Here is a 142,905-nt window from a genome sequence, read left to right as displayed (position 1 = left end):
CAGACACAATATTCTCTGGAATGCCATGCAAACGAACCACATGCTGAAAAAACAATGGAACCAAATCAGAGGAGGAAGGCAATTTAGGCAAAGGTACCAAATGGACCATTTTAGAGAACCGGTCACAAACCACCCAGATAACATACATCTTCTGGGAAACAGGAAGATCCGAAATAAAATCCATGGAAATATGCGTCCAGGGCCTCTCAGGGACCGGCAAAGGCAAAAGCAACCCACTAGCGAGGGAACAGCAAGGCTTGGCCCGGGCACAAGTCCCACAGGACTGCACAAAAGAACGCACATCCCGCGACAAGGAAGGCCACCAAAAGGACCTAGCAACCAAATCTCTGGTACCAAAAATCCCAGGATGACCAGCCAACACTGAACAATGAACATCAGAAATTACCTTACTAGTCCATCTATCAGGAACAAACAGCTTCCCCACTGGACAGCGGTCAGGTTTATCAGCCTGAAATTCCTGAAGCACCCGCCGCAAATCAGGGGAGATGGCAGAAAGAATCACCCCTTCTTTAAGAATGCCAACCGGCTCAAGGACTCCAGGAGAATCAGGCAAAAATCTCCTAGAGAGGGCATCAGCCTTAACATTCTTAGATCCCGGAAGATACGAGACCACAAAATCAAAACAGGAGAAAAACAGGGACCATCGAGCCTGTCTAGGGTTCAGCCGCTTGGCCGACTCAAGGTAAATCAGATTCTTATGATCGGTCAAGACCACAACGCGGTGCTTGGCTCCCTCAAGCCAATGTCGCCACTCCTCAAATGCCCACTTCATAGCCAACAACTCCCGATTGCCAACGTCATAATTGCGCTCCGCAGGCGAAAACTTTCTGGAAAAAAAAGCACACGGTTTCATCAAAGAACCATCAGAATTCCTCTGAGACAAAACAGCCCCTGCCCCAATCTCAGAAGCGTCAACCTCAACCTGAAAAGGAAGAGAAACATCCGGCTGACGCAACACAGGGGCAGAAGTAAATCGGCGTTTAACCTCCTGAAAGGCCTCAACAGCCGCAGAGGACCAATTCGTCACATCAGCGCCTTTCTTCGTCAAATCGGTCAGGGGCTTAACCACACTGGAAAAGTTGGCAATGAAACGGCGATAAAGATTAGCAAAGCCCAAAAATTTCTGAAGGCTCTTCACCGATGTGGGTTGAATCCAGTCATGAATGGCTTGGACCTTAACAGGATCCATTTCTATAGATGAGGGAGAAAAAATAAAACCCAAAAAAGAGACCTTCTGAACTCCAAATAGGCACTTAGACCCCTTCACAAATAAAGTATTATCACGAAGGATCTGGAATACCATCCTGACCTGCTTCACATGAGACTCCCAATCATCGGAAAAAATCAATATATCATCCAAATACGCAATCATGAATTTATCAAGATAATTGCGGAAAATATCATGCATGAAGGACTGAAATACAGAAGGAGCATTAGAAAGCCCGAAAGGCATCACAAGGTATTCAAAATGGCCTTCGGGCGTATTAAATGCAGTTTTCCATTCGTCACCCTGTTTAATACGAATAAGATTATATGCCCCTCGAAGGTCAATCTTAGTAAACCAACTAGCCCCCTTAATCCGAGCAAACAAGTCAGAAAGCAAAGGTAAAGGGTATTGGAATTTGACCGTGATCTTATTAAGAAGGCGATAATCAATACAGGGTCTCAAGGAGCCATCCTTCTTGGCAACAAAAAAGAATCCCGCTCCCAATGGTGACGAGGACGGCCGAATATGCCCCTTCTTCAAAGACTCCTTGACATAACTCCGCATGGCGGCATGCTCTGGCACAGACAGATTGAAAAGTCGGCCCTTAGGGAACTTACAGCCAGGAATAAAGTAATAGCACAATCACAGTCCCTATGTGGAGGAAGGGAACTGGACTTGGGCTCATCAAATACATCCTGGAAATCCGACAAAAACTCAGGGACTTCAGAAGAGGGGGAAGAGGAAATTGACATCAAAGGAACGTCACAATGTACCCCTTGACAACCCCAACTAGTCACAGACATAGATTTCCAATCCAGCACCGGATTATGTTCCTGTAACCATGGAAAACCCAGTACAACAACATCATGCAAGTTATGCAACACCAGAAAACGGCAATCTTCCTGATGTGCTGGAGCCATGCACATGGTCAGCTGAGTCCAATACTGAGGTTTATTCTTGGCCAATGGTGTAGCATCAATCCCCCTCAAAGGAATAGGGCTCTGCAAAGGCTGCAAGGAAAAACCACAGCGCCTGGCGAATTCCAAGTCCATTAAGTTCAGGGCAGCGCCTGAATCCACAAATGCCATGACAGAAAAACAGAAAAGGACGATAATGAGCAAATCAGGGTCACAGATAAGAGAAATTTAGGCTGTACAGTACTGATGGTAACAGACCTAGCGACCCTCTTAGTACGCTTAGGGCAATCAGAAATAACATGAGCAGAATCACCACAGTAAAAACACAGCCCATTCTGACGTCTGAATCCCTGCCGTTCTGCTCTAGTCAAAATCCTATCACATTGCATAGGCTCAGGACTCCGCTCAGAGGACACTGCCATATGATGCACAACTTTGCGCTCGCGCAGGCGCCGATCAATCTGAATGGCTAGAGACATAGATTCGCTCAAACCAGCAGGCGTGGGGAACCCCACCATAACATCTTTAAGGGCTTCAGAAAGACCCTTTCTGAAAATTGCTGCCAGAGCATCCTCATTCCATTTAGTGAGCACAGACCATTTTCTAAATTTCTGGCAGTATAATTCTGCCGCTTCCTGACCCTGACATAGGGCCAACAAGGTTTTTTCTGCATGATCCACAGAATTAGGTTCGTCATACAATAATCCGAGCGCTTGAAAAAATGCGTCTACATTAAGCAATGCCGGATTCCCTGATTCAAGGGAGAATGCCCAGTCCTGAGGGTCACCACGCAGCAGAGAGATGACGATTTTAACCTGCTGAATGGGATCACCAGAGGAACGGGGTTTCAAAGCAAAAAACAATTTGCAGTTATTTTTAAAGTTCAAAAACTTGGATCTGTCCCCAAAAAACAAATCAGGAGTAGGAATTTTAGGCTCTAAAGCCGGAGTCTGGACAACATAATTTTGGATACTCTGTACTCTTGCAGCAAGTTGATCCACACGAGAAAACAAACCCTGAACATCCATGCCAGCGCCAAAATCCTGAACCACCCAGAGATTAAGAGGAAAAAAAACAGACTACAGAAAAAAAATGGCTCAGAATTTTTCTTTTTTCCTTCTTTTGAGATGCATTTAATTCATTTTTGGCCAGTTGTACTGTTATGAACTGGTGGTTTAGGAGTAACATGGGACGTGCTCTGGAGGAGGTGGTACCTGTACTGACCGCAGTTCCTGAACTTAACACAACACTAGAAGTAGTCGTGGGATGTTCCTGTCACTCCCTAGACACCTCATCACAGCCGGAGGACTAACTACCCCTAAAGATAGAAACAGGAAAGCTATCTTGCCTCAGAGAAAATTCCCAAAGGACAGACAGCCCCCCACAAATATTGACTGTGAGTGGAGAGGGAAATGACATACACAGAATGAAACTAGGATGTAGCAAAGGAGGCCAATCTAGCTAGATAGATAGAACAGGACAGAATGCTGTGCGGTCAGTATTAAAAACTAGAAAAATCCACCACAGAGTTTACAAAAATCTCCACACCTGACTAAAGGTGCGGAGGGTAAATCTGCTTCCCAGAGCTTCCAGCTTAACTGAATAAATCCATACTGACAAGCTGAACTAGAAAAAAAACATAGAATGTGCTGAACGATTAAGTCCACAACAAGTGGAAAGCAAAAGAACAAAGCAAGGACTTATCTTTGCTGAACTGGTCAGAATATCAGGGAAATCCAAGAGAGATGTGAATCCAAGCAGGAACCATTGACAACTGGCCCTAGCTGAAGGATAGAGCCAGGATATATAGCCGAGCCAGAATAGACGATCAGTGGAAGCAGCTGCTGACTGCTAAATCCAAGGAGCAGCAGTTCCACTTAAATCCACCGGAGGGAGCCCAAGAGCAGAACTCACAAAAGTGCCACTTACAACCACCGGAGGGAGCCCAAGAGCGGAATTCACAACAGGAGTCATTTCTTTTTCCAATCTTTTCCATCTGGCCCCAACCCCAATGACAACTTCTTGAAGCCATGACACGTCTGTCTGCAGAGTTTACAAAATCACACACCTGACTTCTCATGTTTAGCACCGTCCCCATCTATTCCCAAACTGTACAAACTCCTTATCCTCCTGATACCCGATTGCTGTCCCGCTGCTGCCGTATGTGACCCTATTTTTGCTTCTTCTGTGTAGCACAGATACACTATCAGTACTCCTCCATAGTGCTCTACAAAGTAATAATACCCGCCATTGGTCCCCTACATAGCAATAATGTTCCCTTTGTGCCCCCTAGATGGTAAAATTGCTCCTAAAATAATAATGCCCTCTGTGAGCACTCTAGAAATTAATATCACTCTCTTTTTACCCCATAGAAATTATGAATGTACTCATGTACTTCTATGACATAATCACAGCACCAGTGCCAGGATTCTGACGTCTTATGCATGCCCCTGCCATTCTGGATACCATAGCAAGCTGTAGACTACAGATCGGAGAGTGAAATAAAAGGCATTAACTGTATCAGTGTCCTTTACAATTAAGAGTGGGGGTCGCTCCAGGGGAACCCTACTCTCTCCTCTGCACCACTCTGTAACTGTGTTACTGATGTTCATAATACAGCAGCAATTCCTGGGCGGAACTGATAGCCTCATAGACATATACACTGCTCAAAAAAATAAAGGGAACACTAAAATCCCACATCTTAGATATCACTGAATGAAATATTCCAATTGTAAATCTTTATTACAAAGTGGAATGTGTTGAGAACAATAAAATCTAAAAATGATCACCGTAAATCACAACTAATATACCACGGAGGTCTGGAGTTGGAATGATGCTCAAAATCAAAGTGGAAAATGAAGTTATTACTGGCTGATCCAACTTCAGTGGAAATGCCTCAAGACAAGTGTTACAACTAGGAAGTGGACCCTCTGGGCCACGACTTCAGAGCCCCCGAGGGCGAGTGAACCAGATGGTGCCACCCCCTGTACAGGGAGCGTTAGGGACAGGCCCAAGGAGGGTGAAGATGCAACTGCCGGAGCCAAAGGGACGACTGAAGATATAACAGAGGGATCAGAGGACGAAGGGAAGAAGGTGAAACTGAAGAGGCTGGAATGGCGGAGGCACCGGACAGAAAGAGGTAGTAAGAGACAGCGTACTGACCGGGAATATGAGGGCAGACGTGGACGAAGACAACGGAGACTCGGAAGTAGCAGGCACAGCAGGAATTAAGGAAAGGAAGGCACGTCAGGAACACGGAACTGGAAGGCACGTCAGGAACACGGGACTGGAAGGCACGTCAGGAACACGGAACTGGAAGGCACGTCAGGAACACGGACTGGAAGGCACAGCAGGAACATGGAACTGGAAGGCACGTCAGGAACACGGGACTGGAAGGCACAGCAGGAACACGGGACTGGAAGGCAAAGAAAACCTGGAAACAAAGCAAGAGACGCACGGAGCCTAGGAACCTAAGGAGATGCTGGTGTTAACCAGCGAACGCAATAGACGCAAAGGCGTCTTACCCGGTCAGATGCAGGAAGAAATACCCGACGGGCGCCGCCATATTGGGGCGGGGTCAGCGGGTCACGACCTCCCAGAAACCTCGGCGGTGAAAGAATCACGTCTGCGCATGCGCAGACCGCCGAACGGACGAAAACCAGGGAAAACAGAGGAAGAGGAGCGAGGAGGAGCGTCGGGAGCGCGCCGGCCGGACAGGTAAGTATTGCGAGGTGTAACAGTACCCCCTCTCTTACTCCCCCTCCCTTTAGAACTGGAAAGGAACCTCTTCAAGACTAAAGGAGCATTGATATTCTCAAGAGGCTTCCAAGACCTTTCCTCAGGGCCAAACCCCTTCCAATCAATCAAATAAAACATTTTGCCCTTGACAGATTTCTGAGCAAGAATATTCTTAACTTCAAAAGAGGCATCGGAAGAAATAGATTGGTGAGAACGTGACGAAACAGAATGAAAATGATTAAAAATTGCGGGTTTGAGAAGTGGTACATGAAAGGAGTTAGGAATGCGTAGAGAAGCAGGTAGTTTAAATTTGTATGCTACATCATTAATTCGGCTGGAAGCCTCACAGGGACCAATGTATCGCGGACCTAACTTCTGAGAGGGAATTTTAAGTCGGATGTAGCGAGAGGAAAGCCAGACCTTATCGCCAGGTCGATAAGGAGGGACATCCAAACGCTTTTTGTCAGCATACCTTTTCATTCTGCTGCTAGCTTTTTCAAGGGCCTCCTTAGTCTCCTGCCAAATTTGGGAAAACTCCTGGGACAAGGAATCCGCTACCGGAACGCCTGAGGTGGGGAGGACAGGGAGAGGAATGCCGGGATGTTGCCCAAAAACAATTAAAAAGGAGACTTTGATGAAGATTCGCTAGTGTGGTTATTGTAGGCGAATTCTGCCCAGGGACGAAGAGACACCCAGTCATCATGGTGAGCATTGGTAAAATGACGAAGATAAAATATGAGGACTTGATTTACACGCTCCACCTGGCCGTTGGACTGGGGATGATAAGCAGAAGAAAAATCCAATGATACCTGCAGAAGTCCACAATGCGCTCTCCAAAAACGTGAGGTAAACTGGACTCCTCGGTCGGAGACGATATGCTGAGGGAATCCGTGGAGTCGAAAAACTTGAAGTAAGAAAATATTCACTAGGTCAGGAGCAGATGGAAGTCCAGGTAGAGGAATGAAGTGAGCCATTTTGGAAAATCTGTCTACCACCACCAAAATGGTAGTGCAATTAGAGGACTTCGGTAAGTCGGTGACAAAGTCCATAGCAATATGAGTCCAGGGAATGGATGGCACAGGAAGTGGAAGCAGTAAACCAGATGGCAGCTGTCGAGGAACCTTGTTCCGAGCACACGAGTAACAGGAAGCAACGAAATCTAACACATCCTGGCGAAGAGAAGGCCACCAATAATGACGAGAAATCAGAGAGAGAGTCTTCTTACCTCCAACATGTCCAGCGAACTGAGAGGAATGACCCCAACGTAAGACCTTTAACTTGTCACGATTAGATACAAGGGTCTTCCCCAGAGGCGGCGTGATCACATGTAGAGGAGCCAAAGAAACAATCTTGGCTGGATCAAGAATGTGCGTAGGTTTCTCCTCCACATCTGACGGTTGAAAAGACCGTGACAAGGCGTCAGCTCTGATGTTCTTATCTCCAGGTCGAAAATGTAATTCGAAATCAAAACGTCTAAAGAACAAGGACCATCTGGCTTGTCGAGGATTCAGCATTTGAGCTGACTGGACATAGGCTAGATTTTTGTGGTCCGTAAAAATGAAAAAAGGATGAATAGCCCCTTCAAGAAGGTACCGCCACTCCTCCAGGGCCAATTTCATGGCAAGCAATTCCTTGTCACCGATGGAATAATTACGTTCTGGAGGAGAAAATGTCTTAGAGAAGAAACCACAGGAGACTAATCGACCCGATTTAGACCTCTGTAGCAGTACAGCTCCGGCTCCGATAGAGGACGCATCCACTTCTAGAATGAATGGCCTATTGGTATCTGGTCGATGAAGCACCAATGCAGAAGCAAATTCTTGCTTCAGAGTTTGAAAGGCTGTCTCAGCCTCCGGTGACCAAAGATTAGGATCGACCCCCTTGCGAACCAAGGCGGAGATTGGCTTAGACAGAGAGGAGAAGTGAGGAATAAATTGCCTGTAATAATTGGCAAAGCCAAGAAAACGTTGACTAGCCTTTACTCCAGATGGCCGGGGCCAATTCAGAACGGCAGATACCTTTTCAGGATCCATCTTCAGACGTCCTCGGACACGATATACCCCAGGAAAGGCACGGAAGACTGTTCAAAGATGCACTTTTCAATCTTAGCGAAAAGATGATTCTCTCTTAGACGAAGTAAGACTCGGCGGACGTCCCGTCGATGGGTGGATAGGTCTGGAGAGAAGACGAGGATGTCATCCAAATAGACCACAACACTGGTATAGAGATAGTCTCGAAAAATGTCATTGACAAATTCTTGGAACACTGCGGGCGCATTACAGAGCCCAAAAGGCATTACCAAATACTCGTAGTGCCCGTCCCAAGTGTTGAATGCGGTCTTCCATTCGTCTCCTGCACGGATGCGAACCAAATTGTAGGCTCCCCGAAGATCAAGCTTGGTGAAGATTCGTGCCCCTCTCAGACTTTCGAAAAGTTCAGAGATTAGAGGTAAGGGGTATTTGTTCTTCACAGTGATGTTATTTAATCCCCTGTAATCAATACACGGGCGAAGAGTACCATCCTTCTTCTTCACGAAAAAAAAACCTGCTCCAGCTGGGGAAGAAGATTTCCGAATAAAACCTCTAGCGAGATTCTCTTGAATATAGTCCGACATAGCTTGAGTCTCTGCAGGCGAGAGGGGATAGATTCTACCTCTAGGAGGCGTGGTACCAGGAACGAGATCTATAGGACAGTCTTAGGGTCGATGCGGAGGAAGAGACTCTGCCTCCTTTTTATCAAAAACATCCGAAAAAGGAGAAAAAGCCGAAGGCAACCCGGAGGGAATGGGAGAGGGACAGGGAGCACCCACAGGACGAACCGGCAGCAGACAACGAGACCGACAGGAATCTCCCCAACGAAGATTGTTGCCTTTATGCCAATCTAAAAAAGGTTCGTGGAGTCGCAGCCACGGAAGGCCGAGGAGAATAGGATAAGAAATGTTGGCTAAAACAAAGAATGAGATTCTCTCCTTATGAAGAGCCCCTACCTGAAGCTCTACCAAGTGCGTAACTTGAGTTATGGTTTCTTGCAAGGGTCTTCCGTCAACAGAAGCGAGAAGAAGAGGATTCTCTAAAGACCTTACGGGAACTGAGAATTTAATTACCTTCTCCAGCCTAATAAAATTTCAGGCAGCACCGGAGTCCAAATAAGCCTCAAGAGAAAAACGATTTACCAAGAACATGTAACAAAACGGGCAGAGTGAGGGGTTGAGAGGTTTCACATGCACCTAGGGAGGCCTCTCTTACCTGACCTAGGCGGAGGAGTTTTCCGGATGGTCTGGGCAAGCACGGAGGAGATGTGAGGAACTTCCGCAGTAAAAACAGAGACCCTGGGAGAGCCTCTCCTTGCGACGTTGTTCGGAGAATTTAACTCGATCAACTTGCATAGGCTCTGGAACGGAAACAGAAGTAGAGACCCTGGGCTGTGGACTGGGAGATCCACGGGAAGAAATAGTAGAACGAGGAAATTTTCTCTCCCGGGCTCGTTCCTGAAAGCGAAGATCTATTCGTGTTGCTAAGGCAATTAGATCTTCCAAATTAGTTGGAGTATCACGACCAGCTAATTCATCTTTCACACGGCTAGAAAGCCCTCGCCAGAAGGCCCCTACTAACACCTCATTATTCCAGCCTAGGTCAGAAGATAAGGTCCGAAACTGGATAGCGTATTGTCCAACAGTTAACAACCCCTGGAGTAAATTAAACAATGCCTCAGTGGTTGAGGCCAAGCGACCCGGTTCATCAAAAACCTGACGAAAAGTCTCCAGAAATGGAGTGAGCTGAAGAACCACAGGATCATCCCGCTCCCAAAGAGGATTAACCCATGCCAAGGCATCTCCCTCCAGATGAGAAACAATAAAAGCTACCTTGGCCCGATCCGTGGGATACTGCATGGGGAGGAGATCAAAATGAAGACGGCACTGATTGAGAAATCCCCGACATAGTTTGGGATCTCCATTAAAGCGAGGAGGTTTGGCTAAACGAGGAGTGGGATCGGGAGCTAGAGCTGGTGAAGGCCCGGACGCGGCAGACTGAAGAGATTGGAGGCGACTATCAACTGATGCCATATACCCCAGAATATGGGACTGCGCATCACGCTGCTGTGCCAGCTCTTGTTGGAAACTGGCCAGCTGGCAGGCATTCCCTGGATAGGAGGACTGAAGAGCAGAGAGACGGGAGTCCATAGACTTCATAAAGGACATCATCCGAGTCTGGTTCTCCCGTAGAAAAACAAGCTCTTTCTGAGCAGCCGCAGCTCCAGCGGGATCCATGGCCTTTGCGTACTGTTACAACCAGGAAGTGGAAGATCTGGTCCACGACTTCAGAGCCCCCGAGGGCGAGTGAACCAGATGGTGCCACCCCCTGTACAGGGAGCTTTAGGGACAGGCCCAAGGAGGGTGAAGCCTCAACTGCCGGAGCCAAAGGGACGACTGAAGATATAACAGAGGGATCAGAGGATGGAGGGAAGAAGGTGAAACTGAAGAGGCTGGAATGGTGGAGGCACCGGACAGAAAGAGGTAGTAAAAGACAGCGTACTGACCGGGAAGATGAGGGCAGACGTGGACGAAGACAACGGAGACTCGGAAGTAGCAGGCACAGCAGGAATTAAGGACAGGAAGGCACGTCAGGAACACGGAACTGGAAGGCACGTCAGGAACACAGGACTGGAAGGCACAGCAGGAACACGGAACTGGAAGGCACGTCAGGAACACGGGACTGGAAGACACAGCAGGAACACGGGACTGGAAGGCAAAGACAACCTGGAAACAAAGCAAGAGACGCACGGAGCCTAGGAACCTAAGGAGATGCTGGTGTTAACCAGCGAATGCAATAGACGCAAAGGCGTCTTACCCAGTCAGATGCAGGAAGAAATACCCAACAGGCGCCGCCATATTGGGGCGGGGCCAGCGGGTCACGACCTCTCAGAAACCCCGGCGGTGAGAGAAGCACATCTGCGCATGCGTAGACCGCCGAAGGGACGAACACCAGGGAAAACGGAGGAAGAGGAGCGAGGAGGAGCGTCGGGAGCACGCCGGCCGGACAGGTAAGTATTGCGAGGTGTAACAACCAGGAAATGATGCTCAGAAGTGTGTGTGGCCTCCACGTGCCTGTATGACCTCCCTGATGAGGCGGTGGATGGTCTTCTGAGGGATCTCCTCCCAGACCTGGACTAAAGCATCCGCCAATTCCTGGACAGTCTATGGTGCAACGTGACCTTGGTGGATGGTGCGAGACATGATGTCTCAGATGTGTTCAATCGGATTCAGGTCTGGAGAATGGGCGGGCCAGTCCATAGCTTCAATGCCTTAATCTTGCAGAAACTGCTGACACACTCCAGCCACATGAGGTCTGGCATTGTCTAGCATTATGAGGAACCCAGGGCCAACCACACCAGCATATGGTCTCACAAGGGGTCTGAGGATCTCATCTCGGTACCTAATGGCAGTCAGGCTACCTCTGACGAGCACATGGAGGGCTGTGCGGCCCTCCAAAGAAATGCCACTCAACACCATTACTGACCCACTGCCAAACCGGTCATGCTAAAGGATGTTGCAGGCAGAAGATCACTCTCCATGGCGTCTCCATATTCTGTCACGTCTGTCACATGTGCTCAGTGTGAACCTGCTTTCATCCGTGAAGAGCACAGGGTACCAGTGGCGAATTTGCCAATCCTGGTGTTCTGTGGCAAATGCCAAGCGCCCTGCATGGTGTTGGGTGTTGTGAACTGTGTTTCTGGGCTCCCTCTGGTGGTCACTAACGGTATTGTGTTAGGTATGTCTTGTTGCAGGCCTGAGCTCCAGCTGTGTCGTTAAGCAGCGGGTGTTTCCTATTTGAGTCTCCTCTGGACTCAGTTTCTTGCCTGGCATCGTTGTATCCAGACCTATTTGGTCTCCTCCGGATTCCTTTCAGTCTGCCTCATGCAAGAAAAGCTAAGTCTGTTTTGTACAATTTGGATTGTTTGCATTATTCAGTGTTTTTGTCCAGCTTGCTTTACATTTGATTTTTGACTCGCTGGAAGCTCTAGGGGGCTGATATTCTCCCTCCACACCGTCAGTCGGTGTGGGGGGTTCTTGAATGTTCAGCGTGGATGTTTTGTAGGGTTTTCTGCTAACCGCATAGTCCACTATCTATTTTCTGCTATCTAGACTATTGGGCCTCACTTTGCTGAATCTAGTTCATCTCTACGTTTGTGTTTTCCTCTTGCCTCACCGTTATTATTTGTTGGGGGCTTTCTATATCTTTGGGGTTCAATTTCTCTGGAGGCAAGCGAGGTCTTATTTTTTCCCTCTAGGGGTAGTCAGTTCTCCGGCTGGCTCGAGACGTCTAGAACCAACGTAGGCACGTTCACCGGCTACTTTTAGTTGTTTGTGTCAGGATCAGGTATGCGGTTAGCCCAGTTTCCACCTCCCTAGAGCAGTATTTATATTTTTGCTATCTTGCCGTAATATCAGAGATCCTCTGCCATTGGGATCATAACAGAATGCCAGGCCAAAAGAAAATGCTTAATGCATCGCAGAAGCGGGATTAAAAAGAAGTTCTGAGTTTTTTGGTTTTTTTTGCTGCAGTTTGCCTAGCTTCTTCCATCCCCTTTTTCTCTGAGTGGCTGAAACTCTGCTGCAGATATGAATGTCCAGACTTTGACTTCTAGTGTGGATCAGCTTGCTGCTAGGGTGCAAAGCATTCAGGATTTTGTTATCCATAGCCCTATGTCTGAACCAAAAATACCTATTCCTGAGCCGTTTTTTGGAGATAGATCTAAATTCCTGAATTTTAGGAATAATTGTAAATTGTTTCTGTCTCTGAAACCTCGTTCCTCTGGTGATTTCGCTCAGCAAGTTAAGATTGTTATTTCCTTCTTGCGCGGCGACCCTCAGGATTGGGCCTTCTCTCTGGCGCCAGGAGATCCTGCATTGGTGAATGTTGATGCGTTTTTTCTGGCACTTGGTTTGCTTTATGAGGAGCCTAATCTTGAAAATCAGGCTGAAAAAAATGTTGCTGGTTATCTCTCAGGGTCAGGACGAAGCTGAGGTATATTGCCAAAAATTTCGGAAATGGTCCGTGCTTACTCAATGGAATGAGTGTGCACTGGCCTCAAATTTCAGAAATGGTCTTTCTGAAGCCATTAAAGATGTGATGGTGGGGCTTCCTATCCCTACAGGTCTAAATGATTCAATGGCTCTAGCCATTCAAATTGATCGACGTTTGCGGGAGCGCAAATCTGATAATCCTTTGGCGGTGCTGTCTGAACGGTCACCTGATTCTATGCAATGTGACAGAATTCTGACCAGAGCCGAGCGACAAAATCATAGACGTCAAAATGGGTTGTGTTTCTACTGTGGTGATTCAACACATGTTATCTCAGCATGCTCTAAACGTTTAAAGAAAAAAGTTAATCCTGTCGCCATTGGTACTTTTCAGCCTAAGTTTATTTTGTCTGTGACTTTAATTTGTTCATTATCTTCTTACTCAGTTATGGCTTTTGTGGATTCTGGTGCTGCTTTAAGTCTGATGGATTTGTAGTTTGCCAAGCGCTGCGGTTTTGTCCTGGAGCCTTTGGAAAATCCTATTCCTCTTAGAGGAATTGATTCTACGCCATTGGCAGAGAATAAACCTCAGTATTGGACGCAGGTGACCATGTGCATGACTCCTGTACATCAGGAGGTGATTCGTTTTTTGGTACTGCATAAAATTCATGATGTTGTCGTTTTGGGTCTGCCATGGTTACAGGCCCATAATCCAGTTTTAGATTGGAAAGCTATGACTGTGTCTAGTTGGGGGTGTCAGGGGATTCATGGCGATTCTCCATTGGTGTCTATTGCTTCTTCTACTCCTTCTGAGATCCCTGAGTTTTTGTCAGACTTTCAGGATGTATTTAATGAGGCCAGGTCCAGTGCCCTTCCTCCTCATAGGGACTGTGATTGTGCTATAGATTTGATTCCTGGTAGTAAGTTTCCTAAGGGACGACTCTTTAATTTATCTGTGCCAGAGCATGCCGCGATGCGGAGTTATATAAAGGAGTCTTTGGAGAAGGGACATATTCGCCCATCCTCGTCCCCTCTTGGTGCAGGATTCTTTTTTGTGGGCAAGAAAGACGGGTCTCTGAGACCTTGTATTGATTATCGTCTTCTGAATAAGATCACTGTTACATTTCAGTATCCTTTGCCATTGTTGTCTGATTTGTTTGCTCGGATTAAGGGATCCAGTTGGTTCACCAAGATAGATCTTCGTGGTGCGTATAACCTTGTGCGCATAAAGCAGGGAAATTAATGGAAAACGGCATTTAATACGCCTGAGGGTCATTTTGAGTACCTGGTGATGCCTTTCGGATTATCTAATGCTCCTTCTGTGTTTCAGTCCTTCATGCATGACATCTTCCGGAAATATCTGGATAAATTTATGATTATTTATCTGGATGATATTTTGGTTTTTTCTGATGATTGGGAGTCCCATGTGAACCAGGTCAGGATGGTGTTTCAGGTTTTGCGGGAGAATGCTCTATTTGTGAAGGGCTCAAAATGTATCTTTGGGGTACAGAAGGTTTATTTTTTGGGTTTTATTTTTTCCCCTTCTACTGTGGAGATGGACCCAGTTAAGGTCCGTGCCATTCATGACTGGACTCAGCCCACGTCTGTTAAGAGCCTGCAGAAGTTCTTGGGCTTTGCTAATTTTTACCGTCGTTTTATCGCTAATTTCTCCAGCGTGGTTAAACCTTTGACGGATATGACCAACAAGGGTTCTGATGTTGCGAATTGGTCTCCTGCGGCCGTGGAGGCCTTTTGGGAGCTGAAGCGTCGGTTTACTTCAGCGCCAGTCTTGTGCCAGCCGGATGTCTCTCTTCCCTTCCAGGTTGAAGTTGATGCTTCTGAAATTGGTGCAGGGGCTGTTTTGTCGCAAAAAAGTTCTGATGGCTCCGTGATGAAGCCATGCGCCTTCTTTTCAAGGAAATTTTCGCCTGCTGAGCGGAACTACGATGTTGGTAATTGGGAGTTGTTGGCCATGAAGTGGGCATTTGAGGAGTGGCGACATTGGCTCGAGGGAGCTAGACATCGTGTGGTGGTCTTGACTGATCATAAAAATCTAATTTACCTCGAGTCTGCCAAGCGCCTGAATCCTAGACAGGCCCGTTGGTCGTTGTTTTTCTCCCGTTTTGACTTTGTGGTCTCGTACCTGCCTGGTTCGAAGAACGTGAAGGCTGATGCACTTTCTAGGAGTTTTGTGCCTGATTCTCCGGGAGTCTCTGAGCCGGCTGGTATTCTCAGAGAGGGAGTAATTTTGTCTGCCATTTCCCCAGATTTGTGACGAGGGCTGCAAAAATTTCAGGCTGATAGGCCTGATCGTTGTCCACCAGAGAGACTGTTTGGTTGTCTTCTCGGCATGTTCCTTTGAAAGTCTCCTCTCCTAAGTTCAAGCCTCGCTTTATCGGTCCTTATAAGATTTTGGAAATCCTTAACCCGGTGTCTTTTCGCTTGGACCTTCCAGCGTCTTTTGCTATTCATAATGTGTTCCATAGGTCCTTGTTGCGGCGGTACTTGGTGCCTATGGTTCCTGCTGTTGAGCCTCCTGCCCCGGTTTTGGTTGAGGGCGAGTTGGAGTACGTGGCGGAGAAGATTCTGGATTCTCGTATCTCTAGACGGAAACTCCAGTATTTAGTTAAGTGGAAAGGCTATGGTCAGGAGGATAATTCCTGGGTTGTCGCCTCTGATGTTCATGCGGCTGATTTGGTTCATGCCTTTCACGCTGCTCATCCGGATCGCCCTGGGGGTCTTGGTGAGGGTTCGGTGACCCCTCCTCAAGGGGGGGGTACTGTTGTGAACTGTGTTTCTGGGCTCCCTCTGGTGGTCACTAACGGTATTGTGTTAGGTATGTCTTGTTGCAGGCCTGAGCTCCAGCTGTGTCGTTAAGCAGCGGGTGTTTCCTATTTGAGTCTCCTCTGGACTCAGTCTCTTGCCTGGCATCGTTGTATCCAGACCTATTTGGTCTCCTCCGGATTCCTTTCAGTCTGCCTCATGCAAGAAAAGCTAAGTCTGTTTTGTACAATTTGGATTGTTTGCATTATTCAGTGTTTTTGTCCAGCTTGCTTTACATTTGATTTTTGACTCGCTGGAAGCTCTAGGGGGCTGATATTCTCCCTCCACACCGTCAGTCGGTGTGGGGGTTCTTGAATGTTCAGCGTGGATGTTTTGTAGGGTTTTCTGCTAACCGCATAGTCCACTATCTATTTTCTGCTATCTAGACTATTGGGCCTCACTTTGCTGAATCTAGTTCATCTCTACGTTTGTGTTTTCCTCTTGCCTCACCGTTATTATTTGTTGGGGGCTTTTCTATATCTTTGGGGTTCAATTTCTCTGGAGGCAAGCGAGGTCTTATTTTTTCCCTCTAGGGGTAGTCAGTTCTCCGGCTGGCTCGAGACGTCTAGAACCAACGTAGGCACATTCACCGGCTACTTTTAGTTGTTTGTGTCAGGATCAGGTATGCGGTTAGCCCAGTTTCCACCTCCCTAGAGCAGTATTTATATTTTTGCTATCTTGCCGTAATATCAGAGATCCTCTGCCATTGGGATCATAACAGTTGGGCTGTGAGCACAACCCTAATCTGTGGACGTTGGGCACTTCGACCATCTTCATGGAGTCAGTTTCTAACCGTTTATGCAGACACTTGCACATTTGTGGCCTGCTGGATGTCATTTTGCAGGGCTCTGGCAGTGCTCCTCCTGTTCCTCCTTGCATAAAGGCTTAGGTAGCGGTCCTGCTGCTGGGTTGTTGCCCTTTTATGGCCCCCTCCACATCTCCTGGTGTACTGGCCTGTCTCCTGGTAGCTCCTCCAGGCTCTGGACATTACGCTGACCGACACAGCAAACCTTCTTGCCACAGCTCGCATTGATGTGCCATCCTGGATGAGCTGCACTACCTGAGCCACTTGTGTGGGTTGTAGAGTCCGTCTCATGCTACCACGAGTGTGAAAGCACAACCAACATTCATAAGTGACCAAAACATTAGCCAGAAAGCATTGGTACTGAGATGTGGTCTGTGGTCCCCACCTGCAAGAACCACACCTTTATTGAGTGTGTCTTGATAATTGCCAATAATTTCCATCTGTTGTCTATTCCAATTGCACAACAGCATGTGAAATTGATTGTCAAACAGTGTTGCTTCCTAAGTGGACAGTTTGATTGCACAGAGATCTTATTTACTTGGAGCTATATTCTGTTGTTTAAGTGTGCCCTTTATTTTTTTGAGCAGTGTATATGGTATGGTAAGTTTGGGTCATATAACCCTAGGCGCTGCCAGGATTTGAGCCCTTGTATAGACGCTAAAATAGAATCACATTATGTGTGTCTGAATTAAATCCTAATAGTATAACTCAAGTGGTTTGTTAATCTTATAGAGTACTGCTCTGGTGATTACAGAACTTTATTATACATAGAAATGATTTTGGAGAGTTTAGGTAACAGCTGTCATCTGAGAAGTGTCTCTCCCTCCTTTAGGCACATATAAAATTAATTTAATTATTTAAAGGAGTTTGCTCAGCATGACATATCACATCCTCTTTATACATCATAAAAAATGTATAATGATAATTGTAATTTAGATGGTGTTAAAATAATTCAGTTAAGAGTTATGGCATTTTCCTGCATACTGTGGCGCTGCGTGATGTTCAAAGTCTAGAGCAATTCGATTGTCCATTAACCCCTTTACCCCCCAAGGTGGTTTGCATGTTAATAACCAGGTCAATTATTACAATCATGACCAATGTCACTTTTTGAGGTAATAACTCTGGAACGCTTCAATGGATACCACTGATTCTGAGATTGTTTTTTGTGACATATTGTACTTCATGATAGTGGTAACATTTCTTCAATATGACTTGTGTATATTTGTGAAAAAAAAAGAAATTTGGAAAATTTTGCAACCTTTAGACTTTGAATTCTTCTGCCCTTAAATCAGTGAGATATATCACAAAAAATGGTTAATAAATAACATTTCCCACATATCTACTTTATATCAGTACAATTTTTTAAACCAATTTTTTTTTGTTAGGAAGTTATCTAATATATAAAGCTGAATGTGTGTATGTGTGTGTGTATGTGTGTATGTCCGGGATTGGCATCTGAACCGTCGCAGCTACAGCCACAAAATTTTGCACAGTCACACGTCTGGACCCCGAGAGCGTCATAGGCTATGTTGTGAGGTGAAATTTTAACCCCGCGCTTTCCAATTCACCAAACAATTTTGCCCCTATCTACATAATGGGGAAAAAGTGAAAGGAAAAGTGTTGGAGGCGTCGCAGCTACAGGCACAAAATTTTGCACAGTCACACGTCTGGACCCTGAGAGCGTCAAAGCTATGTTGTGAGGTGAAATTTTAACCCCGCGCTTTCCAATTCACCAAACAATTTTGCCCCTATCTACATAATGGGGAAAAAATGAAAGGAAAAGTGTTGGAGGCAAATTAACAGCTGCCAGATGTGAACAAGGGGGACTTAAAGAATGACAGCGATGGCGCCAAAGAGTATATACTGTACAGTTGCTAAGGTGGGGCCCCAACATGGGATAATCACCACACCACCACGGGGATATGAACACACACACAAAATGCGCCACACACTACCACGTGCTCGAACATATATACCACCCTCAGCGCACATTTCACCACACATACACCAACCTCGCCACATAAAAGTAGAAACACAAAAGTCGCCGCTCAAAACTCGCCACGCGCAAAACTCTCCACATGCAAAACTCGCCACACGTGCAAAACTCACCTCATGGTAAACTCGCCACACGCAAAACTTGCACACGCAGAAAAATTGCCACACACAGAAAAATTGCCACATGCACAAAAGTTGCAACACATGCAAAAGTTGCCTCACACAAAACTTGCACATACTCAAAAGGCACCACACATAAAACTCGCCACGCGCAAAACTCGCCATGCGCAAAACTTGCTGCACACAACTTGCTACACTAACCTGTCACATGCAACTCGACACACAAAAAGTTGCTACACGCATGTCGCCACACAAAACTCATCTCACAAAAGTCCCTACATGCATGTCGCCACACACAACTCAACACACACAACTTGACACACGAAACTCGCCCTAAAACAGACACAAGTCTGGTATTATCCTTCAAAAATAAAAATCTGATTAATAAGCAGACAAACTACAAGAGCAACAAATTTACCATATAGGAATCCGGCAGCTGTCAGTCACATGACCAGTCTATTATGTGTATGTGTGAGCTAATATATACTGCCAGGGGGTGGGCTTACTGTTGGCTGGGGATTTATCAGGCTGCCATTTTAGCTTACAAATACTGAGGTAAAAATACTGACCAAATAACGTGTGAACGAGGGCTAATACAGGAGGAGATGACATACAGATATATACTATATACAGGAGGAGATGACACACAGGTATATACTATTTACAGGGGAGATGACACACAGGTATATACTATATACAGGAGGAGATGACACACAGATATATACTATATACAGGAGAGATGACACACAGGTATATACTATATAGAGGAGGAGATGACATACAGGTACATACTACATACAGGAGGAGATGACATACAGGTATATACTATATACAGGAGGAGATGACACACAGGTATATACTATATACAGGAGCAGATTACCTACAGGTATATAGTATATACAGGAGGAGATGACATACAGGTATATGCTATGTATAGGAGGAGATGACATACAGGCATATACTATATACAGGAGGAGATGACACACAGATATATACTATATATAGGTGAGATGACACAGGTATATACTATATACAGGAGATTACATACAGGTATATCTAATATATAAAGCTGAATGTGTGTATGTATGTATGTGTGTATGTCCGGGATTGGCATCTGCACCGTCGCAGCTACAGCCACAAAATTTTGCACAGTCACACGTCTGGACCCCGAGAGCGTCATAGGCTATGTTGTGAGGTGAAATTTTAACCCCGCGCGTTCCAATTCACCAAACAATTTTGCCCCTATCTACATAATGGGGAAAAAGTGAAAGGAAAAGTGTTGGAGGCGTCGCAGCTACAGGCACAAAATTTTGCACAGTCACACGTCTGGACCCTGAGAGCGTCAAAGCTATGTTGTGAGGTGAAATTTTAACCCCGCGCTTTCCAATTCACCAAACAATTTTGCCCCTATCTACATAATGGGGAAAAAATGAAAGGAAAAGTGTTGGAGGCAAATTAACAGCTGCCAGATGTGAACAAGGGGGACTTAAAGAATGACAGCGATGGCGCCAAAGAGTATATACTGTACAGTTGCTAAGGTGGGGCCCCAACATGGGATAATCACCACACCACCACGGGGATATGAACACACACACAAAATTCGCCACACACTACCACGTGCTCGAACATATATACCACCCTCAGCGCACATTTCACCACACATACACCAACCTCGCCACATAAAAGTAGAAACACAAAAGTCGCCGCTCAAAACTCGCCACGCGCAAAACTCTCCACATGCAAAACTCGCCACACGTGCAAAACTCACCTCATGGTAAACTCGCCACACGCAAAACTTGCACACGCAGAAAAATTGCCACACACAGAAAAATTGCCACATGCACAAAAGTTGCAACACATGCAAAAGTTGCCTCACACAAAACTTGCACATACTCAAAAGGCACCACACATAAAACTCGCCACGCGCAAAACTCGCCATGCGCAAAACTTGCTGCACACAACTTGCTACACTAACCTGTCACATGCAACTCGACACACAAAAAGTTGCTACACGCATGTCGCCACACAAAACTCATCTCACAAAAGTCCCTACATGCATGTCGCCACACACAACTCAACACACACAACTTGACACACGAAACTCGCCCTAAAACACACACAAGTCTGGTATTATCCTTCAAAAATAAAAATCTGATTAATAAGCAGACAAACTACAAGAGCAACAAATGTACCATATAGGAATCCGGCAGCTGTCAGTCACATGACCAGTCTATTATGTGTATGTGTGAGCTAATATATACTGCCAGGGGGTGAGCTTACTGTTGGCTGGGGATTTATCAGGCTGCCATTTTAGCTTACAAATACTGAGGTAAAAATACTGACCAAATAACGTGTGAACGAGGGCTAATACAGGAGGAGATGACATACAGATATATACTATATACAGGAGGAGATGACACACAGGTATATACTATTTACAGGGGAGATGACACACAGGTATATACAGGAGGAGATGACACACAGATATATACTATATACAGGAGAGATGACACACAGGTATATACTATATAGAGGAGGAGATGACATACAGGTACATACTACATACAGGAGGAGATGACATACAGGTATATACTATATACAGGAGGAGATGACACACAGGTATATACTATATACAGGAGCAGATTACCTACAGGTATATAGTATATACAGGAGGAGATGACATACAGGTATATGCTATGTATAGGAGGAGATGACATACAGGCATATACTATATACAGGAGGAGATGACACACAGATATATACTATATATAGGTGAGATGACACAGGTATATACTATATACAGGAGATTACATACAGGTATATCTAATATATAAAGCTGAATGTGTGTATGTATGTATGTGTGTATGTCCGGGATTGGCATCTGCACCGTCGCAGCTACAGCCACAAAATTTTGCACAGTCACACGTCTGGACCCCAAGAGCGTCATAGGCTATGTTGTGAGGTGAAATTTTAACCCCGCGCGTTCCAATTCACCAAACAATTTTGCCCCTATCTACATAATGGGGAAAAAGTGAAGGGAAAAGTGTTGGAGGAAAATTGACAGCTGCCAGATGTGAACAATGAGGACTTAAAGAATGAGAGCGATGGCGCCAAAGAGTATATACCGTACAGTTGCTAAGGTGGGGCCCCGACATGGGATACTCACCACACACGGGGATATGAACACAAACACAAAATGCGCCACACACTACCACGTGCTTGAACACATATACGACCCTCAGCACACATTTCACCACACACACACCAACCTCGCCACATAAAAGTCGAAACACAAAAGTCACCACTCAAAACTCGCAACGCGCAAAACTCGCTACATGCAAAACTCTCCATATGCAAAACTAGGCTCACGCAAAACTCGCCACACGTGCAAAACTCACCTCATGGAAAACTCACCTCATGCAAAACTTGCACACACAGAAAAATTGCCACATGTACAAAAGTTGCACCACATGCAAAAGTTGCCTCACACAAAACTTGCACATACTCAAAACGCACCACACATAAAACTCGCCACGCGCAAAACTCGCCATGCACAAATCTTGCTGCACACAACTTGCTACACTAACCTGTCACATGCAACTCGACACACAAAATGTTGCTACACGCATGTCGCCACACAAAACTCATCTCGCAAAAGTCGCTACATGCATGTCGCCACACGCAACTCAACACACACAACTTGACACATGAAACTCGCCCTAAAGCACACACAAGTCTGGTATTGTCCTTCAAAAATAAAAATCTGATTAATAAGCAGACACACTACAAGAGCAACAATTGTACCATATAGGAAATACGGCAGCTGTCAGTCACATGACCTGTCTATTATGTGTATGTGTGAGCTAATATATACTGCCAGGGGGGAGGGCTTCCTGTTGGCTGGGGATTTATCAGGCTGCCAATAGCAACCAATCACAGCTCAGCTTCTATTTTGCTACAGTTAATTAACCTGAGCTCTGATTGGTTAATATAGGCAACAAAGACATTCTCAGTATAACAAAGCTAATATATGTTGTGAAATTCTTCTATTAGCTTAGTTTTTGCCTTTTAATAATTACATTTCTATTTCTATTTGTTTTGTGGTTTTTGTGTGCAGAATAAATTTTTGTTAACACATTCTATTTTGCTAACAGCAGTCATTAACCCGGGCGAAGCCGGGTAGTACAGCTAGTCTATATATATAATTGTCTAAGGGGTACTTCCGTCTTTCTGTCTGCAACTTCCTTCACGGAAATCCCGTGTCGCTGATTGGTCTCGCCAGCTGCCTGTCATGGCTGCCTCGATCAATCAGCGACGGGCACAGTCCGATTAGTCCCTCCCTACTCCCCTGCACTCACTGCCCGGCGCCCGCTCCATAATCCCCACAGTCAGTGCCCGGCGCCCGCTCCATACTCCCCTCACACAGGGTTAATGCCAGCGGTAAAGTAACGCGCTATGTCGCGGGTAACGTTACCGCTGCTATTAACCCTGTGTGTCCCCAACTTTTTACTATTGATGCTGCCTATTCAGAGTCAATAGTAAAAACATCCAATGTTAAAAATAATAAAAAAAACAAAAAACCTGCTATACTCACCTTCCGTAGACCGACGATATGCTCACGGCTATCCGCCATCTTCCGTTACCAGAGATGCTTTGCGAAATTACACAGAACACTTAGCGGTGTCGCGAGACCGCTAAGTCATCTGGGTAATTTCGCAATGCATCCTGGGAACGGAAGATGGCGGCAGCCGCGCGCATAGGGACAGGTTCGCTTGATCCCAGGGGGTGAGTATATAACTATTTTTTGTTTTAATTATCTTTTTTTAACACGGATATGTGCCCACACTGCTATATACTACGTGGGCAGTGTTATATAGTGCGTGGGCTGCGTTATATACCGCATGGGCTGCTATATACTACGTGGCCAGTGTTATATACTACGTGGGCAGTGTTCTATACCGCGTGGGCAGTGTTATATACCGCATGGGCTGCGTTATATACCGCATGGGCTGCTATATACTACGTGGGCAGTGTTATATACTACGTGGGCAGTGTTATATACCACGTGGACAGTGTTATATACCGTGTGGGCTGCGTTATATACCGCGTGGCTGCTATATACTATTTGGCCAGTGTTATATACTACGTGGGCAGTATTATATACCACGTGGGCAGTGTTATATACCGCATGGGCTGCGTTATATACCGTGTGGCTGCTACATACTACGTGGCCAGTGTTAGATACTATGTGGGCTGTGTTATGTACTGCGTGGCCTGTGCTATATATTACGTGGCCACTGTTATATACTGCATGGCCTGTGTTATATACTACGTCACCTGTGTTATATACTGCGTGGCTGCTATATACGGCGTGGGCTGTGTTATATACTATTTGGGCTGTGTTATATACTGCGTGGCCACTGTTATATATTGCGTGGCCTGTATTAACGCAGCGGGTATTCTACAATATGTATGTATGTATGTGGAGCGCCCCCACTGCCGCAGGGCCGAGGGGTACCCGGTACCGGGCCTCTGAGTCTCTGCTCTGGGGTTGTCACGGTGGCTAGACCCGGTCCGTGACCCTGCTGAGGGGCGTCCAGTGAAAGGTGGTGGATCGATATGATAAATGATGATAGTGATGAGGCTGTGGTGGTGCGGTGCAGTAAATAACGAGGACACCAGGTTTGCAGTCTCTTTACCTCTTTACTGAAGATCTCTGGGTCCTCAGTCCGGAATCCGGATAACCAGGCTGCGCAAGTCCGGCCGGCCCAATGACACCTCCGGAGTTCTCCTAGCAGGTGGAAATCTGTGCCTTCCTTCTAGCGCTGTGTGTTGTGGTCCTTCCCTGCTGTGCTTACAGAAAGTCCCCACAACTGTTGTGTCTGTTTCTTAAGTTCCCTCACAACTCGATTAGATGATGTTCTGCTAATCCTCCGTCCCTCCCTGGTGTTCTGGTTGGGACGGCACCCGTTTGACGGGTAGGCTCGGAGCTCTTCCGGGACCCTAGAGTCGCCCCTCTCCACAAGTTGCCCCCCAAGACTGCATAGGTGATTAAAGTTAGACAGCCAGACAGCCCGCCTTAGACTGACTGTCCTGCCGCTGTTTGGAGTATTGCTTGAAGCTGAATGTTATGATACTCCCTCGGCGTTCCGGCCACCGGTAGTGCGCCTCAGTAGGATGTTGCTTCGGTCTTACAGCACGACTCCTACTGGTATTTCTCCTTTTGCGTGATCTCGTTTCTCACTCAGCACAATCTATCTCACTTCTAATCCTTCCTTGGGCACCGCCGCTACCCGGAGCAGGCACGGTCCCGTTACGTTCGTTCAAGTTGCCAAGCCTCTGTCAGGATCCCACCCCTGACAGAGACCCTACTGTATCTTCCCCACAACACCCTCTGCCACAAGGTGTTGCCTGGTTCCAACCCAGTCAGCTTTCTCCACTAACTTCCTGCCTGACCCCCAGTTTACCCACTATGGTGGGGAGTGGCCTAATGAATAGAACCCTTAGCTCCCCCCGGAGGCCCGACTGTGAAATGTATTGGTGTCTGTGATACCTGATCAGATGAACTCCTTTAGTGCCATCAGACTCACCATAGCTCCCCATAGTGGCGGAGCCACGGTACTGCAACGACCAGGACTCTGGGGCGCTGCACTCCCCCCTGGTTAAACACAGTACTCCGGGACTGAGAAGAAAACAACAATACAAGTTAGCAAAAAGACATACAGTTTTGTTGAGTGCAAGAACATTAAGTATACTTAAACAGAGCTTCCCTTTATGGGAGGTGAGGACACTTGAACGTTACAAACATGGTTAAATATCATAGCAACATGCTATAAATAACTTTTCTTACCCAACCGGGTATTCTACTAAGTGCAAAATTGTTGAACAATAATTTAACATTGCCTTTAAGGACATACACTCTGAATCCACTAAAGACCTTCTTATAATCACATTATAAGGTAATTTAACTTTTTTCATTCTCCTTCTTTAAATCTGCAGGACCGCCTGTCCTAACGGCACCAGACCTTCTGCCTCTCCCTTCTATGCAGGACCGCCCCGTTCAGCCCGGGCCTACTGCCTTTTCAACTACTATACACAGTATAGAGCATAACATTACTTTCAGTTTAAGAGCACCGAGCCATTTTTACCTGACTCCTCTGAGGACTCAGGGTTCACCTTCTATCCCCTGTTATGGTTTCCAATGGCAAGGAAACATCAGAAGCATAGAATAAACGGACAAGCTCTCGGGTGATGGAAACTAGAGCTGACCGCGATGCTAAACCTACACACCACACTAGAAGTAGCCAGGGGGCATTCCTGCGTTGTCTCTAGATGCCGCGCGCCAGCCGGAGAACTAACTACCCCTGGTAGAAGAAAACACAGTCCTGGCTTGCCTCCAGAGAATGTCCCCACAGGAGATAGCAGCCCCCCACATATAATAACGGTGAGAGCAGATGAAAAGACACACGTAGTATGAAAGCAGATTTAGCACAGAGAGGCCCGCTAACTAAATAGCAGAAAGATACAACAGAGGACTTCGCGGTCAGCTGCAAAACCCTTCAAAACACCATCCTGAAATTACCTTAACTCATGTGACAACTCATGCCACTGGAGTGGTAATTTCAGCCCAACAAGAGCTTCCAGCTGCAGAGATTCACATAAGTGCAAACTGGACAAAACATACAAAAATAGACTTAAGGACTAAAGTGTCCAACTTAGCTGAGCAGAAAACTGGGAGCAGGAACATGCAACAGAATCACTCTGGATACATTGATGGCCAGCATTAGAATGACTGAGGAGCAAGGTTAAATAGGATACTCCCACATCCTGATAGGAACAGGTGAACTGAGAAGGCAAAGCTTGCAGGACACCAGTACCACAAGAGACCACCGGGGGAGCCCACGAACCGAATCACAACAGTACCCCCCCCTTAAGGAGGGGGCACCGAACCCTCACAAGAACCACCAGGGCGATCTGGATGAGCCCTATGAAAGGCACGGACCAAATCAGAAGCATGAACATCAGAAGCTGTAACCCAAGAATTATCCTCTTGACCGTAGCCCTTCCATTTCACCAGATATTGAAGTCTCCGTCTGGAAACACGGGAGTCCAAGATTTTCTCCACCACGTACTCCAATTCACCCTCAACCAGCACAGGAGCAGGAGGCTCAACAGAAGGCACAAGTGGTACCTCATACCTCCGCAATAATGACCGATGGAAGACATTATGGATAGCAAAGGATGCTGGGAGGTCCAAACGAAAAGACACAGGGTTAAGAATTTCCAAAATCTTATAAGGACCGATGAACCGAGGCTTAAACTTAGGAGAAGAGACCCTCATAGGGACAAAACGGGAGGACAACCACACCAAGTCCCCAACACGAAGACGAGGACCAACACGACGATGGCGATTAGCAAAACATTGAGTCCTCTCCTGGGACAACTCCAAATTGTCCACCACCTGCCCCCAAATACGATGCAACCTATCCACCATGGTATCCACTCCAGGACAATCCGAAGACTCCACCTGACCAGATGAAAAACGAGGATGGAACCCTGAATTGCAAAAGAAAGAGGAGACCAAAGTGGCAGAACTGGCCCGATTATTAAGGGCAAACTCAGCCAACGGCAAAAAGGAGACCCAATCATCCTGATCAGCAGACACGAAACACCTCAAATAAGTCTCCAAGGTCTGATTAGTACGTTCCGTCTGGCCATTTGTCTGGGGATGAAATGCAGACGAAAAAGACAAATCAATGCCCATCCTGGCGCCAAAATCTGGACACAAACTGGGATCCCCTGTCGGAAACGATATTCTCCGGAATACCATGCAGCCGAACCACATTCTGAAAAAACAGGGGCACCAACTCAGATGAGGAAGGCAGCTTGGGCAAGGGCACCAAATGAACCATCTTAGAAAAGCGGTCACACACCACCCAAATGACGGACATCTTCTGAGAAACAGGGAGATCAGAAATAAAATCCATAGAGATGTGTGTCCAAGGCCTCTTAGGAACAGGCAAGGGCAACAACAACCCACTAGCCCGAGAACAACAAGGCTTGGCCCGAGCACAAACATCGCAAGACTGCACAAAAGTACGCACGTCCCGAGACAGGGAAGGCCACCAGAAGGACCTAGCCACCAAATCTCTGGTACCAAAAATTCCCGGATGACCTGCCAACGCAGAAGAATGAACCTCCGAGATGACTCTATTGGTCCACTCATCCGGCACAAACAATCTACCAGGCGGACAACGATCAGGCCGATCCGCCTGAAACTCTTGTAAAGCACGTCGCAGGTCTGGGAAGACAGCAGACAATATCACCCCATCCTTAAGTATACCCGTAGGTTTAGAATCACCAGGGGAATCAGGTTCAAAACTCCTAGAAAGGGCATCCGCCTTCACATTCTTAGTACCTGGCAGATACGAAACCACAAAATTAAACCGGGAGAAAAACAACGACCAGCGCGCCTGTCTAGGATTCAGACGTCTGGCCGACTCAAGATAAATCAAATTTTTGTGATCAGTCAAGACCACCACCTGATGTTTAGCACCCTCAAGCCAATGACGCCACTCCTCGAATGCCCACTTAATCGCCAAAAGCTCCCGATTACCGACGTCATAATTTCGCTCGGCGGGCGAAAATTTTCGAGAAAAGAACGCACAAGGTCTCATCACTAAACAATCTGAACTTTTCTGCGACAAAACCGCCCCCGCTCCGATCTCGGAAGCATCAACTTCCACCTGAAAAGGAAGAGAAACATCAGGCTGGCACAACACCGGAGCAGAAGAAAAACGGCGCTTAAGCTCCCGAAAGGCCTCCACAGCAGCAGGAGACCAATCTGCAACATTAGCACCCTCTTTAGTCAAATCAGTCAAAGGCCTGACAACGCTAGAAAAACCAGTTATGAATCGACGATAAAAGTTAGCAAAGCCCAAAAATTTCTGAAGGCCCTTAAGAGAAGTCGGTTGCGTCCAGTCACAAATAGCCCGAACCTTCACAGGATCCATCTCAATAGAAGAGGGGGAAAAAATGTACCCCAAAAAAGAAATCTTCTGAACCCCAAAAACACACTTTGAACCTTTAACAAACAGAGAATTGGTCCGCAAAACCTGAAAAACCCTCCTAACTTGTTGAACATGAGATTCCCAGTCATCCGAAAAAATCAAGATATCGTCCAAATACACAATCATAAATTTATCCAGATATTCCCGGAAAATATTGTGTATAAAAGACTGAAAGACCGAAGGGGCATTTGACAGACCAAAAGGCATCACCAAATACTCAAAATGGCCCTCGGGCGTATTAAATGCGGTTTTCCACTCATCCCCCTGCTTAATTCGCACCAAATTATACGCACCGCGAAGATCAATCTTAGAGAACCACTTCGCCCCCTCAATGCGAGCAAATAAATCTGTCAGCAATGGCAAAGGATACTGATACTTGACTGTGATCTTATTCAAGAGTCTATAATCAATACAAGGTCTCAAAGAACCATCGCTTTTAGCTACGAAAAAGAACCCCGCTCCAAGAGGAGACGAAGAAGGACGAATATGTCCCTTTTCCAAGGACTCCCTAATATACTCTCGCATGGCAGCATGTTCAGGTACAGACAGATTGAATAGACGACCCTTAGGAAATTTACTGCCAGGGATCAAATCTATGGCGCAATCGCAATCTCTGTGAGGAGGAAGAGAATTAAGAGTAAATTCCTCAAAAACCTCACGATAATCAGACAAAAACTCAGGAATTTCAGAGGGAATAGATGAAGCAATGGAGACCAAAGATGTGTCCCCATGATTTCCCTGACATCCCCAGCTTAGTACAGACATTGTTTTCCAGTCAAGGACTGGGTTATGAGTTTGCAACCATGGCAATCCCAGCACCAACACATCATGTAGATTATACAGTACAAGGAAGCGAATCACCTCTTGATGGTCTGAAGTCATACGCATAGTCACTTGTGTCCAGTATTGTGGTTTATTACTAGCCAATGGTGTAGAATCAATACCCTTTAAAGGTATAGGAACTTCCAGAGGCTCTAGATCAAACCCACAGCGCCTGGCAAAGGACCAATCCATAAGACTCAAAGCGGCGCCAGAATCCACATACGCATCCGCAACAATAGAAGATAACGAACAAATTAGAGTTACAGACAAAATAAACTTGGACTGCAAAGTGCCAATAGCAGAGGATTTATCAACTTTCTTTGTTCGTTTAGAGCATGCTGATATAACATGAGTAGAATTTCCACAATAGAAGCACAAATGATTTTTGCGCCTATAAATCTGTCGTTCGCTTCTGGACAGAAAGCTATCACATTGCATACTCTGTGGTGCCTCTTTAGAAGACACCGCCAACTGGCGCACAGGTTTGCGTTCCCGTAAACGCCGATCAATCTGAATTGCCATTGTCATGGACTCATTCAGACCAGTAGGCGCAGGAAACCCCACCATGACGTCTTTTACAGCATCAGAGAGACCTTCTCTGAAAATTGCCGCCAGAGCGCACTCATTCCACTGAGTAAGCACAGACCATTTTCGAAATTTTTGGCAATATATTTCGGCTTCATCTTGCCCCTGAGAGAGGGCTATTAGGGCTTTCTCAGCCTGAATCTCCAAATTTGGTTCCTCATAAAGCAACCCCAAAGCCAGAAAAAACGCATCCACATTGAGCAACGCAGGATCCCCTGGTGTCAATGAAAATGCCCAATTTTGGGGGTCACCCCGCAGTAAAGAAATAACAATTTTTACTTGCTGGGCAGGATCTCCAGCAGAATGAGATCTCAGCGAAAGAAACAATTTACAATTGTATTTAAAATTTAGAAAACAAGATCGATCTCCAGAAAAAAACTCCGGTATTGGAATTTTAGGTTCAGACCGAGGAGCATGTAACAAAAAATCTTGTATATTCTGAACTTTAGAGGCAAGATTATTCAAATTGGTAGCCAGACTCTGGGGATCCATATTTCAACAGATAAAGTCTGAGCCATTCAGGGGTTAAGAGGAGAGGAAAACAGGAGACTGCAATTAGAGCTGGAGTGCAACTTCAGAGGAAGGAAAAAAAAAAAAAAAAAAAGGTTTCACACAGTTCCTTTTCTCTCCTGCTTCAGCCTATAGATTAAACATTTTGGCTGGCCATACTGTTATGGTTTCCAATGGCAAGGAAACATCAGAAGCATAGAATAAACGGACAAGCTCTCGGGTGATGGAAACTAGAGCTGACCGCGATGCTAAACCTACACACCACACTAGAAGTAGCCAGGGGGCATTCCTGCGTTGTCTCTAGATGCCGCGCGCCAGCCGGAGAACTAACTACCCCTGGTAGAAGAAAACACAGTCCTGGCTTGCCTCCAGAGAATGTCCCCACAGGAGATAGCAGCCCCCCACATATAATAACGGTGAGAGCAGATGAAAAGACACACGTAGTATGAAAGCAGATTTAGCACAGAGAGGCCCGCTAACTAAATAGCAGAAAGATACAACAGAGGACTTCGCGGTCAGCTGCAAAACCCTTCAAAACACCATCCTGAAATTACCTTAACTCATGTGACAACTCATGCCACTGGAGTGGTAATTTCAGCCCAACAAGAGCTTCCAGCTGCAGAGATTCACATAAGTGCAAACTGGACAAAACATACAAAAATAGACTTAAGGACTAAAGTGTCCAACTTAGCTGAGCAGAAAACTGGGAGCAGGAACATGCAACAGAATCACTCTGGATACATTGATGGCCAGCATTAGAATGACTGAGGAGCAAGGTTAAATAGGATACTCCCACATCCTGATAGGAACAGGTGAACTGAGAAGGCAAAGCTTGCAGGACACCAGTACCACAAGAGACCACCGGGGGAGCCCACGAACTGAATCACAACAATCCCCACTATCTATCAACATTATCAAAAACAGTTTCTTTTATCGAACATTAAACCTTCTCATTATCTTTCTCACTAACATGCATGCTGGACACCATGTCTACCCCTACGGGCCCACTGCATCCTTCTTCTATCTTTCACTTTTTCTTTTCAGAGAACATAATCAGCATTTCTTTACAATTAACTGGTTGGATACATAAAACTTTCTCATACAAACATTATCATTACTTTCTTTCATCAAACATTATTGCTATCCGTCTTAAAGCAATATCACCATTCAAGTGCAACAGATGAACATCCCCTTTATGAGGGGACCGAGTCTCTATGAGGTAGCACGCCTTCTCAAGCTACCAGTCCATACTCAGCAAAGGTTCCAGTGTGGTATCTTCACAAAGAGTCCTTTTTTAAGTAAAACCAGTAGAGAGCACCTTTAATAAGGTGCAAACTATGTACAAGAAGTTTGTATCATGCACTGTTCATGATTGCGGCAGTTCTGGAAACTTTGTGCAAAACTTTAGAAAAATCAAACAAAACAATAGGGATCCCGGGTCAACAAGGAATCCCTTTAAAAGTTAACCCTGGACGGGTTCAGCAGCAAAATCAGGAAACAAACAAGCAGTTAAGAACTATGTACATATTCATGGTATCGAGGTTTATCCTTCTAAATCTGGGGTTGATCTTCGTTCCCCGGCCTCTGCTGCACCTGCACTGGTAGTTGGTCTCTCAGATGCCATCAGATCAGCCGGGGTCTGGATTTGAAGGCTAATCCTGCTTGCAAGTTCGGTAGCCGCTACAAGGCGTACAGTGGTGATGGGGACAAGGTCTGGCAAATCGGGATCAGTCACGATCGGGGCAACAGGGGGCGCTCTCTCAGGTTCACACCGTCGAACGTTCCGGGCACACCATCCTCGTGCATTCCGATGACGGGTGTAGGTCACCTGATCCCCCCTTTGTAGTGGGTCGCCATTTCGACTGCAGCAGGGGGTTTTCACGTTATAGCTAGTAACAAAGACATCAGTGGATAGCCCCGGTTCCTGTATGGAGCCCCATCCCCTCTTCGGGTGGTAGGCCAGCACAGTTCCCCGCTTTACCACGTCTTTCCTGCCGGGCGCAGACTTCTTACGTTGTATGTCATGTTGTTCGGTCTCGTCTCGATCTTTCCAGTGTTGTATTAGACATTGCTTATACTGTTCCCAGGTAAGTACCGCAAGGGTGAGGCCATCCTCCCGGGTCCCATCCGGCCCGGTCCAGGGGGTGTCCCACCGGAGGATCACCCCGTCTAGGCCCACATCTAGGGGTTCTCCCATCTTGGTTGGTAGCGGAGGCACTAGCTTCCCCATCGCGTTAGAGGTGAGGATGACCCGCTCCACCAAGAAGGAACGATCATTGCTGGGGTGAGGAGCGGTCACAGGGGCGGGATCGGTCAGGGGAGCCGGATCGGTCGGGGGAGCAGAATCGGCCAGGGGAATAGGGATACCGTCCATACCTGCGCCTAATGTGATTCCACCGATGTCGCTCCGGTCCGTTGACAAGGACACTGGAATCGGCTGCAGCTCGGACCGCGGCTCCTCCGGAGTCACCTCTTGATGTGACTCCGCCCTCCCTGGTTCCGTGGCTGGGATAGGTTGGCTCGGCTCCTCCGCTGGCGGCTCCAAGGAGTTCGGGTCCCTCACCGGCGGTGGACGCGAGTCCGCTTCTGATGGGTGAGGGCAAGCCGGGATCACCTCGCCGTTGCTCGGGCACTTGCTGTTCATCGTCACTGTCTGGCATTCGGCGGCAATGCATGCACCTTGCTCCGCCATTTCTCCGAGGTCGAGCTCCTCCTTCACCTCGTTCCCGCCGTTGCAAATCAGGAGGCGGCTCTCCTCTGCTGCTGGGCAGGTCGTCATCTCGCAGCAGGAGTTCGAGGGGGCGGTCGCTACTTCTGGCGCCACTTTGGTAGTCTCCTCCCATGGCACGCCCTTCTTCTTCCTCTGCGCTCGCTGTGACGCTGCAATGGCGGCGGTTTTTGGCGCGAACTATTGGCGGTAAATGGCGCAGCACACAGTCTTTGCAATAGAGTACAGTCCAAGCACAACAAATCACAGTTCCAAGGCACACATGACCTGATTCTTCAGGCTTAAGTAGATCCTGTTCGTGACGCCAAAATGGAGCGCCCCCACTGCCGCAGGGCCGAGGGGTACCCGGTACCGGGCCTCTGAGTCTCTGCTCTGGGGTTGTCACGGTGGCTAGACCCGGTCTGTGACCCTGCTGAGGGGCGTCCAGTGAAAGGTGGTGGATCGATATGATAAATGATGATAGTGATGAGGCTGTGGTGGTGCGGTGCAGTAAATAACGAGGACACCAGGTTTGCAGTCTCTTTACCTCTTTACTGAAGATCTCTGGGTCCTCAGTCCGGAATCCGGATAACCAGGCTGCGCAAGTCCGGCCGGCCCAATGACACCTCCGGAGTTCTCCTAGCAGGTGGAAATCTGTGCCTTCCTTCTAGCGCTGTGTGTTGTGGTCCTTCCCTGCTGTGCTTACAGAAAGTCCCCACAACTGTTGTGTCTGTTTCTTAAGTTCCCTCACAACTCGATTAGATGATGTTCTGCTAATCCTCCGTCCCTCCCTGGTGTTCTGGTTGGGACGGCACCCGTTTGACGGGTAGGCTCGGAGCTCTTCCGGGACCCTAGAGTCGCCCCTCTCCACAAGTTGCCCCCCAAGACTGCATAGGTGATTAAAGTTAGACAGCCCGCCTTAGACTGACTGTCCTGCCGCTGTTTGGAGTATTGCTTGAAGCTGAATGTTATGATACTCCCTCGGCGTTCCGGCCACCGGTAGTGCGCCTCAGTAGGATGTTGCTTCAGTCTTACAGCACGACTCCTACTGGTATTTCTCCTTTTGCATGATCTCGTTTCTCACTCAGCACAATCTATCTCGCTTCTAATCCTTCCTTGGGCACCGCCGCTACCCGGAGCAGGCACGGTCCCGTTACGTTCGTTCAAGTTGCCAAGCCTCTGTCAGGATCCCACCCCTGACAGAGACCCTACTGTATCTTCCCCACAACACCCTCTGCCACAAGGTGTTGCCTGGTTCCAACCCAGTCAGCTTTCTCCACTAACTTCCTGCCTGACCCCAGTTTACCCACTATGGTGGGGAGTGGCCTAATGAATAGAACCCTTAGCTCCCCCCGGAGGCCCGACTGTGAAATGTATTGGTGTCTGTGATACCTGATCAGATGAACTCCTTTAGTGCCATCAGACTCACCATAGCTCCCCATAGTGGCGGAGCCACGGTACTGCAACAACCAGGACTCTGGGGCGCTGCATATGTATGTATATAGCAGCCACATAGTATATAGCACAGGCCACGTAGTACCAGTAGTACACAGTGACCCCATTTTGTAAATTATAACCCTTTCAGAATTTATCTATAGATTTAATGACTATTTTGACTCCAGGGGTGTTTTCCCAGAAACAAGCAGCAGTAGATGATGCTGAGTGAAAATTGCAAACTGCCGTTGTAGTGACCAGTATGCTGTTGTGACCAATACGCTGTAGTGACCAGTACATTATGCCCAGCTCATGCTTTTGGAGACATGCACCTGTAAATTAGGCAGGCTCTCATCACTACAGAAATGTCAAACATGTGGGCACTAAATGTGCATTTGGATTTGGGAGACGAGACTTTGCTGAATCTCTTTTGGGGGTGAGGAGTCATTTCGCTTTTCCAGATCCTGTGTGTGACCAGTAATGAGGAAGCCCACTATATTTCAGTTAACACATGATGGACCTGAGTGGGGACTTGCTTTTTTAGGGGATTGAGTTGAAGCTTTTATTGGGAACATTTTACATAAGGTTTGGGATCACATTTACCCGGCGCTCTACCCTGAGCACTTACTTTGGGGTTTTCATCTAAAACGTGACAGATGAAACATCTGAAGGATCCATTCACTATAATGAGGCAGCAGAGTTAGGGTACTGTCACACAGTGGCACTTTGATCGCTACGACGGTACGATCTGTGACGTTCCAGCGATATCCATACGATATTGCTGTGTCTGACACGCTACTGCGATCAGGGACCCCGCTGAGAATCGTACGCCGTAGCAGATCGTTTGAAACTTTCTTTCGTCGCTGGATCTCCCGCTGTCATCGCTGGATCGTTGTGTGTGACAGCGATCCAGCGATGCGTTCGCTTGTAACCAGGGTAAACATCGGGTTACTAAGCGCAGGGCCGCGCTTAGTAACCCGATGTTTACCGTGGTTACCAGCGTAAAAGTAAAAAAAAAAAAAACGTACATACTCACATTCCGGTGTCCTTCAGGTCCCTTGCTGTCTGCTTCCCGCTCTGACTGACTGCCGGACGGAAAGTAAGAGAAGATCACAGCGGTGATACTTTTACGCTGGTAACCACGGTAAACATCGGGTTACTAAGCGCGGCCCTGCGCTTAGTAACCCGATGTTTACCCTGGTTACCCGGGACCTCGGCATCGTTGGTCGCTGGAGAGCGGTCTGTGTGACAGCTCTCCAGCGACCACACAACGACTTTCCAACGATCACGGCCAGGTCGTATCGCTGGTCGTGATCGTTGGAAAGTTGCAGAGTGTGACAGTACCCTTACTGTGGACTTTATCAGCGTTGTCCTTTTCTGAAGTACACAAAACTGTGGCTGACGTGACTTTTAAGGAATCTTAAAAAGAAGGACACCGCCGGATCGCAGGTCCTATGACATCCACAATGCTTCAGTATAAGGAATCTTCCACCTGGGGTTCTGTGTGAATCGCGTATTTCAGAGCTTTGCACGGAAACCCCAATGTAAGCGCTCAGCATAGAGCGCAGGATAAATGTGCGCTGAGCCTTACTGCATGTGAAGAATTGGTTTTATTTCTTTTTTATGCCGTTGCTCGTGCGGTCTAAGTGATTAGGCGATTTTATTCTTCGGGTCAGTGCGATTACAATGATACCAGATTTATATTTGGTTTTTATGTTTGGCTGCTGTCACACAATAAAAGATGCTTTTTTATTGCAAATTTTGGCTGACAGAGTCATGTGAGGGTTTGTTTTTTTGCGGGAAGAGCTGACGTTTTTATTGGTACCATTTTTGGGCACATGACATTTTTGATCACTTTCTATACCAATTTTTGGGAGACAGAATGAACAAAAACTAGCAATTCAGGAATTGCTTTTTTTATACTGTTGCACTTGCGGTAAAATTGGTAAGGCAGCTTTATTCTTCGGGTCAGTACGATTACAGCGATACCCAATTTATATTTTTTTTATGCTTTGGCGCTTTTATACAATAAAAACTATTTTATAGAAAAAATAATTATTTTTGCATCACTGTATTCTGAAAACTATAACTTTTTTATTTTTCTGCTGATGGAGCTGTATGGGGGCTTGTTTTTTGCAGGACATGATGACATAAACCTGGAAATTATAGGCCAGTAATTGTTGGTAAAATATTTGAAGGATTTCTGAGAGATGTTATTCTGGATTATCTCAATGAGAATAACTGTTTAACTCCATATCAGCATGGGTTTATGAGGAATCGCTCCTGTCAAACCAATCTAATCAGGGGGGAACTACAACACCCAGAGAGATTAGCAAAATTATGATTATTTAGTCTAGAAAAAAGACGACTGAGGGGCGATCTAATAACCATGTATAAGTATATAAGGGGACAATACAAATATCTCTCCAAGGATTTGTTTATACCAAGGAAGGTGATAGTCACAAGGGGGGCATTCTCTGCGTCTGGAGGAGAGAAGGTTTTTCCACCAACATAGAAGAGGATTCTTTATTGAGAGCAGTGAGAATCTGGAATTCCTTGCTGAGGAGGTGGTGATGGCGAACTCAGTCGAGGGGTTCAAGAGAGACCTGGATGTCTTCCTGGAGCGTCACAATATTGTATCTTACAGTTATTAGGTTCTTTAGAAGGACGTAGATCTGGGGATTTATTGTGACGAATATAGGCTGAACCAGATGGACAAATGTCTTTTCTTGGCCTTGCTAACTATGTTACTATGCTACGTTTTTAGTGGTACCATTTTTATTTACATTCATGATTGCTTTTTATTGCACTTTTTGTTCGTTGTATGATGATAAAGCATTGTTTTTTGTCTTGTTTTTTATTTTTTACGATGTTCACTGAAGGGGCTAAGTAGTGGGGAAATTGTATAGACTGGGACGTTACGGACGTGGCAATACCAAATATGTGTTCTTTTATTGTTTATTTTTGTATTTACTTAAATATATTTATTGGAAAAATATTTGTTTCTTTTTTTGTTCTTTATTTGGGGATTTAAAATATATATATTTTTACACTTTTTAATATTTTTCTTTTTTAAACTTTTTTTACATTGTCCCAGGATGAGACATTAATGAATAGCATCAAATCGCTGATCTGATGCTCTGCAATGCTTTTGCACTACAGAGCATCACTTCAGAGTCTCACTTGCAGGGAAGTACGCGTCTCAGGTCTTGCTCTGAGCAGGCACTGACACTCCACTTTCCCTGAAGGACCCCGTGACCATCTTGCAGCCAACGGTATCCATGAAGACTATCAGGACAACGGGATCACATCAATTTGTCCTGATGGATGCACGAAGGGAGTCCACTCCATGCGCGATGCTCCTCTATGTCGCTGTCACTACTAACAGCTGCATCAGAGGGGTTAAATGCCCTCTATCGGTGCTAGCACTGATCGTGGACATTGCTGTGGGGTGTCAGCTTTCACATTGAGCTGACAAACGCACCCAATCATTGCGGCATTCAGCGTGAGGCCGCGCAATCACGGTGCCGTACCTATACTGCTGTTTGCGGGAACGCACCTCCCGTAGAGCAGTATATGTACGGCACATGTGGGGAAGGGATTAATGTGTATGGGAGCTTTAAAGGGAAAGGGTGAGCTATAGGTGAAATTGTACCATCTGGTTGTATTTTATGAATATCATAGAATAGGGGTCACAAGTAGGGGGCATGGGATTCCAGTCATATAATTATGACTAATTTCTTAAGAATGATTGTTACAGATATGCTGCCAATTTTCTGCAGAAAATCTGCATCAAAATCCACACAAAAATTGGCCTGATGTTGGCGTGGATTTCACCATTTTCATTGCAAACAGTGATATCTGTAATGACCATCAGCAAAAAAATTGAAATGCTGTAGATTTTAAAATCTGCCCCTCAGGTTAATTTATGCACAGAAAATTTCTGCACTTTGCATCAAAATTATGTCTACATAGCCGATATGTGAATTTTCCACATGCAAATCTACACTGAGTGCCTTGACCCTGAAGTGTTTGGGTTTACAGCTCTCATTTATTTGCCTTCCAGTGTGATGCCATTAATAATAATAAGGGACCATAATATAAGTAGTCTCTTTATATTTCCCAAGCACTTTGCTTCAAGGCGTAAATGTAGCTGACCTACGGTATAATTTACAGTAAATACATTCTTCCCTTTGCTTCTTCTTTTTACTTTTCATACATATTTCAAATGACTTATCTTTTTGGCTCCAAATCAGCATGATAACCATTTTCATGTTCCTATATTGTGAAAATTGCATTATGCAATGATCCTGTTATTCATCTTGTCTAAATATTTTCTGGAACTAAACATTATGTATGTTGCATAAAAATGGAAAATATGTTATGGGATTACCTCATGGCGCAGAATGCCTTTTTTGAATTTTCATTTTTCTATTTTCACCTCTGGAGATCGAGAAACTGATTTTTTTAGAAATGATCTTCTCCCAGATGAAGACTTGTGATGTAAGAATCCAGTTTCCAGGCATCCAGATGTTTAACCAATAAATATTTTTCTAAAGTGAACATTTCATTGACATGTCAGCTATAAACACGTCCTGTGGATAATCCTAATTAAATTATTGTGTTCATTCCTGCCTCTGACCATCCTAACTGGAGCTGGTGAAGTCTACCATTAGTTTGTTAAAAGGCAACAACCATTAGTTTGTTAAAAGGCAACATATTTGGTCCATATCTTTCAAAGAAACCTTGTTTTTCCAGGCTTCAAAACCACAACCACCGATATGATCCCACCACATTTGTGATTATAGATTTAAAAATTAAGAAACAATATAAGAATGCTGATACCTTAATGTCCTATCATAGTAAAAGATCAAGAGAGGGTCAATGTTTGATATTTCATGAGCATGACTTATTAAATATAATAATTATAAAGCTGTTAGTCTATTGACTAAGAAGAAGTTACAAAACTTGGAAAAAAAGATAAAAACTTATTAAATCATTGATCAAAGCATTTCTGGGTTTGGAGCTCACCTTAATTTGGTTACTGAAATTTATCAACCAATTAATTACCTAATAATTGTCTTTCTGACAGCAAGGACACATCATCAAGTAGTACTGGGTCGATGTCATCATCGTGCTCCTCCTTTTCTGTTGATTGTGTGGCCTGGAAACAGCATGTGCCAAGTCATCTTTTTGTGTGCCAACTTAACTCTCACCAACTGGTCAAGTTGGCGATGGTCCTGTCGCTGCCAAACCACTCAGTGGATTCCAGTGGAATCTGTCAGTAGGATCAACCCTCTTAACTTGTACATATGGGCATGTAGGTCATAAGAAGATGAATAAAATGATACCTCAACCCATTCACACCATGGCCATTTTTCATTTTTGTTTTTTACTTCCTTCTTCCAAAAACCATAACTTTTCCGTCAATATAGCCTTACGAGGGCATGTTGTTTTGCTGGATGAGTTTTTTGCTGGAGCAGAGCTCAAAAGGGTGTGTTAGCCTCAAATTTTATATTTTTATACTGGGATGTGGGTAAAAATGGCACCAAAATTGGTCCCACAATTTGTGCTGAATGTAGCTGTACAGTACTGCTTAACCACATGGAGAAATTCGGGAGGGACGGAGCGCTATTTGCCTCCTGGTGCGCAGATTTTCCTAGAATAGTTTGCGGACTCCATATACAGAGCCCCTAAGTGCTAGAAAAGTAGAACCCCCTCTCAAGTGACCTCATTTTGAAAATTATACCCCTTTGGGAATTTATCTACAGATGTCATGATGATTTTGACTCCATGGGTGTTTTCCAGAAACAAGCAGTAGTGGATGTTGCTGAGTAAAAATTGCAAACTGCCATTGTAGTGACCAGTACGTTGTAGTGACCAGTACATTGTGCCCAGCTTATACTCCTGTAAATTAGGTGGGCTCTCATTACTACAGAAATGCCAAACATGTGGGAGCTAAATGTGGTTTAGACACACTGGGGTCGGAAGGGAGGGGTGCATTTGGATTTGGGAGCACAAAATTTGCTGAATTTCTTTTGGGGGGCGAGGAACCATTTTGCTTTTCCAGAGCCTTTGTGCTACCAGTAACATGGAAGCCCCCGATATTTCCATTAACAAATGACGAACCTGAATGGGGGCTTGCTTTTTTTATGCATTGAGTTGAAGCTTTTGTTAGGAACATTTTACATAACATTTAGGAACACATTTATCCGGAGTGACATGATTCATATGAAACCCCCGAGAGACTCATTCACTAAATTGAGGTAGCAAAGTTACTCTGAACTCCGTCTGGCCTGTTCAGCATTGTCCTTCTTTCAGGAGTGCACAAAACTGTGGTCAACCGCACTTTTATGCTAGCCTAAAAAGACAGACACTCGCTGGATCACAGGTTCTATGATGTCCACAGGGCTTCCATCTGCCTCATTATAGGGAATTTTCCCCTGGGGGTTCCATCTGAATGACATATTTCACAGATTTACATGGAAACCCCTGTGTAAGTGGAGCGCCCTCCAGGGCCTAGGGGTTACTTGGTACCGGGTCCGGTCATCATTAAAGGGGTGGTCACGGTGGCAGTGACCCAGTCCAGGGAGTCCAAATTAAAGGGAAGGTCTTTAAAGGGGTTATTAGAAATAAGAATGTTTGTGACACCACCTGTGGTATTCGGTCAGGGGTGTGTTGTGAACTCTGTTTTTGGGCTCCCTCTTGTGGTCACAACTGGTACTGTGTAGTGCTGTCTTTGGGCTCCCTCTGGTGGTTCTTTGTGTCATTCTGCAGGTCTGAGGCTGATCAGCTGTCTCGTTATCTGTTAGCTGGTTTCCTATTTAGTTCACCTGGACTCTCAGTTGTTGCCTGCTGTCAATGTCTTCAGTGCTATTTTGGAGCTCTCCTGCAGTCCTTCGTTATCAGTCTCTTCAAGAGAAGCTAAGTTTTGCTTGATTCATTTTTTGACCATCAGTGGTCATATGTTTCTTGGTTTATTTTTGTTTTCTTGCCCAGCTTGCTAATATGTGATTTCCTTGCTTGCTGGTAGCTCTAGGGGGCTGAGTTTCTCCCCTCACACCGTTAGTTGGTGTGGGGGTTCTTGTATTCTCAGCGTGGATATTTTGCATAGGGTTTTTTACTGACCGCACAGTTCACTATCTGTCTTCTGCTATCTAGTATTAGCGGGCCTCATTTGCTGAATCTGTTTTCATTTCTACATTTGTGTTTTCCCCTTACCTCACCATTATTATTTGTTGGGGGCTTCCTATCTCTTTGGGGTGATTTCTCTTGAGGCAAGTGAGGTCTTACTTTCCCTCCAGGAGTAGATAGTTTCTCAGGCTGCGTCGAGACGTCCAGGATTTTAGGCACGTTCACCAGCTACCTTTAGTGTGTTGGTTAGGATCAGGTTTGCGGTCAGTTCAGTTACCACCTCCCTAGAGCTCGTGTCTATGTTCATAAACTTAGCTAGTCCGTTTTGTGATCCTCAGCCACTAGGATCATAACAGTACAGCAGGCCAACAAGTGTTTAATGCATCGCAGAAGTGGGATAAGAGAAGCCCTGAGTACATTTTTTTTTTCCTCTCTATCTTTGCTGCAGTCTGTCCAGCTTCTCTCATCCCCTTAATCTCTGGGTGGTTTTGTGTTCAGCTGCAGACATGGATATTCAGAGTCTGACTTCTAGTGTGGATCGTCTTGCTGCAAGGGTGCAAAGCATTCAGGATTTTGTGGTTCATAGCCCTATGTCAGAGCCAAAAATACCTATTCCTGAGTTGTTTTCTGGAGATAGATCTAGGTTTCTGAATTTTAAGAATAATTGTAAATTATTTCTATCTTTGAGACCTCGTTCCTCTTGTGATTCCGCTCAGCAAGTTAGAATTGTTATCTCCTTGTTACGTGGCGACCCCCAAGATTGGGCTTTCTCTCTGGTGCCAGGAGATCCTGCATTGCTGAATGTGGATGCGTTTTTTCTGGCGCTTGGACTGCTTTATGAGGAACCTAATCTTGAGAACCAGGCAGAAAAGGCCTTGCTGGCTCTTTCTCAGGGCCAGGATGAAGCAGAGGTGTATTGTCAAAAATTTCGGAAATGGTCGGTGCTTACTCAATGGAATGAGTGTGCCCTGGCTGCAAATTTCAGAGAAGGTCTTTCTGAAGCCATTAAGAATGTTATGGTGGGGTTCCCCACGCCTGCAAGTCTGAATGACTCAATGGCTTTGGCCATTCAGATTGATCGGCGTTTGCGGGAGCGCAAATCTGCGCACCATCTGGCGGTGTTTTCTGAACAGAGACCTGAGTCTATGCAATGTGACCGAGTTCTGACCAGAATTGAGCGGCAAAATCATAGACGTCAAAATGGGTTGTGTTTTTACTGTGGTGATTCAACTCATGTTATCTCAGCATGCTCTAAGCGCGTTAAAAAAATCACTAAACCTGTCACCATTGGTACTGTACAGCCTAAATTCATTTTGTCTGTTACTTTAATTTGTTCTTTGTCATCCTACTCGGTTATGGCTTTTGTGGATTCAGGTGCTGCCCTGAATCTGATGGATTTGTCGTTTGCCAGGCGCTGTGGTTTTGTCCTGGAGCCTTTGGAATTCCCTATTCCACTGAGGGGAATTGATGCTACACCATTGGCTGAGAATAAGCCTCAATATTGGACTCAAGTGACCATGTGAATGACTCCTGTGCATCAGGAGGTGATTCGCTTTCTTGTGCTGCATAATTTGCATGATGTTGTCGTGTTGGGTCTGCCATGGCTGCAGGCCCATAATCCAGTTCTGGATTGGAAAGCTATGTCTGTGTCAAGTTGGGGTTGCCAGGGGATTCATGGCAATGCTGTTGTGAATTTACCTTTTGGCTCCCTCTAGTGGCTACTAGTGATTTGACTCTGGGTATGTCATTCATCCCTTGTATGCTCACCTGGGTCGTTAGGTCAGGGTTGTTGCTATATAAGCTCCCTGGACCTTCAGTTCTATGCCTGGCAACGTTGATATCAGAGCTAATCTGTAGTGCTCTTGTCCACTGATCCTGGTTCCTGTTTGATTAAGCTAAGTCTGCTTTCTTGCTTTTTGCTATTTGTTTTTGTTTGCATTTTTGTCCAGCTTGTATATAATCTGTTTCCTGACCTTGCTGGAAGCTCTAGGGTGGCTGGTGTTCTCCTCCCGGGCCGTTAGACGGTTCGGGGGTTCTTGAATCTCCAGCGTGGATTTTGATAGGGTTTTTGTTGACCATATAAGTGATCTTACTACATTCTGCTATTAGTAAGTGGGCCTCTCCAGGGGCGTAGCTAGAGCTTTTGCCGCCCGGGGCTGTTCCCGAGTTTGGCGCCCCCCCCCCCCTAGAACGTATGCGATTTTCACACTTAGTCATGTACCGACGAGCTCCTCTCCCTTAAGCTCCCAATGTTCAGTGAAAAACTGAGAGAAGCAGAAGAGAAGCTCGTTGTTACAGGACCATGAGTATGAAAATCGCATATGAGTGACGTGTCCATGTGTCGACGACTGGAACCTGCAGAGGTGAATCCTGACATCGCAGCTTCTGAATTCTCACAACTAATGCATTGCACACTTTTAGGATTCTCCCTGGCCGGTGGACAGTCATGTCAGCACAAGCATGCGATTTGTATACTTCTGACCACATTCCGACTAGACGTGCCTGGCCTCGCTCAGTTCATTTTCATAGAGTGAGGCCACACATGTCTAGTCAGCACGTGACCGCATGTATGTAAATCGCCAGCACCAGAGAATCCTGACAGTGTGCAGGGTGCACTGTGAGAACTCAGAAGTCTGCAGTCACAAAGAATGACTGCAGACTCATTACAAACCTGGACATCCCCTTTAATGCTCCTAACATAAATAAAAACATGAGAGTTAGTCAGTATCACAAATAACATTTACATCCAGGTACCTTATAGATAACGTCGCCTCTGGAGCCGTTCTTCTTTTCTTCATCTTGTCCAGATCCCATGATGAGTTTTCTCATCCACAGCCGTCTCTGCAGACTTCCATCTTCTCCATTCTTTTGCAGAAAGTCTCCACATGACGCCCTTAAAGATACAAGTGTCATTATAATGCTCCTGAATAAAAAATTTCCCCGCACTATATTGTCTGCACACAATATGACCCCCACACTGTCCCTCTTATGGTACATGCTCTTCACACTGACCTCCCCTTTCTATACCGGACCCCTCTTCACACTGACCTCTCACACTGTGTCCCCCCTATAGGGCCCAGTATTTATACTGTACTCTCTCATCACACTCCCCCTCCTTTGTATCATATCCCCTCCTGGCTGTGCCCTTACACTGTCCCCCATGCTACGCATGCACACATCCCAACACCCTCACTCCCCGTACTCTGTTCACATACGTTTTTCACATCGCTACTCATACTGTGTCCGCATACATTCCCCTGTTTGACCCCAAGCTGTCTGCACCCATCCCCCATACTGTTTCCTCATATATGCCCCCCCATCTCCCCCTTTGCTCTTCATTTTGTGTCCTCAGATCTCCCCCACACATTAAATCCCCCCATCCCCATGACAAATCTCCCCCCACACACAATAAATACCCCATCTCCACTCACATTAAATCTCCCCCCACAATAAATCCCCCCATCTCCACTCATATTAAATATCCCCAATCCAATAATATATCCCACTATCCCCACTCACATGAAATCCCCCCCCATCCCCACTCACAGTAAATCCCCCCCAGAATATATGCCCCCCATGCCCACTCACAGTAAATCCCCCCCTGCACCTTCGGTGTCTTCAGCTCCACTCACAGTAAATCCCCCCCACAATAAATGCCCCCATCCCCACTCACAGTAAATCCCCCCACAATAAATGCCCCCATCCCCACTCACAGTAAATCCCCCCACAATAAATGCCCCCATCCCCACTCACAGTAAATCCCCCCCACAATAAATGCCCCCATCCCCACTCACAGTAAATCCCCCCCACAATAAATGCCCCCATCCCCACTCACAGTAAATCCCCCCCACAATAAATGCCCCCATCCCCACTCACAGTAAATCCCCCCCACAATATATGCCCCCCTTCCCCACACAGTAAATTCCCCCCCTGCACTTTCGGTGTCTTCAGCTCCATTGGAGCACTTACCACCGCTCTGCATCTCCTGCTCTGCCGCGCAGGTGAGTGACGTCAGCAGCGTGATCACATGACCTGATCACGCTGCTGGCATCGCTCTGACCCGGCAGTCAGAGCTTCAATTGTACTCGCATCACAGATACGAGTACAATTGAACACTGGGAGCCGGCGCGCTGCAGCTTCTCTGTGCCGGCTGTCAGCTTGACAGTCGGCACAGAGAACAGCTGACTCCCAGCGCGGGGGGTGACAGAATGCAGCCGCCGGGGGAGACACTGCGGACCGCCGCTTTAGGCGGCCCGACTGCGCCCCCCTGCCGGCTGCTCCCCCCCTAGATACGCCACTGACTCACCCCCGCATTGTGCCGCCCCCCCGCATTGTGCCGCCCGGGGCGGCCCGCCCCCCCCGCACCCCCCTTCCTACGCCACTGGGCCTCTCTATGCTAAAACCTAGTTCATCTCTGTGTTTGTCATTTCCTCTTACCTCACCGTTATTATTTGTGGGGGGCTACTATCCTACTTTTGGGGTCTATTCTCTGGAGGCAAGAGAGGTCTTTGTTTTCCTCTTCTAGGGGTAGTTAGTCCTCCGGCTGGCGCGAGACATCTAGCGACCAACGTAGGCATGTTCCCCGGCTACTGCTAGTGTTGGCGTTAGGAGTAGATATATGGTCAACCCAGTTACCACTGCCCTATGAGCTGGATTTTTGTACGTCGCAGACTTACTTGTTTCTCTGAGACCCTCGCCATTGGGTCATAACAGTTTGCCAGGCCAGTATTAAATGTTAAATGCATTGCAGAAGCGGGATTATAAGAAAGAAAGTTCTGAGGTTTTTTTTCTCTCTCTCATTTTTTTTTCTTTTCCCCTTTACCTCTGAGTGGCTTGTGTTTGCTGCAGACATGAATGTCCAGACCTTGATTACAAGTGTGGACCAGCTTGCTGCTCGTGTGCAGGGCATACAAGATTATGTTATCAGAAGTCCTATGTCAGAACCTAAGATACCGATTCCTGAACCGTTTTCCGGAGACCGATTTAAATTTAGAAATTTCAGGAATAATTGTAAATTGTTTTTGTCCCTGAAACCCTGTTCATCTGGAGACTCCGCTCAGCAAGTAAAAATTGTTATTTCTTTTTTACGGGGCGACCCTCAGGATTGGGCCTTCTCGCTGGCGCCAGGAGATCCGGCATTGGCTGACATTGATGCGTTTTTTCTGGCGCTCGGTTTGCTTTATGAGGAACCCAATCTTGAGATTCAGGCAGAAAAGGCCTTGCTGGCTATGTCTCAGGGCCAGGACGAGGCTGAAGTGTATTGCCAAAAATTTTGGAAATGGTCCGTGCTGACCCAGTGGAACGAGTGTGCATTGGCTGCTAATTTTAGAAATGGCCTTTCTGAAGCCATTAAGAATGTGATGGTGGGTTTTCCCATTCCCACAGGTCTGAATGATTCTATGGCCCTGGCTATTCAAATCGACCGGCGGTTGCGGGAGCGCAAAACCGCTAATTCCCTCATGGTGTTGTCTGAACAGACACCTGATTTAATGCAATGTGATAGAATCCTGACTAGAAATGAGCGGAAAATTCATAGACGCCAGAATGGCTTGTGTGACTACTGTGGTGATTCTGCACATGTTATCTCAGCATGCTCTAAACGTCTTACTAAGGTTGTTAGTCCGGTCGCCATTGGTAATTTGCAACCTAAATTTATTCTATCTGTAACTTTGATTTGCTCACTGTCATCGTATCCTGTCATGGCGTTTGTGGACTCGGGTGCTGCCCTGAGCCTTATGGATCTGTCATTTGCCAAGCGCTGCGGATTTGTTCGTGAGCCATTGGAAAATCCTATCCCTCTTAGGGGTATTGATTCTACGCCATTGGCAAAAAATAAACCGCAGTTTTGGACACAGGTTACCATGTGCATGACTCCCGAACATCGGGAGGTAATACGTTTTCTTGTTCTGCATAAAATGCATGATTTGGTTGTTTTGGGTTTGCCATGGTTACAGACCCATAATCCAGTCTTGGACTGGAAGGCTATGTCAGTGTCAAGTTGGGGCTGCCATGGAATTCATGGAGATTCCCTGCCCTTGTCTATTGCTTCTTCTACGCCTTCGGAAGTTCCGGCGTATTTGTCTGATTATCAGGATGTCTTCAGCGAGTCTAAGTCCAGTGCACTGCCTCCTCATAGGGAATGTGACTGTGCAATAGATTTGATTCCTGGCAGTAAGTTTCCTAAGGGAAGACTGTTTAATCTGTCGGTACCTGAACATACCGCGATGCGTTCATATATCAAGGAGTCTCTTGAGAAGGGGCATATCCGTCCTTCTTCTTCCCCTCTTGGTGCGGGATTCTTTTTTGTGGCCAAAAAGGACGGATCTTTGAGGCCTTGTATTGACTATCGGCTTTTAAATAGGATCACTGTCAAATTTCAGTATCCTTTGCCGCTGTTGTCAGATTTGTTTGCCCGGATTAAAGGTGCCAAGTGGTTCACCAAGATAGACCTTCGTGGTGCGTACAACCTTGTGCGCATTAGGCAGGGCGATGAATGGAAAACCGCATTCAATACACCCGAAGGTCATTTTGAGTACTTGGTGATGCCATTCGGTCTCTCTAATGCACCTTCAGTTTTTCAGTCCTTCATGCATGACATTTTCCGGAAGTATCTGGATAAATTTTTGATTGTTTATCTGGATGATATTCTGTTTTTTTCTGATGATTGGGACTCGCATGTGGAGCAGGTCAGGATGGTTTTTGAGATTCTGCGTGAAAATTCTTTGTTTGTAAAAGGCTCAAAGTGTCTCTTTGGTGTACAGAAGGTTCCCTTTTTTGGGGTTCATTTTTTCCCCTTCTGCTGTGGAGATGGATCCAGTCAAGGTCCGAGCTATTCATGATTGGACTCAACCCTCGTCAGTTAAGAGTCTTCAGAAGTTCTTGGGTTTTGCTAACTTCTACCGTCGTTTTATCGCAAATTTCTCTAGCGTTGTTAAACCGCTGACGGATATGACCAAGAAAGGCTCTGATGTAGCTAACTGGGCTCCTGCTGCCGTGGAGGCCTTCCAGGAGTTAAAACGCCGGTTTACTTCGGCGCCTGTTTTGTGCCAGCCTGACATCTCACTTCCCTTTCAGGTTGAGGTGGATGCTTCGGAGATTGGGGCAGGGGCCGTTTTGTCGCAGAGAGGCCCTGGTTGCTCTACTATGAGACCTTGTGCCTTTTTCTCTAGGAAGTTTTCGCCGGCAGAGCGAAATTATGATGTGGGCAATCGGGAGTTGTTGGCCATGAAGTGGGCATTTGAGGAGTGGCGTCATTGGCTCGAGGGTGCTAGGCATCGTGTGGTGGTCTTGACTGATCACAAGAATCTGATGTATCTCGAGTCTGCTAAACGCCTGAATCCTAGACAGGCCCGCTGGTCATTGTTTTTCTCCCGTTTTGACTTTGTGGTCTCGTATTTACCAGGTTCTAAGAACGTGAAGGCCGATGCTCTGTCTAGGAGCTTTGTGCCTGATGCTCCTGGAGTCGCTGAACCTGTGGGTATTCTTAAGGAAGGAGTTATCGTGTCTGCTATTTCTCCAGATCTGCGACGTGTGTTGCAGAGATTTCAGGCTGGTAGGCCTGACTCTTGTCCACCTGACAGATTGTTTGTGCCTGCTAGATGGACCAGCAGAGTCATTTCCGAGGTTCATTCCTCGGTGTTGGCAGGGCACCCGGGAATTTTTGGCACCAGAGATCTGGTGGCCAGGTCCTTTTGGTGGCCTTCCTTGTCAAGGGATGTGCGGTCATTTGTACAGTCCTGTGGTACTTGTGCTCGAGCTAAGCCCTGCTGCTCTCGTGCCAGCGGGTTGCTCTTGCCCTTGCCTGTCCCGAAGAGACCTTGGACACACATCTCTATGGATTTCATTTCTGATCTTCCGGTGTCTCAGGGCATGTCTGTCATCTGGGTGATATGTGATCGTTTCTCCAAGATGGTCCATTTGGTTCCTTTGCCTAAGCTGCCCTCCTCTTCTGATCTGGTTCCTGTGTTCTTCCAGAACGTGGTTCGTTTGCACGGCATTCCTGAGAATATTGTGTCGGACAGAGGATCCCAGTTTGTTTCCAGGTTCTGGCGATCCTTTTGTGGTAGGATGGGCATTGAGTTGTCGTTTTCATCCGCTTTCCATCCCCAGACTAACGGACAAACGGAGCGAACTAATCAGACTCTGGAGGCTTATTTGAGGTGTTTTGTCTCTTCTGATCAGGATGATTGGGTGACCTTCTTGCCGTTGGCTGAATTTGCCCTTAATAATCGGGCTAGTTCCGCCACCTTGGTTTCGCCATTTTTCTGCAACTCTGGTTTCCATCCTCGTTTTTCCTCGGGACATGTGGAGCCTTCTGACTGTCCTGGGGTGGATTCCGTGGTGGATAGGTTGCAGCGGATCTGGGGGCATGTGGTGGACAACTTGAAGTTGTCACAGGAGAAGGCTCAGCGTTTTGCCAACCGCCGCCGCGGTGTGGGTCCCCGACTTCGCGTTGGGGATTTGGTATGGCTGGCTTCTCGATTTGTTCCTATGAAGGTCTCCTCTCCCAAATTTAAGCCTCGCTTCATTGGTCCTTACAAGATATTGGAAATCATTAATCCTGTATCCTTTCACCTGGATCTTCCAGTGTCGTTTGCCATCCACAACGTATTTCATAGGTCCTTGTTGCGGCGGTACGTTGTGCCTGTGGTTCCTTCTGCTGAGCCTCCTGCTCCGGTGTTGGTTGAGGGCGAGTTGGAGTACGTGGTGGAGAAGATCTTAGATTCTCGTCTCTCCAGGTGGAGGCTTCAGTACCTGGTCAAGTGGAAGGGCTATGGTCAGGAGGATAATTCCTGGGTGGTCGCCTCTGATGTGCATGCGGCCGATTTAGTTCGTGCCTTTCACGCCGCTCATCCTGATCGCCCTGGTGGTCTTGGTGAGGGTTCGGTGACCCCTCACTAAGGGGGGGGTACTGTTGTGAATTTACCTTTTGGCTCCCTCTAGTGGCTACTAGTGATTTGACTCTGGGTATGTCATTCATCCCTTGTATGCTCACCTGGGTCGTTAGGTCAGGGGTGTTGCTATATAAGCTCCCTGGACCTTCAGTTCTATGCCTGGCAAGGTTGATATCAGAGCTAATCTGTAGTGCTCTTGTCCACTGATCCTGGTTCCTGTTTGATTAAGCTAAGTCTGCTTTCTTGCTTTTTGCTATTTGTTTTTGTTTGCATTTTTGTCCAGCTTGTATATAATCTGTTTCCTGACCTTGCTGGAAGCTCTAGGGTGGCTGGTGTTCTCCTCCCGGGCCGTTAGACGGTTCGGGGGTTCTTGAATCTCCAGCGTGGATTTTGATAGGGTTTTTGTTGACCATATAAGTGATCTTACTACATTCTGCTATTAGTAAGTGGGCCTCTCTATGCTAAAACCTAGTTCATCTCTGTGTTTGTCATTTCCTCTTACCTCACCGTTATTATTTGTGGGGGGCTACTATCCTACTTTTGGGGTCTATTCTCTGGAGGCAAGAGAGGTCTTTGTTTTCCTCTTCTAGGGGTAGTTAGTCCTCCGGCTGGCGCGAGACATCTAGCGACCAACGTAGGCATGTTCCCCGGCTACTGCTAGTGTTGGCGTTAGGAGTAGATATATGGTCAACCCAGTTACCACTGCCCTATGAGCTGGATTTTTGTACGTCGCAGACTTACTTGTTTCTCTGAGACCCTCGCCATTGGGGTCATAACAGTTGCTCCTTTGGTATCAATTGCTTCTTCCACTCCTTCTGAGGTCCCTGAGTTTTTGTCGGACTACCAGGATGTATTTGATGAGCCCAGATCCGGTGCCCTGCCTCCTCACAGGGATTGTGATTGTGCTATAAATTTGATTCCTGGTAGTAAGTTCCCTAAGGGATGACTTTTTAATTTGTCTGTACCAGAACATGCCGCAATGCGGAGCTATATAAAGGAGTCTTTAGAGAAGGGACATATTCGCCCGTCCTCCTCCCCTCTTGGTGCAGGATTCTTTTTTGTGGCCAAGAAGGATGGTTCTCTGAGACCTTGTATAGATTATCGTCTTCTAAATAAAATCACGGTCAAATTTCAGTATCCTTTGCCATTGTTGTCTGATCTGTTTGCTCGGATTAAGGGGTCCAGTTGGTTCACGAAGATAGATCTTTGTGGTGCGTATAACCTTGTGCGCATTAAGCAGGGGGATGAATGGAAAACAGCATTTAATATGCCCGAAGGTCATTTTGAGTACTTGGTGATGCCTTTTGGACTCTCTAATGCTCCTTCTGCGTTCCAGTCCTTCATGCATGACATCTTCCGAGAATATCTGGATAAATTTATGATTGTGTATCTGGATGACATTTTGGTCTTTTCTGAGGACTGGGAGTCCCATGTGAAGCAGGTCAGGATGGTATTTCAGGTCCTGCGTGCTAATGCCTTATTTGTGAAGGGCTCAAAATGTCTCTTCGGAGTACAGAAGGTTTCCTTTTTGGGTTTTATTTTTTCTCCTTCTACTATTGAGATGGACCCAGTCAAGGTCCAGGCTATTCATGACTGGACTCAGCCTACATCTGTTAAGAGTCTTCAGAAGTTCTTGGGTTTTGCTAATTTTTACCGTCGCTTCATTGCTAATTTTTCTGGCGTGGTTAAACCCTTGACGGATTTGACCAAGAAGGGTTCTGATGTGACTAATTGGTCTCCTGCGGCCGTGGAAGCCTTTCGGGAGCTGAAGCGCCGGTTTTCTTCGGCTCCAGTTTTGTGTCAGCCTGATGTCTCTCTTCCTTTTCAGGTCGAGGTTGATGCTTCTGAGATTGGAGCAGGGGCTGTTTTGTCGCAGAGAAGCTCTGATTGCTCTGTGATGAAGCCTTGTGCTTTCTTTTCAAGAAAGTTTTCGCCTGCCGAGCGGAATTGTGATGTTGGTAATCGGGAATTGTTGGCTATGAAGTGGGCATTTGAGGAGTGGCGACATTGGCTCGAGGGAGCTAAGCATCGTGTAGTGGTCTTAACTGATCACAAAAATCTGATTTATCTCGAGTCTGCCAAGCGGCTGAATCCTAGACAGGCTCGTTGGTCGTTGTTTTTCTCCCGTTTCGATTTCGTGGTCTCGTACCTGCCTGGTTCGAAGAACGTGAAGGCTGATGCTCTTTCTAGGAGTTTTGTGCCTGACTCTCCGGGAGTTTCAGAGCCGGCTGGTATCCTCACAGAGGGAGTGATTTTGTCTGCCATTTCCCCAGATTTCCGACGAGTGCTGCAGAAATTTCAGGCGGATAGACCTGACCGTTGCCCACCAGAGAGACTGTTTGTCCCAGATAGATGGACCAGCAGAGTTATTTCCGAGGTTCATTCTTCGGTGTTGGCAGGCCATCCTGGGATTTTTGGTACCAGAGATTTGGTGGCTAGGTCCTTCTGGTGGCCTTCCTTGTCGCGGGATGTGCGTTCCTTTGTGCAGTCCTGTGGGATTTGTGCTCGGGCTAAGCCTTGCTGTTCTCGTGCCAGCGGTTTGCTTTTGCCTTTGCCTGTCCCGAAGAGGCCTTGGACGAACATTTCCATGGATTTCATTTCGGATCTTCCAGTCTCTCAGAGAATGTCTGTCATCTGGGTGGTGTGTGATCGTTTTTCCAAAATGGTCCATTTGGTGCCCTTGCCTAAGTTGCCTTCCTCCTCCAATTTGGTTCCTCTATTTTTTCAGAATGTGGTTCGCTTGCACGGCATCCCTGAGAATATTGTGTCTGACAGAGGATCCCAGTTTGTGTCCAGATTTTGGCGGATCTTTTGTGCTAAAATGGGCATTGATTTGTCTTTTTCGTCGGCCTTCCATCCTCAGACGAATGGCCAAACCGAGCGAACTAATCAGACCTTGGAAACTTATTTGAGATGTTTTGTTTCTGCTGATCAGGATGATTGGGTGACTTTTTTGCCATTGGCCGAGTTTGCCCTTAATAATCGGGCTAGTTCTGCTACTTTGGTTTCGCCTTTTTTCTGCAATTCTGGTTTTCATCCTCGTTTTTCCTCGGGTCAGGTTGAGCCTTCTGACTGTCCTGGGGTGGATTCTGTGGTGGATAGGTTGCAACAGATTTGGAACTATGTGGTGGACAATTTGAAGTTGTCACAGGAGAAGGCGGTGTGGGTCCCCGACTTCTTGTTGGGGATTTGGTGTGGCTGTCTTCTCGGTATGTTCCTATGAAGGTTTCCTCTCCTAAATTCAAGCCTCGCTTCATCAGTCCTTATAAGATTTTGGAAATCCTTAACCTGGTGTCATTTCGTTTGGACCTCCCAGCGTCGTTTGCCATTCATAACGTGTTCCATAGGTCTTTGTTGCGGAGGTATGTGGTGCCTGTGGTTCCTTCTGTTGAACCCCCTGCTCCGGTGCTGGTTGAGGGCGAATTGGAGTACGTGGTGGAGAAGATCTTGGATTCTCGTATTTCTAGACGGAGGCTTCAGTATTTGGTTAAGTGGAAGGGCTATGGTCAGGAGGATAATTCCTGGGTTGTCGCCTCCGATGTTCATGCGGCTGATTTGGTTCATGCCTTCCATGTGGCTCATCCTGATCGCCCTGGGGGTTTTGATGAGGGTTTGGTGACCCCTCCTCAAGGGGGGGTACTGTTGTGAACTCTGTTTTTGGGCTCCCTCTTGTGGTCACAACTGGTACTGTGTAGTGCTGTCTTTGGGCTCCCTCTGGTGGTTCTTTGTGTCATTCTGCAGGTCTGAGACTGATCAGCTGTCTCGTTATCTGTTAGCTGGTTTCCTATTTAGTTCACCTGGACTCTCAGTTGTTGCCTGCTGTCAATGTCTTCAGTGCTATTTTGGAGCTCTCCTGCAGTCCTTCGTTATCAGTCTCTTCAAGAGAAGCTAAGTTTTGCTTGATTCATTTTTTGACCATCAGTGGTCATATGTTTCTTGGTTTATTTTTGTTTTCTTGCCCAGCTTGCTAATATGTGATTTCCTTGCTTGCTGGTAGCTCTAGGGGGCTGAGTTTCTCCCCTCACACCGTTAGTTGGTGTGGGGGTTCTTGTATTCTCAGCGTGGATACTTTGCATAGGGTTTTTTACTGACCGCACAGTTCACTATCTGTCTTCTGCTATCTAGTATTAGCGGGCCTCATTTGCTGAATCTGTTTTCATTTCTACGTTTGTGTTTTCCCCTTACCTCACCGTTATTATTTGTTGGGGGCTTCCTATCTCTTTGGGGTGATTTCTCTTGAGGCAAGTGAGGTCTTACTTTCCCTCCAGGAGTAGATAGTTTCTCAGGCTGCGTCGAGACATCCAGGATTTTAGGCACGTTCACCAGCTACCTTTAGTGTGTTGGTTAGGATCAGGTTTGCGGTCAGTTCAGTTACCACCTCCCTAGAGCTCGTGTCTATGTTCATAAACTTAGCTAGTCCGTTTTGTGATCCTCAGCCACTAGGATCATAACAGGGGTGACCGACACTGCTTAAAGGGGTCCTCTGGGGATTGATGGCTCTGCAGCAAGGATGGTACTGCTTCCCACAGGTGAAGCTGAGTCCCCAGGGCTCCCGGTGTATTTAGCAAAGATAGTGTGGTGCCAGAAATAATTTGAGGACACAAGGTTGCAGTCTCTTTACCTGTTTTACTGGTGGTTTACGGCCACAGTCCAGGGTACCAGCAACAGGTAATGGTGGAGTCCAGGCAGCCTGGAAACGAGTTGAATTCCCTTTGCCAGGTCAGATTGGGAGCCTTCCACTATGCGCTGTATACGCCCTTGCTGCCTATGGCTTCTTTCAAGGTCCTCTCTCACTCTCTGTCCTGAGACAGTACCTGCATGGTAGGCAATACGAGCCGTTTTATAGGGGTCTCTATTTACGGTGACTCCAGGCTCTGTATTTTGCTGTACCTCAGGGTGTGGGTGTGGGCAAGTTACTTTCAATCTCCTGCCCTCCGGTTTCTGCTGTGGGGCATACAGTCTCACACAGCCTCAGACTCCCGGTGTCCAGTTCCTGCGCTTCAGCATGGAGGGAGCCCAATCGCAGCTCTCCTCCAGCTCCTTGCTTCTCCTGTGCTCCTTCCTTCTTCACTGTCTCACACAAACTCCGGACTGAACTAACTAACTCCTCTTCCAAGCCAGAATCTATATATCTAGGGAAGCTCCCCTGAAACCGGGTCTAGAGCGCCCCCTTCGGGCCTGGAGTCAGAACATGTTGCATGTACAGGGTACCTGTCAAAGGGATCCTCCTCGTTTCCAGGCATGAAATCACCCTCCCCGAGTGGAAGGCTGTACCACTGTGGTCCCCGAACTCTTGGGTTGCCACATAAGCGCTCAGCATAGATTGCAGGATAAATGTGCGCCGAGCCTTACTGCAATCTTTGGGAAGCAGAATGGAAAAAATCAACAACAGGTGAAGAATTTATTTTATTTATTTTTTACACCGTTCCTCATGTGGTATAAGTGATTAGACGGTTTTATTCTTCAGGTCGGTGCGATTACACCGATACCAGATTTATATCGGGTTTTTATGGTTGGCTGCTGTCACACACTAAAAGACGCTTTTTATTGCGAAAACCAGTTTTTGCATCCCCATATTTAGACAGCTATAATTTTTCCATATTTCAGCTGTCAGAGTCATGTGAATGCTTGTTCTTTGCGGTATGAGCTGATGTTTTAATTGGTACCATTTTTGGGCACATGACATGATCGCTTTCTTTTCCAATTTTTGGCAGGTAAAATTAACAAAAAACAGCAATACAGGATTTTTTTATACCGTTCCGCGCAGCGTCGGACTGGAGCACCTTGGGCCCACCATGGAAAATAATTTTTGGGGCCCACTATTTAGGTACGTAGAAATAAATGCAAGCCCACAAATTGTGCAGTAAAACACGCTCATATCAGAGTAAAATATAGGGTAGTACACTTCTTAATTATGTAGCAGGGGTTGGGGTAGCCCCCTCACAGAATATAAAGTAGCCCCCTCATAGAATATAATGCAGTCCCCTCATAGTATATAATGCAGGCCTCATATAGTATAATGCAGCCTCCTCATAGAATATAATGCAGCCCACCTCATAGAATATAATGTAGCCCCTCATAGACTATAATGTAGCCCCCCTCATAACCCTCTCTACCTCCTCCATCATTGATCTCCCCCTCCACGCCATCATTGTCCTCATCACCACCTCATCATTAACTTCTCACCCGCCACCCACATCATTGTCCATTCCATCACCTCCATCATTGCTTTCTCCCCCACCACCCCCATCATTGCCCTTTCTACCACCTCTATGATTGTTTTCTCCCCAGTACCCAAATCATTGCCCATTCCACCACCTCCATCATTGCTTCCTGCCCCACCACCCCATCATCCTTTCCACCACCACCATCATTGCCTTCTCCCCACCACCTCCATCATTGCTTTCTCCTCCACCACTCCCATCATTGCCCGCTCCATCTCCTCCATCATTGCCTTCTCCCCCACCACCCCATCATTGCACTTTCCATCACTTTCCACCACCTCCATCATTGCCTCCTCCCCCACCACCCCCATCGTCCTTTTCATCACCTACATAATTGCCCTCTCCACCACCTACACACACACACACACACACACCTCTCTGCATGTTCCCCCACAGACACACACACACAGCACCACTCACCCCTCTGTCCGTTCCCCAGCAGCATCCTCATCTCCGGCAGCTTCCTCTCCGGCACAGCTGCGCGCTGAATGATGGCGTCATCCAGCCACGCTGCTGTATCAGACCGGAAGTGCCGAGCAGGAAGATCCGCTGCCATTTTCTCCTGTAGGTAGAGGAGCTGCAGGCATTGTGCCCACCACACATGATGGCAATCTGGTCAGGGGCCCCCCAGAGCCTTAAGGCCAGATAAACAGGCCAGATTGCCCTCAGTGTTAGCTGCCTGCAGGGCTCCCCTCCACCTCCGGTGCAGCCTTACTGGCTTTACATGCGGACGGACCCCATAGCAGCTGCATGGAGTGCTGATATTAGCGACATGCCACTGGCTGGGTGCCCCTGGAGCAGCAGGGGCCCCTGGCAGCTGCCCGCCCTGTATGCCAGCAGGTGTCAATCCTCCGGTTCTCTGGTGGACCAGTCCGACTCTGGTTCCGTGTGTAGTAAAATTGATAAGGTAGCTTTATTCTTCGAGTCAGTACGATTACAGCGATACATTTTTTATATTTTTTTTATGTTTTGGTGCTTTTACACAATAAAAGCTATTGTATAGAAAAAATATTTTTTGCATCGCTTTATTCGGAGAGCTATACTTTTTTATTTTTTCACTGATGGAGATGTATTGTGACTTGTTTTTTTGGGGGGACAAGATGCCGTTTTCAGCGGTATCATTTTTATTTACATTCGTCTTTTTGTTCGCGTTTTATTTCCTTTTTTGTTCGGCAGTATGATGATAAAGCATCGTTTTTTGCCTCATTTTTTTTGAAGGGGTTAACTAGTGGGACAGTTTTATAGAGCAAGTCGTTCTGTACGCGGCAATACCGAATATATGTACTTTTTTTGTTCTTTTTTTAAGATAAACGTTGCAGACAAGTGAAGGTGGACTCATTTTAACTAATAGAGGATGTAAAACCTCATGGTGGTGAACAGGCTCGTCTTTGGTGGCCAGCCTCAAGGACGTTGTAATGGTAACGTCAATCAGGGGTGGGCATGGTGGCTAAGCACAGAAGTGAGGATAATAGGGTCATTGGTGCCCTGAAAGTTTACTTGCTCTGCTTGAATGGCAAGCCAGTGCGTGCCTCCCCTTTATGGCTGTATGTCCTGGTGCTGTATACCAGACAGCTGGGGATATCACAGTACTTGTGAATCCCAATGTACTAGCTCTTCACCTGACTCCTTCTGTGATTGTTTTAATCCTGTGTTTTAAATAAAGCTGTGGCCATTTTGGTAACCAAAATAATGTGTTTTGTGTATTTATTCCAGTCTCTAGGTTTACTGTAGTTATGGTCGTTTTAAGATGGAGTGGGTATGCATGATATGTTTGCTGTGGTTTGCTCTGTTTTGCTCAGTGTTTTACACTGTCATAGCACCATGTATACTGATTCATATCTATGTGGTGGGCCTATACACAGGGAGCTGTGAGAGGGATAGTGAAGGTGTGGGCTTTGTAGTACTGAAGCACTGCATCACAACGTTGTTAGAAGTTGGGGAAAGAAAGCTGAGAAGTCAGGGATTTTTAGCAAGAATGATGTTGCATGCAGTTGCCCCTTGTTTGCGTCCTAGAAAACCTGTTGTCCTATATAACTTTTAGGCCTCATCATGTCCATAATGGAGATTGAAGTGGGCTTGCCTATCATGATTGTTGATTGTTTGGAAAAAAAAAAGAAAGGAGGCGTGTGTGGATATAATATGTCACCCAGAGTACTGTTTGGGGCCCATAGAAAAAGAGCCATTGTGGTGTTTCCTAGCAAAGTCTAGGAAACTTCAGTGAAAAGAAGAAAAATACCATTACTGCCAAAGACCAAGAACTGAGCGAATCTTCATTTGTAGAAGATGACATCTTGTGGAACTCTGTGCAGGCAGACAGAAGGGGAGTTTGAGTTGAGATATCGCCAGTCCCGGAAGGAGTCAGCTCTGTGAGGTCTGCAAGGGCTGTGAGAAATGTCAGCTCAGAAGGGAGGCAAGTAAGATTGGGTTGTGGGAGAATGTACCATCGGAAGCCTATTGTTGGACCAAAGAAGAGATTAGTTTCAGCTGTCGCTGAAAGAAGTGACCAAGAGTCTACCGTGTTATGGTGGCGGCTTACAAAAGCTGCCGGCTATATGTGTGATCTGGTGATGGGAACTGTTAGGGTATGTGTCCACGTTAAGTAAACGCTGCGTGTTTGACGCTGCGTGGGTGGGGCCACAGCGTCAAACACGCAGCGTCCAGATGTTCCAGCATAGTGAAGGGGATTTTAGGAAATCTCGTCTCCACTATGCGTGGTAACACGCACCCGTCGGCCCTGCGACTCCGGACATGCGGTGCTTCTTTTAAGATCGCAGCATGTCCGTGTTCCTTGCGGCAGCTGCGACGCCGCAAGCTATAACACAGGGCCCTATGTGTGGGGTGCGATGATCCCAGATGTGTGCAATGAACACATCCGGCATCATCGCGTCACAGTAGGGGGCGGGGCTTAGCGCCGAGCGGGTTTGCCGCTCTGACGAAACCGCTGGCCATCCTGAAGGTGGACACGTACCCTCAATGTGTGATTGGTGAGAAGTGGAGTTTTTCCAAGAGAGAGCGGTGGGACTGTGGACAGTTCGAGGGGTGGAGCATGGAGGCGGGGCTGGGGTGGAGCCTGGGTGGAGTCTCAAGGGGGCCCCGAAAATTTTGCCAGTATGGGGCCCCGAAATTTCTAGTGGCAGCCCTGAGTGACCAGCATAGAGCGGAAGATTATCTGTTCTGTGACTCGTAAAATGGCCTAAATAGTTTGATCTTTAACATACTGGACTTTGACAGTAAAATAAGGTGCATAAGTCTACTCACCTGTGAATTTTGGAGGTTAATCTATTGAATAGCATGTTACCCAGTATATCTGTGATAAATTGTAGTGTACAGTGTGAATACTACACTGACATGCTGTTTCTGTAATGTTAAATAGTTAACCAGGACTTCTGATAGTTAATCAATATTACACTTCTCTATTACAGGTATTATTTCCTGTCAGTGTAAAACTGCCAGCCAGCCTATTAGATCCTGAATTCTACAGGGTCTGATGGGGTCGCTATGGCTGGCTGCTTACTAGCAATGCATCTTGGTGGGGTGATGAAGGGAGCCACTAGTTATAATAGCTTACAATGCTGGGTGACCGCTGCATCTAATGGGTTAAATAGCCAGAATGAGAGTTTCAGCTGTATAAGACAGCCAACAGCTGTAAGCAATACCCTATCAATAGATTGGCATCTTATAGCAGTAAATGCGGCAAAGCATTATGGAATTGAAGTTAGAAGCAGATAAAATTGGTGCCAATCCAAAACAGAGCAAGGAAGCATAATCCAAATATAATAAAATACAAAATTCTTTATTCATAAATGATTCTAAAAAATAGATAAGATAAAAATAGAGACAATTTTATAATACATATATACCAGAAAAATCAAGAAGGAACACTCAGAAGCCTTTCCAATATAGGATGTTTTGATCAAATAATATGGAAGGCCCGCTAGGGCCTAGGGGATACTCGGTCCCGGGTCTGGTGGTCGTTAAGGGGGTAGTCACGGTTGCAGTGACCCTGTCCATGGCCCTGAGCGTCCAAGTTAAAGGGAAGGTCTTTAAAGGGGTTGTTTTGAATAAAGAATGTTTGTGACGCCACCTGTGGTATTCGGTCAGGGATGACCGATGCTGCTTAAAGGGGTCCACTGGGAATGATGGCACTGCAGCAGGGATTTTATGGCTTCCCATAGGTGAAGCTTGATCCCCAGGGCTCCCGGTGTAGTGGGTAAAGATGACAGACTGTGTAGTGCCAGAAAGAATTAGAGGACACAAGGTTGCAGTCTCTTTACCTTTGACTGGTAGTATGCAGCCACAGTCCAGGGTACTGGCAACAGATGATGGTGAGGTCTGGGCAGCCTGGAAACAAATAGGAATCCCTTTAGCTTGGTGGGATTGGGAGCCTTCCTTATTGCGCCGTAATGTGCGTCCCTTGGTGCCTGAGGCTTCTCACAAGGTCCTCTCTCTCTCTCTCTGTCCTAGGACAGTACCCGCATGGCAGGCAGCGCGAGCCTTTTTACAGGTGTCCCTACTTGTGGTGATTCCGGGCTCTATATGCTGCTGTGCCTTCGGGTGTGGTGGTGGACAGGCGACTTGAAATCCCCTGCCATCCAGTTTCTGCTGTGGGGCATACAGTCCCACACAACCTCGGTCTCCCGGTGTCCGGTTCCTTCGCTTCAGCATGGAGGGAGCTCAGTCGACTAAAACTAACTCCTCCTCCAAGCCAGAACATATATAGGGACATTCCCCTGAAATCTGGTCTGGAGCTTCCTTTTCTGGCCTGGAGTCAGAACATGTTGCATGTATGTGCTAACTGTCAAAGGGATCCTTGTCACTTCCAGGCATGGCGTCACCCTCCCTGAGAGGAAGGCAAGACCACTGTGGTACCCGAGCTCCTGGGGTGCCACAAATATATTCATACATATAGTAAGAGTAGACACTCCTAAAGACTAGGAGACTCTCTGTAAATCTGATAATCAGCATAAAAAAGTATATACAAAGGGTTATGCATGTCATTAACCTAAGCTGCATAAAGTGCCTACTGCTTAGACATTAATGTGTCTAAATGGATTGCAGAGAGTCTCCTAGTCTTTAAAGGTACCGTCACATTAAGCGACGCTGCAGCGATAGCGACAGCGATGCCGATCGCTGCAGCGTCGCTGTTTGGTCGCTGGAGAGCTGTCACACAGACCGCTCTCCAGCGACCAACGATGCCGAGGTCCCCGGGTAACCAGGGTAAGCATCGGGTTGCTAAGCGCAGGGCCGCGCTTAGTAACCCGATGTTTACCCTGGTTACCAGCGTAAAAGTTAAAAAAACAAACAGCACATGCTCACCAGAGAGTCCCCCAGCCTCTGCTTCCTGACACTGACTGAGCTCCGGCCCTAACAGCACAGCGGTGACGTCACCGCTGTGCTTTCACTTTCAGTTTAGGGCCGGCGCTCAGTCAGTGTCAGGAAGCAGAGGCTGGGGGACGCGCAGGTGAGCATGTACTGTTTGTTTTTTTAACTTTTACGCTGGTAACCAGGGTAAACATCGGGTTACTAAGCGCGGCCCTGCGCTTAGTAACCCGATGTTTACCCTGGTTACCAGTGTAAAATATCGCTGGTATCCTTGCTTTTGCTGTCAAACACGGCGATACACGGCGACCTAGCGACCAAATAAAGTGCAGACCTTCTAGCAGCGACCAGCAATTTCACAGCGGGATCCAGATCGCTGCTGCGTGTCAAATACAGCGATATCGCTATCCAGGTCGCTGCAACGTCACGGATCGCTGGCGATATCGCCTAGTGTGACGGTACCATAAGAGTGTCTACTCCTACTATATGTATGAATATATTATTTGATCAGGACATCCTATATTGGAAAGGCTTCTGAGTGTTCCTTCTTGATTTTTTCTGGTATGTATTAGGAACTGGTATATGTGTCTGGTAGGCAGTCTCTTTGTAACCGTGTCTATTTTTATCCTATCTTATTTTAGACTCATTTATTTGTACTTTATTATATTTGGCTTATTCTTCCTTGCTCTGTATGGGATTGGTATATATTTGGAAGTATATACTAAGCCATCCCTTTGTAGGCTAGATAAAATTGGTGGATGACGGAATGTGGTCTACAAGTAAGGCCGGGGTCACACTTGCAAGTGCAATGCGAGAAACTCGTGCGAGTCTCTCGCACCAATACTAGGAACTGCCGCAGGACCGGAGCGTTCAGCTGCATAGTAATACATGCAGCCGCACACTCTGGTCCCAAGTGCCGGTGGCTGTGCCAGGTATTGAGGTGAGAGACTCGTGTGAGTCTCTCACATTAAACTCGCAAGTGTGATCCCGGCCTATTGGAAACAATTATAGTGATCTCTCTCAGTATCAGAGTTTGGGGGTAATACCTCTAATATCTCTGGCTATATTGTATGGTTTATTATGACTAAAAACAGACTCCTATGTATTCAGGTGCAAAAACCGAAAGAAATTAACTGAAATGTAAGTTGATTTGCATGCAACGTGAATGCGCATGTTCACACTGGACATTAAACAGACAAAACCTAAGATAGAAGCAAAATGAGCAAATACCCTGCGGTATGTAAATAAATAACAATAGTGCATGAAAATAACATAGGGTACTTAGTTAACATTGTTTTGATTAAAAAAAGCTAACTAAGTACCTATGTTATTTTCATGCACTGTTGAGTATTTGCTCATTTTGCTTTTATCTTACATTTTGTCTGTTTTTAGTGGCCAGTGTGAACACGCACCTTCACATTGCATACATACCAACTTATGTATATATTTCAGTTCACTTCTTAAGGTTTTTGTTTTAGGTTCTTGCACTCAGTGCAAATAATGGTGTGGCCTCCCTTTTCTTTATTACGTTTGCATGGCTTCCCAAGGCTGGGCTTCCATTAGTCGGGTCCTCAGTCCTGCTCGGCTCTTATTCACATCTACAGCATTTGACATATAGTATGGTTTTAATACTAGAGGTTAGAACTGTTCCGAAAAGGGTCACCTTGATGTGGTGGGATGGTTTTTTTTAATCAAGACAATGTTAACTAAGTACTCTACAGTATGTTATTTTCATACACTGTTGGGTATTTGCTCATTTTGGTTTTATCTTAGCTTTTGTATTTAGGATCAGTAGTAGATGCACAGAATGATCCTGCAGCTTCATCATGCTACTGTATGGTACTAGCAGGAACGAGGGATGTGTGACGCCCCCAGGTCCTGGATGTCACAGTGGCATTGCTTTCCTCACGGGGAGAGTGATGTCACGCTTGGAAGCGATGGAAAATTCCTTTTAACAGGTAATTAGCACATTCAACACCATTCTGACTTCAGGCCAGAAGGGGGAGCTCTACACCCAACTTCAGGGGAGCTGCTCTCTCTGGACAGTAGGAGGAGTTAGTTGCTAGGCAGTTGGGTAGATTTTAAACATTTGGGACCAGACAGCAGACTGGAGCAGTCTGAGACAGAAGGACGAGTGAGGGGCCGTACAGCCTGAAGTGCTGTAGCTCCTGGATAGCGATATACAGAAGGAAGAACAGCTTTTAGCAAATGTGCCAGAGAGCAAAGCACAGGAGAGTGACAACAAGGGGGAATAGCTGCGACCGGGCTACCTCCCTGACAGAGCGCAGATACCGGTAACCGGAAGACCAAGGTTGTGTCATACTCTATGAGGCACAGCAGAAACCGGTAGGACAGCTAGACTACACGCAACCTGTCCGCCCTAATTCCCAGGAGACACAGTGACACATAGAGCCCAGGTCATGATAGAGACCCTGTAAAAAGGATCGAGTCACCTGTCATACGGGTTTGTGTCCCACTTCAATAAAGGACAGAGATAACTTAGAGGACCTTGCTAAGAAGCCATAGGCAGTAAGGGACTATAATACCACCGAGCTAAGAGGAAGGCTTTTAATTCCACCTGGTAAAGCTGGACTCTAAACTCGCTTCCAAGCTGGCCGGATCCTGCCTGTACCTGTGATCTGGTGCCCTGGACTGTGGCTGCCAGCTACCATCAGTAAACCAGGTAAAGAGACTGCAAACCTGTGTCCTTCGTTCTTTGCTGCACCACTCACCATCCTCCATCTATTCACCGGGAGCCCTGGGTGCCTACTTCACCTGTGGGAAGTTATACCATCTAGCTGCCATAACATCACCCCAGAGGACCCCTTAAAGCAGCGTTGGTTCACACTGACTGAATACCACAGGTGGCGTGACACACCCCTTTAAAAACCATCCCTTTAACATGGGCACCCAGGGCCACGGACCGGGTCACCGCTGCCGTGACACATTTCTTTAAGTACCGGACCCAGTACCGAGTACCCCACGGCCCTGGTGGGCGTTCCAGATGCAGTGACAGGCAGGAGACAGAGCAAGAGTTAACGGGTTCTTTATGATCAACCAATTCAGCAGTTACTCTCCACACAGGGAGAATGGGGGGGAACAATATGTAAACAACACACAAACGATGACTGCAAAAGGGTAATAGCCGAGGGTCAAGTAAACATGTTAACTTATGAGTCTCTGGTTTCTGGACGGTGGAGGCTGGAAAATCCCATGTTGGCGCCGTAAGTGGAGCGAGAAGTCTCTGATCCGGTCCTGGAGATAAGTGAAGCACTGTCTCTGCACGGCGGTGAAGTATCCGGTTCTTCCTGCACGTGGTCTCCTGATCTTGGAACGGGGAGCTGACCGCGAGCAAATTTGCAGCACCGCTGGTGAAGTGCACAGTCCAGGAGAGTAGGCCGCAATCTCACTCCTGTACTCAGCGTGCACCGTGGGATCGGTACTGCACGGTACGTCTGCGGTTGTCAGAGGCACAGTCTGGTAAGCACTCTGGGTCAGAGGGCGGCGTGTAAATGTCCTTTTCGGAAACAAGGTCTGTCTGAGCGGGGACCGTAGTTGGATCATGCGGCCCTGTCAATTGGCATCTGTCAGCGGAGAGGGAGTCAACCTTGTCGCACACGCTGGGTACCCGCCAAAAGCCCCGTCTTCCCGCGCTCAGTCCCTTTTATATGGCATCCGGTTGAATTCAAACAAGCCCATAGGTAGAATGAAGGAGGTCTTCGCTCAATCTTGCTCTGACATAGGAACTTGCCAATGGCCACTGGCGAGGTCTAATGTGCAAACATTTGGCTTTTCCCAGCGCATACAGGGATTCCTCAATCCTGGGCAATGGGTATGAATCTCTCACGGTACAGGCATTGAGTTTCCAGTAATCCACACAAAAACGCGGGGTCCCTTCTTTCTTCTGCACCAGCACTATTGGAGCAGCCCATGGACTCTGATTCTCTCTGATGATACCGTTCTGTAATATCTGACCTAGCATACTCTTCACCTCTTGGTACAGTTGTGGTGGGATTTGCCGATAGCGCTCTCTTTTGGGTGCAGTGTTTCCAGTAGGTATCTTGTGTGTGATGGCCCTGGTACAGCCGAAGTCATCTTTATGATGAGCAAACATGTCCCCATAGCGCCCCAACAGAGCTTCCATCTGCTGCACCTGTGTCTGAGTAAGCTCGGTCAACTCGACCCGCATTTGTTCCAGAATGTAGAAATAATTAGAACGGAGCCACATATAAGTCCTCAAGCGGACAGAAAAAACTCCACCACAATACATATATAATCCGACAAAGGAGTTTGCACAACTGCCATATAGAGTATAAAATATATTAATATTTATTTAGTTACCATCATAAGATACAAAGGGTACAAATGTTTAATAGCACAAAAAGTTAATGTCCAAATAACTATATGAAAGACCGATACAGGTAACAGGCACCACATAGCACACCAATAGTAAAAGACTGGAGGTCACAGGTTCAACATATCAAGTAATTTAAGAGCATGTATATCCAGCAAGTCCTATGGACCTTCTACTAGCAATAAGTCAATAACCATATAAAGGACTGGACCTCACCCATACTCAGTCGTGGTGTGTATGCAGCAGCACCAGCCCCTACGCGCGTTTCGCGTAGGCTTCTTCGGGGGGCTGTCATTTGTTCCAGAATGTGTTGAGGCTCCGGCGTTGAGGTGGAGTTCACCATCACAGTCGAGGGATCCTCTTGTTGAATTTTCAGCTGTACAGCCTGAGGTGGTATTATTTCTTCAGGCATGCACGCAATCCGGGCTACCTCGCTTTTGAGAATTACTGTGATGTCCTGGTCCTCCAAATTAATACAGTGTACAGGAACAGTCCCTTCATGCACAATGGCTAAAAACACGCAATCAGGCATCCCGAGGGGAGTTGTTCTGAAAAAGAGGGCTCAATTTGGATCTCAACTCCTTCCAATGGGACACAAGCTCGGACGGGCAGGGTGAGAACTGTTTGTCCAGGTGGTAGAATGAGTTTGGACGAGGCGGGAACGATCACTTTTCCCAATACTCCCGCTTCACAGCAAGACTCCTGCGCTCGTGCTACATGAGCTAACTGTTAGAATACTCTTCTCTGAGGAGTATGCGGACTCCACTGCTTCAGAGTCTCACTAGAGGGCTCATTGATGAGGAGACTCCGAATTCCTTTAAAACGTTCATTGCCAGGGTGACTGCATGTCTATTATTCACTTCTCCCTCAGTTAGCACCACTCCTTTTTGCCCCAGGTCTTTTCCACAGATGGAGATCTGCATCCACGCCACCCCTGCGACCGGAATGGGCAATTGATTGGCAGCCATTAATTTTATTATGGAGCCCCACTCAGGCCATCTTGCTTCCGGAAAATGTTGTCGAAAATAAGTTTCTGGCATCGTAGTCACCTGTGAGCCTGTGTCTACCAGGTAGCGCACTGCATGACCATCTATTTCAGCCCAAACCAGAGGGCACGCTGACACTATATTTGCGGGACTTCTACTACTCCTTCATACCTATTCTGGCTCCGGGCAACTTTCCCATGGCTCGGAGCCTTCTAGTTTAATGTATGTCGGGGTAAAATCCTTCTCCAGGGTGTACACTCCTGCCGAAACATCCTGGTATCACGGCAGGACTCCGGGCTTTCCTTAGCTCCTGGTGGATTTGCGGTAGCCTCAGTCTTCTTTTTTGACATCAGCCAATTCTCCCTTAATATTCAGAAGCTCTCTCCTCAATTCTTGCACCATTGGGGTTCAGTGATTGCATTCATGGACACCTCCATGCTGCGGACCTTCCCCAACCGGGACTGTCACTCCCTGCTCCTGTTCACGCGTGTACGCTTCACTTCCTATCTCTCAGAAAGTCATACAACGGTTTACCCGCACATGCTCCCACGGGGCCTGTTTCATCAGTGCATCCCGCAAGCCTGTCACTAAAAGGTCTTGCAGCATTATGTCCGTAGGGCCTATACCAATGCCATTTTTTCTGACAATCGCAGTATGTAACTCCTGCAGCGCGTTCATATATTGCGTCACAGTCTCCCCCTCCCTCTGCATTTGGCTAAAGAAACGTGTCCTCAGTTCCCCTACGTCTGTGGGGTCTCCATGAGTCTCTTCCAAAATGTGCAGCACCTTGTTAAAGGTGTACCGCTCCCTGGGGGGCCGTAACATAATTGAATCCCTGGCTTCTCCATCTAATGCCATGATGGCCACCTGAGGATCATGCGGCCCTGTCAATTGGCCTCGGTCAGCGGAGAGGGAGTCAACCTTCTTTTGTCGCACACGCTGGGTACCCGCCAAAACCCCCGTCTTTCAGTGCTCCCGATCCCCCCCATCAGTCAGGTGCAAAGGTCTGCTCCAGTCAGGAAGGCTTTTCCCCGGCAACAATGGTGACAGTCCAGACAGTTTCGGCCCAGATGCACAAGAGGGACCACTAGCCCAGTCCATTTTTCTACACTACCATGATGTCAAACAGCAGACTACAGTGACTGAAAAGAATCATTTCAGCAGTGGAAAGAAATGGGAGGACTGAGCAAGCATAATGGCCTAGAGTGGCAAAAGGGGAAATGAAAACATGAGCTGATTCAGTGTAGAAAAGGTCACACACAGGGTGGTGATGTCCAGTGTGTGCTAATATGCTGTTTGTTGTAGTGAGACAGTGATCTCACAAAAAGAGGGAAGGATATCCTAGCACTAACACAGAGATAACGGGAACAACTTCCAAATTCTGATTTTACATTTACAGATTAGATTGCCAAAAATATAACAAAAAAATGTAACCAAAATTTAAAAAATGTAGAGATTTAGTGACCATCCAGTCACTAGTATACAAATGATACAAGACTATGCTGTTTTACATGGACCCTAGGTCTAGTCTGGCATTAATATGCAAGGCTTTTGGGACACACAGGGTTAGTTTTGTAAATGTGCCAGCCCCATGAGGTCATTGAGACAAGAGGTCTATAAAAGACATGTGGTTACAGAGAAGCTGAGGGATTTTAAATTCAGATCCCACACCATGAAGAGCACTTTTGTTCTGTTGTGGCTCTTACCATGCGTTATTTGTGGAGCAAAGCTGCCGAGATCAAGTGAGAAACAAGTTATATTACTTACTATCTCTTCTATATGCTTGTTCAGACATCATCAGACATGCTAATTTTTGCATTTCTTTTATATTCTTTTTATATTTTTGCACATTTTCTTCACATTATTTTATCTGTTCTTTTTTACATTGAAGCTTTTCTAAGACTTGTAATGCTTTTAGTTTTGTTGTGTCTGGTGTTAAAGCTTACTGTACATCTATCCAACACCATTTAAAGATACCGATGGCAGATAGCTCTACAGGTTTTACATTTACCAAGAGATGCAAGCAAATCTTGAGGGTCAGCTGTTGGGAGAATTCACAAATCAGGGGCAATTCGCAAGTGTTTAATATTTAATTTCTATAAGGCCACTTTCAGATGGACACATTTTAGCATTTGTATTACAACAGCAACATCAGAATCTTCCTCATTACTACCATACAATTTAAAAAAATGATCTCTGTAAAATTACGTCTAGGAGCTGCTGCTGTATTATGGAGAAAGCTGGCTAATTTTTCACATTTTAAAGTACAATTTTTATTACCCATATTCAGGAAATGTTGACTCTATAATTGGCCAAAGTGTTTGTTTTTAGAACATTTTTTCATTTTTATTATTTTTAAAGTTTGCAATGTTTTATTTATTATCGTTATCATTTATATATGAGTTTACTGTTTTAGAAATTATGGTCTCTTTAAAAATAATACTAAATGTGTAGCTCTTCATAAAATGCTAGCATCATGTTCTATAAAAAGGCAACCTTACCTAAAATGGAATCCATGGTTTGAAACACTACTCCAGCAGGGAAGTATTGCTTTCCTTGCTTGGTCTCTTCCTCTACTGTTACCTAAATAGCCTTATTGCTCTGGACTAGAGGCCATCTTATTCTGTAAAGTGCAAGATTGGGAAACATTTTAAAGAATAGATGGTGACCGCTGTGAACTGGATAAAATAGTAATGACCCAGCATGGCCAACTAAACATGTTCCTAGGTATGTAAATGTTCTACATAGCAAGTCTGTGTTTGTTGCAGTATTTTATCAATGTAATTTACCCGTACATTTTCAAAATCCTTCCTCCATGGAGTATGATAGCCCCAACACAACCCTTCACGTTGTTTAATTGCTTGCACACAGTATAATTGTTAGGGGTCGAGTTCCCGCCTCTGCACAAGGGGAATCTCGAGCCATCTCTGCTGCGGTTTCCTATTCTTCTCCAGCCGCAGTGGAGCCTGCTCAGCGGAGACGTTGTTCCCAGCGTCTGGCTCAGGCAGATACTCTGCATCTGGCTACTGCTGTTATTCCAGGCTCTGCCATTATAGCTAGCACTGGTCAGCAGCGAGAACTCGCTTCTGGGACTAAGTCCTGCTTTCTCCCTTCTGAGCATGCCCAAAGGAAGACCTCTCATTGGAGGTCAGGGGTCACACGCTCAGGTCCTGAAGCAACTCCCATTCGTCCTCTAGGAAGGTCCTGAAGTTGCTGCAACTTTAAAAGGTTCGCATGGCCGCTCGGCCATGCACTAGTATCAATCTTTGTCATGAGCTTTACGCCAGTGTGGTCATGTATGCTTGTGGTCAGGGCCCGGCTGAAATAAGCCACTAGAATACCGGCACCTCCGGTGAGGAGTTTGTTTGCATGTATTCAGGGCCCGGTTGAAATAAGCCACTAGAATACCGGCACCTCCGGTGAGGAATTGCTTGTGTGCTTCTCTGACTGCATGACCACTGACTGCTATCAGCTCAGCAGTTAGCTGTGTACTCCTGTGAGCTTAACAGGAAACAGTGCTTTTCTATCACGGCGACTCTGTGAAGTAACAGAGCTCGCTTATACCGCCATATAGTGCCATTTTCTAGCAGCAGGTTCTCCTCCTGCTCGGTGGACCCCTGGCTGCGAACACACCAATAATAACATCTATATTTACTTGGTGCGTTCCGCCAGCCCTAACATAATACTAGCGCCAGGGTCTGGCTAGTAAATGGCGGATCAACAGCAATCTCTGCGGTACATCCAGCAGCTGGAGGGTAGATTGGCAGCTCTTGAGTGCTCAATCTCAGCAGTGGATGTTACCGCAGTTGCTGTTCAGGCTGCTAGTGTGGCTGCAGCAACCTTGTCCACTGCCACCCTTGTTTCGACTCTTTCTCGCCTCCCGCTGCCAGAGAAATTTTCTGGAGATTCTAAATCTTTTTGGGTTTTCGTGAGCCAGTGGTCTGTACATCTTGAGCTTCTGGCTGCATGTTTCCCCACAGAGCGGGCAAAGGTGGGATTTATAGTGTCTCTCCTGTCGGACAGGGCGTTGGAGTGGTGTACACCGCTGTGGGAGCGTGGCGATCATGTGGTGCAGAGTGCGCCGCTGTTCCTGAGCACACTGAAACAGGTCTTTTTAGGACCTCGAGTCACCCATGATTTGGCGCTCCAACTGTTGGCATTGACTTAAGGCCCGTCCTTGGTCAGCCATTTTGCCGTCCACTTCCACACCCTAGCATCTGAGCTGGAGTGGTCGGATAAAGCACTTATCCCTATATTCTGGAGGGGGCTTGCTGATCACGTGAAGGACGCTCTGGCCACTAGGGAGATTCCACACTGGAGGAGTTAATAGCTGTGTCCACTCGAATTGACCTCCGTTTTCACGAGCGGAGGTTAGAGCGAGCCCAGCATAGGCAGAGGTTTCAGCTGGCTCCCACCTTCGCCAAACCTTTGGAATCTCCGGTCCTGGTCCCTGAGTCACATGAGGCCATGGAAGTGTCACGAGTGGGATCTAAGTCCTGGACCGCTCGTGCACTCACGGTCTGTCATGTTTGCCAGCAGTCAGGACATCTTGCCACCAGATGTTCCCAGCGGTCGAGGAAATGTCAGCGTCTAGTGGTAGTAGGTGGAGGTACACTAGACACGGTGACGTTTGCCTCCAAATTGTCCTTTAAGGGGACAATAAGTATAGGTTCATTCTCCCATTCGGTAGAGCTCTGCGTGGATTCTGGGGCGGAGGGCAATTTTATGTCTTCTGCCTTCGCCCAACGTCACACAATTCCCCTGGTAATGCTAGCTCAACCAGTTACCGTACAATTGGTGAATGCGTCGACACTGCTCTCTCAGATAACTTACCAGACCATCCCTTTCTCTCTGTCCATGTCACCATCTCATTTGAAGAAAATATCTCTGCTCATCATTCCTGAGGGAATTGATGAGGTCCTGTTAGGGATACCTTGGCTACGGTACCAGTCTCCTCATATTGAGTGGTCCACAGGCAGAATTTTGGGATGGGGTGAATCTTGTGGGGGTAGATGTCAAAGGGAAAGCATTCAGGTTGCTACTACTGAGGTACCCGCAGATCTATCCTCTCTCCCCAAGCAAAATTGGCCCTATGCGGACGTGTTCTCCAAAAGGGCTGCGGAGACTGTTGTGAATTCTGCTCTTGGGCTCCCTCCGATGGTTGTAAGTGGTAGCGCTGCTGTCTCTGAATCGCAGCATTTATCAGGTGTGTTCACTTTTTGCAATTTTGACAAGGCTATTTAGTCTTGCTTCACCCTTTAGTCAGTGCCAGTTGTCCATTGTTCCTGGAGGATTCACATCCCTGCCAGGTCTCTTCTGCTTTGCAGTTCATTTCAACAAAGATAAGTTCTGGCCTTGATTTTTGCTGTCCACATGCTGTGGCCTTATTGTTCAGTTCTTTTCCATGTTTTTGTCTTGTCCAGCTTGGTCTGTATAAGGATTTGTTTAGCCAAGCTGGTATCTCTGGAGATGCAGATATACCCTCCATATCTTTAGTTAGCTTTGGAGATTTTGTATTTTCTGTCGTGGATATTTTCTAGTGTTTTAATACTGATCGCATAGTACTCTGTCCTATCCTTTCTATTTAGCTAGAAGTGGCCTCCTTTGCTAAATTCTCATTTCAGTCTGTGTATGTTTTTTCCCTCTCCTCTCACAGTCAATATTTGTGGGGGGCTGTCTATCCTTTGGGGATTTTCTCTGAGGCAAGATAGTTTTCCCTTTTCTATCTCTAGGGGTAATTAGTCCTCCGGCTGTGTCGAGATGTCTAGGGAGCGCTAGGTACATTCCACGGCTACTTCTAGTTGCGGTGTTAAGTTCAGGGTCTGCGGTCAGTACAGGTACCACCTTCTCCAGAGTACGTCTCATGCTGCTCTTAAACCACCAGATCATAACAGTACAACTGGCCAACAATGAGTTAACCGCATCTCAGAAGAAGGGAAGGAAAGTGCTGAGCCATTTTTTTTTCTGTAGTCTGTTGTGTTTTTTTTTTTTTCTTCCCTCTTTACCTCTGGGTTGCTCAGGAGTTCGGTGCTGGTATGGATGTTCAGGGATTGGCTTCTCGTGTGGATCAACTTGCTGCTAGAGTACAGGGTATTTCCGATTATATCGTTCAGACTCCGGTTTTAGAGCCTAGAATTCCAACTCCTGATTTGTTTTTTGGGGATAGGTCCAAATTTCTGAGCTTTAAAAATAACTGTAAACTGTTTTTTGCTCTGAAACCCCGTTCCTCTGGTGATCCCATCCAGCAGGTTAAAATTGTTATATCTCTGCTGCGTGGTGACCCCCAGGATTGGGCATTTGCTCTGGCACCTGGGAATCCGGCGTTGCTTAATGTAGACACCTTTTTTCAGGCGCTTGGGTTATTGTATGACGAACCTAATTCAGTGGATCATGCTGAGAAGACCTTGTTGGCCCTGTCTCAGGGTCAAGAAGTGGCAGAGTCATATTGCCAGAAGTTTAGAAAATGGTCTGTACTGACTAAATGGAATGAGGATGCCTTGGCGGCAATCTTCAGAAAGGGTCTTTCTGAATCCGTTAAAGATGTTATGGTGGGGTTCCCCACGCCTGCTGGTCTGAGTGATTCTATGTCTCTGGCCATTCAGATTGATCGGCGCTTGCGCGAGCGCAAAGTTGTGCACACTATGGCATTGTCTTCCGAGCGGAGTCCTGAGCCTATGCAGTGTGATAGGATTGTGTCTAGAGCTGAACGACAAGGATTCAGACGTCAGAATAGGTTGTGTTTTTACTGCGGCGATTCTGCTCATGTTATTTCTGATTGCCCTAAGCGTACCAAGAGAATCACTAGTTCTGTTACCATCAGTACTGTACAACCTAAATTTCTGTTATCTGTGACCCTGATCTGCTCATTATCGTCATTTTCTGTCATGGCATTTGTGGATTCAGGCGCCGCTCTAAACTTAATGGACTTAGAATATGCCAGACGTTGTGGTTTCCCCTTGCAGCCTTTGCAGAGTCCTATTCCTTTGAGGGGCATTGATGCTACACCGTTGGCTAAAAATAAACCTCAGTTTTGGACACAGCTGACCATGTGCATGGCGCCAGCCCATCAGAAAGATTGTTGTTTTCTGGTGTTGCATAATTTGCATGATGCTATTGTGCTGGGTTTCCCATGGTTACAGGTGCATAATCCGGTATTAGATTGAAAATCTATGTCTGTGACTAGTTGGGGTTGTCAGGGGGTTCATGGTGACGTTCCTTTGATGTCAATTGCCTCCTCCCCCTCTTCTGAAATTCCTGAGTTTTTGTCAGATTTCCAGGATGTATTCAATGAGCCAAAGTCCAGTTCCCCTCCACCGCATAGGGACTGTGATTGTGCTATTGACTTGATTCCAGGCTGTAAGTTCCCTAAGGGATGACTTTTCAACCTGTCTGTGCCAGAACATACCGCCATGCGGAGCTATGTTAAGGAGTCCTTGGAGAAGGGGCATATTCGGCCATCTTCTTCACCATTGGGAGCAGGTTTTTTTTTTGTTGCCAAAAAAGATGGCTCCTTGAGACCCTGTATTGATTATCGCCTCTTGAATAAGATCACGGTCAAATTCCAATACCCTTTGCCTTTGCTTTCTGATCTGTTTGCTAGGATTAAGGGGGCTAGTTGGTTTACTAAGATTGACCTTCGAGGGGCATATAATCTTGTTCGTATTAAGCAGGGTGACGAATGGAAAACTGCGTTTAATACGCCCGAGGGTCATTTTGAATACCTTGTGATGCCATTTGGACTCTCTAATGCTCCATCTGTGTTTCAGTCCTTCATGCATGATATATTTCGGAATTATCTTGATAAATTCATGATTGTATATTTGGATATTTTGATTTTTTCAGATGATTGGGAGTCTCATGTGAAACAAGTCAGGATGGTATTTCAGATCCTTTGTGATAATGCCTTGTTTGTGAAGGGGTCTAAGTGCCTCTTTGGAGTACAGAAGATTTCTTTTTTGGGCTTCATTTTTTCTCCCTCATCTATAGAAATGGATCCGGTTAAGGTTCAGGCCATTCATGATTGGATCCAGCCCACATCCGTGAAGAGCCTTCAGAAATTTTTGGGCTTTGCTAATTTTTATCGCCGTTTCATTGCCAACTTCTCCAGTGTGGTTAAACCCCTGACCGATTTGACGAAGAAAGGCGCTGATGTGACGAATTGGTCCTCTGCGGCTGTTTCTGCCTTTCAGGAGCTTAAACGCCGATTTACTTCTGCCCCTGTGTTGCGTCAGCCGGATGTTTCTCTTCCTTTTCAGGTTGAGGTTGACGCTTCTGAGATTGGGGCAGGGGCCGTTTTGTCTCAGAGGAATTCTGATGGTTCCTTGATGAAACCGTGTGCCTTCTTTTCTCGAAAGTTTTCGCCTGCGGAACGCAATTATGATGTCGGCAATTGTGAGTTGTTGGCCATGAAGTGGGCATTTGAGGAGTGGCGACATTGGCTTGAGGGGGCCAAGCACCGTATTGTGGTCTTGACCGATCATAAGAATCTGATTTATCTCGAGTCTGCCAAACGGCTGAATCCTAGACAGGCCCGATGGTCCCTGTTTTTCTCCCGTTTTGATTTTGTGGTCTCGTATCTTCCGGGTTCTAAGAATGTTAAGGCTGATGCCCTCTCTAGGAGCTTTTTGCCTGATTCTCCTGGGGTCCTTGAGCCGGTCGGTATTCTGAAGGAAGGGGTGATTCTTTCTGCCATCTCCCCTGATTTATGACGGGTTCTTCAGGAATTTCAGGCTGATAAACCTGACCGCTGTCCAGTGGGGAAATTGTTTGTTCCTGACTAGGGTTGAGCGACCTTAACTTTTATAGGATCAGGTCGGGTTTCACGAAACCCGACTTTCTCAAAAGTCGGGTTGAGTGAAATCGGCCGATCCTATAAAAAAGTCGTGGTCGGGGTCGGCCGAAACACGCAACCAAATGCACTGCAATGGGATACTATGGTTCCCAGGGTCTGAAGGAGAGGAAACTCTCCTTCATGCCCTGGGATCCATATTTAAGTGTAAAATAAAGAATTAAAATAAAAAATATTGATATACTCACCTGTCCGGCGCCCCCTGCAACTTACCGAGGGAACCGGCGGCCTGCTTTGGTTAAAATGAGCGCGTCCAGGGCCTTCCGTGACGTCACGGCTTTGTGATTGGTCGCGACGGCCCATGTGACCACCACGCGACCAATCACAAGCCGCGGACGTCATTCTCAGGTCCTAAATTCCTAGAATTCTAAATTCCAGGAATTTAGGACCTGAGAATGACGTCCGCGGCTTGTGATTGGTCGCGTGGCGGTCACATGGGCCGTCGCGACCAATCACAAAGCCGTGACGTCATCTTAAGGTCCTTCACGCGCTGATTCTTAGGAAGGAAGGCTGCCGGAAAGAAGCCGAGGGTGAGTATATACCTAATAGGAATATACTCACCCTCGGACGCGCCCTGCTTCTTTCTGGCAGCCTTCCTTCCTAAGAATCAGCACGTGAAGGACCTTAAGATGACGTCACGGCTTTGTGATTGGTCGCGACGGCCCATGTGACAGCCACGCGACCAATCACAAGCCGCGGACGTCATTCTCAGGTCCTAAATTCCTAGAATTTAGAATTCTAGGAATTTAGGACCTGAGAATGACGTCCGCGGCTTGTGATTGGTCGTGTGGCGGTCACATGGGCCGTCGCGACCAATCACAAAGCCGTGACGTCACGGAAGGCCCTGGACGCGCTCATTTTAACCAAAGCAGGCCGCCGGTTCCCTCGGTAAGTTGCAGGGGGCGCTGTTGTGAACTATACTTCTTGGCTCCCTCTTGTGGTCACTAGTGGTTTGGCACTTGGATTGTCCTTTCCCAGGTTGGTACTCACCTGCTTCGTTAGGCCTGGGGTGTTGCTATTTAAACTTCCTGGATTCTCAGTCCAGTGCCTGGCATCGTTGTAATCAGTTCACTTCTGTTTGCTCCTGTCTGCAGGTCCTGGTTCTTTGCAAGATAAGCTAAGTCCTGTTTTCGTACTTTTGATCATTTGCATTGTTCTTATTTTTTGTCCAGCTTGTACAAAATGTGATTCCTGTTATCGCTGGAAGCTCTAGGGGGCTGATATTCTCCCCCCCACGCCGTCAGTCGGTTTGGGGGTTCTTGGATATTCAGCGTGGATATTTTGCAGGGTTTTTTGCTGACCATATAAGTCTTCTTACTATATTCTGCTATTAATCAGTGGGCCTCTCTTTGCTAACTCTAGTTCATTCTTACGTTTGTCTTTTCTTCTTACCTCACCGTTATTATTTGTTGGGGGCTTGTATTACTTTGGGGTCTTTTCTCTGGAGGCAAGAGAGGTCTTATTTTCCCTGATAGGGTTAGTTAGTTCTCCGGCTGGCGCGAGACGTCTAGGATCAACGTAGGCACGTTCCCCGGCTGCTGTTAGTGTTTTGTGCTAGGATCAGGTATATGGTCAGCCTAGTTACCACTTCCCTATGAGCTGGTATTTATGTTTTGCAGACTTTGCTGTAATCTCTGAGGTCCCCTGCCATTGGGATCAAAACAGGGCGCCGGACAGGTGATTATATCAATATTTTTTATTTTAATTCTTTATTTTACACTTAAATATGGATTCCGATACCGATTCCCGATATCGCAAACATATCGGAACTCGGTATCGGAATTCCGATCCCAGATTCAGAAGATCGCCGACCTCATGGCCGACCCCACACAGGGGTCGGGTCGGGTTTCATGAAACCCGACTTTGCCAAAAGTCGGTGACTTCTGAAAATGGCCGCCCCGTTTCGCTCAACCCTATTCCTGACAGATGGACTAGTAAAGTGATTTCGGAGGTTCATTGTTCTGTGTTAGCTGGTCATCCTGGGATTTTTGGTACCAGAGATTTGGTTGGTAGGTCCTTTTGGTGGCCCTCTTTGTCACGGGATGTGCGTTCTTTTGTGCAGTCCTGTGGGACTTGTGCGCGGGCCAAGCCTTGCTGTTCCCGCGCTAGTGAGTTGCTTTTGCCTTTGCCGGTCCCTGAGAGGCCTTGGACGCATATTTCTATGGATTTTATTTCGGATCTTCCGGTTTCCCAGAGGATGTCAGTTATCTGGGTGGTTTGTGACCGGTTTTCTAAGATGGTTCATTTGGTACCTTTGCCTAAGTTGCCTTCCCCTTCTGATTTGATTCCGTTGTTTTTTCAGCATGTGGTTTGTTTGCATGGCATTCCGGAGAATATTGTGTCCGATAGAGGTTCCCAGTTTGTTTCTAGGTTTTGGCGGGCCTTTTGTGCTAGGCTGGGCATTGATTTGTCTTTTTCTTCCGCATTTCATCCTCAGACAAATGGCCAAACCGAGCGAACTAATCAGACTTTGGAAACTTATTTGAGATGCTTTGTGTCTGCTGATCAGGATGATTGGGTGGCTTTCTTGCCATTGGCCGAGTTTGCCCTTAATAATCGGGCTAGTTCTGCTACCTTGGTTTCACCCTTCTTTTGTAACTCTGGTTTTCATCCTCGTTTTTCTTCGGGGCCTTCTGATTGTCCTGGGGTGGACTCTGTGGTTGACAGGTTGCAGCAAATTTGGGCTCATGTTGTTGACAATTTGGTGTTGTCTCAGGAGGGGGCTCAGCGTTTTGCTAACCGTCGTCGGTGTGTTGGTTCCTGGCTTCGGGTTGGGGATTTGGTCTGGTTGTCTTCCCGTCATGTCCCTATGAAGGTTTCTTCCCCTAAGTTTAAGCCTCGGTTTATTGGCCCTTATAGGATTTCTGAGATTATCAATCCAGTGTCTTTTCGTTTGGCCCTTCCAGCCTCTTTTTCCATCCATAATGTTTTTCATAGATCTTTGTTGCGGAAATATGTGGTGCCCGTTGTTCCCTCTGTTGATCCTCCTGCCCCAGTGTTGATTGATGGGGAGTTGGAGTATGTGGTTGACAAGATTTTGGATTCTCGTTTTTCGAGGCGGAAGTTTCAGTATCTTGTCAAATGGAAGGGTTATGGCCAGGAGGATAATTCTTGGGTTGTTGCCTCCGATGTTCATGCTGATGATTTGGTTCGTGCCTTTCATTTGGCTCGTCCGGATCGGCCTGGGGGCTCTGGTGAGGGTTCGGTGACCCCTCCTCAAGGGGGGGTACTGTTGTGAATTCTGCTCTTGGGCTCCCTCCGGTGGTTGTAAGTGGTAGCGCTGCTGTCTCTGAATCGCAGCATTTATCAGGTGTGTTCACTTTTTGCAATTTTGACTGGTCTATTTAGTCTTGCTTCACCCTTTAGTCAGTGCCAATTGTCCATTGTTCCTGGAGGATTCACATCCCTGCCAGGTCTCTTCTGCTTTGCAGTTCATTTCAACAAAGATAAGTTCTGGCCTTGATTTTTGCTGTCCACATGCTGTGGCCTTATTGTTTAGTTCTTTTCCATGTTTTTGTCTTGTCCAGCTTGTTCTGTATAAGGATTTGTTTAGCCAAGCTGGTATCTCTGGAGATGCAGATATACCCTCCATATCTTTAGTTAGCTTTGGAGATTTTGTATTTTCTGTGGTGGATATTTTCTAGTGTTTTAATACTGATCGCATAGTACTCTGTCCTATCCTTTCTATTTAGCTAGAAGTGTCCTCCTTTGCTAAATTCTCATTTCAGTCTGTGTATGTTTTCTCCCTCTCCTCTCACAGTCAATATTTGTGGGGGGCTGTCTATCCTTTGGGGATTTTCTCTGAGGCAAGATAGTTTTCCCTTTTCTATCTCTAGGGGTAACTAGTTCTCCGGCTGTGTCGAGATGTCTAGGGAGCGCTAGGTACATTCCACGGCTACTTCTAGTTGCGGTGTTAAGTTCAGGGTCTGCGGTCAGTACAGGTACCACCTTCTCCAGAGTACGTCTCATGCTGCTCTTAGGCCACCAGATCATAACAGGAGACCCTTCCGCCTCACTGTCCCTATGACTGTCCTATTGACCTCTTGCCTGGTGCTGAGCCTCCCCTGGGGTCGAGTCTATCCTTTATCTCTCCCAGAGACAGAGGCAATGTCTCAGTACATCCAGGAAAATCTGGTAAGAGGATTCATTAGGAAGTCAGTGTCACCTGCAGGGGCTGGGTTCTTCTTCATGCAGAAGAAGAACGGGGAACTACGTCCATGCATAGACTACAGGGGTCTTAACGCCATCACCATTAAGAATAAGTATACCCTGCCCCTGATATCTGAGCTTTTTGATAGGCTACGGGAAGCAAGGGTATTTACCAAGCTAGATCTGCGGGGTGCTTACAACCTGATTCGCATCCATGAGGGGGACGAATGGAAGACGGCTTTTAACATCAGGGATGGGCATTATAAATATATATGTAGTGATGCCCTTTGGGCTCTGTAATGCTCCAGCCATTTTCCAAGACTTTGTAAATGATATCTTCCGGGATATGCTTTCCACCTCGGTCGTAGTCTATCTGGATGATATTTTCATCTACTCTCCAGATATTGACTCCCACCGGAGAGATGTTTGCAAAGTCTTCGACCTCTTACGAGCTAATCCCCTCTATGCCAAGTTGGAGAAATGTGTGTTTGAGCAGGAGTCTTTACCTTTCCTGGGCTATATCATCTCCACCCAGGAATTGGCTATGGATCCTGCCAAACTACAGTCTGTGATGGACTGGCAGGAACCCCATTCTCTTAAAGCGGTGCAGCGGTTTATGGGGTTCAGTAACTATTATGGCCAGTTCATTCCTCATTTCTCAACTTTGGTAGCGCCCCTTGGTAGCCCTCACCAAGAAGGGAGCAAATCCCAAATTGTGGTCTGAGGAGGTCTCCAAGGCCTTCATTTCTATTAAGTCCCATTTTTCTAGCGCTCCCATTCTACATAGCCCCGATGTAGATAAGCCGTCTATAATGGAGGTGGATGCCTCTTCCGTTGGTGCTGGAGCAGTCCTCTTTCAAAAGGATGCTCAAGGTCGGAAGCATCCTTGCTTCTTCTTTTCCAAGACCTTCACACCAGTGGAGAGAAATTATTCCATCGGGGACAGGGACTGCTAGCAATGAAGTTGGCCTTCTCTGAGTGGAGACATCTTTTGGAGGGGGCTCGCTATCCTTTCCAAGTATTCACAGACCACAAGAATTTGGTTTACCTACAAACAGCCCAGCGGTTAAATTCTTGCCAGGCCAGATGGTCCTTGTTCTTCTCCCGGTTCCATTTCACCCTCCATTTCCTTTCCAGGGAGAAGAACATTCGTGCCAACACTCTCTCTCGCTCCGTTGAATCATCTGAGGAGGAGGAAGAGGAGCCTCGGCTTATTGTCCCTACCGAGAGTCTGAGAACTGTGGCCCCGGTTTCGCTAGAGTCTGTGCCTTCAGGCAAGACTTTTGTATCATCCAGTCTGCGTAGGGAGGTTCTCTCTTGGGCTCACTCGTCCAGGGTGGGTGGACATTTTGGGTCCAAAAGGACATTTGAGCTACTGGCGAGGACATACTGGTGGCCGCATATGGCCCGTGACATCGCAGACTATGTTCGGGCGTGTGTCTCCTGCACCAAGAACAAGTCTCCTCGTCAACGGCCAGCTGGGTTGCTTTACCCCCTGCCGGTGGCGGACAGGCCCTGGGAGATGGTCGGGATGGATTTTGTGGTGGGCTTACCCAAGTCTCGTGGCTGCACCATTATTTGGGTAATCACCGACCATTTTTCCAAAATGGTGCACTAAGTGCCTCTTCCACGGCTACCTTCTGCATGGGCGCTGGCAGCGTTGTTCATCAAACATATTTTTCGCCTACACGGTATGCCGGACAAAATTGTCAGTGACCGGGGTCCCCAGTTTGCATCTCGGTTCTGGAGAGAGCTTTGTCGTCTGCTCAGCATTGAATTGAATCTCTCCTCGGCATATCATCCCGGGACAAATGGGTTGGTAGAGAGGGCCAACCAGACTCTGGTCACATATCTACATAATTTTGTTTCTGCCAGGCAGGATGACTGGGCATCCTTGCTACCGTGGGCGGAGTTTGCGCTAAACAATGCAGTAGCCGATTCCACCGGTCAGACTGCATTCCTCCTTAATTACGCCCAGCATCCGTGTGTCCCTGTGCCCATGCCCGTGTCTTCCGCCGACTCCAGGGTGGCAGACTGGGCTGTGGGACCACACTCAGGATGCCATTCGGGCCTCCAAGGAGAGAATGAGGTCCTCCGCCAATGCTCATCGGTGCCCTGCTAAGACCTTTGCTCCTGGAGACTTAATGTGGCTCTCTGCCCGTAACATCAGGCTGCGTGTTGAGTCCACTAAGTTTGCACCTCGCTATTTGGGTCCCTTCAAGGTACTCAAACAGGTTAACCCTGTGGTCTACCGTCTGGCCCCTCCTCCACGCCTAGGTATCACCGACACCTTTCATGTGTCCCTCTTGAAGCCCGTATACATGTCCCGGTTTTCGGAGTCATCTGCCGGGACATCAGGTTCGTCTACGGACGATTATGAGGTGAATGCTGTTTTGGGGTGCAAGGTGGTACGTGGCAATAAATTTTATTTGGTGGACTGGAAGGGTTATGGTCCAGAGGACAGGTCTTGGGAACCTGCTGAGCACATTCGAGCTCCGCAGCTCATTGCTGCCTTCGAGCGTAGCAAGGTCCAAGGAGGGGGGGTAATGTTAGGGGTCGAGTTCCCACCTCTGCACAGCGGTCTCCCATTCTTCTCCAGCCGCAGTGGAGCCTGCTCAGCGGAGATGTTGTTCCCAGCGTCTGGCTCAGGCAGATACTCTGCGTCTGACTGCTGTTATTCCAGGCTCTGCCATTATAGCTAGTACTGGTCAGCGGCGAGAACTCGCTTCTGGGACTAAGTCCTGCTTTCTCCCTTCTGAGCATGCCCAAAGGAAGACCTCTCATTGGAGGTCAGGGGTCACACGCTCAAGTCCTGAAGCAACTCCCATTGGTCCTCTAGGAAGGTCCTGAAGTTGCTGCAGCTATAAAAGGTTCGCATGGCCACACGGCCATGCACTAGTATCAATCTTTGTCATGAGCTTTGCGCCAGTGTGGTCATGTATGCTTGTGGTCAGGGCCCGGCTGAAATAAGCCACTAGAATACCGGCACTTCTGCTGAGGAGTTTGTTTGCATGTATTCAGGGCCCGGCAGAAATAAGCCACTAGAATACCAGCATCTCCAGTGATGAATTGTTTGTGTGCTTCTCTGACTGCATGACCACTGACTGCTATCAGCTCAGCAGTTAGCTGTGTACTCCTGTGAGCTTAACAGGACACAGTGCTTTTCTATCACGGCGACTCTGTGAAGTAATAGAGCTCGCTTATACCACCATATAGTGCCATTTGCTAGCAGCAGGTTCTCCTCCTGCACGGTGGACCCTGGGCTGCGAACGCACCAATAATAACATCTATATTTACTCGGTGCATTCCGCCAGCCCTAACAATAATGACTCCCACTAGACCTCCAACCAGTATAATGGCCCCCACATAGCCACTCAAACAGCATAATGGCACTCGACATAGCCCTACAAACAGTATAATGGCACCACACATAGTCTTCCAAACAATATAATGACCCCCACATAACCTCCAAACAGTATAACAGACCCTACACATAGCCAGCAAAACTGGAAAGTGCCCCCTATATAGCCCTCCACACATTATAATTGCTACCACATAGAACTCCAAACAGTAAAATAGTTCCCCTCGTAGCCCTACAAACATTTTAATTGGCACCCACATATCCTTCTAAACAGTATACTGGACCCCATATAGTCCTCCAAATTGTATAATGGCCCTGCATAGCCCTCAAATTAGTATATTGGCCCCCATAACGTACTCATTTATTTAAAACTAGATAGTGGCCCGAATCTAACACATCGGGTATTCTAGAATATGTATGTAGTTTATTTATGAAGTTTTCAGAATAATGCAATTTATACACAGGATTCGGCCGGCGGGGTGCGACCAATTAGCGAAGCGTGGTTCAAATTCCATGCCAATTCGTGGCCGGACTGCGACTGTCGCTGATTGGTCACGCCCGCCGCAAACAATCAGTGAAGCCAGGGCCTGCTCCAGGTTTTTGAGGGCCCCGGGTGAAAGAGTCTCAGTGGGCCCCCCTCTTTAACACATACCACGATTCATGATGCACAGATACAGCAGAGAAATATAGCACAGCCAAGTAGTATATAACACAGCACACGTAGTATATAACACAGCCCACGTAGTATATAACACAGCCCACATAGTATATAGCACATCCCACGTAGTATATTGCCCAGCCTCGTAGTATATAGCACATCCCCGTAGTATATAGCACAGACACGTAATATATTGCCCAGCCACGTAATACAGTATATTGCACAGCCACATAATATATTGCACAGCCACATAATATATTGCACAGCCACATAGTATATAGCACAGCCACGTAGTATATAGCACAGAGATGTAGTATATAACACAGCCCATGCAGTATATAACACAGGCCACGTAGTATAGAGCACAGCGATGTAGTATATTGCCCAGCCACGTAATATATACCACAGCCACGTAGTATATAGCACATAGACGTAGTATATAACACAGCCCACGCAGTATATAATACAGCCCATGCAGTATATAACACAGCCCATGTAGTATATTGCCCAGCCACGTAATATATTGCACAGCCACATAATATATTGCACAGCCACGAAATATATTGCACAGCCACGTAATATATTGCACAGCCACGTAGTATATAACACAGCCCATGCAGTATATAACAGAGGCCACATAGTATAGAGCACTGCGATGTAGTATATTGCCCAGCCAGGTAATATATACCATAGGCCACTTAGTATATAGCACAGAGACGTAGTATATAACACAGCCCATGCAGTATATAACACAGCCCATGCAGTATCTAACACAGCCCACGTAGTATATAGCAATGTGGGCACAATATCCCTGTTAAAAAAAAGAATTAAAATAAAAAATAGTTATATACTCACCCTCCATCGGCCCCCGGATCCAGGCCAGGCATTTACCGATGCTCTTCTCGACGCTTCGGTCCCAAGAATGCATTGCGGTCTTGCAAGATGATGATGTAGCTGTCTCTGAGAATATAATGATTTTTTATTTTGTTTATTATTTTTAACATTAGATCTTTTTACTATTGGTGCTGCATAGGCAGCATCAATAGTAAAAAGTTGGTCACACAGGGTTAATAGCAGCGTTACTGCGTTACATCGCGGCATAACGTGGTGTAACACAGCCATTAACCCTGTGTGAGCGCTGACTGGAGGGGGCACTGACAGAGAGTAGGAAGGGGTGAATTCGCAGCCGGACTGTGCCTGTCGCTGATTGGTCACGGCCTGCTGGCCGCGACCAATTAGCGACGCGGGATTTCCATGACAGACAGACAGACAAACAGACAAACAGACGGAAGTGCCCCTTAGACGATTATATAGATAAATAAATAAATAAATAATGATATAATTGTTCACCTCTCCTCATTCCCCCGCTGCTCCAGTCTCTGCAGCGTTTGGTCTGAAGCTCTGCATGTAAGTAGAAAGGATCCAACTTCAACATTATTATTAAATTATAAAGTCTTTATTAGAGCCATTAAAATCAAGGCATTTGTTGTGACAAAAATTGATTACTGTGTTCTGAGTGTGGAAGATGCCAAGAGGATGGAAAACTGGACACGTTTTGAACACTGGACGTGTTCTTAAAATCAGTTTTATGAAGAGGAAAAACAGGAGAGGAAGATAGCAAGGGTTACAAGTAATTAGCATAATGAAATGATTGTGTGACAGATGTGTGAATTTAAATATGGAACAATACATACTAAAAATATATATATAGGGTGGTCCAAAAGTAGGTGGACAGTATGTGTAATAGGGTTATGAAGGGGGAGATTTATCAAACATGGTGTAAAGTGAAACGGACTCAGTTGCCCTTAGCAACCAATCAGATTCAACTTTTCATTCTTCACAGACTTTTTGGAAAATGAAAGGTGGAATCTGATTGGTTGCTAAGGGCAACTGAGTCAGTTTCACAGATCCAGTTTTCACAGATAATTCTCCCCCAAATCTGTTTTCTTTTCAGATAATTCAGATAACCCATAATGGCAAATAATTTAAATAGAGATCAAAGAAAATGGATTTTAAAAGAGTATTGGAAATCTCAAAATGCTGAAACAGTTAGAGCAAATTGGGTTGAAACATTTGGTACTCAAGCCCCAAAGAGACAAACCATTTACCGCATTCGTGACAAATTCGATGCCACTGGCTAAGGCCGCCGTCACACATGCGAGTTTTACGGACGTAAGAGCGCAGAAACTACGTCCGTAAAACTCACATAACATACGGCACAATGATTCTCAATGGGTCTAGTCCTATCAGCCGTATATTACGGATCCGTAATATACGGCGTTCTACGGCCGTACAAAATCGCAGCATGCTGCGTTTGTCAGCATATTGCGCAAATAATATGCCAATGAAAGTCTATGGGGGCGAGAAAAATACGGATTCCACACGGACCTGCAGTGTGACTTGCGAGAAATACGCAGCGGTGTTAGTGAAAAGTCGGTAATTCAATTGCCGGCTTTTCATTTCTCCTGCCTAAACCCGACAGGATATGAGACATGGTTTACATACAGTAAATCATCTCATATCCCCTTTTTTTTTGCATATTCCACACTACTAATGTTAGTAGTGTGTATGTGCAAAATTTCAGCGCTGTAGCTGCTAAAATAAAGGGTTAAATGGCGGAAAAAATTGGCGTGGGCTCCCGCGCAATTTTCTCCGCCAGAGTGGTAAAGCCAGTGACTGAGGGCAGATATTAATAGCCAGGAGAGGGTCCACGGTTATTGGCCCCCCCGTGGCTAAAAACATCTGCCCCCAGCCACCCCAGAAAAGGCACATCTGGAAGATGCGCCTATTCTGGCACTTGGCCACTCTCTTCCCACTACCTGTAGCGGTGGGATATGGGGTAATGAAGGGTTAATGCCACCTTGCTATTGTAAGGTGACATTAAGCCAGATTAATAATGGAGAGGCGTCAATTATGTCACCTATCCATTATTAATCCAATTGTATGAAATGGTTAAAAAACACACACACACATGATTTAAAAGTATTTTAATGAAAGAAACAAACAGGTTGTTTTAGTATTTTATTGCTCTCTCAATCCATCAGGAACACCCTCGCTTGGCAAAATAATAAACACACAATATACATACCTTCTGATGTCCTATCACGTCCCACGAGGTAATCCATCTGAAGGGGTTAACTAATATTACAGGCATGAGCTGCGCTATACCACTCGCTCGTGCCTGTAATCCCCGGGTGCTGAAAGGAAAGCAGAGTGATCTATACTTACATTCAGTCGCGGTGATGCGCCCCTGCTGGATGTTCTCATGAACTGCAGCCTGGGAACTTTTTCCCACGCTCCAGGTCATATGAGGACATCCACCAGGGGGCGCATCACCGCGACTGAAGGAAATGTAGGTCAATAACCTACATTTCCTTCATTCGCCGGGGAATTACAAGCACGAGCACAGCTGCATTTGCAGGGCTCCTGCTTGTAAATTATTTTAACCCCTTCAGATGGATTACCTCGTGGGACGTGACGGTTCAACAGAGGGTATGTATCTTGTGCATTTATTGTTTTGCCAAGCGAGGGTCTGCAAATGGATTGAGAGAGCAATAAAATATTAAAACAACCGCTGTGTTTATTTCATTAAAATACTTTTAAATCATGTGTGTGTGTTTTTTAACCCTTTAAAACAATTGGATTAATAATGGATAGGTGTCATAATTCACGCCTCTCCATTATTAATCTGGCTTAATGTCACCTTACAATAGCAAGGTGGCATTAACCCTTCATTACCCCATATCCCACCGCTACACGGGAGTGGGAAGAGAGAGGCCAAGTGCCAGAATAGGCGCATCTTCCAGATGTGCCTTTTCTGGGGTGGCTGGGGGCAGATGTTTGTAGCCAGGGGGGGCCAATAACCATGGACCCTCTCTAGGCTATTAATATCTGCCGTCAGTCACTGGCTTTACCACTCTGGCGGAGAAAATTGCGCCAATTTTTACCGCCATTTAACCCTTTATTTTAGCAGCTACAGCGCCCAAATTTTGCACATACACACTACTAACATTAGTAGTGTGGAATTTGCAAAAAAAAGGGGGATATGAGATGGTTTACTGTATGTAAACCATGTCTCATATCCTGTCGGGTTTGGGAAGGAGAAATGAGAAGCCGGCAATTGAATTACCGGCTTTTCACAGATATCGCGCTGAAGTAAATATAAATACAGACTATATATATATATATATATGTTAAATCATAAATTCCGAACCAACACTACACCCACACCAACAGGTTATTGGGGTGCCAGGATATATAGCGGTTCAGTGCATATATTATAGGAAAAACCAAAAAAGAACAATAAAGCACCAAAAGAACCAATTAGTCATGTAAAATCTTTATTAATTAAAAAGGGGTAACAATTAACCATAAAACACAGGAAATGACAGGGAACACACCACAAAAGGGTGGCAGGATGGTCACTGACAGGCAAACAGGTACCAGTGTAAGGGTAAGTATTAGAATCAAAGGCGAGCATGCAAATAGAACCATAGGCTAAATAGGACCCAAAATGTATACCCATAAATCACTACACCGTGTACCAGGTTCCATATACACACAGGTCACAGGCAATTACCTGCTAAATATCAGAGAGCATGCACCACCATAAAACACATGTAAGTAACAAAGTTTACCTGCAGGACCACGATGCCACCCACCCCAACGCGCGTTTCGGCTCCGTGCCTTCTTCCGGGGGACCACTTGATTGGCCGGCACGTTCGCCAGACTTGACCCCAATGGATTTTTTCTTTTGGGGAGTACTCAAGGACAAAGTTTATAGTCGAAAACCAAAAAGTGTCAGTGATTTGAAAAATGACATAAGAGATGCATTTCGAGAAATTAATACCCAAAGAGACTTGCGCAAAAATGTTTGTCGAAGCGTAAGAGGCAGACTTCAAAGCTGTGCAAATTGTGATGGAAAATAGTTTTAGCACCTGCGTTGATAAAATTTAAGGGCTTTTGTATTATTGTTCAGAATAAAATATAACTGTCAGTGTTATGCTTGTGTTAGTAAATATAATTTTATATATAAATCAAAATAAATGTTATTATTTTCTGTCCACCTACTTTTGGTCCACGTACTTTTGGACCACAATGTATATTAACAAAGAGATGCAAAATAAAAGAGATGCAGTCAATTAGATTGAAAGAAATTCTGATATAATTACTGTAAAGTAAGTCAGTAGTGTAACATGATTTCTCTCTTCAGATTTAAACCTGTGTGTTAAGTAGGTATATCCAATAAGCTTCTGTGTCACGTAATGTTTTCTCCCTTTCTCCACCTCTTGTATGTCTGGAAACATGTTCTATTGCATAAACCGCACAGTATGTTGTCTCCCTATTATGTGCGATAATAAAATGGTTTGAAATATTGGCTATATTGCGACTGGTGGTCTGTACAATGTCATATAAATGTTCTCATATTCTATTTCTTAATTTTTTGGCTGTAGAACCTATATACTTAAGACTGCAAGCCTGGCATTCAATGATGTACACCACATATTCAGAGTTACAGTTTAAAAAATTCATAATTTTGAAGGTCTTAGTGCCGTCAGAATATGATAAGGTCAGAGTTTTTTGGGAGTGTGTGCATGTTTTGCATGGGAACTGTCCACATTTAAATTAACCTGTCATGGATAACTGGTGATGAGGCTGCAAAGAGTTGCCAATTGTAGGTGCAATACTATCCTTTTACCATCTTTTAGTATTAGATCCATAGTATCATCATTTCCGAGAATATTGAGGTTACGATTTACTATATCCGAAATAGATTTGAAATAAGAACTACTTCCTCTCACCATGCCATAGCTAGGTTGGTTACCGATGGGGAAAATTTGTCTCCCATAGAAATGCCATGATTTTGAAGAAGAAAATCTCTTGTTAAACAAAAAATAATTATGGCAGAGTAAAAATGACAAAATAGACATGATGTAGAATTTTAAATCAACAGTATAGAAACTGTATTTGGAAAGATGGAAATTAACAGCAAGAATGGCAATTTGGTGAGGTATACAGTGCGACCACACCTCAAGTTAACCAAGTCCATTTGGAATCCCAATTAACCAAAGGTTGAAACTCTGTATCTAACCACTGGCCAAGGGGTTCTCGCAAAGAGCCGATTCTGGACACTATAGGGTGCATGGGAGGACGAATGTTCTTATGTGTCTTCAGTAGGGCACGCAGGATAGGAATTGTGGGACTATCCACAATGAGATACTCTGATTTTTTTTTTTTTTAAACCTTACGAAAAACCTTCCTGAATAATAGATTTGCAAGCATTTAGAAAGGTAGATGTTGGATCTTGTTTGATAGCAAAATAAATATCATTGTTTGAGATCATTTTATCCTTACCGGTCTGAAGCTCCACACAGAGGGTAGTGACGGAATCGCTCTCACTGCGCTGAGACATTAGAGCTCAGACCCCGAGGGAGAATAGTGGAGGGGGGAGCTGATGGCTCCCTTTTCCTTCATTACTTTCAACTGTATCTGCATGGAAGATAGATAGTGATATTGTCATGCTGCTACAGTGCAGTATAACGCAACCTCCACCGGAGGGAGCTTGAGAGGGAAGTGAGACTGCATACACAGAGAAGCACCACAGAGCAGCAGCACAGGTGCCACAAAGTGGTGAGAGAGTGGTCAGACAAGCCGAGAGGCAGAAGTACCAAAAAGGGATAAGCAGTAAACATGGTCAGAAACAAGCCAGGAGGTTCAGCAGTGGTCAGAAGCGGATAAGACAAAGTCAGAAAGCAGAAGCGAGTCTGAATACGAGCCAAGTCAGGAACCAGAGAATCAAACAGACAAACAGAGAAACGCTGGGAAAAGGGCAAACAGAGGGAGTCAAAAGACACGGGACAAATCAGGGATCACAGCAAGACAAATGAAGAGTTACCAGAGTCAGGTTCACATTCCGAAGGCAAAACTATGGCTGACACCACCAGCAGGATGCCTGGGAGCTAAATAGCAAACCCGAGCCAAGAATGAGGCAGAGCAAAGTTAACCCTTGACATGATCCACTTTGACAGATATGGATAATTGAACAGAAAAAAAAGCAAACAAAAAAATACAAAGCATAAAAACCTGATTTAAATAATAGGACATGTTCTGATTATTATTATTATTATTTATTTATATAGCACCATTAATTCCATGGTGCTGTACATGAGAAAGGGGTTACATACAGGGTTATAGATATCATTTACAGTAAACAGGTTTACAGTGACACACTGGTACAGAGGGGAGAGAACCCTGTCCTTGCGGACTTACATTCTATGGGATAGTGGGGAAGATACAGAAGGTAGGGGTTGGCGGCGGCGGCTCTGGCGGTGGTGAGGCGGCGGCTCGGTTATTGTAGGCTGTAGGCTTTCCTGAAGAGATGGGTTTTCAGGTTCCGTCTGAAGGATCCGAGGGTGGTGGATAATCGGACGTGTTGAGGCATGGAATTCCAGAGGATGGGGGATATTCGGGAGAAATCTTGGAGGCGATTGTGTTCTGATGACACACTCCCTTTAAGTGTCAGTATAGTTGAAGATTACATTTGCAGGAGAGATTAGATTCATTACCAGAATACAATTAAAGGACAAAAACACCTTATGGAATTGGATTCAGGTATGTCTTCGTGCTTGACATAGGGGTCTCCAGTGCCCAGAAATGTGCTGAATTCTGTGAATATTCTAAGTTTACAATCCATTTCATTGCATTTTTGTTCCAACCATCTTCAATAAATAAGGTAAATTTATTAAAACGGTCTCAAAGATTATCTGCTTTGTAGATCAACTACTGTGAAGCGCTGTTTCAATAACACTTTCCTCCCTTTATTGACAGAGAAATCTCACCCAATGTCACAGTTTGCTGCTACTAATGAGGAGATTCAGAACCTGTCTAAACAGCTGTATTTGGATGATGTGAACAGAGCTGGCAATGGCGACATTATCCTGAATCTTCAGCACAGGGCATCCAGTTCCCAAACTGGCACAGGGACAGACTTTTCCAGCCAAAAGTAAGCTGATTATAACTACCAAAATATGGAGCATAACCACCAAACTATTCAGAATATTAAAAAAGTACAACTTTAATAACATAATACATCAAAACAGACAATCAATATATCAGTGCTTGCACTCATGGATATTGACATGGGTAAGAATCACTAAATGATAGTAATAGCCCCTCTGCTACATGGATGTTTGCTCATGAGTGGTCACTGGTCACTGACCAGACAAATCTTAATGAAATTTGACTATAATTTATCTATTTAGCAGTAGGGATGTGCCATTCCCCTGTTTGTTACACAAAATTTTGCACTCTTTCTTTATATGCACTAATTTTTTGCTAGGGGTAATTTGCATATGTGCTAGAATATAAGAATTACCTTTCTCCATGTCGTATGCTTGTGATGTAACACCATTGTTTTACTGGTGTACCTTGGCCGAATTCAATAGCTTTGTTTTTTGATATGTGATATACTGATTGTCTGTTTTGATGTATTATGTTATTAAAGATGTATACATTTTGAATCGTTTGGTGTTTAATATGCTCCATATTTTGGTAGTTATATGTTGTTTGGGAGCTCCATAGGGTACATACCCATATTAGTCCTGGTTGACGGGATTTTGTTTTAGACTATGGCATCTATATTTGAGATTGTGTTGCTCAAAAGTAAGCGGATTGCATGATGACATCTTCTAGCAGTTGGTATTACATAAAGTCATGACCGAAAGTTTTGGCACCCTTGAAGTTATTCCAGAAAATGAAGTATTTCTCCCAGAAAATTATTGCAATTAGACATGCTTTGTTATACACATGTTAATTTCCTTTGTGTGTATTGGAACAACTCAAAAAAGAGAAAAAAAAGGCAAATTGGACATAATTTCACCCAAAAACCCCAAAATGGCTGGACAAATTGTTGGCACATTTCCAAAATTGCAGGTAAACAACTTTGTTTCAAGCATGTGATGGTTGTTCAAGCGCACCTGTGGCAAGTAACAGGTGAGGGAAATCTGAAAATCACACTAGAAATCAAATGAAAAAAATGAAAATGACAGAGGTTGACTCAGCCTACAGAAAGAGAAGAGAACTCTATGAGGACTTGAGAACTGGTACTGGCACTGTATCTAATCTCCCTGGATGTGAATGTCAGAGAAAATTGATGAAAGATTGCAACACAGGATAGTCCGGATGGTGGATAAGAAGCCCCTATCAAGTTCCAAAGATATTCAAGCTGTACTGCAGGCTCAGGGTGCATCAGTGTCAGCGAGAACTATCTGTCGACATTTGAATTAAATGTTATTGCAAGAATGCCAGAAGCATGCAGAAATGGATAAAAACAAAACACTGGAGAGTTCCGTACGGGCCACCAATGAGTCTGGATCAATATGCAATTGAACACCTGTGGAGAGATCTTAAAATTGATGTTGGGAGAAAGCGCCTTCAAATATAAGAGACTTTGAGCAGTTTGCAAAAGAAGAGTGGTCCAAAATTGCAGTTAAGAGGTGTCAGAAGCTTGTTGATGATTATAGGAAGTGATTGATTGCAGTTATTTATCCCAAAGGGTGTGCAACCAAAGATTAAGTTGAGGGTGACAGCAATTTTGTTCGGCCCATTTTTAGGGTTTTGTGTGAAATTATATCCAATATCCCTTTTTTTCTGTTGTTTGTTTGTGTTATTCCAATACACATAATGGAAGTAAACATATTTATAACAAAACATGTGTAATTGCAACAATTTTCTTGGAGAAATACTTCATTTTCTAGATCAATTTCAAGGGTTCCAACACTTTTGGACATGACTGTATATAATACTATCTCGATTCCAAAACAGTTGGGATGCTGTGTAAAATGTAAAGAAAACAAGAATGTAAATGATTTGGAAATCTTATACTCAAATTGTATTCACCACGAACAATAGAACACAGATCAGAAGTAAAAAGTTAGACAAACAAAACCTCCTTAAGCAATTGATGGCAGTGATATATTTCTTCCTGTCTGTTCATCAATTGTCCAGTTCTGTGAGGAGGTACAGTGGGGGAAATAAGTATTTGAGTCCTTGATGATTTTGTAAGTTTGCCCACTGACGAAGACATGAACAGTCTATAATTTTAAGGGTAGGTTAATTTTAACATTGAGAGAAAGAATATCAAAAATAAAATCCAGAAAATCACATTGTATAAATTATATAAAAGTATTTGCATTTTGCAGTGAGAACTAAATATTTGATACCTCTGGCAAACAAGACTTAATACTTTGGTGGTCAAAACCCTTGTTGGCAAGCACAGCAGTGTGACGTTTTTTGTAGTTGATGATGAGGTGTGCACACTTGTCAGGAGGAATTTTGGTCCACTCATCTTTGCAGATCATCTCTAAATCACTAAAATTTTGAGGCTGTCGCTTGGCAACTCGGAACTTCAACTCCCTCCATAAGTTTTCTATAGAATTAAGGTCTGGAGACTGGCTAGGCTGCTCCATGACCTTAATGTGCTTCTACTTGAGCCACTCCTTTGTTGTCTTGGGTCTATGTTTTGGTTAATTTTCTTTTTCTGGAAGACTCAGCCATGACCCATTTTTAATATCCTGGAGGAGGGAAGGAGGTTGTCACTCAGAATTTTATGGTACATGGCTCCATCCATTCTCCCATTAATGTGGTGAAGTAAGTCCTGTGCCCTTTGCAGAGAAACACACCCAAAACATAGTGTTTCCACCTCCATGCTTGATAGTGGGGACGATGTTCGATTTAGGCAGCATTTCTCTTCCGCCAAATGCGGTGTGTTGAGTTAATGCCAAAGATCTCAATTTTTGTCTCATCTGCCCATAGCACCTACTCCCAATCATTCAAAGAATCATCCAGGTGTTCATTGACAAACTTCAGATGGGCCTGCACACGTGCCTTCTTGAGCAGGAGGACCTTGCGGGCACTGCAGGATTTTAAGCCTTTACAACTTAATGTGTTACCAATGGTTTTCTTGGTGACTGTGGTACCAGCTGCCTTGAGATCATTAATAAGTTCCCCTTGTGTAGTTTTAGGCTTATCTCTCACCTTCCTCATGATCAAGGATACCCCACGAGGTGAGATTTTACATGGTGCTCCAGATTGATGTCGCTTGACAGTCATTTTGTATTTCTTCCATTTTCTTAGTATTGCACCAACAGTTGTCTCCTTCTCACCCAGTGTCTTGCTTATGGTTTTGTAGCCCATTCCAGCTTTGTGCAGGTCTATGATCTTGTCCCTGACATCATTATAAAGCTCTTTGGTCTTGCTCATGTTGTAGAGGTTAGAGTCTGACTGATTAATTAAATCTGTGGACAGGAGTCTTTTGTAAAGGTGGCTATGTAAGACAGCTGTCTTTAATGCAGGTAACGAGTTGATTAGGAGCGTCTAACTGGTCTGTAGGATCAAGAACTCTTAATGGTTGGTAGGGGATCAAATACTATTTCTCACTGCAAAATGCAAATAAATTTATATTATTTATACAATGTGATTTTCTGGATTTTATTTTTGATATTCTGTCTTTCAATGTTAAAATTAACCTACCCTTAAAATTATAGACTGTTCATGTCTTTGTCAGTGGGCAAACTTACAAAATGAGCAAGGGATCAAATACTTATTTCCCCCACTGTATGTGTTTGTTTTAAGACCACCACGCTCCCATTTGTAAAATAAAACAGAGTAAAGGACAACCCCTGTAAGTATTAAAAACTAATATATGCTATACATTCTTTTTAAAGTTATATTTTCCATCCCTAGGCTTTTCGGCTATGTCAATGAAGCCAAACTATTTACTCGTCCAACCTTTGCCCGTTTCATCTCTTTGCTGGACAATTATGTTAAGAACACAGGAACTCTGGAAACTGTCAGCAATGAAGAGATCCAAGAACAAACTGCCTTTACGAATGAAGTGTTCCAAACTACTATCATGAAAAAACTTTGTAGTTTCTTTATTTCAAAAGGTAAAACAAAGTTTATTACATACATGAAACACTGAGTATTACCCTACTTTATGATGAACTATATGATAATTTTTCTTTTCTACGTCTACATGAATTGTCTTCTCTATACAGCAACATTTTTTCAAGAATTTGCAGTTTAAGAATTTGCACCACTAGGGGGCATCAGATAGCAACAGTCAATGTGGCAACATGTGACCATCATCTCTCTGCTAGGTGTGTGTATAACGGGGTGTGATGCAGATTTTTCACAACACAATTTGGTATATTTTTTATTATACCATTGTGTTTAGTGGGCCCATGGGGACAGGCAACGGAAATGTCTGTTCCTATTAAAGTTTATCTGTAGGCCTTATGTACATGGCAAAAAAGTATATGGTGTCAAGTAAGTCTTTAAGACTAGAGATGAGTGAATTTGATCAGGTCAGGCTTATTCGGCAAGCTATAGCGCTTACTGAATAAGCTGTAGAGGGAACCTGGCTTCCTGGATCGCCTGTTTGTGTCATGACTGTCACACAGACGCAATACATGCAGCTGCCAAACAGCTGATTACTGGGAGTGCTCCAGGTATCTGGGTTCCCTCTGCAGCTTATTTGGTATGTGCTACAGCTTGCCGAATAAGCCCTGACCGGATCAAATTCACTCATCCCTATTTAAGACTGGATCATGGAGCAATAGACATTCTATGTGTTGTGCTTCTCCACATCATTTTATTCCCCCTCAACTGCATCTAGGGAAGAATTCCTCCAAGTAATCCAATGGAGCATGTCATGATAGTCATTCCCATTTTCACAGAGATAAAATCAGAAACCCATTCAGTTACAACATGGGCTAACAGCAGTGGTGTAAATAGAGATCTATGGGCCCCTGAGTACAATTTTAACCTCAGCTACCCCTCCATAATGTTGCTCTCAAAGATAGCAGACACTGTGCTTGCAGCAAACAGCAACTCCAGAGTCACATTCAAGCCAGTACGCACAACAGTCTGTGTTTCTTGACCAACCAAAGAAGACACATAAATTCAAAAGTCAACATAAAGATAGTAAGGCATGTCTTATGGTCAACTGAATCTGGATAATTAGGATTAAATGCTGAGTCGTTACAATACCACTATACAAATGCAAAATACCCCACTCCATGATGTAGTGACTGAAACTTTGAATATAACCACCATCTTGTTACTGATCAAAACCCACGCTACCAATATTACCACATACAAAGAACGAATATCACCACACCATAACAATTTATTAACATCACTTATAGTGGTGAATGAATAATACCACAATACTGTTCATTAACTAAAACTACTGTATTAACGCTAATATTTTCACTAGTGCCGTTATACACAGGAGCTCTGCATATAGTAAATAATGTATATTGTACAGTAAGGGTACAGATAAATCCAGTGACTCAGCAGCGATGTCTCCAAGTCATTCATTTTCACTTTTCTTCTTTATCCACTGCAGAACACTCTTACTTTTTCCAGTCACAACTCATCTCTGCAGAATGAAAAACACAGAAATCTGCAGCTAATTGCTTGAAGAGCTGCCTCCCCACTTTCGCCCTTAAAGAGGTTGTCCAGTCTAAATCGATAAGTCTGCAGTCACTGTGTGTGATTGCAGACGTATGAATTCCTCCAGTGACCCGGGACTAGAGGGTATATATGAGTTATACATACTCCTGACCAGGATCTGTCTAATGGGTGTGGCCTCGCTCCATACACTTGTATTGAGAAAGTCCTCGCCCTGTCTAGTGATGCGGTCGTAAAGTGGGCTTTGTCGACTAGAGTGTATGGAAGTGAGGCTACACCCACTGGCTGGCAGTATGTATAACACATAGATACCCTCTGGTACCTGGTTGGAAACCGGTGAATCTCTGCAGCACACAGTGAATGCGCTGGGGGGGATACATAAGTCTGCAGTCACACAGAGTGACTGCAGTCTTACTGATTTGGACTGGACAATCCCTTTAATCTACACTACACCAGATGAAGAACAGTGCCATAGTACATCTGATGCCCTGCATAGTAACTTTACCTCCTTTTTATTCACCCTACAGAGCCAGTATCCTCAAAAATAAAATAAATTATAGGACATTAGTAAAATCCCCGATACAATACTAATGCTTATGTTCCATTTTGGGGCCTCTACACAATAGTAAGTCTCCGATGCGTCCCCATACAATGGTCATGTTCATCTTTGTGCCCAATTATACCAGTAATGCCCCCTCCTCAGTGCCATCTATACAGTAGTAACATACTCTATTTCTGCACCCATACAGTAAAAGTGTCCACCTGTTTTGCCCTGATAGAGTTGTATTGTCAGCAATTTTGACCCCACACCTTAATAGGGGCCATAATAGGGGACATTAAAACATTATGGGGCCAATATAGGGGTGGTTATTTATGCATGGAGCTACAATGAGATACATTCTTATTGTACTATTATTGTATAGGAAAACAATAGGAAAATTATTAATGTATAGGGAATCAATGGAAGACAGTTTTAATGTCCCACTTTGTTATCCTATACATTAATAATGCCCTCCATTGTAACCTTATCCACTAATAATGACCCCCACTGTGACCCCATACATTAAAAATTGTCCCCACTATGCTTTATACACTAAGGATGTCTCCTATTGTGGCCTCCATAAACTACTAATGTCCCACATTATGGCTACATACACTAATGATGTCCCCCAATTCTGGTCCAAAGCACTAATAATGTCCTCCATTATGATCCTCAGACACTTGTAAAGTCCCCATGGTGGCCCTCATAATGGCCCTCTCCATATAGAAAGTAAAAAAAAACACATGCCTCTCACCTGCCCCTGTAGAATTCCTACAATGAATGGCTGCTTCTTCTTCTTCCATCACCTGGCACAGGCGGCACAATGTAGGAATGTCATTGCGCTGCCAGCAATAGTGATGAGCAAATATACTCGTTACTCGAGATTTCTCGAGCACGCTCAGGGGTCCTCCGAGTATTTTTTAGTGCTCGGAGATTTCGTTTTTCTTGCCGCAGTCTAGGAAAGGGCCATGGATACTTGTTCCCCCAGGTGAAAAACATCAGCTCTCAGCTGCCCCAGATAAGGCGCATCTATAAGATGCATCAAATCTGGTGCTTAGCCTTGCTCTTCCCATTTGTCTTGTAGCTGTGACAAGTGAGGTAATGGTTGGGGAAGATTGATTTTACCTTTGCATTGTCAGGTGACATCAAGCCCACGGGTTAGTAATGGAGCCACGTCTATAAGAAGCCCCCATTACTAACCCCATAGTGATATTATAAAAAAAACACACACACCCAGAAGAAAGTCCTTTATTTGAAATAATGACATAGACTACTATATTGAAACTATTAAACCATACTCACCGAACACCTAATCCACTGAAGCCAACATCTCCTGCAACAAAAAGAATAATAAACCACAATATCCCACACCTGTCCACATAGAAGATAATAATCCATATTGTCCCACGATGATCCTGATGACTTTGAGAGCAGTCACTGATGTGACTGCTCCCAAAGACAGCCGGCAATACATTGACACAAGAGGTAATCACTCCTGCAGTTGACAGCACTGAGCTACCTTGAGAGAGGTCACACGAGTTCATCAGCTGATGAACTCCGGTGCTCTCACTTATGGCACCACCACTGCATGAGAAAGTTCAACGGAGTTCAACATGAAGGCCAATTCTGGCACTAAGCCTCGCTCTTCCCACTTGCAATGTAGCAGTGGCAAGTGGGGTGATAGTTGGGGGAGTTGATGTCACCTTTGTATTGTTAGGTGACATCAAGCCCTGAGGTTAATAATGGAGAGGCGACTATAAGATGCCACCATTACTAATCCCATAGTCATATTGTATAAAAACACTCACACCCAGAATAAAGTCCTTTAATTGAAAGAAATACTCCTTTAATAAATCTTAATCAAACCATACTTACTGCATCACCAATTCCAGTGATACCATTGTCTCTTGCAATAGAATTTAATTTAAAAACAACAATATTCCTCACCTTTCCACAGAGAAGATAATAATCCATTTGTCCTGCGATGGGTCTAGCTCTGCTACATCTAGATGACAGACTACATGGTTGCATGTTGCGACCATACAGCCTGCCATCCAGCAGAGACACTGACCAGCGTCTGGTACCGCTGCCCAGTGTCTCGCGGTGAACTCGTAGGACTTGTCTGACTTCACCGTGAGCTCTCCAGGTGCCATCAGAAAGGTCTTGGGAGTGCACAGCCAATAAACTCATTTCACCAATCTGACGTCAGCGCCAGTGAAGTTAGAAATTTTCCCACAGCGCTTACACTAACGTCAAAACAGTATCAGAGAGAGATGTCAATGTTCGTGTGTGTAATACGTGGGGCACACCGTGTGCCGCATCAGTACCACACAGCGGGTGCCAGGGAAGCAGCGGCACAGTAAGCGCTGCTAGCCGGCGCCTGGTGTTGAAGACATCTCTCATCATTCTCCCCTGCTCTGCCGGTGATCAGCAAGAGCAGGGGAGAATGACAGTTATATTCAAGTGAGAACAATGACAGCAGGTGCTGGCTTTTGGGACTATTAGGGTATGTGCACACGTCAGGATTTCTTGCAGAAATTTTCCTGACAAAAAACGGATATCTCTGCCAAAAAACTGCATGCGTTTTTCTCCGTGTTTTTTCATGCGTTTTTGACGCATTTTTTGTGCGTTTTTTTCCAAATGCATAGAATTGCGGGAAAAACACGGAACATCCGCAAAATGAATGAACATGCTGCTTTTTTTACAGCGATGCGTTTTTTTCACGGAAAAAAGGGACAATGCGCACAAAACATGCAGAATGCATTCTAAATGATAGGATGCATAATGTATGCGTTTTTAATGAGTTTTTATAGCGTTTTTATCGCGAAAAAACCTGAACGTGTGCACATAGCCTTAGGCTGCCGTCACACTAGCAGTATTTGGTCAGTATTTTACATCAGTATTCGTAAGCCAAAACCAGGAGTGGAACAAATAGAGGAAAAGTATAATAGAAACATATGCACAACTTCTGCATTTATCACCCACTCCTGGTTTTGGCTTACAAATACTGATGTAAAATACTGACCAAACACTGCTAGTGTGATGGCAGCCTTACTCAAATCAGTCTACACCTGCTGCTGCTAATAAAAGCAGGTGTACTTTTCCATTTTTATTTAAAAATAATTAACACAGTTATACTCACCTAATGCCTAATTCCACTGAATCCTTCGTCTCCTGTAATAAACCAAAAATAAAAAAAAGCAATATCCCTCACCTCTCTGTCATTGTGCCCCATGCCGTAATCCATGTCTGGGGATTAATAGTTTTCAACCTGGCCAGTGCCAAAATGCAACCGTCCAGGCTGAGAACCACTGGTGAATGACTTGCTGTGGGCGCAGCCTCAGTGACTAGCGGTAACTTCCTCAAGGTGCTCTCACTTATGCACCACCACTGCTTCAGAAAGTTCACCAGAGTTCATCAGGAACCCGTGTTACCTCTCTCACGGTAGCTCAGTGAATTACATTGTATCGCTGATGTCCCGATGTGACTATTCTACACTTGAGATCACCGTGGGACAATCAGGATTTTGTGAACTATGGTGGACAGGTGAGTATATGATTGTTTATTATTTTTTATTTTTTTTATAGGAGACATGGGCATCGGGGATTGGGAGTTAAGGTGAGTATATATATATTTTTTTTTTTTACATTTTTTATAGGAGACAAAGACGTTTTGGATTTGGTGTTAGGTGAGTATAATTAGTTTTTTTTATTATTAATTGAATCTGTATTTAACTAATTTTCATGTTTTTTATTTTAAGTTTGAGCACAGGTGCTGGCTGAGGAGAGACTACTTTTCCCATCAGCGGCTCCTGCTATCATTGTTATCAGTCGCAGCAGACATAGCCTGATGTGAGGAGTAGTCTTTCATCAGCCACTTCCTGCTGACCTGCGGCAAGCCTTTTACTGCGGGTCACCGCTGCGGGTCAAGTATCTCTGCGGAGTCACACTGACATCTGACAGCGTGACCCTGCAGCGCTCTGATCGACGATCACTTTTTTTTAATTTGTGCACAGGCACTGGCTGACGAGAGACTACTCCCATTAGTGGCTCCTGCCATCACTGTCATCAGTGACAGCAGACGTAGGCTGATTGAAGAAGTATTATCTCGTCAGCCCACGCCTGCTAACCTGCTGTAAGCTTTCAAGCATCTTTGTGGGGTCACATTGACATCTAAGGCTGCCGTCACACTAGGAGTATTTGGTCAGTATTTTACATCAGTATTTCTAAGCCAAAACCAGGAATGGGTGTGCAGCGCCCCAGAGTCCTGGTCGTTGCAGTACTGTGGCTCCGCCACTATGGGGAGCTATGGTGCGTCCGATGGCACTGAAGGAGTTCATCTGATCAGGTATCACAGACACCAATACATTTCACAGCCGGGCCTCCGGGGGGAGCTAAGGGTGCTATTCATTGGGCCACTCCCCACCATAGTGGGTAAACTGGGGGTCGGGCAGGAAGTTTGATCAGAAGCTGACTGGGTTGGAACCAGGCAACACCTTGTGGCAGAGGGTGTTGTAGGGGAAGATACAGTAGGGTCTCTGTCAGGGGTGGGATCCTGACAGAGGCTTGGCAACGAGAACGAACGTAACGGGACCGTGCCTGCTCCGGGTAGCGGCGGTGCCCAAGAAAGGATTAGAAGAGAGATAGATTGTGCTGAGTGAGAAACGGGATCACGCAAAAGGAGAAATACCAGTAGGAGTCGTGCTGTAAGACCGAAGCAACATCCTACTGAGGCGCACTACCGGTGGCCGGAACGCCGAGGGAGTAGAATAACATTCAGCTTCAAGCAATACTCCAAACAGCGGCAGGACAGTCAGTCTCAGGCGGGCTGTCTAACTCAAATCACCTATGAAGTCTTGGGAGGCAATTGTGGGAGAGGGGCGTCTCTAGGGTCCCGGAAGAACTCCAGGCCTACCCGTCAAACGGGTGCCGTTCCTACCCGATCCTCAGGGAGGGACGGAGGATTAGCAGAACATCATCTAATCGAGTTGTGAGGGAACATCAGAAACAGACACAACAGTTGTGGGGTACTTTCCGTAAGCACAGCAGGGAAGGACTACAACACATAGCGCTAGGGGGAAGGCACAGATTTCCTCCTGTGAAGAGAACTCTGGAGGTGCCATTGGACCGGCCGGACTTGCGCAGCCTGGTGAGCCGTATTCTGGATTGAGGACTCAGAGATCTTCAGTAAAGAGGTAAAGAGACTGCAACCTGGTGTCCTCGTTATTTATCGCGACTTGCACCCCACAACTGCACCGTTACAACACCTCTTATTTCACCGGACGTCCCCCACTGACAGACAGGGCCACGGACCGGGTCTAGCCACCGTGACAACCCCAGGACTGAGACCTAGAGGCCCGGCTCCGGGTACCCCTAGGCCCTGCGGCGGTGTGGGGGCGCTCCAAACTTGGCATCACGAACAGGATCTACTTAAGCCTGAAGAATCAGGTCATGTGTGCCTTGGAACTGTGATTTATTGTGCTTGGACTGTACTTTATTGAGAGACTGTGTATTGCCATTGACCAGAGAAGTTCCCGCCAAAAGCCTCCGCCATTGCTACGCCAGAGAAGAAGGAGGGCGTGCCATGGGAGGAGACCACCTGAGTGGCGCGAGAAATGGCTACCGCCCCCTGCGCTTCTGGCTGGAGAGTGAGGACCTGCCCTCAAGCAGAGGACCCCCTGATTTGCAACGGCGGGAAGCAGGAGATGGAGAAGCTCGGCCCCGGAGAAATGGCGGAGCTAGGTGCATGCGTTGCCGCCGAATGCCCGACAGCGACGAGCAGCAAGTGTCCGAGCAACAGCGGGGTGATCCCGGCCTGCCCTTACCCATCAGAGACGGACTCGCGCCCACCGCCGGTGAGGGATCTGAACTCCTTAGAGCCGCCGACGGAGGAGCCGAGCCTACCTATCCCGACCACGGAGCCATGGAGGGCGGGGCCACCACAGGAGACCATCTCGGAGGAGCTGCGGTCCGGGCTGCAGCCGATTCCAGTGTCCTTGTCAGCGGAACGGATCGACACCGGTGGAATCACATCAGGCGCAGGTATGGAAAGCGCCCCTATTCCCCCGGCTGATTCTGCTCCCCTGACCGGTCCGGTTCCCCCGATCGATCCCGCTCCTGTGAGCGCTCCTCACCCCAGCAATAATCGTTTCTTCTCGGTGGAGCGGGTGATCCTCACCTCTAACACGATGGGGAAGCTAGTGCCTCCACTACCAACCCAGATGGGAGAACCCATAGATGTGGGCCCAGACGGGGTGGTCCTCCGGTGGGCCACCCCCTGGACCGGGCCGGAGGGAGCCCGGGAGGACGGCCTCACCCTTGCCGTGCTCACCTAGAAGCAATATAAGCAATGCCTAATCCATCACTGGAAGGATCGAGATGAGGTTGAACAACCGGATACGCAACGCAGAAAGTCTGTGCAGGGCAGGAAAGGCTTGGTAAAGCGGGGGACTGTGTTGGCCTTCCACCCGAAGAGGGGTTGGGGTTCCATCCAGGAGCCGGGGCTACCCACTGACGTCTTTGTTACAAGTTACAATGTGAAAACTCCTTGCTGCGACCGGAATGGCGACCCACTACGAAGGGGGGACCAGGTGACGTACACCCGTCACAGGAGCGCACAAGGGTGGTGTGCTCGGGATGTGCGGCGATGTGAACCTGAGGGGGCGTCACCTGTTGCCCCGATCATGACAGATCCAGATTTGTCAGATCTTGTGACCATCACCACCGTACGCGTAGTAGCGGCTGCTGAACTCGCAAGCAAGGTCAGCCTTCAGATCCAGACACCGGGTGGTCTGACGGCCCCTGCGGGACCTGCTACCGGCGCCGATGCCGCAGCGGTCGGAGGTCAGGGACCAAGACCGCCAGAACAAGAATAAACCTCGAAACCATGATAATGTATATAGTTCTTCGTTTAACTGTTTGTTCTTGTTTTGCTGCTGAACCCGTCTAGGGTTAACTTTTAAAAGGGATCCCTTTGTTGACCCGGGATCCCAATTGTTTGGTTTGTTTTTCCACTTTTTGTTTCCTGTTATCAAGAACTGCAGTAATCATGGACCGTGCATGATACAAACTTTTCCTTGTAAATAGTTCGCACCTTATTAAAGGCGATAAATGTAGAAGTGGTGCATATGTTTCTATTATACTTTTCCTCTAATTGTTCCACTCCTGGTTTTGGCTTACAGATACTGATGTAAAATACTGACCAAATACTGCTAGTGTGACGGCAGCCTATCAGCGTGACCCTGTAGTTTGCTGACGGTGGTAACGATCTACCAGTGGTAACATTACCGCTGTTCAGAAGTTACACCGGTGTTTTCCACGCTGTCACACAGCGTGGGAAACACCATCTTTTGTGCTGTGTACAGTGTTTGGCTGTATTCGGCGGTTAAATCGTCGAATATTGCAAATTTGACGATCGGGATCCGAACCGAATATTGATATATTTGCTCATCTCCAGTCTTAATCTACATAATTGCTGTAATACCTGAGCATAGAGGTCCCATTTTTATTCTTTATGTGTCTCCTGCCAGTAGCTGCAATGCTTGTTTGTTTGTTTTTTCAGTCAAGATGGGGTGCAGAGTGTACATTAATGGGAAAAAATGAACTTTTTTGAGTTTATCAAATGGCTGCAATGAAACAAGGAGTGAACAATTTAAAGGGGTCTGAATACATTCCGTACCTACTGTATATATATGTATAAAGATTATTCTTATCTCAGCATTAATGCCATATTCATGTGATATGCTATAAGTATCTGCTAGATCCAGGTCCTATCTTTGGGACACTTATCTTGAGAACATGGATCCGGTCTTGCACTCCCGAAATTGAAAGGTGATCGTTGCAGGATGAATGTGACCAACTCCATTTGTGTTTTTTTTGCGGCTTGGGAGAAAGTGGTGACTTTTCTTGGTTTTTTTGACAGATCTGTCTATTCAGGTTTTTATGTTGGAAAGTGGCCACACATTTGCTGCTCTCTACAGTCACTTCTATGGAAGTTCTGTAACTTAGATGGGGCATGGTTCTTAAGATAGGTGCTGTCAATCTTCTATGGAATATCCTATAGAGATGCTATGGATGTCTAAGATGGGAAAACATTTTTACCTGGTTAATTAATCAAAGTAGTTCACCTTGGACAGGGCAGCTGCAGAACCTTTCATTTATGCTTATTTTTCTCTTATTTTGTGCATTCAGTTAACACTAAAGTTCTGTTTGTTTATTAGAGAATGACTTTTATGAATTGGGAAACATAAATGCATCTTGACTTTGTGGATTGTCTGACATACAGTTTTGATGTACAGGTTATTACACATCAGTTGAAAGTTTTGAGAGTGACCTACGGGAAATGTGGTTTGGATTGTACACGCGCTCTAAAGGTTCCTTGGACTCTTCAGGCTTTGAACATGTCTTCCATGGTGAGATAAATATTTCCAGCACATTGAAACACAATAGAAATGACACATACCGAAAGAATTACAAGATAATGCAGGTAGGTAATGACCGTGTGATCAAAAGTGATTTAAAAGTTGAGATGAGGACAAAGTATAGATATTGGTAAAGCCGGGTTCACATTGCATCTGATCCCCACGCAAGTGGCTCCATCGGGGTTTATATCTGAAACCTTGGAACATGGAATTCCGGTCTATGCACAGATGGGGCTATTGACTATATTTATGCAGATGGAGTCACTGTGTGCTCTGTCGGCCATTATTTTCAGCAATATATGCTTAATTCACCAATATGCAGCTGACTACGTCTTGGTCCACCTCAAATATGTGGATATGGCTGCAAATTATGTCCGAAAAAAAATGATAGCTACTTCATCATAGCATTCAATGGTCTCATCAGCGCTTAGGTCCGAATCCTCTTTTTCTGTGATTAAGACTAAGTTCTGACGGAGCAACTGAGGGGGAAATCAAATGCAATGTTCCCAACCTACAAAGAACACAAGACCAGGCATGGGGATGTAACATTCAGATAGACATCATTTCCTACTGTGAGTCAGTGGGGAAAACACCAAAGATTTCTGTGGTTTAAGGTACCATTTCAAATCCCTGGCAAAATCCATGTAAATAACATGCAGATTTCTACTTGTGATTTTGCTTTGGAATTGACAAGGATTGCCCCTAATACATTGCAAAATACATTGTTGCGCAGATCAGTTTGTGCTGCATATATTTGTGAAATCCACAATGCCGATACTGTAACACACAGTGGATTTTACGCCTGAAAAATTCAGATGGAAAATCCCCAGATATCTGATCAGTATGGACGTACCCTAAGGGTATGTGTCCACGTTCAGGATTGCATCAGGATTTGGTCAGGATTTTCCATCAGTATTTGTAAGCCAAAACCAGGAGTGGGTGATAAATGCAAAAGTGGAGCATATGTTTCTATTATACTTTTCCTCTAATTGTTCCACTCCTGTTTTTGGCTTACAAATACTGATGAAAAATCCTGACCAAATCCTGATGCAATCCTGAACGTGGACACATACCCTAAAGGTATGTGTCCACGTTCAGGATTGCCTCAGGATTTGGTCAGGATTTTATGCAGGTAAAATCCTGACCAAATCTGCACCTGAGGTCACTGGCAGGTCACCTCCGTTGTCCTTGAGTTTTTTCTGCAATGTAAGGACATGCTGCATTCTTAAAAGACGCGACGCATGTGAGTTTTCTCGGGTCTGCCGCATGCGTCTTTTACTGCATAGTGGAGACAGGATTTCATGAAATCCCCTCCACTATGCTGTAACATCTGGACGCTGCGTTTTTTATGCATGCTGCTCAACGCTGCGTCAAAAACGCAGCGTTTCCTGAACGTGGACAGACTGCACTGTTGCTCTAATCACTTTGTTTTCTGAATGCAGGGGAAATTCACAAAGGAAAAATATCTGGATTTCACAGCTGGGTGAATCTGTATCTGCTGGAGAAGGCCGGTGAGATTAACTATCTAAGCTACAGTTCAGATGGACCGGTAGGTGTAATACATCTGTCAGTAGGAAGTTGGTTACAGTAATTATTCTTTTACTTCTGTGTTGCTGTAGGTTCTTTATAATCAGCTATATTTGTAACCTAGCGAATATTCCCTGTAAGGTCTTAAATGGAATCTGTCACCAGGTTTTTGTTACCTAATCTGAGAGCAGCACAATGTAGAGACAGAGACACTTAGGAATTTTTTTCCCCATGATGGAGCTTACTCTTACCACATGGGGTTTTTTTGCCTTCCCCTGGATCAACATGTTAGGGCATGTTAGGTTAGGCTATGGGTTGAACTAGATGGACTTAAAGTCTTCCTTCAACCTTAATAACTATGTAACTATGTAACACTGAATTCAGTAATGTGTCACTTATTGAGCTGCTTGCTGTAGTTTTGATAATAATTTTCTGTTGATAAAACATTGATCTTAACACTTGAGCAGTACTTGGCCTTCTGCCAGGTAGTCCAGCCAACCCACACTACTGATTGGCAGCTATACACAGTGTACACAGAAAGCTGCCCACCAGTGGTATGGGCTGGGTTAAACACAGCTTAGCATTCAGAGAAGGCCGGAGTCACACTACCGTATAACACGGGCCAAGTGCTATGTGATAAAACATCCCATAGCACTCTGCCTAGTGTTATTCTATGGGGCAGCTCATATCTATGATTAATTTCTTGTGCCGATTTGTGCATGAAAGAACAATCGCAGCATGATGTGATTGGCAGCGAGACTCAGCTCCCTCGCACCCAAACAAGTCAATGGGTGCGAGTGAAATATCGCATTGCACTCAGATATCACCCGAGTGCAGTGCGATATACGCCAACACCGGCATCAGAGGTGATAGAGAAAGTCATTTCTCCATCTACTCCGCAGCTGTGCTCTGATCCTGTCATGCGAGAGGATCAGAGCACCGAGCACTGACACTCGGATCACTAGGCAAAGGTAGGGAGTGCCCTCTGCTTTACAATCGGTACCACCGCGTCATGATAGTGAGGGCCCGATCGGTGACCTGATGTCATCATGATGACATCCGGGTCACCAGGCTCTAGCAAGTTAGTTAAATCATGTTTAGTGCAGGATCTAACTAATTTGTGCTTGCAGCACTGGCAGGTTATAAAGCATAGCAGTGCTTCTGCATTGCTATGCTTTACAACTGCGATCAGAGCTATATAAGTCAAAGTCCCATAGTAGGACAAAGTAAAAAAAAAAAAAAAAATCTTTTCAGAAAAAATCACAAAATAATGCAAATAAATATACAGTTAGGTCCATATATATTTGGACAGAGGCAACATTTTTCTAATTTTGCTTATAGACATTACCACAATTAATTTTAAACAAAACAATTCAAATGAAGTTGAAGTTCAGACTTTCAGCTTTCATTTGAGGGTATCCACAATAAAATTGGATGAAGGGTTTAGGAGTTTCAGCTCCTTAACATGTGCCACCCTGTTTTTAAAGGGACCAAAAGTAATTGGACAATTGACTCCAAGGCTATTTCATGGACAGGTGTGGGCAATCCCTTCGTTATGTCATTCTCAATTAAGCAGATAAAAGGCCTGGAGTTGATTTGAGGTGTGGTGCTTGCATTTGGAAGGTTTTGCTGTGAAGTAAACATGCGGTCAAAGGAGCTCTCCATGCAGGTGAAACAAGCCATCCTTAAGCTGCGAAAACAGAAAAAAACCATCCGAGAAATTGCTACAAAATTAGGAGTGGCAAAATCTACAGTTTGGTCCATCCTGAGAAAGAAAGAAAGCACTGGTGAACTCATCAATGCAAAAAGACCTGGGCGCCCACGGAAGACAACAGTGGTGGATGATCGCAGAATAATCTCCATGGTGAAGAGAAACCCCTTCACAACAGCTAACCAAGTGAACAGCACTCTCCAGGAGGTAGGAGTATCAATATCCAAATCTACCATAAAGAGAAGACTGCATGAAAGTAACTACAGAGGGTTCACTGCATGGTGCAAGCCACTCATAAGCATCAAGAATAAAAAGGCTAGACTGGACTGTGCTAAAAAACATCTAAAAAAGCCAGCACAGTTCTGGAAGAACACTCTTTGGACAGATGAATCCAAGATCAACCTCTACCAGAATGATGGAAAGAGAAAAGTATGGTGAAGGCGTAGTACAGCTCATGATCCTAAGCATACCACATCATCTGTAAAACACGGCGGAGGCAGTGTGATGGCTTGGGCATGCATGGCTGCCAGTGGCACTGGGTCATTAGTGTGTATTGATGATGTGACACAGGACAGAAGCAGCCGAATGAATTCTGAGGTATTCAGAGCCATACTGTGTGCTCAGATCCAGCCAAATGCAGCCAAACTGATTGGTCGTCGTTTCATACTACAGATGGACAATGACCCAAAACAAAAAGCCAAAGCAACCCAGGAGTTTATTAAAGCAAAGAAGTGGAATATTCTTGAATGGCCAAGTCAGTCACCTGATCTCAACCCAATTGAGCATGCATTTCACTTGTTAAAGACTAAACTTCAGACAGAAAGGCCCACAAACAAACAGCATCTGAAAACCACCGCAGTGACGACCTGGCAGAGCATCAAAAAGGAGGAAACTCAGCGTCTGGTGATGTCCATGAGTTCAAGACTTTAGGCAGTCATTGGCAACAAAGGGTTTTCAACCAAGTACTAAAAATTAACATTTTATTTAAAATGATTGAATCTGTCCAATTACTTTTGGTCCCTTTAAAAACAGGGTGGTACATGTTGAGGATCTGAAACTCCTAAACCCTTCATCCAATTTTAATGTGGATACCCTCAAATGAAAGCTGAAAGTCTGAACTTCAACTGCATTTGAATTGTTTTGTTTAAAATTCATTGTGGTAATGTCTATAACCAAAATTAGAAAAATGTTGTCTCTGTCCAAATATATATGGACCTAACTGTATATACAGCTCTGGCAAAAATTAAAAGACCACTCCAAAATGTTCATTTTGTCTGATTTTTCTCTTTATAGGTATATTTTTGAGTAAAATGTTAATTGTAAATTGTTCATTTATTCTATAAACTTCTATAAACTTCTGACAACATGTCTCCAAATTTCCAAGCAATACATTTTGTATTTTTTTCTGAAAAGGAGACATGGTCAAAATTAAGAAAAAAAAACAAGTGCTTTCAGACCTCAAATAATGCAAAGAAAACAAGTTCATAATCATTTAGAAACAACAATACTAATGTTTTAACTCGGAAAGAGTTCAGAAATCAATATCTTGTGGAATAACCATGATTTTTAATCACAGCTTTCATGCGTCTTGGCATTCTTTCCACCAGTCTTTCACACTGCTTCTGGTGCAAAAATGTAAGCAGTTCTTTGTTTGATGACTTGTGACTATCCATCATGCTCCTGATTACATTCCAGAGGTTTTCAATGGGGTTCAGGTCTGGAGATTGGGCTGCCCATGACAGGGTTTTGTTGTGGTGGTCTCTTAATTTTTGCCAGAGCTGTATATATAGTACCAATAAGTACACATATTACACACATTTGGTATTGCTTCGTCCAGAATGACCCAACCTATAAAACTGTCCCACTAGTTAACCCCTTCAGTGAACACCCCAACATTTTTTAAAAAGAAGCAAAAAAAAATGCTTTTTCACCATACCTCTGAACAAAAAGTGGAATAAAACGTGAACAAAAAGACAAATGTAAATAAAAATGGTACCACTGAAAACGGCATCTTGTCCCGCAAAAAACAAGCTGTCATACAGCTCCATAAGCTGAAAAATAAAAAAGTTATAGCTCTCAGAATACAGCTATGCAAAAATAATTATTTTTTCTATGAAATAGTTTTTATTGTGTAAAAGCACCAAAACATAAAAAAATGAATGTGCTATCACTGTAATTGTACTGACCCAAAGAATAAAGCTTCATTATCAATTTTACTACATGTGGAACAGCATTAAAAAAACAAAAAAAAAACTATTCCTGAATTGCTGTTTTTTGTTCATTCTACCTCCCAAAAATTGGAATAGAAAGCAATAAAAAAAATAACAAGGGCCCAAAATTGGTACCATGAAAAACGTCAACTCATCCCGGAAAAACAAACCAGCACATGACTCTGTCAGCAAAAATATGGAAAAATTATAGCTCTCCAAATATGGCAATGCAAAAACTTTTAGTGTGTGACAGCAGCCAACCATAAAAAAATAGTCATCTAATCATTTATACTGCACGAGGAACGGCATAAAAAATAAATAAAACCAATTGTTCACCTGCCTTTGATTTGTTCATTCTGCCTCCCAAAGATCGCAGTAAGGCTTGGCTCACATTTATCTTGCGCTGAGCGCTTACGCCGGGGTTGAATCTTTGAAATACGTGATTCAGATGGAACTCCAGAAGATTCGCCAAAATGACAGAGATTGAGGCACTATGGATGATGTCTGGCCTATGATCCGGCGGTATCCGTCTTTTTAGGAGTGCAAAAAAGTGTGGGCTGCCACAGTTTTGTGCACCTCTGAAAAGAAGGACACCACTGAACAGAGGCCAGATAGAGTGCTGCCTCATTATAGTGAATGGTTCACTTGGGGATTTGAGCTAAATCACATCATTTGGAGATTTAGATGGAAACCCTGATGTAAGTGCTTAACATAGAGTGTAGGATAAATGTGATCCCAAACATTGTAAAATGTTCCCAATAGAAGGTTCAACTCAATCACAAAAACAATGCTCCACTCAGGTTTGTTATCTGTTAACAGAAATATAGTAGGCTTCCACATTACTGGTAGCATAAAGGCTTGGGAAAAGCTCTATGGCTCCTCACCCCCCAAAAAAAGTCCAGCAAATTCTATCCTCCCAAATCCAAATGCCCCCATCTCTTTTGAGTCCCACAATGTGCCTAAACCACATTTAGTGTCCACATGTTTGGAATTTCTGTAGGGACGGCAGCCGGCCTACTAGTACTGGGTACTACAACGTACTGGGCACTACAATAGCAGATTTGCTATTTTCACTCAACAACATCCACTGCTGCTTGTTTCTGGAAAACACCCATTTAGTCAAAATCATCACTACACACGTAGATAAATTCTCAAAGGGGTATAATTTCCAAATTGGGGTCACTTGAGGGAGGTATTCTGTTATTCTAGCACCTAGGGGCTCTGTATATGTATATTTGCATCCAATGTGGCGGTTTCATCATGTATTAACTGTGTGTGTAAAGCTAGTCATTTGGTCCCTTGGTTTTTGCTTCTTAGCGTGCAGGCTCTGATTAACTAACAAGGGTCCATAAGTTGTATCTGTGTTAGATGGGTCCTATAAAAACCGCCAGGTACGCAATATCTATGTACAAGGGTGTCAATAGGCACATAACCTACTCTGTGATCCAATAAGTACTATTCCTTCATCTCTGGCAACAGGGACAGCCGCCGCTGAGTAGGGGCGCCAAAAAATCGTTTCTTTTAGGGCGCCAACCCCCGCTGCTAGGAAGGGTCAGTAGGTCATCATAGGGTTTCTGTAGGTTATGTCAGGCCATTTATATATTGTGATATATTTGCACTGGGAGGGTGTGTAATTAAAAATATTTTTTCAATAAAGTTAGTTTTTTATAAGGGATTACATGATTCACACAGGCTCTGTATATGAAGTACGCAAACTATTCAAGGAAAATCTGTGCTACAGAAGACAAATAGCGCTCCTTCCCTCCCTAGTCTCGCTGTGTGGCTAAGCAATACTGTACATCCACATCTGAGGTATTTACACATTCATAAGAAATTGTGTGACAAATTTTGGTGCCATCTTTTACTCATTTCCTCTTGTGAAAATGTAAAATCTGGGCCTAAAACAACATTTTTGTGGTAAAAAATGTATTATTTTTTCTTCCCTGTCCAATGTTATAAATTTCTGGGACACACCCGTTGTGTCAATATGATCACTGCACTCTTAGATTAATTCATTGAGAGGTGTAGTTTGTAAACTGGGGTCACATATGGGGAAATTCTGCTGTTCTGGCACTTCAAGGGCTCTCCCAGTGGGTCATGGCACCCGCAAACCATAACTGTAAAATCTGCAGTAAATTATAGCACTCCTTCCCTTCTGAGTTTTGTACGGTGCCTCAAAAGTAGTTCATGATTACATGTAGAGTATTGGCATAGTCAGGAGAAATTTCCCAACAAACTGAGAGGTCCAGTTTTTCCTCTTACCCCTTATAAAAATTAAAAGTTTGGGGCTAAAATAACATTTTAGCTGTAAAAATTAAAATATTCTTTCTTCAGCGCCCAATGGTTTCAAATTCTGTGAGGCACATGTAGTGTCAACATGTTCACTGCACCCCTAGATGACTTCATTGAGAGGTGTAGTTTGTAGAATTACGTCCCTTATGGGGGGTTTCGGCAGGTCTGGCACCTCAGGGGCTCTGCCAATGTGACATGGCACCCTCACACCATTCCAGCACAATCTGAAATTTTAAAAAAAAATTTTTGTGGGAAAAATGTGACTTTTATTTTACAGCTCTACATTATAAACCTCTGTAAGGCAACTGAGGGATCAAGGCGCTCACCACACATCTAGATAAGTTCCTTGAGGGGTCTAGCTTCCAAAATGGGGTTTAGGCACATCAGGGGTTCTCCAAACGCAACATGGTGTCCGCTCTCCATTCCAACCAATTTTACGTTCAAAAAGGCAAGTGGTGCTCCATCATTTCTGGGCCCTGCCATGAGCCCAAACAGTAGTTTTCCCCCACAAATGGGGTATCCGCATTCTCAGGAGAAATTGTACATGAAATTTTTAGGTCGATTTCCTCTTATTACCCTTATAAAATAATAAAAAAATGGGTCTAAATTAATATTTTTGTGAAAAAAAATGAATTGCACCTGAAAGGTTAATAACCTTCTTGAATGTGGTGGTTCTGAGGAATTTGAGGGGTGCAGTTTTTAAAATGGTTTAACTTTTGGATTTTGTCTGTCATATAGACCTCTCAAAGTCACGTCAAATGTGATGTGGTTCCTAAGAAAATCATTTTGTTAATTTTGTTGGAATGGAAAATTGAAAAATCACTGGTCAACTTTTAACCCATCTAGCTTCCTTTAAAAAAAATTAGACATGGGGGGAAATGTATTTATTAACTAGTTGGATTGACATATATCTTTGGTTTAAGGCCATAAAATTTAAAAGTTTGAAAATTGCAAAATTTTCACCAAATTTCTGATTTTTTCACAAATAAGTCATATATCAAACAAATTTTACCACTATCATGTAGTAGAATATGTTACGAAAAAACAGAATCAGTGGGATACATTGAAGCGTTCCAGAGTTATTACCTCATAAAGTGACACTGGTCAGAATTGTTAAACTTGGCCTGGTCATGAAGGTGAAAACAGGCTTGGGGTGTGAAGAGGTTAAAAAGGTCATTTGAATCACTATCTTCCATAGGGAGAAAGAAAAGATTGTCTTTGCAAGATATTTTTTCCCTTTTCTTTACTGGGATTAATTTAATGCATAAGGAAACATTACCCTTGAATTTGATTAGAAAAACGAGTCCTACATAACCATTTGTCTCCTTTATTAATTGTATGCATATTTAAATTATTAATAGTAATTAATCTAATTTAAATTTGAGTGGCTGCATTATTGTCCGAAGACAGCAGTGATGCACCATTATATTAGTAATTTACTATTTTGGGGGTGTTAAGGTACCTTCACACGAAACGATATCGCTAGCGATCCGTGACGTTGCAGCGTCCTGGCTAGCGATATCGTTTCGTTTGACACGCAGCAGCGATCAGGATCCTGCTGTGATATCGCTGGTCGTTGCTGAATAAAGTCCAGAACTTTATTTGGTCGTCCGATCGCCGTGTATCGTTGTGTTTGAAAGCAAAAGCAACGATACCAGCGATATTTTACACTGGTAACCAGGGTAAACATCGGGTTGCTAAGCGCAGGGCCGCGCTTAGTAACCCGATGTTTACCCTGGTTACCAGCGTAAAAGTAAAAAAAACAAACAGTACATGCTCACCTGCGCGTCCCCCAGCGTCTGCTTCCTGACACTTACTGAGCACCGGCCCTAAAGTGAAAGTGAAAGCACTGCGGTGACATCACCGCTGTGCTGTTAGGGCCGGAGCTCAGTCAGTGTCAGGAAGCAGACGCTGGGGGACGCGCAGGTGAGCATGTACTGTTTGTTTTTTTTACTTTTACGCTGGTAACCAGGGTAAACATCGGGTTACTAAGCGCGGCCCTGCGCTTAGCAACCCGATGTTTACCCTGGTTACCCGGGGACCTCGGCATGGTTGGTCGCTGGAGAGCGGTCTGTGTGACAGCTCTCCAGCGATCAAACAGCGACGCTGCAGCGATCGGCATCGTTGTCGCTATCGCTGCAGCGTCGCTTCGTGTGAAGGTACCTTTACAGATGTGCAAAGATGACTCAGAAACTGCACTAAGATGGGAGTCCCTTTGTCTCATGCAAGTAATTAGCATAAACAACCACTAAGTGACGATAGTTGAATATGGTTAATTGAATTGAATCAAGATGAATAATGGTAATTAGATATTTAGGAAATGTCAAGCTGAGTACTACATATACTGGATGCACCCGAAAGTAGTTTTATTAAAACAAACATATTTTATTGTGAAAAAATTATATAGATTAAAAATATTTAGACCACTGCGTTACTAGAAAATGCAGACTCAAACTATACGCTGACATTATGGACAACTTGTATTAAGGCTTGTTCAGATGGGTATATTTTCACTCCTTATGATATTCACATGCCAAACAGACTGCGCGCAGAGAAGTCAGATTGATGATTTTTCATAATATGGATGGGGGGGTCCGCACGTGAAAAATCACAGCATGCACTACTCTGATCCAATTAAATTCATTGACTCAATCAAACGACTGATACAAAATGGACACCATCTGTTATGGCATCCATTTTTAATAATCTATTACAATTTTTAATATAGCAAATTGTATTTGGCATTATATAATTTTTCAACTGTTCATGTATAAAAGCAGACCCCTTGTAAAATACAGACATATGGATGACATATTGATGGCATATGGATGACGTATTGTCATTGGCCGCCTGATCATGGCCTTAGAAACACATTCCGCAGGTTCAGTAAGTCATATTTTTGGTCCATGTGAAAAACACCATACCAAAGACACAAAATGGAATCTTTTGTCTCACAAAATGGATCCTATAATCATACTGGTATTACATTCATCAAATGGTACTCAGTAGAGTGGGGTGTATTGCTGAATGCTATACAGATGTAAAAATGTACACAGGATTACATTTTCTCATACACAAAAAGGTAAATTTTTCTGTATTAGAAAAAAAGAAATGATTTTTGATAAGGTCATCGAAACCCAACCCAATGCAGGGTTTACATGACCGAATTTAACAGTCCGCATGTATGGGACACAACTGACCAACGTTTACTTCTGCATCCCTAAAAAACCCTACAAAGGGGTCCCTGGGTCCTCCGCGATGAAAAAGACAGACAGGTTTAGAAAATTAACTGTTATTTACTAGGTATGGAACATATATTTTCAATGGGTAGCAGAAATAATTTTCAAATTTTTTCAAGTGCACAATATGACAGAGGTTTACACTTGACAGTTGTGGACAGCAGCACATTTCCTGTGTAGAATGTTGCAAATGAATAACCGGCTACACTGAGGGTCTCCATCTTCCCAGTATAGGGCATCATAGTTTGACGTGTTGCGATGTGGTCACTGCACCCAGACTACACTCTGTGGACTGCGTAAGGGAACTCTTCCAGATTAAACTTACAGAGGTGCCACAGTCTGGCTGATCCAGTATTTTTTCACAAAGACCTCCAGCTCTGGCTAAGACTTGCTTAAAATTCGCTTCCAGTAGGTGTCCTAACTTTACTGATATAAGGCGAGACTGACGCCATTGTTACTTGCATGCTGAAAAGATGCTACCTTGCAGATCTGCTCTTCTCTTTGCACTCTTCAGATGATGCCCAAAACTGACTGATGGTGTCAGGGGCGGACATACCGCCGGTTCAACCGGTGCAACTGCACCGGGGCCCAGAGTGGGAGGGGGCCCCGACGGAGATACAAAGCAATGAGGTGAATGACAGCCGGCGGCAGTATTACTGCTAACAGGAGAAGCAGGGGGCCCGCTCTGCTGCGCACATGTGATATGATGGTCAAAAGGGGCCCCCTTCCTGACCTCACCTGTTAGCATACATTACGCTGCTGTCCGGCTGTCACTGGTGCTTCGCGGTGACGGCAGATGCAGGAAGAGAGGAGTGAGGGTCCCTCGAGTCACTGAAGCTGCGGCTCTGCTTGTGACTGCTGCTGTGCACGTGCACACTCTTCCCAGAGCCCCAATGATCGGCAGGACTGGGATACACATGAAAATAGTAGGAGGGGGAATCACTACTCGAGGTAGGTGAAGGGCCGGCCCGCCAGGAGTCTGTAAGGCTGAGAGCAGTCGACAGGCTCCATGTCTCCCCTGCTCATTTCCTGTGTTCTTCTGGGACGGACCAGCTCCCTCCCTGCAACTGCACTTTCTGTAGGTACACATTCCATGTGATGTATGTTGGTCTGTCTAGTGTGTGTGGATGTACTGCTGTGTGTGTATACTGCTCTGTGTGTATATAGGGCTAGTGTGTGTATGTGTGTACTGCTGTGTGTGTATATAGGGCTAGTGTGTGTGTATACTGCTGTGTGCGTGTATATAGGGCTAGTGTGTATATAGGGCTAGTGTGTGTGTACTGCTGTGTGTGTATATAGGGCTAGTGTGTGTGTATACTGCTGTGTGCGTGTATATAGGGCTAGTGTGTGTATATAGGGCTAGTGTGTTTGTACTGCTGTGTGTGTATATAGGGCTAGTGTGTGTGTATACTGCTGTGTGTGTATACTGCTGTGTGCGTGTATATAGGGCTAGTGTGTGTGTGTATATAGGGCTAGTGTGTGTGTACTGCTGTGTGTATATAGGGCTAGTGTGTGTGTATACTGCTGTGTGTGTATACTGCTGTGTGCATGTATATAGGGCTAGTGTGTGTATATAGGGCTAGTGTGTGTGTACTGCTGTGTGTATATAGGGCTAGTGTGTGTATACTGCTGTGTGTGTATACTGCTGTGTGCGTGTATATAGGGCTAGTGTGTGTGTATACTGCTGTGTGCGTGTATATAGGGCTAGTGTGTGTATATAGGGCTAGTGTGTGTACTGCTGTGTGTGTATATAGGGCTAGTGTGTGTGTATATAGGGCTAGTGTGTGTGTACTGCTGTGTGTGTATATAGGGCTAGTGTGTGTATACTGCTGTGTGTGTATACTGCTGTGTGCGTGTATATAGGGCTAGTGTGTGTGTATACTGCTGTGTGCGTGTATATAGGGCTAGTGTGTGTATATAGGGCTAGTGTGTGTACTGCTGTGTGTGTATATAGGGCTAGTGTGTGTGTATATAGGGCTAGTGTGTGTGTACTGCTGTGTGTGTATATAGGGCTAGTGTGTGTGTATAGGGCTATTGTGTGTGTATACTGCTGTGTGTGTATATAGGGCTAGTGTGTGTGTGCTGCTATGTATATAGGGCTAGTGTGTGTGTATGTGTGTGTGTGTGTGCTGCTATGTATATAGGGCTAGTGTGTGTGTGTGCGTGCTGCTATGTATATAGGCTAGTGTGTGTGTGTGTGTGTGTGTGTGCGCGCTGCTATGTATATAGGGCTAGTGTGTGTGTGTGCTGCTATGTATATAGGGCTAGTGTGTGTGTGTGCTGCTATGTAATATAGGGCTAGTGTGTGTGTGTGTGTGTGCTGCTATGAATATAGGGCTAGTGTGTGTGTGTGTGTGTGTGTGTGTGCTGCTATGAATATAGGGCTAGTGTGTGTGTCTGTGCTGCTATGAATATAGGGCTAGTGTGTGTGTCTGTGCTGCTATGAATATAGGGCTAGTGTGTGTGTGTGTGTGCTGCTATGTATATAGGGCTAGTGTGTGTGTGTGCTGCTATGTATATAGGGCTAGTGTGTGTGTGCTGCTATGTAATATAGGGCTAGTGTGTGTGTGTGTGTGTGCTGCTATGAATATAGGGCTAGTGTGTGTGTGTGTGTGTGTGTGTGTGTGTGTGCTGCTATGAATATAGGGCTAGTGTGTGTGTCTGTGCTGCTATGAATATAGGGCTAGTGTGTGTGTCTGTGCTGCTATGAATATAGGGCTAGTGTGTGTGTCTGTGCTGCTATGAATATAGGGCTAGTGTGTGTGTGTGTGTGCTGCTATGTATATAGGGCTAGTGTGTGTGTGTGCTGCTATGTATATAGGGCTAGTGTGTGTGTGTGCTGCTATGTAATATAGGGCTAGTGTGTGTGTGTGTGTGTGCTGCTATGAATATAGGGCTAGTGTGTGTGTGTGTGTGTGTGTGCTGCTATGAATATAGGGCTAGTGTGTGTGTCTGTGCTGCTATGAATATAGGGCTAGTGTGTGTGTCTGTGCTGCTATGAATATAGGGCTAGTGTGTGTGTCTGTGCTGCTATGAATATAGGGCTAGTGTGTGTGTGTGTGTGTGCTGCTATGTATATAGGGCTAGTGTGTGTGTGTGCTGCTATGTATATAGGGCTAGTGTGTGTGTGTGCTGCTATGTAATATAGGGCTAGTGTGTGTGTGTGTGTGTGCTGCTATGAATATAGGGCTAGTGTGTGTGTCTGTGCTGCTATGAATATAGGGCTAGTGTGTGTGTCTGTGCTGCTATGAATATAGGGCTAGTGTGTGTGTGTGTGTGCTGCTATGTATATAGGGCTAGTGTGTGTGTGTGCTGCTATGAATATAGGGCTAGTGTGTGTGTGTGTGTGCTGCTATGAATATAGGGCTAGTGTGTGTGTGTGTGTGCTGCTATGTATATAGGGCTTGTGTGTGTGTGTGTGTGCTGCTATGTATATAGGGCTAGTGTGTGTGTGTGTGTGTGTGCTGCTATGTATATAGGGCTAGTGTGTGTGTGTGTGTGCTTCTATGTATATAGGGCTAGTGTGTGTGTGTGTGTGCTGCTATGAATATAGGGCTAGTGTGTGTGTGTGCTGCTATGTATATAGGGCTAGTGTGTGTGTGCTGCTATGTATATAGGGCTAGTGTGTGTGTGTGTGTGTGTGCTGCTATGAATATAGGGCTAGTGTGTGTGTATATCTTCTGCTGTGTATACGCATATGTTATTATAGGCATTTTATACACACTGTCGTGCATGAGGGGGGCCTCGACGTATTTCCTGCACAGGGGCCCATTGCTGCTTGTGTCCGCCCCTGGATGGTGTCCTTTCTTCTCTCTAACTCAACCAAAATTAATTATAACAAACAGGAACTAACTCCTAGTGCCCATCTACTCCTCCTCAAGCTATGGGCTGGCCCTACAGTTAAACCTTTCCACCCATGTATACAGGAAAACTGCAGTCTACATAAGGGTAAAACACATAAAACCACAGGTCACATTAAATATACAGTCAGGAGTCTTCAGAGAGGGTGTTCAGCATCTTATTTTTTTCTTTTCATAGAATCATAGAATGTTAGAGTTGGAACGGACCACAAGGGTCATTGAGTCAACCCCCTGGTCAATGCAGGATTCACTAAACCATCTCAGACAAATGTCTGTCCAGCCTCTCTTTAAAGACTTCCATTAAAGGAGAACTCATCACCTCTCGTGGTAGTCTGTTCCACTCATTGATCACCCTAACTGTCAAAAAGTTTTTCTAATATCTAATCTGTGTCTCCTCCCATTCAGTTTCATACCATTGATATCTTTTATGTAGTTTCTCCCTTTCAGTTTTATTCCATTGTCTCTCGTATTTCCATGTGCAAATTAGAGTAATGATGATCCCTCTACACTGTGACATCCAATCAGATATTTGTAGGCAGCTATTAAGTCTCTTCTTAGACTTCTTTTTTGCAGATCCTTTAATCGATCCTTGTAGGCCATACTTTGCAGTCCGCTTACCATCCTGGTACTTGCTCTAGTTGTTCAATGCCTTTTTTAAAATGTGGTGCTCAGAACTGGACACAGTATTTCAGATGAGGCCTAACCAAGGAGGAGTAGAGGGGGATAATTACATCATGTGATCTAGACTATATGCTTCTCTTAATACATCCTAGAACTGTGTTTTCCTTTATTGACGCTGCATCACACTGTTGAATCATGTGCAGTTTGTGATCTATTAGTATACCCATGTCTTTTTTACTCGTGCTGTTGCTTAGTTCTATTCCTCCCATTTTATAGATGTAATTTGCGTTTTTCTTGCCCAGATGTAGAATCTTGCATTTCTCCCTGTTAAATACCATTCTATTAAGGTACCGTCACATTAAGCGACGCTGCAGCGATATAGACAACGATGCCGATCGCTGCAGCGTCGCTGTTTCGTCGTTGTGTGGTCGCTGGAGAGCTGTCACACAGACAGCTCTCCAGCGACCAACGATGCCGAAGTCCCCGGGTAATCAGGGTAAACATCGGGTTACTAAGCGCAGGGCCGTGCTTAGTAACCCGATGTTTACCCTGGTTACCAGTGTAAATGTAAAAAAAACCAAACACTACATACTTACATTCCGGTGTCTGTCGCGTCTGCGGCGTCCGCTTCCCTGCACTGTGTAAGCGCCGGCCCTAAAGCACAGCGGTGACGTCACCTTTACGGCCGGCCGGCGCTGACACAGTGCAGGGAAGCGGACGCCGGGGGACGTGACAGACACCGGAATGTGAGTATGTAGTGTTTTTTTTACATTTACACTGGTAACCAGGGTAAACATCGGGTTACTAAGCGCAGGGCCTGCGCTTAGTAACCCGATGTTTACCCTGGTTACCAGTGAAGACATCGCTGGGATCGGCGTCACACACGCCGATGCAGCGATGTCAGCGGGTGATCCAGTGACGAAATAAGGTGCTGGCCTTCTAGCTCCGACCAACGATGTCACAGCAGGATCCTGATCGCTGCTGCGTGTCAAACACAACGATATCGCTATCCAGGACGCTGCAACATCACAGATCGCTAGTGATATCGTTGTTAAGTTGTTCAGTGTGAAGGTACCTTAAGTCACTGGCCATTGTTTAACCTTATCTAGATCCTTCTGAATCCTTTCTCTGTCTTGTCTAGTGTTAAGGTACCGTCACACTAGGCGATATCGCCAGCGATCCGTGACGTTGCAGCGACCTGGATAGCGATATCGCTGTATTTGACACGCAGCAGCGATCAGAATCCCGCTGTGAAATTGCTGGTCGCTGCTAGAAGGTCTGCACATTATTTGGTCGCTAGGTCGCCGTGTATCGCCGTGTTTGACAGCAAAAGCAAGGATACCAGCGATATTTTACACTGGTAACCAGGGTAAACATCGGGTTACTAAGCGCAGGGCCGCGCTTAGTAACCCGATGTTTACCCTGGTTACCAGGGTAAAAGTTAAAAAAACAAACAGTACATGCTCACCTGCGCGTCCCCCAGCCTCTGCTTCCTGACACTGACTGAGCTCCGGCCCTAACAGCAGAGCGGTGACGTCACCGCTGTGCTTTCACTTTCAGTTTAGGGCCGGCGCTCAGTCAGTGTCAGGAAGCAGAGGCTGGGGGACGCGCAGGTGAGCATGTACTGTTTGTTTTTTTAACTTTTACCCTGGTAACCAGGGTAAACATCGGGTAACTAAGCGCGGCCGTGCGCTTAGCAACCCGATGCTTACCCTGGTTACCCGGGGACCTCGGCATCGTTGGTCGCTGGAGAGCGGTCTGTGTGACAGCTCTCCAGCGATCAAACAGCGACGCTGCAGCGATCGGCATCGCTGTCGCTATCGCTGCAGCGTCGCTTAATGTGACGGTACCTTTAGCTATCCCTCCTAGCTTTGCATTGTCTGTAAATTTGATTTGTTTACCTTCAGTTACCTTATCAAGATCATTTATAAAAATCTTGAACAACACATTTCTTTTTTTCCTTTTTCAAGTGATTAAAGCCCCCGTCTCACTAAGGGCCCCGTCTCACACAGCGACACTGCAGCGATACAGACAACGATGCTGATCGCTGCAGCGTCGCTGCAGCGTCGCTGCAGCGTCGCTGTGTGGTCGCTGGGGAGCTGTCACACAGACAGCTCTCTCCAGCGACCAACGATCAGGGGAACGACTTCGGCATCGTTGAAACTGTCTTCAACGATGCCGAAGTCCCCCTGCAGCACCCGGGTAACCAGGGTAAACATCGGGTTACTAAGCGCAGGGCCGCGCTTAGTAACCCGATGTGTACCCTGGTTACCAGCGTAAATGTAAAAAAAAAAAAACACTACATACTCACCATCTGTTGCCCGTCAGGTCCCTTGGCGTCTGCTTCCTGCTCTGACTGAGCCGCCGTACAGTGAGAGCTGAGAGCAGAGCGCAGCGGTGACGTCACTGCTGTGCTCTCACTTTACGGCGGCTCAGTCAGAGCAGGAAGCAGACGCCAAGGGACCTGACGGGCAACAGATGGTGAGTATGTAGTGTTTGTTTTTTTTTACATTTACGCTGGTAACCAGGGTAAACATCGGGTTACTAAGCGCGGCCCTGCGCTTAGTAACCCGATGTTTACCCTGGTTACCAGTGAAGACATCGCTGGATCGGTGTCACACACACCGATTCAGCGATGTCAGCGGGACCTCAACGACCAAAAAAAGGTCCAGGCCATTCTGACACGACCAGCGATCTCACAGCAGGGGCCTGATCGCTGGTACGTGTCACACATAGCGAGATCGCTACTGAGGTCGCTGTTGCGTCACAAAACTTGTGACTCAGCAGCGATCTCGCTAGCGATCTCGCTATGTGAGACGGGGCCTTAAGCGAGATCGCTAGCGAGATCGCTGCTGAGTCACAAGTTTGGTGACGCAACAGCGACCTCCGTAGCGATCTCGCTATGTGTGACATGTAGCAGCGACCAGGCCCCTGCTGTGAGATCGCTGGTCGTGTCGGAATGGCCTGGACCTTTTTTTGATCGTTGAGGTCCCGCTGGGTAGCACACATCGCTGTGTTTGACACCTTACTAACGACCTCGTTGACGACTCAGACACTGAATCCTCATAATAGCTCCCATGTGACATCGTTGTACAGGTCGCTACAGGTCGCTGGTGAGATGTCAAACAGTGAGATCGCAGCTGCGATCGTTAGTAAGATCTCACTGTTTGACATCTCACCAGCGACCACATAGCGACGCAGCAACGATCCCTGACAGGTCGTATCGTTGTCGGGATCGCTTTAGCGTCGCTAAGTGAGACGGGGCCTTTAGTTCTGTGTTCATCCACCCCGGTCTCTTAAAATGCTTCCAATTCTTCCTTCTCCACCTTTAGGCTACTTTCACACTAGCGTCGTGCACTGCACGTCGCTATGCGTCATTTTGTAGAAAAAACACATCCTGCAAAAGTGCTTGCAGGATTTGTTTTTTCTCCATTGACTTGCATTAGCGACGCAGTGCGACGCATTGCCACACGTCGCAACCGTCGTGCGACGGTTGCGTCGTGTTGCGTCGGACCATCGCCACCAAAAAACGTTGCATGTAACGTTTTTTGGTGCGTCGTGTCCAGCATTTCTGACCGCACATGCGTGGCCGGAACTCCGCCCCCTCCTCCCCGCACCTCTCAATGGGACAGCGGATGCGTTGAAAAACAGCATCCGCTGCCCCCATTGTGCAGCACTTCCACAGTATGCGTCGGTGCGCCGCAACGTCGCATTGCGACGTGCAGTGCACGACGCTAATGTGAAAGTAGCCTTACATGCATACAGACTGCTTTGCCCAAATGGAAAAACTGAAAAAAGGTCTCATGTCAAATTTACAGTCTCATAGACACATTTGAGGCTGTAAGTTAGGGTAAGGAGATTCTCTGCCAGACTGGACATAGGACTGTGAAGTACACTTGTGTGAATCCGACATGGATATGTTGACACAGAGGTTTTTTTTGTTTGTTTGTTTAGTTTCCAGGAAGAATCCACTTCAGGAAACACTGCTCTTTTTTTGTGGAAGACTATTTATTTTAAAGAATTTTTTAGGTGGTTTTTAATTTTGTTTTGTGTTTTGCATCATTTTCAAGTTTGGAGCAGATTACACAAGGAATCCACCTTAAAGGGAACCTGTCACCCCCAAAATCGAGGGTGAGCTAAGCCCACCGGCATCAGGGGCTTATCTACAGCATTCTGTAATGCTGTAGATAAGTCCCCGATGTATCCTAAAAGATAAGAAAAAGAGGTTAGATTATACTCACCCAGGGGCGGTCCCGGTCCCAGTCCGGTCCGATGGGTGTCGCGGTCCGGTCCGGGGCCTCCCATCTTCATCAGATGACATCCTCTTCTGGTCTTCATGCTGCGGCTCTGGCGCAGGCGTACTTTGTCTGCCCTGTTTAGGGCAGAGCAAAGTACTGCAGTGCACAGGCGCCGGGCCTCTCTGACCTTTCCCGGCGCCTGCACACTGCAGTACTTTGCTCTGCCCTCAACAGGGCAGACACAGTACACCTGCGCCGCAGCCGCAGCGTGAAGACCAGAAGAGGACGTCATCCTGTGAAGATGGGAGGCCCCGGACCCGACCGCGACGCCCACCGGATTGGACCGCCCGCCCAGGTGAGTATAATCTAACCTCTTTTTCTCATCTTTCAGGATACATCGGGGGCTTATCTACAGCATTACAGAATACTGTAGATAAGCCCCTGATGCCGGTGGGCATAACTCACCCTCGATTTTGGGGGTGACAGGTTCCCTTTAAAGAAGTAATATGTTACCTTTCTTTTTTCCATGCCAAAATGTTGAAAGACTCATAAAAAATGCTCACCCTGTGAAGAGCGAAGTAGTTTCTCCATTGAAATAAATTAGAAGAGTATTGAAAGCGTATTTGAAGCGATTTATGATGAAATTGTGATAACTGTGAACATACACTTACAAGTGCATTGTTTCATGGATTTCCTGCAGATTTCATCCCATGCAAAGCAAAGACTGAAATCCACCGTTAAAATGAACACAAAGAATTGACTTTCACTTTATGTTTGGGCAATATTATAGCAGGCATTGGCAGTAAGGGGTCATTTAAAACAGCAGCCATCAATGCACGGATTCTTTGCTGACATAACTAATCTCATTAAAATTATTTGGGCCACAAATAAAGCTTTTGTTAATGCCATCCCAGAGGGAAGGTAACATAAAAAACACATTTGTCCAAATGGCTAAAAAAATGTACCTGTCTTCAACTACATTATTAAAACATAACTTTTATTAGGTATTATTTCAAATGAATATTGTAACATACACAACACTAACGTAAATTTTAAAAATGCAACTGGTGGACTACGGTAAGTCCAAAATGAGTAGATTAAACTGTATTGCCGTCTAATTGGTAGCACTAGCTCTCCACTCTCATATTGCTGCAATATTTGTGCTTATGGTGTGTCTGCAGTACACATCACCTTTCAGGGACAGTGACCACCATTGTTGAAATTCATGACATAAGCACCCTGACATGTTTCACCACTAATTTTGCTTCATCAGGGGTACAAGAATATTATAATATAAATTTTGGTTGAGCAAAGAATGTTGTATAATAACATAGTGCAGCGCCCCAGAGTCCTGGTCGTTGCAGTACTGTGGCTCCGCCGCTAAGGGGGGCTATGGTACGTCTGATGGCACTGAAGGAGTTCATCTGACCAGGTATCACATACACCAATACATTTCACAGTCGGGCCTCCAGGGGGAGCTAAGGGTTCTATTTATTAGGCCACTCCTCACCGTGTGGGTAAACTGGGGGTCAGGCAGGAAGTTAGACAGAAAGCTGACTGGGTTGGAACCAGGCAACACCTTGTGGCAGGGGGTGTTGTGGGGAAGATTCGGTAGGGTCCCTGTCAGGTTTGGGACCCTGACAGAGGCCTGGCTACAGAAAGAACGTCACGGGACCGTGCCTGCTCAGCATAGCGGCGGTGCCCTAAGAAAGGATCAGAAGCGAGATATATTGTGCTGAGTGAGAAACGAGATCAAAGCAAGAAGGAGAATACCAGTAGGAGTCGTGCTGTAAGACCGAGGCAACATCCTACTGAGGCGCACAACCGGCGGCCGGAACGCCGAGGAAGTATTCATATATCTAGCTCCAAGCAATACTTCAAACCAACGGCAGGACAGTCAGTCACAGGCGGGCTGTCTCACCTAAATCACCTATGCAGACATAGGGGGCAACCTGTGGAGAGGGGCGACTCTAGGGTCCCGGAAGAGCTCCGAGCCTACCCGTCATACGGGTGCATCCCAACCCTAACACCGGGAGGGACGGAGGATTAGCAGAACATCATCTAATCGAGTTGTTGTGAGGGAACACGAGAAACAGACACAACAGTTGTGGGGACTATCCCGTAAGCACAGCAGGGGAGGACCACAACACATAGCGCTAGCAGGAAGGCACAGATTTCCACCTGCAAGGAGAACTCTGGAGGTGCCATCGGACCGGCCGGACTTGCGCAGCCTGGTGAACCGTATTCCGGACTGAGGACCCAGAGACCTTCAGTAAAGAGGTAAAGAGACTGCAACCTGATGTCCTCGTTATTTACTGCACCGCACCACCACCACTATCTACATCTATCACTGTACGCCCCTCAGCAGGGTCACGGGCTGGGTCTAGCCACCGTGACAACCCCGGAGCAGAGACTCAGAGGCCCGGTACCGGGTACCCCTCGGCCCTGCGGCAGTGGGGGCGCTACAACTTGGCGTCACGAACAGGATCTACATAAGCCTGAGGAATCAGGTCATGTGTGCCTCGGAACTGTGATTTACTGTGCTTGGACTGTACTTTATTGCAAAGACTGTGTGTTGCCATTTACCGCCAAAAGTTCCCGCCAAAAGTTGCCGCCATTGCAGCGTTCCAGGGAGCGCGGAGGAAGAAGAAGGGCGTGCCATGGGAGGAGACTACCAAAGCGGCGCCAGAAGTAGCGACCGCCCCCTCCGACTCCTGCTGCGAGAGGACGACCTACCCAGCAGCAGAGGAGAACCGCCCCCTGATTTGCAACGGCGGGAACGAGGTGAAGAAGGAGCCCGACCTCGGAGAAATGGCAGAGCCAGGTGCATGCGTTGCCGCCGGATGCCCGACAGCGACGATGAGCAGCAAGTGCCCAAGCAACGGCGAGGTGATCCCGACCTGCCCTCACCCATCAGAGGCGGACTCGCGTCCACCGCCGGTGAAGGACCTGAACTCCTTGGAGCCGCCAGTGGAGGAGCCGAGCCTACCTATCCCAGCCATGGAACCATGGAGGGCGGAGCCACATCAAGAAGTGACTCCGGAAGAGCCGCGGTCTGGGCTGCAGCCGATTCCAGTGTCCTCGTCAACGGAACAGATCGACATCGGTGGAATCACATCAGGCGCAGGTATGGACGGCACCCCTACTCCCCCGGCCGATTCTGCTCTCCCGACCGATCCCGCTCCCCTGACCGATCCCGCTCCGGTGACAGCTCCTCACCCCAGCAACAATAACCGTTTCCTCTCAGTGGAGCGGGTAGTCCTCACCCCCGACGCGATGGGGAAGTTGGTGCCTCCACTACCGACCAAGATGGGGGAAACCATAGATGTAGGCCCGGACGGGGTGATCCTCCGGTGGGACACCCCCTGGAACGAGCCGTATGGAGCTCCGGGGGAGAGCCTCACCCTTGCGGTACTTACCTGGGAACAGTATAAGCAATGTCTAATCCAACACTGGAAAGATCGAGACGAGACTGAACAACATGATACACAACGTAGAAAGTCTGCGCACGACAGGAAAGACGTGGTAAAGCGGGGGACTGTGCTGGCCTACCACCCGAAGAGGGGATGGGGCTCCATACAGGAACCGGGACTACCAACTGATGTCTTTGTTACTAGTTATAACATAAAAACTCCCTGCTGCAGTCGAGATGGTGACCCATTGCAAAGGGGGGATCAGGTGACCTACACTCGCCACCGGAATGCACAAGGATGGTGCGCTCGGAACGTTCGCCGGTGTGAGCCTGAGGGAGCGTCACCTGTTGCCCTGATCATGACTGCTCCAGATTTGCCAGATCTTGTTACTGTCACCACCGTACGCCTTGTAGCGGCTGCTGAACTTGCAAGCAGGATTAGCCTTCAAATCCAGACACCGGTTGATCTGATGGCATCTGAGAGACCAACTACCAGTACAGGTGCTGCATCGGCCGGGGATCAAAAACCACCTTCTGCACCACAAAAGTAAATATCTTAAAACTCTTCATAACCTGTAAATAGTTCTTCAAACTGTTTGTTTTGTTGCTATGTTGCTGCTAAAACCCGTCCAGGGTTAACTCTTAAAGGGATCCCTTTGTTGACCCGGGATCCCTATTGCTCTTTGTTTGTTTTTCTACCTTTTGCTCCGTTACTAAGAAACTGCTGAATCATGAACAATGCATGATACAAACTCCTTGTACATAGTTGCACCTTCTTAAAGGTGCTCTCTACTGGTTTTATATAAAAGACGGACTCTTTGCGAAGATACGGTTATTGGAACTTGTACTGGAGTCCTTGCTGCATACGGACTTGCAGCTTGAAAAGTTGCACTACCTCATAGAGACTTGGTCCCCTCTTAAAGGGGATGTTCATCGATAGCACTTAAGGAATGATGATGCTTTGAAAGAAGAAGTAATAATGTTGATATGTGAAAGTTAAATGTAACCAACTAGTTGATTGTAAGAAATGTTCAATAATGTGTTAGAAAATGAGGACAGAGAAGTGAACCCGTACGGGGTTAGTTAGTGAGTCCTCCTAGGAGCCATATAGAGATGGCTCAGTGATCCTGAACTGAAAGATAAATGATATGTTCTATACTGTGTATAGTAGTGGAAGGACAGTAGGCTCGGGCAGAAAGGAGCGGTCCTGTAAAGAAAGGAGAGGCAGCAGGTCTGGAGCCGTTGGGACAGGCGGTCCTGCAGACGTAAAGTAGGAGAATGTAGCACAGTTGCTTAAGCCTTATAATGTGTTATAAGAAGGTCTTTAGTGGATTCAGAGTGTACATCCTTAAAGGCAATGTTAAATTAATGTTTAAAATTTTTGCACTTAGTAGAATACCCGGTTGGGTAAGAAAAGTTATCTGAAAGTATTTAACCATGTTTGTAACTTTTAAGTGTCCTCACCTCCCATAAAGGGAAGTTCTGTTCAAATATGCTTATTGTTATTGCACTCACAAAAATTGTATGTCTTTTTGCTGACATGTATTGTTGTTTTCTTCCCAGTCCCGGAGTACTGGATTTAACCGGGGGGGAGTGCAGCGCCCCAGAGTCCTGGTCATTGCAGTACTGTGGCTCCGCCGCTAAGGGGGGCTATGGTACGTCTGATGGCACTGAAGGAGTTCATCTGACCAGGTATCACATACACCAATACATTTCACAGTCGGGCCTCCAGGGGGAGCTAAGGGTGCTATTTATTGGGCCACTCCTCACCGTGTGGGTAAACTGGGGGTCAGGCAGGAAGTTAGACAGAAAGCTGACTGGGTTGGAACCAGGCAACACCTTGTGGCAGGGGGTGTTGTGGGGAAGATTCGGTAGGGTCCCTGTCAGGTTTGGGACCCTGACAGAGGCCTGGCTACAGAAAGAACGTCACGGGACCGTGCCTGCTCAGCATAGCGGCGGTGCCCTAAGAAAGGATCAGAAGTGAGATATATTGTGCTGAGTGAGAAACGAGATCAAAGCAAGAAGGAGAATACCAGTAGGAGTCGTGCTGTAAGACCGAGGCAACATCCTACTGAGGCGCACAACCGGCGGCCGGAACGCCGAGGAAGTATTCATATATCTAGCTCCAAGCAATACTTCAAACCAACGGCAGGACAGTCAGTCACAGGCGGGCTGTCTCACCTAAATCACCTATGCAGACATAGGGGGCAACCTGTGGAGAGGGGCGACTCTAGGGTCCCGGAAGAGCTCCGAGCCTACCCGTCATACGGGTGCGTCCCAACTCTAACACCGGGAGGGACGGAGGATTAGCAGAACATCATCTAATCGAGTTGTTGTGAGGGAACACGAGAAACAGACACAACAGTTGTGGGGACTATCCCGTAAGTACAGCAGGGGAGGACCACAACACATAGCGCTAGCAGGAAGGCACAGATTTCCACCTGCAAGGAGAACTCTGGAGGTGCCATCGGACCGGCCGGACTTGCGCAGCCTGGTGAACCGTATTCCGGACTGAGGACCCAGAGACCTTCAGTAAAGAGGTAAAGAGACTGCAACCTGGTGTCCTCGTTATTTACTGCACCGCACCACCACCACTATCTACATCTATCACTGTACGCCCCTCAGCAGGGTCACGGACCGGGTCTAGCCACCGTGACAACCCCAGAGCAGAGACTCAGAGGCCCGGTACCGGGTACCCCTCGGCCCTGCGGCAGTGGGGGCGCTACAATGACATATGTCTTCAGACTAATATGCATATAATATAACTGATATTACCGATTAGTCTCAATGGAAAATTAGCATGCAAATAAGGACCAGTTCAGAATAATGTAATTATGATCTATATCTTGTATGTGTGTACACAGTCACTTCACATCAAAGCCCACTAACTAATGTAAGTAAAATTGTAGCATGCACTTCTCCAACTGTTTTGCAGATGAGATAGATTTTGTTTCAGTGGTGCCGAATATCATACAGCATGAGCTGAATTACCCAGTTCTTCTGGACATATTGTAGTAAGAATACGTATATGACAAACTGACAAGACTATTCATTTATTCTGTTATTTATTTATTTTTTGTCTCTACAGTGGACCAGTTATCCAGATGTTTTCACCTTCCAGTTTAAGTGGTCCACCTATTTAAAAACTGTTGGCTCTTTCTTTATGGGATCCAGTCCTGAGTTTGAAATTGCAATGTACACACTTTGCTACATCACTCGCCCAGATAGTATGTAAGTATTTTTATATGGTGTATAGAACATATTGTTATACTTTGTAGTCCACACTAAACAGGTAGGATATTTTTATTCAGCATTTGAAGGACAATTAACCCCTTCATGACCTTGGGATTTTCCGTTTTTCCATGTTTGTTTTTCGCTCCCGTCCTTCCCAGAGCCATAACTTTTTTATTTTTCTGTTAATATGGCCATGTGAGGGCTTATTTTTTGCGGGATAAGTTGTACTTTTGAACAACATCATTAGTTTTACCATAACATGTACTAGAAAATGGCAAAAAAAATTCCAAGTGCGGTGAAATTGCAAAAAAAGTGCAATCCCATGCGTGTTTTTTGTTTGGCTTTTTTGCTAGGTTCACTAAATGCTAAAACTGACCTGCCATTATGAGGTTATTACGAGTTCATAGACACCAAACATGTCTAGGTTATTTTTTTATCTAAGTGGTGAGAAAAAATTCCAAACTTTGCAAAAAAAAAAAAAAAAGCGCCATTTTCCGATACCTGTAGCGTCTCCATTTTTCGTGATTTGGGGTCGGGTGATGGCTTATTTTTTGCATGCCGAGCTGATGTTTTTAGTGATACCATTTCGCTGCAGATACATTCTTTTGATCTCCCGTTATTGCATTTTAATGCAATGTCGCAGCGACCAAAAAAACGTAATGTTGGCGTTTCTAATTTTTTTCTCGCTACGCCGTTTAGCGATCAGGTTAATCTTTTTTTTATTGATAGATTGGGCGATTCTGAACGCGGTGATACCAAATATGTCTAGGTTTGATTTTTTTATTGTTTTATTTTGAATGGGACGAAAGGTGAGTGATTTAAACTTTTATATATTTTTTATTTAATTCATATTTTTTTAAACATTTTTTTTTACTTTTTCCATGCTTCAATAGCCTCCATGGGAGGCTAGAAGCTGGCACAACTCGATCGGCTCAGCTACATAGCAGCGATCATCAGATCGCTGCTATGTAGCTGAATTGCAGACTTGCTATGAGCGCCGACCACTGGGTGACGCTCACAGCAAACCGTCATCAGTAACCATAGAGGTCTCAAGGACCTCTATGGTTACTATCCTGACTCATCGCTGACCCCCGATCATGTGACGGGGTCGGCGATGCGCGCATTTCCGGCCGCACGGCCGGAAGCGGTAGTTAAATGCCACAGTCAGTGTTTGACAGCGGCATTTAACTAGTTAATAGCGGCGGGTGGATCACGATTCCACTCGTCACTATTGCGCGTACATGCCAGCTGGTCAAAACAGCTGACATGTCCCGGCTTTGATGTGGGCTCACCGCCGGAGCCCACATCAAAGCAGGGGATCTGACCTCGGACGTACTATCCCGTCCGAGGTCAGAAAGGGGTTAAGGACAAAGGGCTGTTGTTGAGAGAACAATATTTTTGTTGAGATTCTCAGGTTTTAGGGAAGCCTGAGGCTACTTTCACACTAGTCCGTTGGTACGGGCCGTCGCAAACAGTCGGCCCGACGTACCGACGGATAGTGTGTTAAGTAGCACAACGGGGGCAGCGGATGCAGTTTTTCAACGCATCCGCTGCCCCATTGTGATGTCCGGGGAGGAGGGGTCGGAAATGGCGGACACGACGCCCAAAAAAAGTAACATGTAACTTTTTTTGTGCCGATGTCCTGCCAAAACACGACGCATCCGTCGCACAACGGATGCGACGTGTGGCCATACGTCGCAATGCGTCGCTAATGTAAGTCTATGGGGAAAAAGCGCATCCTGCGGGCAACTTTGCAGGATGCGTTTTTTTCTCCTAAACTACGCATTGCGCATTTCTCCAAATGACGCTAGTGTGAAAGTAGCCTCAAGCATTCTAGACTTGGAATTTCAAAATTCACTACATTGTGCTTTCAATTTACATTCGAGTAAAGAAAAAAGGATCCAGCTCCAGGAATCCCATAAAACCAATGTTTTTTGAAAATTATTAAAATCCATTATAACAGCATAGTAGCCACTAACCCTAAAGGGGGGAGTTCACACTGGCAGACGCATTTCAGACCCAAGGTCTTCAGCCATTACGATGACTAAAGACCTTGAGATGAAAACTAGAGATGAAAACTAAAGATGAAAACTAAAGCTAAACACAAATATAGCTTTAGTAATATCAAAGTGACATCATCATAGAAACAGATGGTAACCTGGTAACTAGTTAGTAACCAGCAGCTCGTTTAATAGTACTGACAGACTTTTCATGTTTTTAAAAATAAAAGAATGGTCCAAAAATTATCCGCCTTAGTCATTTGTGAACAGGCACACTGTCTTGTGCAGAACACTGACACAAACTGATGGTTTCACTGTCAGCGGTAACATCATCCTCCTGTGACTGAGACGAGTGATGTGCCATATATTCTATCAATGATGTTAAAAATTGCTGTTGGGAGAAGGCATCCTTCTAATATGAGAGACTTGGAGCAGTTTGCAAAAGACGAATGGTTGAAAATTCCAGTTGAGAGTTATAAGAAATAAAAAAGTACCGCATAGCGCACCAATATTACCCTCTTGTAGTTGTAGCAAGTATTCCGACAATCCACCTGTCGCTGTGATTACTAAAATAAAATAAAAAGTGAACTTGTGGTAGTTAGATTAGGAATTACTGTACAATAATAAAGTGAGAAAATAAAAAACAAATTCTTTATTGTAATTATCCAAAATATATGGGCAAACCGCAGATAGTGTGTCCTTCTGCTAGGGCACAATCCCACTTTGTGCCTGGCCTGTTCCTTATTAATGGGACAATATATGCTATGCTATACAGGACTCTGTGCGATTAGTTCACAGTGTATAGATACAAATCCTCCAGATATACATACTTTTAAATAGAAGATAGTCATATGTGGCTTAATTAAATGCTATGTGCGGTCAGTCTGTTCACCTGCTATGGTGGAATTATCAAGTCAGTACGTGGTGCTTTTAGATATTCAAAGCCCTCTATAGCAGTACTGAACTGTAGTGCACATAGCCGTACCTGCAGCCCAGAATAAACAGGTGGCTTTATAAAGTGCTCTGCGCTGTCAGTCTTAAGATATGTTTCATATCTCTCAGGTACGCTGGTAGTCATCAGGGAACACCCGTTTGCCCCACAGGAGAGTCCACTACTAAAATCACAGGTGCCTGTCATACAGTCCTCCAGGTGACACCGTAGTCCATTGCGCCCTGATCCCGTCTATCCATGGGACCCGAAGCATATGCACAACAATAGGACCTGATTGCTGGGTTCTCAGTCCTTAACCACAGTTCTTAGGGAAAGGAAGGCTTCCCCCTCCCTTTCAGCATGGTACTGGTCTCTATTGGTGTGTGCGCTGCCTGTCCTATAAACAGTCTTTTGCCATAGCCACACACAGTCCGTTCTTCAGTCCGAGAGCAGAGTCCTGCTATCCATTACAGGAGAAATAAACAGTACAATAGGGGAAAAATAACGCTCAACCACGGCCCATATCGACCACACTGCACCCACCTTTGGTGGTGCTCCAGGGCTCCTTTGCCCACAGGAACGCGGGACAGTCCTATTTTTCTCATTGGTTTGGTGCAACAAGCACCAGTTTTGCAAAAGAGTAATATCTTTTGAAACGGCATCCACTTGTCAGTGGCACGTATCCCGTGCTGCTCCACTCCACATCGGGCTCTGTGCCCGTACTCCAGTAGACAACCCTGCAGCCGCAGGTGTCATGTCCTGCTGCTGCCGCAATGATAGGAGAGGAGCAGGACTTGGTCGTTCATTGACTGGGGAACAGGGGGCCGATTGCTCCTGTTCCGGGCCCACATATAACTCCAGGTGATAACGTGATGGGCGGAGAGGCGAGGCGTTGCCAAACACTGAACGGCATTCTTGGACTTGGGACCGAGGTTCACTCACAACCATCTGCCTATCGTCCTGCTCCTGCCGCTCCAGCATCCTGGCCGCTATTGCTCTGCGACCATCAGATCCTTCCACCACAGTGGAGCACTCTGGCTCAGACTCCATTTCCAAAGCGGGCTCCTCCGGGGCAGTCTCTGCTTCCGGTTCACCGGTCTTCTCCTGTTCCAGGTGATGTCGCTCTGGCTTCGGCAACCGTAAGCACCGCTCCTCCGCAGGTATGGGGAATCGGTCAGTCCAATATTGATCAGTGACTCTCCTCTGCCTTCTGGGTTGGATCTCTTTCTCCGGAACAGGCCCTTCTGGGGCAACTTCTTCTTCCGGTTCACATTCTTCCAGATCGCTGACCTCTTCTGGTACGTGATGATGAGCGCAGCTGCACACGGAGTTTTCTTCTGGACCCCATCCGTTCCAAGGTGGGGTCGCCTCCGGCTGCTCCATTTCTCTGCATCCTGTAGGGAGGAGTGATGCCTTCTTCTTCTTAGATGCGCCCACCTTGGGTGGACCAGGGATATCATCAGCCAGACAGAATTTTGCACTCTCTCTGGGTTGGAACGCCCACGAAGGGTGGGATCACAGTTGTCGTTTTCCTTTTTCACTCCATTCTCTGCCATCTTCAAAGTCGCCATCTTGGCCACAAATCCAGTGTCATTCACATCCAAAATTTCAGTTACATCCAATATATTAGTCACTTCCAGGATATCAACATCTTCATTCTTCATGGCATCCCTGCTCTGCAAGGCTGTGGCATCCTGCCGACTACGTCAAGTGTGAGCGTTGGGCAGGGCCATGCTATGGCCCTCAAAAATGTCTGCTCAGGTGCTCCCTGACCGCCTGCATCACATAGATAAAGTTCCACTATGTTACTTGCCTGGTTCTCAGGGTCCTCCCTGAGTTGCAGGAACCATTCTTCTTCTGATCTAGTACATAATAAGACAGAGTCCGGTTTAAACTTTAAACGAAAAACTTTACTTGTTTTCATATGCAGCACGTCCATTTCAGTTACAGCATCAACATTAGGTTCCACACAGCATGTTTCCTTTGCCTTTTCAGTTACAGCACCAACATTAGGTTCCACACAGCACATTTCCTTCACTTTCCCTGTGCTTTTCAGTGTGTTCCCAGGATGTCCCGTCCTGCTCGGTATCGCAGCATCCTCCCTGTCTGGCCTGACTACCTTTAGGAGTTCCCTTGTCCGTTTCGCACAGACATAAGGGCATCAGCCCAAGTAGCAAGCTGTCACATTTTCAGAGCAACCTGTGGTACTGTCCTGCTGTGACTCCTGCATTAGCTTCTGCTCTCCCCACTGCTGTCACCTCTACTTTCCGCTGTCACTGCTGCTGTCTCTGCTGCGGTCTACAGTAGGCCCCTGGATGGCTGGGCTATTTTCCTTAAGCGTTACGGAGTCCAGCCGCCTTGCACAGGCTCCCTGGCACTTCTGCTTAGAAACAGGAAAACCCTCTATCCTATACAAGGTTGGCTTCTCCTATATTAACTCTATGTACTTTTCTCTATAATATTCTAACATGCCCCCTCTAGTGGCGGGACTGCATACTACGCCAAGTGTGCTAATTATAGTACTGCACTTTCCCTATAACACATTACAAGTAAGACATGAACCATTAATGTTAAGGGCATTACAACACAAGATATACATATGGCAGTAAACGAGTGTAAAACATTAACCGTCAGTTTATCAGGAGGTGTTTGCAACCCCCTACAGCTGCAACAAGACATCACGCACCGACATCCTCCCTCAGCACTAAACCTTTTCCTCCCTCCTGCCCTACATTACCTGTCATTCCCCGGATCATGTGCTGCCAGCCGGAGCGCCTTTATACTGGAAGCATATACAGGAGCGCCTCTTCACATTGACAGCATATAACTAAAAGCAGTCTTACATTTCTTGGGTTTCTTTAATTATTTCCCCACTTACTAATCGGTATCTGTTTTGTTTCAGGTGCACTGTAAAATTGGGTGATGCTTCTCTCAAGATCCAAACCTACAGTTGGCCCAATTCATCCTATGGCAACAGCAAAAAATATGTAGCATCTTCTTACCCCAACATCTAGAGCAAGCGTTCTTCCAAATAACAAAATCTGAGCAAAAGTGTTTGTAATAAATCAATAGATGATTACACATCTTTGGTAAATCTATTTTTTCATAAGCTTTGAGGCAGCAAACAGAATTTTTAACGGCTGCATACAATGAGAATCCTGCATAGTCCATAAATTGTTATGGGCTATAAACAAGGGCCAAATTATAACTGTGATATGATATGAAACTTTACAAAACCAGAACTTTTGTACTTTTGTATAAAACAAATGAGAGGACTTTACAGGCAAATATTCTGCACCACAGCCCACCATGCAAGCTTTCCAACATTCTCAAGGGGTCAAAATTAGGGATAAGTGAACCCAAATAGTTAAAGTTCGAGGTTTGTACCAAATGAGGTGTCCGGTGTGGTAATAGTGCCCTAGCTGCATTGGCGACTTCCTCCTCTGCCTTGTGCTTCCACTTTGCCCCGCTATCAGGTGAGTACTACGTCAGTAGTGCATCTACCAGCATGCACTTGTATTCCTGAATTTTCTGATCACACTCTAGTGATGGAAGTAAGGATAGCACATTGTGCTTGCATTGGGGATCCAACAGGGTGGCCATACAGTAATCAATACCTGTAAGAATCGGGCAGCTCAGCGGTCATTGCGCAGGCACAGCAACATGTTAATTAACAGTGAGCAGGTGGTTAAGTGATTTGTGAGTTTCTTGAGTTGTATGGTGGGAATGAATGGATCTGTTCAGTTTAGGATTGTAAAAAGAGCTTGAGTGCTGAACATAGGAGAGGAGAGAGGGACTGATATGGATGGAGTGCACAGAGATTGTGCAAGGATGGGGGATGTGAGTGAATGCAGCAGCCAGGATAAATTATACAAGTGCATATGGTGAATATTTGTTGCAATCCAAATGTTCTGGAAGTATGCTTCTTTGATTGTCTTATCTTTCTCCTGCCATTTTCAACTGCCAGGCACTATGAAGAAAATGCACTTTTAATAAAATGTGCATAAATACCCCCTACATACTGTAAATGCTTGCCCAAAGCTCTTTCTGTATATATAGTTTGTTCTTAGATCTATCACTAATTTGACTCGTTAGGAATCTATCAACTAAATTAATACAGCAGGAAACAATAAATGCAGAGATAAACAAACAAGTTTGCAGGCCAACATGAATCATAAAACCGTTTGAGCTAGTGGGGTTACCTTACAGCATCAGGACCAGCTCAGGAAGATGAATGAAATACATACCATTAAAATATGCTTGCATATATGAGGTTGCAGGATATACAGTATGCCATAGATGAATGTAATAAATATCTGTATGAAGAGAAGAGAGATGACTGTTAAATTCATGCCATGTTCAACTGCCATCCATGTACTTTGAAGAAAATGCACTTGGAATAAAATGTGCATAAGTTTTTTTTCCCAATTTGCATTACATCACATGATAAAATGGAGAGTGTCATTCAAATATACAACTCGGTGATGGAAAAATAAAAAAGTTATGGCGTTTAAAAAAGTGGAGGAAAAAAAGCAAAAGCATAAAAAGTTAGAATTGACAGGTTGGGAAGGGGTTGATTTTTTTGTTGTTGTTATTTTATTTGAGAACAAAATTATTTAACTGTAGCTGAATAATGGGTTAATAGCTTTCTTGTATTAACCTACAAAAAACATACCAATTCCTTGGGACAGAATTTACCTGTTCTTTGAATTATGCCTTAATGACATGTCAGTATTTGGTCAGTAATTTTCTTCACTATTTCTAAATCAAAACCACATAGTCTAGTGAAAGAAAAACTTTTACTGATACTTTCTTTTTTTTTTTGAGCCACTTCTCTTTTTTGAAAATTATGCATGATTATAGAGATACAATGTATTTTTATGCTCCCTGTATACTAGAGGTGAAGCAAAAGTCAGATTTTTTTGTTCCTATAAAACTACTAAAAATAATCAATTATAACAATGTATTTTTTTTTCTTTTTTGTGAGTCTCCCCAGTATTTGAACTCTCATCCTTCAACATTACAGTCAGGAGCTAAAGCAATTGAGCCACAGGATCTGGTGATGTCACTGGGAGAATTTTGTGTATTTGATCTTTATTGCAGGCTCTGACTCCACAGGCACTTTGTACTGATAAATTTTACACAGCAATGTATTTCTATGTATGTGTATTCTAGAGGGAGAGTAAAAGATTTGGTGTCCCTGTAATCATAATGATCCGCACAAAACAGATTATTTACGCAAATTGGTAAATGATGTAAAAAAAATGACATGACTGCTGCGGGTTGATATTAATAGGCTGGGATGGGCTCAAGGATATTGTCCCCCTCTCCGATTAAAAATACCAGCCTTCAGCCACCCAATTCTGGCGCTTAGCCTCGGCTCTTCCCACTTGCTGTGGTGCATTGGCAAGTGTGTAAAGGTTTTGTCAGCTGACATCAAGCCCAGGGGTTAGTAATGGAGAGGCATCTATAAGACACCCCCATTACTAACCCAATAATCAAAAGTAAGAAAGACACACACACGAAAAAGTCCTTTCATTGAAAAAAACACTTCCCAACCCTCTTTTATCCATTTTATTAATGTAAAAATAAAAACTCAAAGTTATGCTCACCTGTACGATAATTCAAGCTGATGTCCCACAACAATCCCCAACTATCTCAACTCTGCTACATTTGGTTGCATTGTGCCCACACAGGAAAAACTTTATTCAGGCTCATATGAACTCGAGCCTGGGAAAATATTCTGAAAAGTTCCCAGGCTCGAGTTCATATGAGTTCATCCAGCAGGGGGCGCATCACCGCGACTCGAGGTAACTACAGGACATTCCCCTGCATTCCTGTTGTGAATTCTGCTTTTGGGTTCCCTCCGGTGGTTGTAGGTGGTAATGCAGTTGCCCCTGAGTTGCAGTCCTGGTCAGGTGTATCTGCTGATTGCAGTTCTGACTGGGGTATTTAGGTGTGCAGGATTCATTAGTCCTTGCCAGTTGTCAATTGTTGTTGGGAGGTGTTGGACCTCTGCCTGTTCCTCCTGTCTTTCTGCCAAATCAGCAAAGATAAGTGTCTGTTTTTTTTTCCTGTGGCACACATGCTGTGTGCTTCACAATTCAGTGCTATTCTTTGTGTTTTCTTGTCCAGCTTAGATTGTGTCAGTATTTTCTCAGTCTTGCTGCATTCTCTGGAGTGGCAGATATACATTCCATGTCTTTAGTTAGATTGTGGAACTTTTTGTATTATCTGTTGTGGATATTTTTGGAAGGGTTTTAATACTGACTGCCTAGTAATCTGTCCTATCCTTTCCTATTTAGCTAGAGTGGCCTCTTTTGCTAAATCCTGTTTTCTACCTGCGTGTGTCTATTCTTCTCCTACTCACAGTCATTATTCGTGGGGGGCTGCCTATCCTTTGGGGGTCTGCTCTGAGGCAAGATAGCATTCCTATTTCCATCTATAGGGGTACTTAGTCCTCCGGCTGTGCCGAGGTGTCTAGGGTTTGTT

The 142,905-nt window shown here is 45.6% G+C and overlaps 1 protein-coding gene across 1 annotated transcript; it reads left to right on the top strand.

The window, feature by feature from the left end:
• Positions 1-69,266: 69,266 nt before the first annotated feature.
• Positions 69,267-139,494, top strand: LOC143816860 (uridylate-specific endoribonuclease D-like). Its single transcript, XM_077297784.1, has 7 exons — positions 69,267-69,428; positions 92,530-92,704; positions 96,445-96,647; positions 107,016-107,129; positions 108,581-108,687; positions 133,337-133,479; positions 139,316-139,494. Exons 1-7 carry the CDS (start codon positions 69,278-69,280, stop codon positions 139,425-139,427), a joined length of 1,005 nt encoding a protein of 334 aa, XP_077153899.1. The 5' UTR covers positions 69,267-69,277; the 3' UTR covers positions 139,428-139,494.
• Positions 139,495-142,905: the final 3,411 nt, after the last annotated feature.

This window comes from Ranitomeya variabilis, chromosome 3 (assembly GCF_051348905.1).
Source record: "Ranitomeya variabilis isolate aRanVar5 chromosome 3, aRanVar5.hap1, whole genome shotgun sequence".
Taxonomy (NCBI): domain Eukaryota; kingdom Metazoa; phylum Chordata; class Amphibia; order Anura; family Dendrobatidae; genus Ranitomeya; species Ranitomeya variabilis.
The sequence above is the reverse complement of the archived record's forward strand: the minus strand, read 5'-3'. Positions and strand labels throughout refer to the sequence as shown.

Coding starts and splice junctions, on each gene's coding strand:
- LOC143816860 (XM_077297784.1), top strand. CDS start 69,278: ATGAGGTCATTGAGACAAGAGGTCTATAAAAGACATGTGGTTACAGAG. Junction 69,429..92,529: donor AGCAAAGCTGCCGAGATCAA/GTGAGAAACAAG, acceptor CTTTATTGACAG/AGAAATCTCACCCAATGTCA. Junction 107,130..108,580: donor CTTTGAACATGTCTTCCATG/GTGAGATAAATA, acceptor TTCTGAATGCAG/GGGAAATTCACAAAGGAAAA.